The sequence below is a fragment of the Drosophila santomea genome, chromosome 2L, assembly GCF_016746245.2.
Source record: "Drosophila santomea strain STO CAGO 1482 chromosome 2L, Prin_Dsan_1.1, whole genome shotgun sequence".
In the NCBI taxonomy this organism is placed as follows: domain Eukaryota; kingdom Metazoa; phylum Arthropoda; class Insecta; order Diptera; family Drosophilidae; genus Drosophila; species Drosophila santomea.
The window spans coordinates 14878743-15000241 of record NC_053016.2 but is presented as its reverse complement, the minus strand read 5'-3'; the positions used below and the strand labels follow the sequence as shown (position 1 = coordinate 15000241).

General features: G+C 41.3%; 4 protein-coding genes, 1 long non-coding RNA gene and 3 other non-coding genes across 10 annotated transcripts; 3 read left to right on the top strand and 5 right to left on the bottom strand.

The window, feature by feature from the left end:
- Positions 1–14516: 14516 nt before the first annotated feature.
- On the top strand, positions 14517–97971 carry LOC120443998 (protein outspread). 2 transcript variants are annotated; one of them, XM_039623476.2, is made up of 11 exons: positions 14517–15394; positions 58536–58616; positions 86037–86102; positions 86672–87248; positions 92689–95351; positions 95428–95562; positions 95632–95771; positions 95879–96028; positions 96084–96195; positions 96409–96784; positions 97043–97971. In XM_039623476.2, exons 1-11 carry the CDS (start codon positions 15182–15184, stop codon positions 97234–97236), a joined length of 4707 nt encoding a protein of 1568 aa, XP_039479410.1. In that variant the 5' UTR covers positions 14517–15181; the 3' UTR covers positions 97237–97971. The 2 variants fall into 2 exon arrangements, with proteins under 2 accessions (XP_039479410.1, XP_039479411.1); XM_039623477.2 differs by lacking the exon at positions 96409–96784 and having other exon boundaries at positions 97043–97179.
- On the bottom strand, positions 77651–79525 carry LOC120444000 (alcohol dehydrogenase-related 31 kDa protein). Its single transcript, XM_039623478.2, has 3 exons — positions 79408–79525; positions 78160–78564; positions 77651–78101 (listed from the first exon to the last, which is right to left on the bottom strand). Exons 1-3 carry the CDS (start codon positions 79501–79503, stop codon positions 77784–77786), a joined length of 819 nt encoding a protein of 272 aa, XP_039479412.1. The 5' UTR covers positions 79504–79525; the 3' UTR covers positions 77651–77783.
- Positions 79633–81527, bottom strand: LOC120444001 (alcohol dehydrogenase). 2 transcript variants are annotated; one of them, XM_039623479.2, is made up of 4 exons: positions 81374–81527; positions 80616–80749; positions 80147–80551; positions 79633–80081 (listed from the first exon to the last, which is right to left on the bottom strand). In XM_039623479.2, exons 2-4 carry the CDS (start codon positions 80712–80714, stop codon positions 79815–79817), a joined length of 771 nt encoding a protein of 256 aa, XP_039479413.1. In that variant the 5' UTR covers positions 80715–80749; positions 81374–81527; the 3' UTR covers positions 79633–79814. The 2 variants fall into 2 exon arrangements, with proteins under 2 accessions (XP_039479413.1, XP_043861673.1); XM_044005738.1 differs by having other exon boundaries at positions 80616–80741; positions 81374–81392.
- On the bottom strand, positions 84848–86127 carry LOC120444002. The gene is made up of 3 exons (XR_005615611.2): positions 85991–86127; positions 85808–85922; positions 84848–85737 (listed from the first exon to the last, which is right to left on the bottom strand). It is a non-coding gene; the product is annotated as an uncharacterized LOC120444002 (long non-coding RNA).
- A 204-nt stretch (positions 97972–98175) lies between the features above and the next one.
- Trnap-agg lies at positions 98176–98247 on the bottom strand. Its single transcript has one exon. It is a non-coding gene; the product is annotated as a tRNA-Pro (tRNA).
- A 206-nt stretch (positions 98248–98453) lies between these two features.
- Trnap-agg lies at positions 98454–98525 on the top strand. The gene has a single exon. It is a non-coding gene; the product is annotated as a tRNA-Pro (tRNA).
- Positions 98526–99004: 479 nt separating this feature from the next.
- On the bottom strand, positions 99005–99076 carry Trnap-agg. The gene has a single exon. It is a non-coding gene; the product is annotated as a tRNA-Pro (tRNA).
- Positions 99077–110378: 11302 nt separating this feature from the next.
- Positions 110379–110637, top strand: LOC120444140. The gene is made up of 2 exons (XM_039623708.1): positions 110379–110390; positions 110452–110637. Exons 1-2 carry the CDS (start codon positions 110379–110381, stop codon positions 110617–110619), a joined length of 180 nt encoding a protein of 59 aa, XP_039479642.1. The 3' UTR covers positions 110620–110637.
- Positions 110638–121499: the final 10862 nt, after the last annotated feature.

The following is a 121499-nucleotide window of genomic DNA, read 5'->3' as shown; positions in this document are numbered from 1 at the left end:
CCCGTTTTAATCATCGGTTGCATGCAACACTGCCAACGAAGGAACAACCTGTTGCTGTGGCAGTTACTGTTGCAGTTGCAGTTGCACACACGACTGATCGAGATTCGCATATATTCCACCACCCCAAAAACCCCATCCATTGGGTGGTTTTCTGGGTTCTGGGTGTTGTCTAGTTGCTGTCTTGTCATTATCTTGTTCGACGGCATTAATCAGAGCGACCTCCTCGCTGCAGCCAGCCATCCGTCGATTCCATTCGAATAAACCTATTTAATTAGAATAGATTCCGATTCCGATTCCGATTCTGATTCTGATACCTTTTCCTTTTCCCACCGACTTTAACCTGAAACAAATTTGAACGTCGCAGCGAGTTAACGAGATTTTGATTTATTACATTTCTATAATTTGAAATAGCAAGCGAGAGCAGCGGCGGGGTGCAGGAACAAATTGTAATGAAATTCGTATTTTTATTTCGCACTGTCGCCGGCAGTCAACAGTGTTCTATGAAGATTTATGGCAGCCAATTGACCCAAGTTTCGCCAAGGTGCTGGCCCAAGAAGCTGTCAATTGGCCGCGGAGGGAGTTGGCAGCAAATTGAAATTGAGTTTCCAGTTTCCAACGGCGGAAGAAAGGCCTCGCCATTCATCGAATTGCGGCATTGAATGGGCGTTATTTGATGAATTGTTATTGCTAAAAATTTATGTGGCTATCAGTATTTGTGGGACTTATTTATATGCGAAGCTGTCTGAAGAGCAATTCATAGGAAACACTAATGTGTTTGACTCGGAAGATATACATACATAAATATTAATTATATTTCACAAAATTCTCAAGTTAGGTAAAAAATAGTCTTATCTATTTGCTTGGTTGTAGCGGTTATCTAAAACTAGTCTAATTATCCCTCAAATTTCACTGGTTCAGCAATCTTGGCTGCAATCTAATTACACCGAAGTCGAGCAACACAATCCTCTCGCCCGAACAAATCGCACCGCGTCTCAACCTAAATTCGAAACAAATTTGATTAATTTCACTTGCATTTCACTTGCTCGCCCAGCACGGCGGCATCTTTCAAAAATCTTACAGAAAGGGATCACAGATGATCAGAGGCATCGACTGCCAAGAGCTTTGGGGTAATTAGAGTAGAGCGGCAGGTAAGCGCCTTAGTGTTGCACTGTTGCAGTGTTTTGTGCCCCAACTGCTGCAGTTGCTGCACATTTTCACCGGGCAATTAAAGCGGCAATGAGTGCATGGAGGGGAGACAGATAGTCACACTGGGAAAAATATAGAGGCATGCACACAAATTCAGAAATACGTACATACTATATGTTCATCATTGCTAAAATCTATATATGAATAACATTTAAGCCCCTTTTTTCTTAAGCTTATAACCACATCAGAGAATCACATTGCAGTACTTAACCATTAAATTTGTTTTATACGTTTTTCCTCGAATTAAATTTGATTTGTCACTGACACTTTTCTCTCAGTGCATCCCAGAGTGAACAGTGGACTTTCGTGCAGCACTGTAGCCGAATTGCTGCGACTGAGACTCAGGCTGAGGCTGCACCCGCCCGCTTCTAACGAGCGAAAGTGTTGTAAAATATTTTGTTCGCTTTTTGCTCCATCTGGCTTGGTTCATGTTTATGCTTTAAGCACATATTTCTCTGGCGATTTTATTGTTTTCCCATTTCGATTTTTTAATTGCATTTTTAGTTGTTGTTTGTTGTGGGCTTGGTCGCGCTCCAATTTGTTGACAAACCATTTTTGTTCACGATGCGTCACAGTTGATTGAGTGACTCGCAGGTGATAGGAAAAAGAAGGGGGAAAAGCCGCTTTCGTGTTGCTTATGTATTTAATTAATTTCAATTTCTTTCGTTCACTTTGAAGTGTGGAAATGTGCAGGCCAATGCAATCTCTCAAAACTTGTTGAAAATCGTTTTGTCCACCGTCTGTGGCAACAAAAATGCAATCACAAGAAAAACTTACCTACAATTACTTTCATTTTCACATTGGGAAAAGAGCAAAACCGTTGCACGCGAAAATGCACATTGTCTCTGGCAGAGCGAGGAGTTTTCTTTTATAAAAATTACATTACTAGGGCTTTTTTCGAACAGAAATCATTGCCCTATAATTATAGGTGGTTTGGCAAAAAAGTTAATTGTATGAAGACTTTCAGCCAGAAGAATTTCATCCCAACAAAAATGAAACTCTATAATTAAAGTCATATGCATGTGCATATGAAACATTTGTTTTTGTCGTGAATCCTATTTGCATGATCTGGGAATTATTTTAATATCACCAAATTTTGCTTCCTAAAGCGGATATTATTTTTAATATTATATTATTATATTATATATTATATTATATTATATATTACCATTTTCTGGTTATAAGGAAAAGAAGATAAGAACACTATTAAAGATCATTATATCAGATATCAGATACACGTTTCTCAGCGTAAGAGATACAGTTGCATATTTTGTTCATAACTCTATAACTCTCCGTATTAGTATTAACCAAGTTCCTAAATGCTGGCCTTTAATGTTATAGATCTCGTCTTTCATACAAACTACAGTCGATCTATGAACCAATTACTATACATTGTAGAGTGTAAACGATCCATTCTTCCTGTTACATACTTTATATCGAATCTAATATATTTCTCTACTCTGAGAAAACTTTAATTATAACAAGAGAGAACGCTATAGTCGAGTTCCCCGACTATCTGATACCCGTTACTCAGCTAGTGGAAGGGAGAAGGAGAGTCTTAAACACAATTTTTGGCGGTTTGTAGGCGTTATAGTGGGCGTGGCAGAAATTTTTTTGGCAAATCGATAGAAATTTACAAGACCAATATAAAAATGAAAAAATATCAAAACATTTTTCAAAAGTGTGGGCGTAGCAGCTTTGGGCGGTTTGAGGGCGTTAGAGTGGGCGTGGCAAAAAGTTTTTTGGTAAATCGATAGAAAATGACAAGACTAATACAAAAATGAAAAAATTTCAAAACATTTTTCAAAAGTGTGGGCGTGGCAGTTTTGTGCGGTTTGTGGGCGTTAGAGTGGGCGTGGCAACATGAATCGACAAACTTGCGCTGCTTCTATGTCTCTGGAGTCTGTATGCTTAATCTCAACTTTCTAGCTTTTGTAGTTCCTGAGATCTCGACGTTCATACGGACGGACAGACGGACAGACGGACAGACGGACAGACGGACGGACAGACGGACATGGCCAGATCGACTCGGCTATTGATCCTGATCAAAAATATATATACTTTATATGGTCGGAAACGCTTCCTTCTGCCTGTTACATACTTTTCAACGAATCTAGTATACCCTTTTACTCTACGAGTAACGGGTATAATAAGCCGTAAAACTTAAAATAATATGTGTTTCAGAACTGTTTGTTGACTTCTTGCATATTTTAGCTAGTTTTAGATTTAACGTATAGAGACGCGCAAATCAGTTAATTCTTTAGCTAAAATATAAGAAAAACTAATTGAAAACACTCGTGGCATGTTCCATCCCAGTTGATCCATCACGTTTGCAGAGTTCTGTGACATTTGCCACTGTAGCTGGCTGAAAACACACCGAATTGGCAATTCACAACACGATCAGGCGCAAAGACCTCGGATAACAACGGCCCCAATGGCAATTTGTTGGCCCATTACAAGAGCATTAAGGCTGAAAAAAACAGTGGGGGGAGAATAATGGAATAAAATTGACAACCACCGAGCCCAGCTTGCAGATCTTTTAATAGACTGAAACTGAGGCGCGGCAGCCTCTTAACGCCCCCCTTTCCTTTCTTTTAACCAGAAAATCCGACTACGCACTGGCATGTGGCCAAAACCAAAACCAAAACTCAAACCCAAACCGAAACCAAGACCAAATGCAAAGCCCAAGTCTCGTTCGCTCTCACTCATATACGCATCGAAAATTGGGTGCGTTTATGCAAAAAAGTGACAAGTCGACGTGGTTGCGACCAGCCCCCCTTTTCCCCCAAAAAACCCCTTTGCCCCCCACTGCAGAGTACACATATGTATTTATATTTATATATCTGTAGGTGAAATCGCTTGGCGCACGCCTCCGGCATATTTTCATGCGTTTATTATGGCTGCGTTCGCTTTTTTGGACGCCGACACCGCCGAATCGTTTCCAGCCATCAGTCCGTCCATCCATCCATCTGTCCCACTGTCCATCTGTCCATCAGTACTCCTGTCCACTTTTCCACCGCCGACTGACTGCATTTGAAACATGTTTAAAATTTATGATTACCACACGTGCATTCAAATCATTCCCTCATCGGTTTTTAATTCTATGCAGCCACGCTAAAGATTTCTATTTGCCTATGTGAATACTTTTTATGCGCATATTGTGTTTATTTATAGTTCTTAGTGGAGTGGGAGAATATTGTGAGAAGGGGGAAAAATGTTTAAACATTTCAAATAAGGATATTTTATTCAGCCAAGCCATTTCTCAGTGCAAGAAGTAAAGTTTTTCATCAAATACTATAATTTATAAAGCTATTTCGTTAATAACACTAATAAATTTGTCAACATATTCCTTGTTGAATGCTTAAAATACAATGGAATATCTGATTTAACACAAACTGAAGAATATTTGATCAAATCTTGATTATGCGACACAAACATACCTGGAATATTTTAAAGAAAACCATTTTTATAATCGTTATCAACTATTGAAAATCTATAAACATCACATTAGAATAACGTTAGCCCGAAAATCCAAGTGCATAAAGAGCTTGATGTATGTAAAACATGAACCCAACTTTGGGTAGAGTTTAGAGCTTGGAACATGAATACTTATGAATACTTATGGGTGCCTAAGCTCGACTGGGTGTGGCCTTTTTATGACTCCCTGACAAGTGTCGACAGATTGGCTGAATGTGTTGAGCTGTGGCTAATCTACAAGCTGCGATCAGATTGTAAACCATATGCCATATGCCATATGCCATGCATTTCGAACACCGTTTTCCCATTCAAGTGTCGACAAGCCGAGCTCAAAAGTTTTCCTTTTTCGCCCAGGTGTTTTTGTGTGCAGCTAATTAAAGAGTAAAGAGCACACTCACTCCCATCAATGTCCAACTGTGGACGTCATCAACGTCGTCGCCACCATCAAAATTTCACCCAACCAATCCGACGAATGTCCATCAAACATAAATTGTAACTTGCTCGTTTTGCTATTTTTAATATTTTTATTTCACCCCATACCCCATCTGTTATGACAAGTTGCGGCCGTTACACTGTCAAAAGCGAATCGCCGAATGAAAACGAATGCAAATATTGCGGAGGGAGGAGGACAGGAGAAAAAAACACTCTCCCCATTGGAATATTCACGTGGGACAGGCCACATTTCCAATTTTGATTAAATTATAGCAAAATACGATTTCTGTTTTTTGCTGCTGTCGAGGGGACCGGCATTTTTTGGCGTATGTCAGCCAGCGAAAATCCAGTGGCAGCGACAGCTGCGCCACCAAGAAGCCAAAGGCAACCGAAAGACAGAGGCTACTGCTACTTACACTTCTTCAGTTTACGCTACTCCACTTCCACTTGACTCCTACTCGACGAGCTGGCGGAAATACTATGGGTGAAGACAACTCTTTTCTTGTCCAAAAATATCACCTTAAGTTGAACAGACAAATAAAAACAATGCAAATTATACTCTAGATATAAACTAAATGTATCAATCTGCGAGAAAGAAGTTCGATAAAGTAAAAAGTTATATGTCAAATATAAAAATGTGGCATGAATGTATTTTACTATTCATTTATTGTACTACTTACATATGTATGTATCAAGACAATAAAGTCTTGGAGCAAACTTTTTTTACCCACTGTCCAGGCACGACGTTTATTTTGCACCTCATTCAGTCCACCAGTCATTCATACATTCGGCACGTCTGTGTTCGCGACAAGGGGGTTTGACTGTAGGTGGGGGCGAAATACAGTGCATTCATCATTTAATCGAATATTCATATTCATGTGGTGTTCTAATTTGATTGCCGTTCGCCATTCGCTGTCGTGTGAAGTTTCCCCTGACACTTGTGTTTTCTTTTTGTTTTCGACAAGTGAAATGGTCTAGCAATCAAGCTTGAATTTTCTCTTTTCTTATTAAATTGTTGCTTGCGTTGACTTTTTGCGGTCTGTATTGGTTGACCATGATGCTTTTGGCACGCCAACGACAAAAACGTCAAGAACCAATTTCAAAGTCAAAGCTACGCTTCATCAATCAATGCCAAGAGCCTGAATGAGTAGGAAATGCATCCGAATGGCAATTAGAATTATTAAAATCAAATCAAGTAATCAAAGTCACCTTTCAGCTGCCAAATCCATTAAAATTTCAGAGACAAGGTCAAGCTTTTGGATCTTCGAAGCCAAAAGGAAGCACAGCTTTTGAGAAACACTTTAATTCGATAAAATGCACGTATTAAAGGGGTTTTTCATAATGAAGCTGACAGGCTATGACAATTTGAAAGCATAAAATTCCTCCCGTTGCTCTTTAAGTTTAAGATTTAGAACCCAAAGACCAGCGAATTCCAGTGACCCCATCCACAAACCAGGTCTAAACAGAGTTTTCCTTCAGTTTGTTGTTTGTGTTTGTTACTTTGAACTTCACGGTGTTTCTGCTGACGTCGTTCGTGTTGTTCTGCCTGAAGTTTTCTTGTAGTTCTTGGTTTTTTTGTGGTTGGCACGCGATTAAGTCGTAATTTGTAAATCTTTTTAAAGTGATACTTTCAGACTTGATGAGGTGTTTGGGTCAAGTTGACGACGGACTAATGGACAAAACAATTTTCAAACACTTAAGTGTTTTTCGTTTTCTTCTTGATGCGGGTTTGTTTGCTGGTCTTGTAAATGCAACATAATTAGTGTTTTCTAAAAAAAAAAAAGCAACGAAATAATATGAATAAATAATTTCAAGAGACAAGCGCCGTTTTGCCAACTTAAGCATGTCCGATCGAAGCTCTCAGAAAAGTTTCCACATGCTCATGCATCATTTTGATTTTACATTTTCCACTTTGAAACGTTGTTTCCCTGCCCTCCCAGTTGTAATTGGTTACACTCGGTGTTTTTTCCCCCAGCTTTTGTAACACTCCCAAAGCAATCAATTGTCCTATTAGTTGGGTTTTTGTCTACCTCTCTGGATGCCCAATGCCCAATGCCCGATGTCTGCCCTTTTGCCACTTGTTTCGCAATCGAAAATGAGTTGTTCGAGTCGAAATTACCATGGCCAAATGCAACACAACACACGTGTTTTCCGCCAATGGCCAATGCACTTTATCGATGGACTCTGATGGGAAGGAGTGGGGTTTTCATGTTGAAAATGATGTAAAAGTGAAAATCATAAACTGCTAATTGTATTCAAATGCAACTTGCATTCGGCTTATGTAAGATAGAAAAAGAGATATATCCAACAGGAGATTAGGGTTCGGTAAATGGCAAAAGCTGGACTTATAAGTTGGCTGGGGAAGGGAAAAAGGGGAAGGAACGACAACCCACAGGGCAAAATGCCTTGGGATTATAATTTACCAACAGCAAACGGCGAACGAAAAAAGTTTCAATTAAATACGCATATCAAATGAGTGTTTATGGCCTAGACTTTTACTTTTCCTTTCAGTTTCGGTTTTTAAATCCTCTAGAGCATAATTTGAATTGTTTTACAGCTTTAAGTTTATCGATTTCTTGTGCAATTTTATGGCGGCTTTCAATTTGTTTAAACTCCTTCCTCAGCATCCGTGACTCAGCAGCAAAGCAACCACATCGCGAATATCTTCGCTTGCAAGTGGGAAAAACTCGTCATCGAATCAAATCTTGTCTCAAGTCTCTTGCGGCCATCCTACCCAGAGCAGTGATATCCTGCTGTGTTCTGTTTATTATATGATTTATCTGCATACTACTCTGGGCCCGATGCAGCTTCGCCAAGATGCACTTCACTTTGAGTTAAAAAGAGAGTGGGTCAAGTGCAGTCAAAAGTGAAATTAATATTTGCTCGCCCTTGCTGAGGCGAGATACACTTGGGCACACATCGTTTAAGCCGGATTAGTAGGTGCAAAAGCCTCAAAAATACTCTAGCCTACTAATATTAACTAATTATTATGAAAAATATATATCACAGTTTTCAAATTGTTTATAACTGATTTCTTACTATATGTATTTTGTGCATTTCCATTCTTAAGTAAAGTTATTTAATGAGTAAGTGTAAAATTATAATTACGTTTAATATAGTAATTTTAAAGAACTGATCTGTATAGCTCTAAACCTAGTACATGCTTTCGATCACAGAGTGTACGATATAGCTCCAATGAAACACTTTAACTTTTGGTTTTGCCAACTCAACTGAGTCATAATTGATTTCTGTTTTGCTACTTATAAGTGCTTCCGTGCTTTTATATCCATTCCACGTAGCGTAAGTGACTGTACCAAGTTCATTGAAAAGTATGTAACAAGTAGAAGAAAGCGTTTCCGAATCATAAACATATATATATTAGTTTTTATTTGAGTAATTTCTTACCAATTTCTTTTACTAAGTCAACACTCCCACCAGCTGAGTAACAGGTATCTAATAGTCGAGGAAATCGACCACAACGTTCTCTGTTGTTTTTAATTGTGTTTTGGTTTTTGTTTTATTTATTGATGTGTGGTCAGCAGGTGCACAAAATTGGTGCTGGTAGGAAACCCACGTTTGCTCATTCATAGTGTAGAAAACTTGGCTCACACTCGGAACTCAACTGGGCGTCGAAATTGCGTGTTTGGTCTGCATCTGGACTTTTGCGATTGCACAGCAAACACAAAAAGAATGCTTTAAAAACAGATACAAAAAAAAGTAGAAAAAAATAATTGAAAATAAAATTCATTAAAAATGCTGTATTGACAAATAAATCATTGTTCGTTTGGCTGTCATGTCAAATAAATCATAAGACACGACAAAACTGAGCGACCAAGTGGGAAACTCGGAGAATGGAAAACTCCTCGCACCACAATTTTATTACTTTGCGTGCCGAGCTGCGTTGATGAAGAGTTAACGGTAAATTATGTTGTCGCGGTCACCCGTAAGAAAACCAACAAACATAATGAAAAGTATAAAAAATATATTTCCTTCTGCTTTTCCGAAAAACATACAAACGAAAGGTATTATATCAGGAGGAAAACGAGAGAAAAACGTACAGAAATAAGACAACTTGAATAGATAAGTTTGGCAGCCGCAACAAGTATACGCAGTGTTGGACGGCCGGCCTGCAACGCTTTTCCTTGCCACTCGTCTCCCGTCACGGCTGCGACGCTTTTCCCCTCCCCTTCCTTCCCCTTCCCCTTCCCAATTTTCAATTTTCCTTTTTCCATGTTAATAAAACGCGATTTCCTAGCAGCCTGCTGCCGCTGACGTCTGTGGTTGCAACTACTGCCGTTGCTGGTTGTTATTATTCACGCGCTTAAAGTCAATTATCCAAGCCGACAGAAAATTAAGGCCCAGATTGCGGGAAAAGCCGAAGGCTGGTTATCGAAACAGGGTTGCTCATGGAGGATATTTGCATACTTTAAATAATACCCAATGAGATTGTTTTTGGATTTTTGCCAGATGAAGCTAGCTGCGGATATTAGCTGGATTCCAAAAAGTGACCCAAAACCGAAGGAAGAACAAACTACGCCCAAAATGATGAGGCTCAGGAAAAACTTGAAGGAGATAAAGTCAGATCCGGGTTAGGATAAAAATCATTCGAACTGATTTTCCAGTAATTTCCGGCAATGACCAATTCAGAGATTCCACTTCCGTAAAGGCTGCCATGTAGTCAAAGTTAGCGACCTGTCCAAGGATGCAAAGACAATTGGATGGCGATGGGTTTTTACCATTATAAAAGAATGGGAAGCCAATCCATTGCGGTATCACCACCGTCTGGTAGTAAAGGAAGTGAACTTTAGTTCTAAAGCTGTATCTGTAGATGTACACACAGCCTACTAAGGTTTTCTAAGGCGCAACATGCCAATATATGGCCTAAACCAGAAAGGAACCAAAGTGGAACTCCACCTTGGATAAACAAATATTTTAGTATATTAAAATATATTAGTTGTCTCGAATAAAATTAATTTTCTCCCAAAGCTGCGTTTTTACTGCCTGAGAGGAGGGAGACCAGCAAATTAAAAGTGCAGGAAACCCAACTGCCAGTCGGCTGGCAGACATACCGACACTAGCCAAACTCTGGAGCGGATTTGGATTTTGCGAAAAATTTCACTTTCACAAAAAGGTCTATGGACGTTTGGAGCCCCCCGTGCTCCCCAATTTCCCCCAGCCATGTCTTTCAGCCCCTTTTCCCCCGGGTCCACACCCTGGAATTGGCGTGAGTCCGCGAATCGCTGCCAAATTGGTACCAGTACCAGCCAAAGACTGTCAGACGTCGATTTGCGGCATTTTTCGTTGGCTTTTCTTCGTTTTGTTGCTGCCGAATGAAAATTGTTCGCAGGTGGTTTCCGTTAGTTGGGGCCTTGGATCGGTTTCGTTATAGGTTTTAGTTGGCTTCGGTCAGTTTTGGAGTCTTTTTGACGCCCAAAAACATAGCTGCATGTAAATACATTTGCGTATTTTCAACCGCAAACTGGTTGTATATAGGAAATGGTTTTCATTTCTTTGTAAGGAAAATGAATATGTGGAGAAAAGCTTATGCCTTGTTCTGGAATGGCATATATAAACTAGAAAATGATTATTTTTTTGTGAAATAAAGAGTTGGATTCGGTAAGAATCATGTCATGATAATACCTCTGAAGAATAAATCATTTGGTTCTCCAAAAATAAAAACTATAAATACCAAAAATGTCATAAAATGTCTAACTCTAATGCCTTCATAAATATGCCATATATCTAGTTCTATTTCCGACTCATCCCACTTTATCTATTCATAACTTATCTGTGAGTTAAGTCTAGACTTACCGCTTGATTGGAATTTTGTTGGCAAGTTTACCATAAATCATTGTCTTTTCTAAAAATATTTACAGAATTCTTGGCCTGTTTTCGAAACTACATATAACCTTTTCTTTTGACCCGCATAAACAATTTAAACTATTTATAATTAGTTTATAATTAGTAAGAAGAATTTTCAATAATATGGTGACAGTTTGATGTATATAGGTTAAAATGGATATTTTAAATACAATGATCTCGTTTCTTATCTTTCCTGAACACATTGACTACGTAGCGACAATATATTATATTGTTCAGATGAAAATCCTTTTCAAAACGTTTTTTTTTCAACTTGCTCAGAAAATTAGCATAGGAAAAAGTGAAAGTGTTGCAGCTGCAATGAATTTAATATGTAGCAGCACCAACAACCAAGCCAGACATCATGTGCAGCATTTAGACCTCGCCCTCTTCTCTCCAGATCTCCAAATTACCCATGAATCGGGACTCGCTGGCTGTCAAAAGGGCGCAAAATTGTTCGAATTTTAAAGTCTGTTTTTGTTTGGGAAAATGCCTTAGACGCGATATGGAAAGTGCCGGCCCACGCGCAGTTTATGAAAAACTCTAAAATGACGGAACTAACGGGGGCGGTGGAGCTGACTGCTCAGATAGCCTCAAGTTCAGTGCTTTGATTTTCAATTCGGTTCACGATTTGCATGGCTAGACGAGATACTTATTAACCCAAGTGCTCCGACAAGAAGCGTGATCCAAGTTGTTGGTCACACACCCCGAAGGCGGGATCGGATGCACTTGTTGTTGCTCCTGCCCCATGTTGCATGTTTTCCTTTTTTTTTTTTTTGGTTGCCAGTCCCATGGGCAAGTCCGTCGCACTAATTGCCATTGGATCAGTTAATGATACATGAAATTTAATGTTTGGGAAACATTTGCTAAACACGTCTGAGCTAACTCACCATTAATGGGCTTGAAATACTTTCAAAAAGCTCAAAATGTTTCGTACTTTACATGCGATGAAAAGCCATGATACAAATGAATTTCAAACCAATGAGTTGCCAAATGACGTATAAGATAGTTTAACTGATTCCATCATAAGTCCGAAAACTGATGAAGTCATCTTGGGTTATTTTGAAAGGCACAGAATTTTAACCAAATGCGGTAAGGACTATGGAAACATTAGGGAAATAGGTTTTTCTTCTTCATTGTTTGTCTTCCACATTACTTTAAATTCATTTGTAGTGTCAGGAGTGGGACAGAGACGGGGTGGAGGGGGCGTTTAAAGGGGACAACTCAACTCGTGACTCGATTGACATTTGAATGAGAGTGGAAAATGTGCAAAACGAGTGGCGGTGGCTACCAAAAGTAAAACCAAAAGAAACACTCGCACACAAAGTGTGTCCCCCGTCCACGTCGAAATCAATATTCGGTAATGCATTTTTCGGCTATGCAGGTATTACCACAACAACAACGCCAACAACAGAGAGCACAACAATGGACCCGAAAAAGAAGCCATTATCATGCAACGTTTTGTTGCACGGCAGCTGCCAATGCAATCGAAGCATTTTCGGCAATTGCACAAGAGGCAGCCAAATCCGAATCAAATTCAAAATCAACTAATTACCGTAAATGCCAGACCCAGAAGCGAAATGGTCAATGAACTCACTGCTTGCCAAAAAAAATAGCATACAAATATTTAATCTGATATAACATCAGAAATCTGAATGTACATAAAGCAATTTTAGAATCATCAAACGAATTAACTTACGGTTCTATAAAAGATATAGATGTATACTTATGTATATGCAATCAACCCTTTCTTAATTTATATGTTTTTGTTTTTAATTTCATATGTATTTTTTTATATCATGGTATATGCACAAAATATCATGTATAGCACTTTATTCATCTAAACTCAATAAAACGCATGGAAGTCAATTATGTTGGGCCTCACGTCGCTTCTTCATTTTACCTTTATTCTCAACGGCTCCACCTCAATTCTTTGAGGACAGCGCCAGACATTAGTCTCCGTTCCAAGACCCCCAACCCCGAAACCCGAGCCCCGAACCCCACTTTTCCCCTCATTACACACACACATACGGTAGGTGGCAGTCAAAATATTTGATCGAGGGCCGACTCCTTTTTACCTCTTTCCCTGCGGCCTTTGCCCCTCCCCGCAAGCCCCTCAAATGCCAGAACCCTTGACAAGCGCAATTAATCAATTTTTGTTCTACACAGAGAAGAACGCGCTTATAAGACTTAAATAGAGTTCTTGTCAAACTATTGTTACATTTTACATTGCAATTAAAGAGAACCCAAAAATTAATTACGGTAATCAAAAATGCATTGCAAATAGATGACATATGTTAAAGTAAAAACAATATCCTGTTTATAAATTCACCGTAATGTACAAACAAAACTATTTGTTTTTTAATTTCTCACCCGCACTTCGAAAATTGCGCTATAAATGAATATACTTTTTTTCCGCAGTGTAGTGCCATGTATTTGTATTTGTTGGTGCCCGGAAAGGGTTTATCTCTATTGCCTTCTCCTTCTGTTCTGCATCACACTCGAAAATTTGTTGACCGAGGTTGTTAATGAAGTGTGCAGTAAATTGTTATTGTTATTGGTACCGCTTGCTCTTGTTGTTGCATTGCCCTTTTCTTAGGGAATCTGTAAACAAATTGTTTGTGGCATGAAATGATTGCCTTTGCCGGCTTTGATTTTTCCACCAGCATAATTCATTTTTCCAGTTCGAGAGTCAAAAAACTCATCAATTACAAGACGGAAGTGTGGCAACATTCGTGTGGCAGGCTTAGCAGCATGTTGCTAAGGAAAAAGTTGAAAACTGCTAAAGATTTCAAATATATTTATATAAAATATATGAATAGCATAAGCCCAAAAAACTTTATTTTTAAACCTTTTAATTCTCTGGGCGTAGATTCAGGAATCTTTTCACGAGTCATAATGGTAAATATTTATTATTTTTCAAATTCGCCAGCAACATTTATTGCTTGAGTTTGCAACATGAAGCAACAAGTGCATGAGTATCTAGCAACACTAGTATAGGAATTTAACTGTGAGCGCAAAACTAACATTGCGCGCAGAGATTCAACCGGTTAACATGAACCGATTCGGATTACATGTGAAGAGAGCATGTTATGCTCTTCAGAAAGGTTACTATAGTTTAACTAGATGTTTGCTAATGACAAACTTTTTTAAATAATTTCGACTCCGTTTCTAAAGAACGGGTGCGACAATGCAAATACTTATAATAACCTACCCATAACATGCAACAGCGACCTTTCATAAAAAATAAAAGAAATTAAAATATATTATTTATAATATTATATACCATCAATTATATAATTATATAATATAATAAATAAAAATATTTTGTTATATATATTATTAATTAATATTAATATTATATTTTATAATGAATTATTATTATTTATATTGTTATATTATCTATTAATCGAAAGGGTATATAGACGTCCACTTCACACAGAAGTCTATCTACCGTTTCTTGTTTGCGGTATTTTTCGTTGTTTCAGCCTGTTTTGGTATTTCTATTCGGTATTTTTCGTCTGAATCGGTGCGATTGCTCATTCCGTTTTGAGCAGCGTGCGCGAACGGTGCTTCAAAAAAGAGCGCGCATTCTGCGCGAGAATAATATAAATAATACCGGTCGACGAAAATACAACTAAAAAATAACAACAGCTAGATAGCGAAAAATCCGAGTAATACGAAAGAAAAAAAAACAAAACAAAAGGCGGCGAAGAAGGCCAAAGAAGGAAAAGCCCAAAACTTCTGCCCCGGTTCTCTGCGTGCGCGAGTGTATGTGTATTTGTTGGGCTTACGCGGGCGTCCGTGTGTGTTTTTGTGCGTAATTGTGTGCATGTGTGCCAAAGCTAAGAATCAAAGTGCAAAGCGAAATTGAATAATTTCCCCATCTCTCTTTTTCTCTCTCACTGAGCGTGTAACCAAATACCCGAAAATAAGAAGTTTATCAAAGCTGGTAAATTCTGGAGTGTGAGATAGTACGAAAGGCTGGCTTTTAGAGCCAAAACAAAAACAAGCCAATGTTTTAGTTAACGTAACAACGCGTCCTTGCAAAAAGAAAACGAAAAACAAAACAAATTGAGTTCAAAATAATAGCCATGCCACTTCTGCAAAAACTTTAAAAGTACCACCATTTCCGCACTCTCTCTCTCCTCTGCAAGTTTCCCCACTCTTTTTTTTGTTGTTGAACCGACGCAGCAGCACTAGCGAAATGTCAACTACGACAATAACAACAACGGTGCCTGCCGCCCCCTCCAAATCGGCACCACCCACTCCAACAACAACAGGCGCAGCAGGAGCAACAACAAACGCGCGCACCGCCGACTGCCGCAAGTTCACGCCAAACATTTTCAACAAGAGCAAGTGCAGCCACTGTTTTCGGCAGCGGGAGGAGCACTCGGCCGCCGCCTTGGAATGCAATAGGGTGAGTCTGCGACTTCCCACTTTTTGGGGAAGTTTTATATACGTTTTTAGAACGCTTCTAAAAACTCAGTTTGAGATACAAAATACATCATGTCTAAAACTATGTTAAATTCAAAGTGCTGTTATAATACAGCTATAATTCGACTTTCTGTTAAGACTGCAAGTTCAAGCAGTGCAGTGCATTACATTTGTTAACAAATTGAAAGTCCATTTCTCCAAAGTTAAGATAAAGTGCCTAATGAATATTCACTGTACTTGGAGTTGAGGGAAGTTCCCACCCAAAAAAAAACTATAGGATAAATTTAGTTTTGTGCGCTGAATAAATCTTTATTTAGTTTCCAATTCTGTGCGGTCTTTTCTTTGTTTTTCTTTTGTTCCGAAAATTATAGTTCCACTTGGTTTTTCATCTCATCTCAGGCTTCTTGTGCATCTTGCAGCAATTTTGGGAGACATTTGGGATTTTAAATAAAATGTATGGAGAATATCTATTGCTGGGATTAACTTGGTTGTGAACACGACAATTTATAGATATTTTAATGGTTTCAACATTTTGCAGTTACTGTAGGTAGTCAGAAAGTTAGAAATGCAGAACGTTCGCTCGTTTAATTAAAACATTTTTAAATAAGACAGCATAATCTGATCGATCGGCAAGCATGGCCGGAGCTGACACAGTTTAGTTTGATTACAACGACTTCTTCTAAAAAAAAACCTAAGCTTTTGACCAAGATTAATTCATTAATTTGACCTAAAGCATCGTTCCCCCGGGCAAAAACATCTTCTAATCTTGAAACTTTCGTCCAATCAAGTTACAAAAATCGCCAGAAGACAACCATCATTTAAACAACAAACAAAATTGCGGCGCGACAAAGGAAAACTCTCGCTTTCTCGTTTCACTGGAGTCTTGTAGTCTTAGAATTCGGGATAGAAAATAACGATACGAAATAAAATGCCACCGAAAACTAATTAAAATAACAAAACCTAATCAAAGCATAGAAAACATAAAAACCCACCTAGACCAAACTGCCACTCGCTCAGGCAGCCGAAGAAAAAAGTGAAAATCGTTTATTATGTTTACCTGTGCTGGGGCTGGGTTACCAAAAATTTACGACAATACAACGCCCCGAACTAAAACACCATGCCCACCGTGCTGAAGTCAGAGCTGAAAGGCCAACCTGCTTTCTTATAAGCCGCATGATAAGTTTTGGAATTTGTATTTAATAAACATAAAATCGCTGTCGTAAAACATCGAAGAAAACCGAGCCGCCTGTATGAAAACTAAAACCAGAAGAGTAGTTTACCATTGGGAAAGTTGGATCTTTCGTTGAACTATGCAAATGAAGAAGGTGGTAGAAGAACAGCGGGAAAGATATGTCAACTGCTTCTAAACACTTGTCGAAAGATTAAATCCAAGATTAAGCATCATTTTGGCCGACAATATCTAATCTTATTTCTTTTGGAGATTAAGATAGTGTTTAGAAAGAACGAGTTGAGATTGAGATTAAAAAGAAGCGCTGCTGCACTCTGTAACATACATATATGAATGTGCTTATACATGTATATGGTGGCTCGAAATAAACATATACATATTAGCAAACACGTTTTTTTTTATACCTAAGTTAATATTTTATAAACAAAAATATTAAGATTTAAATAAATAAATAGGCAACCCGTGCCTTTTTTCTCTTCACCGTTCTATTTTTAAAGCGCTCTCTTTCTGTTTCCTTTGCCCTGTAAAATCGTTTATTAATTTGTACAACTTTTGTTCTTGTTTCGTAATAATTTTGTGAAAATGTATTTTTACACAACTGACCCTAATAAATTCTGATCTGGTTTTTCTCTTAATGCCGTTCTCGTTCTCAATTCTGTTGACAGGGAATTTTGTGCAGTTTTATAGGTCGACAAATGTTTTTTTATTCTGTCTAGTTTTTTTTCTGATATATTACATCGACGGCCGCAAGCGCCCGGTTTTTCGAGAAGCCTGCAAAAATTAATTATGCGATTGTCAAAAGCAATTTCTGGCTCGCTGCTTGTCTGCTTGCCAAATTGGAATGGCTCTTTTTTTAATTGATCACCCAAAAATGACTCGCATACGCGAGAGATTTCTAGCGCAATTTGACCTCAGGCGAAAATTGCTGGTGCTTTTTGTGGACTAAGAGCGCGTAGAAATCAAACTTTTGTTTTCCAAATGCTTCAAATGTGTCCGTGAGCCGGGGTACTTCAACTGCGTGACTGATCTTAAAAAACAGTGCCAGAATGACCCCCATGAAATTAGCACAAAACGCTCACACACCGACCGACTGTGTTGTATTGTTAACCATTTATTGAGGAAGTCACAGACCCGAAAAACAACGAGAACTCATAGAGAAATGCCCTCTAAAAAGGCCGCAGGCATACAGCACTTGACAGCCGTGAAAAGTGTCGCCTTTGGGATAGAATTCATCTAGAAATGATAGTGTGGCGTGCAGGGGGTATGAATGTAAATGATCCATAAACTGGAGAACTAGTTGATCGATTTGTTGGCTTAGCTGTTCCTGGCAGCATTTCCTAATTTATAAATAGCTCGAGTTACAATATTGAATTACCCGAGCTGAGCGAAGCGTTGGAGTTGAGTGTTCACAAAGAAGAAAATAAATAAACTTTACTATTTGAGTGTGAAAGTCATTTGAGTCAATAGCCAGTGGGTAGAACAACTGTGTCAACAAGTCAATGGGTATGGCGGGGATCGGGAAGTGGAAGAGGAAGTGGAGCACATCAGGGGTAAGTTTTCCATAAGTAGGCAGATCTAAGGTTAAACACCCTACTAATAAACCATTCAACTGTTCAACTGTTTCCTATAACACGTTAAGGTGTGGGCTTATTGTGAATTCAGTTTAGGAAACTACGACATACTTAATGCAAACAGTGTTCGTAACTTCAATTTACTGAAAAGCTTTAGCAATAATTGAAAACGCCTGTACCTTGAATGCAACAATGCAAAGTCTTAGAAACTATGTGTGTATATTTAAATCATTGGGACATCGTTACGGCTGTCGTTCAGGAACCCCTCCGCCTGCAGGCATTTTAAAGTCAAATCTGGGAACCGTGTGCTCCACACTCCTTCGGTTCAGTGTGTTCCACATTTGGCTCCCCCTTCCTGTGGATGCAGTTGCTCCGCAGCTAATATGTATATGTATGTAAAAATAGAACTCAACTCTTGGCTTCCGCTCGTCGAGCGGCAATTAGAAGGCGTCGGCAGCAGTCAGTCCCCCCAAGACTCCCCTCTCAAAATGCCCCTCCAGCGGTCTCCTTTTGCGGTTACTCAACCGACAGACCTCACAGGCTTGGTCCCCCGACTAGGCCCACAGATTTTCTACTTGGCAGTCGTTCTAAATTTAGCAACACTTTTGCTTTTGTTTCTTGCTCTCGAGAAGAGTGTCCATGTTCGCCTGTCTTCTGCCTTGGTTTTGACTAGTGCATAAATGCTGGGCCATAATTGTTGCATTGTCTGTCGCCGATCTGAAGGCTAATGAAGCCGGCAAAAGCGTCCCTAACACGGCTCTCGGATTACCTGGCCATGGGATCGAATGGGTCAAGATGGCCTGGCATAGGACCACCTATCGTTAGGGGTTCCCTTTGTAGTTGGCGGTGCACAGACAGGAAAATGCGCACAACAAAAAACAAAGGCCAAGAAAAAGCGACGAGGTGCAAAACGGATGTCAGAATGCATTGTCAAGTCAATGGAGCGGAACATTGCAGTTATCACAGGGACCATCCACTTCAGAACCCATTATATTTGAAAAGATGAAGCTCGTGTTTTTGGGGGCTGTGCCATGTTGACAGGTCAGGTCAAAGGCTTGCAGCATTTCAGATTCTGGTGGCCCAAAACGCAAGAAAGCAGCCCGTAACCCCGAGAAAATCTCATCTTTCGGGTCTTTTTTTTTTCATTTTTGTACCGGCCGCGTGACTGGGCACCCCACTAAGACACTAAGACTTAGACTAAAACTTAAGCCGAGACTGAAGCTGAGGCCCCACCAAGAGGTCTAACCTATTGGCAGTAATTGTGGACTTTGCCGCTTTCGGCGGCCGTCTATTTGTCTGGCAAAACAATTGGCAAGGGACACCTTGGGCCAAGAAACCTGGAGAAACAAAACCAGTGTACAAGTACGGGTAACAAAAAAAAATATAAGAATATAATATATTTTATATATATCATTGCCAACAAAAATAGCTTACACATTTCTCTTCTTACAACCAAAGAATGACTAACAAGTTATTTAAAACTGGAAAACAACGCCTTCCTTTAATATAAACAAATATGTAAATATAACTTTGGCCCTATTTAGATTTAGAAAATAATATTTCACAGTTTGCAGGTCTAAAAATATATCCCACCTTTTTGTATCAACAATTTTATGACAAAAGTGCTTAAAATCAATTGAATCAAACAAAATTGTCTCACTGTTAGGCAGCGGGTGTCATTTTTGAGCTGTGTGCCCCCGTTGAGTATTTGTGTGTGATTCTCCCTTTTCGCCTGTATTACCCTCTCTGCTTCACTGTTTGCCTTAGACGTTTGGCCATCGGTGTCCTAGGTGCCTGCCTATCCCACCAAAAAGATCTCAATTGGTCCCCGGGGTGTTATTGAGCTATTGGCAGCATGCCATGGTAGAGGAGAAGAGGGCCGTTCTGGGAGTCCCAATACCATCCTGTACACCATTCCGTCTCCAGGTCTCCAGTGGAGTCGCTATAGACCTCATTCACTCGGCCTCTCGGTCTCGCGTGTTCCCCTTTGGCCCTTTGAGGATAGTTAGTTCTCAGTTTCTGCCAGTGTGCCTTGGCCTGGGCCTGGGCCTCGGCCAAGTTCTTGTGTTGTTTGTCAGAGAAGTATACACATAATAAATATTACTTTTGCACACCCATCCTGTACATGCATCCCCGCACCTAAAGCATATATACATACCTTCGTGTATCCTCGTTTCCAGTCTTAACGTGCTCAAGTGGCCAACAACCAACGTTGATTGATTGTTTGGCTTAGAAATTGTTCCCAGCTCTTGGAGCCCCCTTCTATGTACATAGGTATGTGAAGTGGGTGTGTTGCAGAAATTTGCATTTTCTAGGTTAATTAGTTGTGTATATGCCACCCAGCGGAGTCAAGTGCATTGAACCCGTCCACTCACCAGTCACCTGCATCATCCACGATCGCTTTTGGGGTCATCTCGTTGCTATCTAAATCTATAGTTGGTTAGTTGCATTGTTAAGCATCAAGGTAACACTTCGAAGCGATAAGGCCAAGGCACACTATTGTGCAAGTGTGAAAACAAAAGAACTGGCTAAAGACTTGATAAATAAAGGAAACAAACACGTATCTCGAAGATACACTCAGCTGCAGTAGACAGTCTGCAAGATACCGAGAAGTTGGCAGTTGCGCATTCTAAGCACCATCAACCAGATAAGAGAAGTCGAAAAGTCAACTCTTCTGTTGTGAAGTCAATATTCTTGACCAGGTTTGTTTACTGGAGTTTTTTATTTAAAAGCTATTTGTTCTAATCTATTGTAAAAGGTGCTCGGCCATGCTTCAGCTGTTAATATCATATTATTATATGATATTGCAAGAAACATTTATTTTAAAATGTATAAAAAAAGCTCCACAAGTTATTATCGCAATTTGTGTCTACAAGTATTTGAGGAAAACATGTTTTGACATAATTATTCAAGATATTCATAAAACAGAAGAGCATCTAGAGATCACCTCCCTATAAGTTAAGAATTCACGCGACTTGCGGTGGAGCTTATCTATCTAACTTTGTTGCTGCTATTTGTACTTTATTGTCTGTCTGGAGTTGCCCGTCTGTGGTTGCAATTAGCAGGGGGCATCGTCTGAATATTCTTCAGCCACTCTGCACTTTGGATCTCGATTCTGCGCTGTCTTTCTTTTTTGCATGGGGCCGTGTCACAATTATCAGCACGAACTTCTCTGTCGCTCAAAAACATGAGCAGAGGTAACCGAAGACAATGCCCAGAAAGTTGGCTGCGTCTTCTCCAATCTCTGGCGCTCTTTTTGCCTTTGTTCAGCTATGGGGGCAAACAACAAATGGGCCCACCAACCTTATCGCGATACACAGCCAACAAATCATCAATCATTCCATTCCACCAGCAACCATCTACAGCAGCGGCAAAACCAAATCGACTTCTTAACGCCAACAGCTTCATCTCTGAGGCTGCTTTAGATTCAGATTCAGCTTCATCTCTAGCCCTAGCTATTAGATTTCCTCATAAAAACAAGCTGAAGTCGGCCAAAGTCTAAGACTAAGATGTCGAAAATAAGAGCCCCATCCGCGGATTTAGTTGAGGGTCCCCCTTTAGATTGAGTTTGAGCTCAAGACTTTAGTTTTTAAACTCCCGGCGACATCTTCCGCTGCGGCGTCATTTTATTTATTTATTTCTTTTTTCGTCTACCTATTCTATCTCTTGGCTATGCCTTAATTAAGTCGGCTTTTCAGGTCTTCGAAAACAGTGGGATAAGATAAGGGGAAAACACTGTTATCGTTTTTCAGCGAATTCCAAAAGATTACACTTATTTAAAAATCGATTGGGAAATTATATGCAAATGTATATCATGTCTTATTATTAAATACTTATATTGAAAGTAATATATAATGTTAAGATTCAAATTAAATACATACATTAAATGTATGTTCAATGCATTAAATGTTAAACACCCTAAAATTTTGTTTTTATATGAATACATTGCATATTGCATATGCAATAGGAATTTTATAATTTCTGGGTAATACTAACGAAAAATGGTTTTCTTTTAATTAGACAGTGGATCTGCCAATTAATTCATTTTTGCAGATCTAATTTTAACCACTGTGGAAAGACGCAAACGCACAATCTATCACCGCAGCCCTGCTTCCTGCTGCTGCTCAAATTGAAAGCTAATTCTGTTCAGTAGCCGCGGCAGTTCCTCCAAGCCATGCCATCCAGTCATCCATCTACTGCTACTCCCGGCAGTCTCGGCATTTGGCTAAGAAAGAAGTCCAGGTAGATCCCCAGCCTGCACATTCACTTGTTGCCTCACTGCAACGATTTTGCCACTTCATACATCAGCCATCATCATCAGCCGGAGGGAGAGGCCGAGGAAAAGGGGCAGAGATGCACTGCCTCCGTCCATTGTTCCCTTCGCCAGCCGTCCCATGTGACATTTTGCTGCATAATTGAATTCTTATTCTCTTCGCCGGGCTCACTCAATCAAGACACAATACTAGACTACCCAACTCCGGGGCTGGAGCCCAAGTTCCAGTTCAAATGGCGCGCTGCGAAATCTTCTGAGTTATGGCATCTTTACACCTGCCCCTGGGCACGGCTCTTTGCTTTGAAAGAGATAGAGTTGGAATAATAAGACCAGATTCAGGAGAGGGTACAGGGTAACATGGGGCAAACACCATTAGATTGCCGGCGATAAAGTCGGTGGCCGTGGAAGATTCAGGGGATCGAGAAGATCTCGGGGATGGGGCATCGCGCCTTGGCATTTTCCTGAAATAATGACGTGTTGAGAAGGGCATCTTGATTTCAAATTAGTTTATAATTATGATTTTGCCACGACTGCAACCTGTATTTTGCCATTCCACTCTTCCACTATTCCACTCTTTCTCTTCCTCGACCATTGAAATTGCTGTTTAATTGGAAAGTAATTTGCACGATATCGGAAGCTTTGCAGAGCTCGGTAGAAATCGTTAGTTTAGACCCGTCGCGGTCCAAACTGCATGCCATAATTCCACTTTTCCACACCTCTCGTCGGCACAATTATTGCAAATTGCCTGGCCAAATATTCATTGGTGCGCATATTTTAGCATCGAAACGGGCTAACCAAAAAAAAGTACAGATTTTTACAAAAATATCAGCCCCTCCGGCGTTTGTAATTAACTATCAAATGCTAATTTCCTGTATAACTAACACAGAATTCGTATTAAAACGAAATAAATAAATATTTATGTATGCATTAGTCAAGTTTTTTGGGGGTTACTGAATGTGAAAAATGCCTGTGCTTCATGAATAAACATAAGACAGCTCTTATAAATCAAAAACTCACCTGTCAAAATGTGTACAAATAGCAATCAGCCATGAGCCAGAAGATTTTTATTGCGACTAAAGTTTTGATTAATGAGTTATTCTTGTGGAATGATATTAAGGAAACTCTGAAAACGAATCTTGTATCTTTTATTTTATCTTGTTAATGAAATCAAAAAAACTAGTTGCAGCGATTAAAAGTAATTTGAATAAGATTAGAATGTGAAAGCAAGTATACAGTGCAAGTTTCTTTTCATTGAAATAATTCTTGAATAGAAGGCTAATATAGATTGATTTTCATTTTAATTTTAAGATACTTATGGATATCAGTAAATCTATTGTTAGTATCTCCCATTTCACCTTAACAACTGTAATGATTATGATTATCTTCGATGCTTTCATGGGTTTTCTTTAGCTTTTCCAAGCGGAAATTCGCCTTGCCAATTTCTTTTTATTGCTTTGATCACCGTACTTCTTTGAGCTTAGCTCGTTTTTAAGATTCTTCGGGTTTCGGGGCCGTGGCAAAAGGCGATATGTAAATTTTTTCTCTCTCTCGGTCTCTCAGTATCTGTGTTTTTATTTTTTGTGTTTGGTGTGCGGTCAAGGTGATCAAGCCACGTCGAGTTGAAGTCGAGTCAAGTCGAAATTCAATAGGAATCCACGGGCAGGTGAGGAAGCGAACCGGGTGCGGCCTATAAAGCTGGGCTTTAACACTTTCAGGTAGAAGTTTCAATTTTATGCTCTCCCCTGCTTGTTGTGCGTTGTTGCCTTTCGTCTAGATAAATCATCTAAAATACATTCCATTTATTTGGCAGTTTAGAATTTGGCTGCTCTCTGGTGATTTTTTGTGCGTAAAATTTTGGGCATGGGTTTTTCGTGAGTTTCTTGGAAACGTCGTTTTCGAAACAATGGACGTTTGAAGATCTTTTGGTATGATTTCAGACCTGCCCAGACAGTCCCAAAATAAGAAAAATTGATACGAAGAGTTGCTTTATATAGGGGAGCATGGGCAAAAACAATAAACCCAAGAAATTGGCAATTACAGAGCCAAAAATAGGCAAAATGAACAAGGCCCAGACTCCGTTGCCGACGACAATGGCAAAAGCATTTATTTATAACCAATAATTTTAGCCATTGCAACAACGGCAACAACACATGCTAAATTACGTAGGTGGACATGATAATTTCGCTTCGCTGCAGACACCCTGAACACACAGCCCCCTATGAAGAAAAAATTCGAGCTTCAAGCCGCGCCCTGAAAAATAAAATACAAAATAGCAAACAACGCCGCCATTGCCCTGGGGGGAATTTCATTTAAATAAAATAAATTTGTTGTCTTGCTGCCCAAAAAAGAGCGATTTCAGTCTGCAATTACTGTAAATTTGTGGCGGCTACAATGCAAATGATGAGTGATCGAAACTCGGTGAAAAGAGGGCTTAAAGTCGGAAAAGAAGGCGTTTAAATAGAGCTGCCAATTGGGCGCAAAATTCCATGCTGTTGTTTAAGGGAGAAATTTAAACGATGGACTTACAATGAGAAGAGAAAGGGGAGGTGGGCTTGATTCATTGTGATTTTAATTAATTAAGATAAAAAGCCGACGTACACGAATTTAATGCAATATTGCAGAAATATTACCACGACATATTGGTTGGGTAATATATTATATAACAGAATATTGAAAGCGACTTTGCTCGAGTAACAGAAAACTACATTTAAATCAACCATCTCATGTTTATCAATAAGAACTCATATATCAACCAGTATGTTCACTTCCTTTTATGATTATAAAGATAATAAATATGCAAAACAGACTGTGAAATATAGATCTTTGTTTTGCGCTTCAAGAAATTGTCAAAACTCTAGTCCAATTTTCGCAGCTGAAGTATTTAACATAGCTGCAGGCAGGAAAATAAAAAGCACCCAAGACAACTGCATTTTAACAGAAAGATTTGGATTCCGCATGCTGTGACGATGTCAACGGGTGGGTGTACTTGTATTGGAACTACCAAACCACCAAATCCATTGAGCCACCCAATTCCCCGATAAGCCCGGCTCCACCAAGACAGTCACCCACCATGTGCAATGTTTATGTTTTGTCTTCGATTTGCTTCTAGCCTCCCACAGTACGTGGGTCGTAGTGGAATTGTCGATTTGGCTTAAGCTTTCGGTATCTCTATCTTTTGGGCTTTAAATGGGCGAGCTTCGCCTGCAGATATCATGTACATACTACATACAGAACAGACCGCAGATATGTATGTGCGGAAATGTTTTGTTTGCGGGTGTGTGAGGCTTGCGGCATTTTTTGGCTCGGCGATATGCGTGCAATTTATCAACTCATGAAATATTTAGGTGTTTGCCATATTTGAGCACGTCTTGCATAATTTGTACGTTTGTACTTTTAATTAAAGATATTTTAGATATATTTCTTGTTTGGCCATATTTGGCCAGCTAGATTCCGAGTGCGATTGCAATTGTTGTGATGTGGGGCATGCCGCAACCGAAAACTCGGAGAGGCAAGAAAAAAATTAACTGCCACTCGGCTGCCTAAATGTTGACTTGCAAATTGCGGCCCTAATTTGTCTTTTTACCCCTTATCCGAAACCATTTATCACGGTGGCCATTAATAGGCATTTTCGGGGCATAATTAGTTGTTGTTGAAGTTTTAAATAACAATATTTTTCGAAAGCAAATATTTGACCCCAAAAAAACGCAAAACAAAAGGAAACAACACGTTTTCTTTCTGCACAATTATGAATCATTTAAGATAAGAACCTTTGGCTTTTTCTCTACGGGTTTACCTGCAGATGATGCTACTGATGATGTGTTTGGCGTTATATGGTGATTAGCCAGTTCTTGCCCTCCCGCAGAAATATTTAACCGGGGGGCTTTCAAACACGTTTACACGTTTACTAAGTTTTCACATCTCCTTACTAAATTATTTTTACGTTTCTCTTCTTGTTCTCGTTTCAGGTATGTACGAAAACGAAAAGTCATAAAATATTATACGCTTATCCTAAAACCCTGTGTAAGACTATTTTTAGCTTTATGCTAATTGTTTGTGCATAATAAATGGAAGTATTGTTCTGACAAATATTTTAAAGTTATTTCCAAAAGTCATAAATCCTAGGTGGCCTCGTAAAGCTGTTAGATTTAACATATCGTACAGAGTAGAGTTGACATAAAAAGCCAAATTTTCTCAACAGGTTGATACTGAACTTTTAAAGCATTTAAATATAAGTTTCGATACAGATATTGTCTATTTAAGTAAGAAATGTACAACAATGTATGATTTCCTGTGCGATATGAGCTAGGTTTTTGGAATTAATTTTATTTAAGGCAATTTTTTAGTTTACAAAGCCGTATAATAAACACATAAATAATAGCTCCTTAAGAAGACTTATCCGCAAAATGAAATGAATATGTTTACTCTGTCGCCGGAAATTAATTGTCCAATAAAATCAAGTTCTTTACGCGATATTTTTTTTTATTTTACTATTTTACCATTTCGTCCGCAAAGTTGCACGTTCATTTTTAGTCATGTTTACATTTTCGCAGCGTTATCAGTTATTAACCCACTTCCGTCAAAAGAAAAGAAGAGAAATTAATTTTTTGCTGCTGCCAAAGCGGTCAAAATGAAGAAATAGAAGCAGAAAAATAATTTAAAGAACCTAGAAAAATCTAATAAATCATCAAAGCGAATTGGGCTAATGTCGTCGCTTCATCAGCTGAGCTAAATTTCGTGTGAAAGTCAGACGCTCTCCATATACATACAGTTCGTATGTTTCTTCACACAAATTAAGTAATTTTAATTTAATTAATCAAATTATTTTGCATTTAACATGATTATTCTTGGCTCGACAATGACAGACCTAATTGAGGTTGAGTCCGACACAGAAATTCCAATTCCAACTCACTTTTGAGGCGTTAGGTGGGCTTGGCCTTTGACTTGATGCGGTTGTACATACAACAAATATACTCACACACTCGATACATTTCATTGCGTTTCATTCATTTTCATTTAAGTTGACAAATGTGGCAGTGTGCCGTGTGTGTGTGTGGCCCACTTTATTTCCATTCAATTCGTTTAGATTATGGCCCGAGTGGCTTGTTCGAGCAATAGGAGAAGTAGCAAAAACAACAAAATAAAAATCCACTAACAAGATGAAAAAGTAGCACTTTTGTTAAATGGAAACTTGAAATACACTGAAAAGGTGTACAACTAAATTAAAAGACAAGAAATTTACGCTGACCATGTAAACGTGAAACTCACAGGATACTAAAGAAAATTAAAATTTGCAAAAAATTTAGCAAATCAAAATATTTTTAATATTGTAGAGTTAGTATTTTTAGCATAAAATTGAGTTTTTTAGGCTCTTTTCAAAAGGTATATATTTTTTTTAAGATCTAGTGCTGTTACTGTTAAAACATGAAACTTACCTTTATAAAATCTATCTTGAAGCTTGTTGAAAAAGTTTTGTTTCGCGCATTGGTAGCTTGAAATCAATTTCAAATCAATTCTCATTGTTTTTTACGTTCAATTTGAACCGCGCATGGAGAAGTTTGGCTTTTGAGTCTGCGATCGGTCTTTTTTACCGAACCCGTTGACAAGGTCTAGGTGCAGCCCGTTTGTGAGTTGAGATGGAGCAGTTGGACATTTGATTTGAATATGAATATATATTTTGTCAGTCATTTTCGATTTCTTGCACGCGCCAGTCGGCGGACAAAAAGTCATTGGAAATGTGACTGAAGTGAGTGCGAATGAGTGTGAATGAGTACTCATGAAACGGTTCATGGCGCAATCATCGTCAAATGCAAATGACTGACAACCTAGGGCAAGGCAATCCAAGAGTTAATATCTGTGTATCTGATAGTGAACACGGCTTCCGCACTTTACAAATAGAAAGTACGCACCCAGCAGACGACTGAAGGTAAATAAAGATAAAAACGATTTTACCCAACTGAATCGGTAAAAGAACAAACGCCATGCAGCTATCAACTTCCGTTTGAAAATCTTTTTTCTCATGTTTACTAGGTAATTGTAGCCCCATCCACCCCATTCATATATCAATATCCAGCTGGAAAGTGAGTAGGAAAAAAAACAATTATATTGATTTGATTTGTGAAATTTTCAAGATTCTCTGCGAGGTACCGTTTCGTTGTTGTTATTGTGGTTTCTGTTGGCGCCCTTCTGTGGGCAATTTTCGCCCAGTCTTCTCCTCATTTTTCTTTTTCTCCCTGCACTTCTTGAGTTTCTTGTGATTCTTTCCGATGATCATCATCGATGTGGATGTTGATGTGGATGTGGATGCCCCGAATGCGTGGTGTGAGTGTAGTAATCGCCCCATTGGGCTCTCCCCCACCCAATCGATCTTTCTCTCTCTCTCTCTCCTTCTACACCGAAAGACAATAGATGGGGCTAATCACAAATTTAAATTAATTCAAATGTGTTACTTATGTTCACAACAGTTTGAAGAACAAGAAGGAGCTGGTCGGTGCGAATGGGTTCTGTAAATGGGATTTTACACCAATCTCATAGATATCTTGTTGAAGAAATTACCGATGTGTCAGAAAAAATAAAAAAGTTTAGTATTTTATTAATATACAGTACTTTTAAACTAGTCACATAATTCTTAGAGCCCACAGTATTTATTGAAATAAAGTTTGTTAATTATCATTATTCACCTTGTTTTTTCTGTGTACTGTCTCTCTGTTGTTGATTTTCTTCACAGGCTCCTTCAGAGAAAGAGGTTGTTGAACTGGTCCGAGTGTGTCTCGTGTGTTTGTGTGTTCTGATGTTGTTATTATTATTGTTGTGTTCCCTCAATCAGTTGCTGCTGTGCTCGTTTGTTCTCTATCCATCTCTTTCACTCGCCACATTGAGTTCTATTATAGAAAATTATATTATTATTATGTATGTACTCTACTCGCTTTTTTTCATGTTTTCTTTGGGCCCTGTGTTGTTCTTATTTCAGGCATTTTTACTGTTATTACACACGGCTTTATTTTCCTTATGCAAATTTGTATGATTACTCCAGGTGATGATATTCGTTCATAAGGTTTCTCCCTACTTCGGTTCTCATGCCAAAATATGCGAAATTCTTGAAAAATTGCTCTGAAGAACACGAAAACAAGATTGTGTTCTGCACTTGGAAGGTGTTTTTATAAACGAGCATTTTCTGGTAATTCATCTTGATTGCTTTTCGTTGCGTGCAGGACAAAATATTGATTTTAGGGCTTGCTGTACGATCAGAAAATTAAGGGTTAAGAACTTTAATTTTAAGGGAATTCGATCACATGAAAATCTTTTACAAGTCATAACTTTTGAAATTCCCCCATTGATCGTGTTTATTAAAACCTTGAACTTCCGAACATACGAACTTGCATCAACCAAATATTTCAAATATAATCACTGATTGACAGGTTGTAATTGATCCTCCACGAAAGCCCCGTTATCTGCGTTGACACTTAAGAAAGTAATTACTTGTTTCCCTCTTCAAATTGTAGTCCCTTGTGTGCTCTATTTATTTTCCCAGCACATCTGGACGAGCTTATCGGATTTGGCTCTTCAATTAGCGCCCGAAAATGGCCCATCTAAATGAACCATAAAATCCAAATTAATTCAATTGAATTCAAATAGCCGGACAGACCTCTAAAGACTCACGACGACATCGTGCTCTTATCAGCTGATCCCTCGTCTATTAAATGACCTTTCCACAGACATCTGAGAATTATCAACGGAATCTCAAAGTTTGTTGCCGCTATAAAACTTGTATATATGTATATGTAGGTACATAGAAATGCTTGAGTTTTCTTGGCGTTGGCGTTCAAGTTGTTTTTGTTTTGGTTTTTCGTTTGCTGTCTTTTTTTGGGTCAATAAAAAGTGCTGACCTTTTTTGTTTGTTGCCGTTTCAGGGCTCAAAAAGCCGGCCAGAGCGGCGCTAACAGGTTTTTCCCGTACATGTGAAGCAATTAATTTTAATACGAGCTGCTCCAAGAATAGAACTGTGGGGAATTTCCTATTTTTCAGTAAGAAGAAAGTGTTGATTCGGGATGAAAATAAATAGAATGCATTAGTGGTTCTACAACAGTATCTTTTGCAGCTGAACAAAAGAACGAAAAATTTGCATTCATTTTGTGACATTTTATGCATAATAAAATCACTCGAGAATAAATGGTTTCTATTTCCGTTCACTGCATTAGGCCACTATTGAATTTATGTCTTTGCCAGAGTCTGGCCTCTCACCCCCTGGTCAATCGATGGAAGTGGGTTTTTGAACCTACTCTAATCAATACATCAAAATTTACAACAAGCTCTCCGGGTCCTGGACCTCATGACTAACAAAACCGCCCAGCTGGTCTCTTTTTTGGGGTTTTCAGTGTCCGAGCGATCTATCTGCAATAGACCGCCAATTGACACAACAAAACGACGAAATATTTCAACACAAGCCGCAGAAAGAGAGGGTCCCATGAAAAAAGAAAAAAAAAAAAGCCAAACCCAATTCATGCAGAAAATATCAACCGAAAGGTTCCCACAGTGGACAGACACTTATGACATTTTGCTTTTTAGCAATAAATAATTTATGCATTTTATATATTGACACACATAAAAGTGGGAAAAATGTATGTGCGAATATATTTTTGCAAGCGAAATGAAAAAGATAAAAGTAAATTCAAAACATTCATGCAACGCCAAGGAAATTAACAGCAATTGACGGTTGCAATTTGATTTATTGGCTTTGGCTGGCAGCAGGCGAAAACAGAGAGGGACGGCTAGCCGAAATGCGAAAGAGATGGAGACAAAAAGTGGTGATTTATTGGCACGATCAGTAAAACGTGTCGAAAGGAGGGGCATGTAGCAAGTGATTTTGGAGTCAGAGGCCTTCTCTTCTCCCCAGCCAATAGTACACGTGGTCAAAATGGAGCGGGAGTTCTGACACTGACCCATTCCCATTTCGTATTTTAAAGAAATTATAATGGAGAAAATAAACACATTTAACTGTAAAACTCATTGAGAAGCCGCGAAGCACTCTTCCAGTCTTCCCCCAATTTCTTTACCTATTTCCGTCCCGTCCCGTTTCGGTTTGTCTATGACAGTTAGACTCGCCGTGGCAAAGCGTTAAGCAATAAAAGCGTTTGAAGAAAGCTGAGAACTGAAGAGTCCACCTCATTTCTATATGCCCCATTCCATTGCGTGTTCTGAATGATCAGCAAAACGTCGCCCAACTAGAAGCATTGAAGCAGGAATGCTCCCAAAATTACTAAATCACGTTCTAACCTAAGTCTAATCAATTCTTTCTTTACCTTAACCAAACTAATACTTATACTGTAGTATTATGTTATATTAAAACTATTTAAAAGGTTTCTAAATGCTTTAAAACTGCCATCAAGTGCTGGTTTTATTTGCCTAAGAAAGAAATGCTCAACCCTTTCTTATTCAAAGCCCAATGTTAATTTCACACCATTTTTCAACCAAAAAAAGTCTTATTGTTTGGCTCAAAAAGTACACGAAATGTCTTTGTTACAGCGCCGGAGTTCACTTTCTTGCTCAGCAAATCGAAACGAGTTAACAAGTGTAACATTGGCAATTTGTTAGGTAATTTGCCAGAACAACCAGGCGAACCTTGCCCCCCATCTCCACCCACAGAAAACCCCATTAGGGGGCCAGTGACCAGGGCGAAAAACAATGGAATATGTGCAGGAAGCCCTAATGACAGAAGAAGTAAAGTTATGTAACGTTTGGAAAATTGTCATCGCCTTTTGTCTCTGTGTGTTTTCGAAGCTAATTTCATTTTCCGTCAGCCTTGTCGGCAAGCAGTGGAGAACTAGGCTGTCTCACTCGAGTTTTCCCCCCTTTCGTAGATTATACGATTTTGTTTATTTTCCACTTCATTAATTCGCGCGATGACTTTTGCCTTGCCCAACAATAGCGCGGCTGCTTCAAAATGCTCATGCCTAATGTTATGTAATTTCCTCAAAATTGTAACTACTCTATTTTGTATTCGAATGTTTTCTTTTGGTCTCTTTATTTTCCTTTATATCTGCATTTGTTTATCATTCGACTTTTGCCCGTTTGCCCGTTTGCCCGTTTGCCTTTTGCCATGCTTACGAGTGCGTTTTGCCTTGGATTCAGCTGAAATCGGGTTTTATTTGGTATGTGTCTCTTTGTCGATGTTGTTTGGCTTTGCCATTACTTGGGCTTCATTATTCAATCAAATGCATTGTGTTTGCGACTGCCGCCTGTCCCGGTGCGTCTCCATCGACATTTTCGAAAGCCCAGGTCTTGGGCATTGTAATAACTTGGTTCCTACTTTTTTTTTTCTGCTTATTCACTTTTGTGGCTTGTCATTATGCAGATACGTCCAGCGCGATAGAGACGTTCTCAGAGGGGTGGGGAAACGTAACATAATCTAGAAAAATCGAATATAGTCCAATTGAAATAGGAACTATTATATGATTGCAATCATGCAAGTATGCAAGTGGTCGATAGTTCTGGTTTGGGTCTCAAATGATGTTAAACCTAGATTACGTCCTCGGAAAGTGGAGTATTAATCTATCTAGCTTAAGCCTAAGCCGCACTCCCTTCACGGGATAGACAAAGAACCAATCAATTGCACTTTCTTTACACCAGTTCCATGCATTCACTGCAGCTTACTTTTCCAAAAAAAAAACAATTTATTTAGAACTTCACCTCAATGCCCTATTAGATCTCATTATTCCACTTCGTTCAGCCTCTTTTCCGCTATCACAGATCTCGCTACTCTCTTTTTCAATTATCATTGAATCAATCAATCATTTCATTTCGTTTTCAATTCGAGTTTTATCAAACAAAAGCTGTGCTCCCATTTCACGATCTCTTGGCACGATCGAAAGTATGTCATGGCGGGTGTAATGAGGAGCCCCCCAACTGTCCAATTATTGTTAAGAGATATGGATAAATAGGGGGGCTGAAGGGATATAGCCATGACCCATTTATGGAGGAACACCCACTGATCAGTGATCTCTTTTAAATGCGGCTTGAAACTTTGAGATTGTGTTGAGTTTTTTTCTGGGAATTTGAGCTTTTACTTTTGATTTCAATGCGGCTCAAACATGGTCGGGAAAATAGAAAATAATAAGATACAGTTACCATTTACAATTTTCCACTTCCCGATTCACCATGTTTGGGCTCACTAATGCATTACTAATTAGATTTTTGGGGCCGAGCCTTTCGCCAAAATGTTTTTGCCGCTGCACTTTCACGTGTGTGCAATATACAATGTGTGCAATTGAATTATTGACTTTATTGTCTCAAGTGGCAATAATAAATAATCGTAGGATGTTAAACAACATTCACCATTGTTGGCAGATACTCTTTTGGCCATATTTGGAGCGGCGAAACCGCCGTTAAACATGCAAATCGTGTAGGACTTTCCTCAGTCGAGGCAACCTTCGTACGCGTATCTGGCATTTCATACACATGCCATGTAGCATTATCATTAGCCGTAGTAAAAGCTGCATATACTGACAACTGAATACTACGTATCGGGCCACCTAACTCATGCAATCGGAACGAAAACCTCAAACCGCGCTGGGTAAACATTTTTGCTACAATTCTATTAAATTATATGTCTGTACCCGTACATCTGTACGTATCTGCCCATTATCCGACGATTGTAATCAAAATCAGGGGTTTTCTCTCTCCCGCTCGCCCAGTCTTAAACATCTGCCATGTGTTTGTAATTGCTGATCCACCGGAGAAATGATTTATAAACGGAGCCAGAGATTGGGGCTCAGGCGGAGAGGCAGAAGTACTAAACTGTGTTGCATTGCAAAAAAAAGGGGCGCTTATTATTATGGCAGGCCGGGCAGCAAAAAAGGTTGAAACGTTTTGCCGACGAAGGTTAAATACCCTAATTAGGTCAGTTTTTACAAAACAGTTTACAGGTTCATTGAGATGTCAGAGATTGAAGCCATAACCTGCATTAAAATCGAGTCTTATTAGGTAATTGGTTACTTAGCTTTTGTTGAAATAACTCACTTGTAGTATCAAAACTAACTTGTATATGAATTAAGAACAATGGTGCAATCTAAAATCCAAACGACATCGACTATCCAGATGCGCACATATCACATTTGATATTTTATTTTTCTTTATGATCTTTGCGTTCAAGTCCAGTCAAATTGATTACAGTACGTTGGGGTCTATAATTCGATACCATTTTTGAATGCTTCAATACACCTGACAGACTGACAAACTGACAAACTGACGGGCTGACTTGACTGGCTAACTGACTGAGCAACTGAGCGACTGACAAACGGACAAAGTCGATCACACAATGAAAAACACCACGAAAACCGGCTGACGAGTCAAGTTCGGATGAGTGACTGGCGCAAGATCATTATCAATGGGATCTGCTTAAAAAAAAATCGAAATTATAGCATTGAACAAATAAGAAAATGAAAATGAGAAATAAACGAAAAACAGGTGAAGTGGTGATGATCGGGCCGCAGCTCTTTGTTATTATTTTTCATTGTGGGGCCGGCATTTTTTACACAACTAAACTGTAACAAGTTTTTATATTAAAAATGTACAGAGAAACCCATAACTTTGTATTGTATTTTCGTATTATTATTTTCTTTCTATTTTTAACTGAAAAATTACTTCATTTTTTCACTTCCCGCGAAACAGTGTTTGATTCGATATTGAAACAACTTTCACTTCATTGCCGCAGCACGTTCCCACTTCAAATAATTGACAAAAAGAAAAGTCTTTTCCCCTCCGCCCCTTTAAATGCCACTCCTCTAATTTGAAATCGAAAAGCGAAAAATCAAGCTTAAAGCGTTTTAATTAATTACGAATGCATAGACTGACTTTAACCTTTTTTTTTTGGATAGTCTTTTGTCGGCTCGTTTTCTACTCCTGCAGGTGAATGGCTATAAAAATCAAATTTAAATTAATTTAAATTTATATCTAGACGCCTAATAGGGTTTTTCCGAAAAGGAAAGAAAACCTGAAACCGAATGGAACTTTGCCTGCCTTCTCTTAGTCTTTGCTGCTTTGCCTCTAGAGCTTTAAAAATATTTTAATTAGAAATTATGCAAATTACCTTTTATGGTGGCTTTTGGCGATGCTTAAGTTACTTGGCTGCAGGCTGAAAAAAATAGTTTCCAACAGCTTAGGTTACTCCCCCAAGCAGGTGGCGAGGGGCGTTTAAAAAGTTTGCCTACACACATAAGAAACATTCATTTAAAAGGTTAATGATTAAATAGTATATTAAATGTAAGCTTGTATAAAAACATTTATAAATTATAAGGAAAAAGAAACAGTAATGTAATGCTTCATGTACATTACCTATAGAGATTTAAATATTTACTTATATGCTTTTATTGATAGATATATTTTACTAAGGTACTGAGCCAGAACTTTTATTTAAATTTTTCTAAACCTCAGATTTGACATCATCAAGAGTTAAACTGGTGAGCAATATATAATAGCCAAATATTCAGGCCACCCTCGAATGTAGGGCCCCCAACTATTTAACTTTGCAGACAAGCTGTCTGAAAATTTTGTCATATTAGCCTGTTTAAAACGTTTCTGTATCTTTTCATTCCATTTTTCTTCTTTCCAACATGCCAAGACCGCCTTTTGGAGTTCACATGAGATATAAGTTGCACCGACGTCGTCGTAGGTTGGCTGGGTTCGGTTCGGTTCAGTTCGGTGGGGTTCAGGTAGGGATGGTGGGGGCTTCAGGGGGCGCCAAAATGCTTATGCAACAATAGGTAAAGCTCTCTTGACACACAAGTTTCTCACATTAGGAAACAATAACAACAACTGCAATTGCAAGAGTCTATGAGAAAAATCACACATTATCTGCTTGGAAAATCAATAAATCAGGGAACAGCAACAACAACAAAACAAAGGCCCTCGAGTCTGTCCTTGTTGTTGTTGTAATTTTTATTCGTTTAATCTATCGCAGAAATCAGAAATATTTTGCCATGAAAAATCTCGACAAAATATCATTGAAATTCACATAAAAAAGTAAATAAATAAAACTCAAGATACCCCTCAGTTGCAACTTGCGACTTTACCAGCTGCACAAGTGAAATGTCAAATATGCAGTAAGAAGTGCACCAAAAAAAAAGAAGAAAAAAAAACAAATTTTGCCACTGGTGGAGCTTGTAAAATTTTATTGTTGCTTAGCAGTTTACATTGTTATTGGCATTTTTTGCAACTTTTTGCAAATTGTATAATAACAACAATTACAAGCAGCCAAAACAAGCAGAAAACAATTTTAAAAGTTTTCAGGCAAGAAGAAAAAACGAGAAGTAAAAACCACAACATCTCACCCACCTCTTTGGGTCGCAGACTCTTTTCGAGGTTGTTGTTATTAGCCCCAACGACTAAATGTTCATACCCAGATTCGACCTCACTTGACTTCTTTTTCACATTGAAATTAACAAGAGTTGCGGCCAAAACACAAAATGCAGCAAGACAAGGCGGCCAGAGCAGACAAAAAGCCGAACTCAATAAATAAGAAAGCCTCACATGCAGCAGCAAATATTTACAAAATGTTAACCCTCGGAGTCTGGAGTTTTTCAGTTGCTGCTGCAATTGCAATTTCGGTTTTTTGTGCTGAGCAGCGAATTGTGTAATCGCGATGAGCTTTCAGCGATAACCGACAATAAAAAGTGGGGAGTAATACAAACTGGTGGTCTTTTTCGCACAGAAAATGCTATAATCATTTCGTAGGGAACAAATTATAGGCTGACAGCAAGAAAGAAAGGGAAATCGTTAACAGAATAATCTTCTTTGCTTTCGATTGCAGAAAGTGTAAGGTTTATCCCTTTCGTGTTACAACATTTTATACAAAGTTCAACTGTTTACTTTAATACTTTACCAAGTTTTTTCAAGAAACATTTAATTTTAGTCTAGCGGCCAGTTTACAGATCAGTGTTAATATCTGCCACACGACTAAATGGTCTTAAAGAAATGATCTTATGAAATTATCAAATATATATCAATGGGTGGAGTTGGTCCGCTGGCGAATTCGATCATCTTGTCATTTAGTTTTGGTGAGTGGATCTGTTTCGTGGAACACTTTTATGGTAGTCATAAAAAGCGAGAGAAAGAGGCCGTTGTGGCATAAATCGCAGTTGGAAAATCATTTGCACATTTATCTTCCGAACTGAACCACTTCACTTTTTCCCACTCCACTCCACTCGGCGTCACTCCACTCACTCACTGGCCTATAGATAACGAGTCCACAATTTATGAATGACAATAATTATGCCACCAAATAAGAAAATCCCAAGCGAAAATACCGAAAGGCATCCAAGGAGGCCGTCACGTCGCATGCGAAAATCAATTAGGCGCAGTCCGGACTCGAAAAGTATCTCGTGGACAATCCGGGGATCGAGGATGGTGGATCGTGGCTGGCTATCTGGTCTTTTATCTGCTCCAGGAAAGCAAAGAGCTCAGCTTCGGCTGCCCCAAGACAACAGGTTGAAAACTTATCGCGATCGCTGTCGCTTACGGTAAATGTCCAAAGTTATTACTAAAAGCTGACAAATTACGACTCGAGCCTGGGCATGGAACTGGCCAGAGTTTCGGTTACGCGACTCCGTACCCGTACACTCGATTACTTTGTGTTGCATCTGGTTGCGGAAATGCAAACTCAAACTACAGATCTGATCTGGCCCGGAGGAGTCATAGGCATCCGAGGTCTTGCTGCTCTAACGCGCTTCAGAGAAGCGTTAAATTAAAAGTCGCTAATCATATCAATGTCCAAGGCGTAGCGGTTACCTGTCAATTGATGAGCGGAGACTACAGTTCTTCTGGCTCTCTGTTTTCCTGGCAGTGAAGTAAGAAAAACAAAACAGCTAAAAACTGGAACTGCCACCGGGCCAAGTGGCCAAGTGGCCACAAAAGCGACACGATCAGGAGGTGGAGTAACTGGCTTTCATAGCCGCTTAACTTAGCGCCAAGTTACGACATTGTCGGATTGTCTTTTGACTAGCCAAAAGGAATGCCTTAACCCAGTACTGGGCGAGAACTTGTTGGCCGAAATGCATTTTCGGCCATTTTTAATTAAAATGCATAAGGGGCAAACGACTTCCTAAGATGCCAAAGAGTTCGAGTTTTTAGTTGAAGTTAATCAACGATCCGATTTATACAGCTTGTATTATTTTAAGCTTTTCAAATTGTTAAAAATGAAAAAACATTGCATAAAATATTATTTGTTGGGGAATAATTAGCTGTTGTTTTATTGCATTAATCATTGAACATTTTGTATGACATTGAATATGTAGTGTAAATACAATTTGCCGACTGCAGCGATTAATCTTAATGTTCCACTTCATTTGTCATGTTATGAGGGCTTCTCAAAATGGAATTCAATTTTAAAGGATGTTTCCCCAAGACATAAGGGTTAATTGGGCCGCTCGGAGGCCGCCGTCGGATCCAATAAAGACAGACGGACAGATGAATGTCGACAATGGGTCTACTTTGGCCAGGGCCCAACCCATTGGCCATTGCATTGAGTTGGCCAGCTTTTGGAAGCTTCGGCAGCCGAGGAGGAGGTTACCTCCAGACACAACTTGATATCTTGCATCAAAAACTGTTTCGGTTCTGCTTGGTATATATTTTTTCTGCTGAATCGACTGTTTTCTGAGCGAGCGCACTCAACGCAGCACTGAATTTGTTTAGTTATTTGTTCTCCGGTTTTTGTGTCGTTCAATTCTTTGGCTTTTGCCTTGTTTCTGCCGAATTTGGCAAATTTTGCGAAAAATAACGCTGGCAGTTGGTAATTTTGAAAAGTTGCGCATCTTATTTTTAATTTTATTTATTTTTATTCTTATTTCTTTAACCTGCAGCTTTCAGTTTGTCCTCTCCATCTTTGCCTGCTGGCTGACATTTTAATATGCACTTTGCGCCCATTTCACAATAAGAAGGAGAATTGTAAAAATAAACATTATGCCTTGTTGCTGCTGGCTGCTGCTGCATTCAACTGCCAAAATAATTAACATCAATGTGCATTTTTTCCCCGTCTTTCGCTTTTTGTTTGGTTTTGTGTGACGAGCTGTTTATTTTTATTGGGCAGACATTTTGCAGTTGGGTAAATTTCTTGCGCACGATTCTGGTGCCAAAAGTTTTTAGCCCCATCATTCCGGATGACACAGATTTCGGATTTCTGGTTGGTGAAATGCATTTATGCGTATATGCTAATTAACCCAAAATTAAAGAAGCAAAATGAGGCTGAAGAGGCGGATGACGAGTCATTTACTAAATCCCTTGGACATCGAGCCATTAATCATATTTAAGTTCGCTTGATCAGTGGCAGTAATTTATATTTGTTAATTTAAAATGTTTGGTTAATTTTCTTCCCACTTCACTCGTTTACTTGTTTGGTTTATACTCGTCAATTGAACTTTTTGACTTAAATATTTAATATTTACACTTTTCACAATAAGCTTTCTTTCCAAACATGTTTTTATAAACTTTCCACTGCAAACTTTTGAAGAGCATCATCTTTTTGCTGAAAAGTTTTTGTAATATTTTTCTTGCAGCATTGTTGTCTTACGAAATGTTGAGTACGTCTAAGTAACGTCTGGCACACCCACTTGGATGGCTGACTAGTTTATTTTTTCTTTTTCGGCTGGGAAAGAAGAGGGGTCGAGTCAGTTGCGTCTGTCAGTTTGGAACCCCTTTCTGCCTCCGACTTTTGACAACTAACTGAAAACAAAAGAGGCCAAAAACAAACCCCCTCATTCCCGATTTCCGATCCCCAAACTGCGATCCGCAGACGAGAAGACAGCTCGTCTGCTTTGTCTTCGGTCTGCCTTTAGACGAAAGTCAAATTGCAGAAAAAGTGCATTCATTGCAGACGCAGACGATGCGTCATCTGTTTTCATTTATACACTTATATAGAGATATATGTATACCCCGGTATAAATGGTGCAATTGCAATTGCAATTCCTGATGGGGCAGTTCACACCCCGTCGACGGTTCCCTTCGAAGAAGTCCATAACTTAAATGGCCACCATGCATCAAGTTGGCCATAAATTATTTGCTTGTTGCTGCCTTTTTTGTTGCCGTGGCTGCTGCTGCCGCTTGCGATTTTATAACGTTGACCCCGCGGATCAGCGGATCTTTGCCCATATGTCTCTTGGACAAACTTGAAATTTTTATTGTGCCTCGGTCGTGTGTTAAAGTTCAAATGTGCCAGTGCCCCATGCCACCATGCCACCAAGCCGCCATGCCACATGCGTCGTTGCAATCCGTGTGTTGTGTCCCTAAATATATACGAGTTTATATACGCGAAGGTATCTCAATCTCGTCGGGTTTTCCAGGCCCATACCACCATACCCATGCCATATAGTATGTGTATGCGGTATTTATAGGCTCTGCGGCGGGGACCTCTGTACTTTTACTTTTGTTTGCCTTTTGCCTTTGGCTCGGCGAATGTTATAAATTATATGGTTGGGGGATTAAATGCATTTTTATTGGTCTTTGACTCGACCTGCAATATTTAATCCGGCTTATTGCGGCGAATTTATCGTAAGTCGGAGGATGAGTTCCAAGAGAAAGGATTAAAAACTGAATGCAGTGAAGTTATATAAATCGAATAAATGAATTTAAATTTAGGTAAACTATTTACTTTTAGTCTTCAAAAGAATACAAGTATTTTTTGTGCATTTTCGGCACTGTTTTGCTTGTAAACTGATTTAGTTAATATGCAAAGTATACCTTAGAATATTTTACAAGTGCAATAGTTTGCAGCCAACTTCTTCAATCAGAAAGGCATTCGTTCTTTTTTTAAATTGATTGCCAAACTCATTTATTTTCGCTTTTTCTTTGAGTTTTGGTTGAGGGAACTCTTGCCGCAATAATCTCTTTATCGTGATCGTAAATCATTTCGCAGTGATTGGACGCATCTCCAGTACAATTTGGCCCTTCGGTCGGGGACCCCAAACCAAATCGCCAACTTTCCGCTACGAGGAGAAATACCAAAAATAGTTCACTTAGAACAAGACACGAATCCAAAGTCTTCTCTTTGGCATTGCCCCGCCATTGGGTTCTTGGCCCTCGTCGTCGTTCAGTCATTTAAAGTCCTTCGTACAATATGGTGTGCGGAATTTCCATTTAAACCAAATTAGGCAAAGGAATAATTTTTTCGCTTAAGGCCAAGCTAAAATGCCACAACTACGCTAGGCTCTTCAACTGTTAGTTGGGAGGACCTGGGCACTGGATACTCGATACTGGATACTGCGATCCATCGATGGTCTGTGGAGAGCTGAGCCTGAGCCGGAGCCTGAGCCCAGCTTAGATATCATCATCATCGTAGTAGTCGTCTTCGTGGGCCTCGCTACTCCATTGGCATCCAGATTGTCTGCGGATTTTGCGCAAAAGTCAATCGCTTGATTGACAAGTCGGTGCAGTCCATTGCCAGTCCCCCGTTCTTTTTGTTTTCTTTTTTGATAATGCCAGTCCAGAAAAGTGATCTTGTCTCCGTTTGATTCCTGCATCTTTACTTCCTGCTCTGACGGCTTAGAATTCCTCGGGAGTCCAGACATCTGAAGTCATTAGATTGGAGTGCGAGAAAGTTTTTCTTCAGTTTCTTTCTGGAATACTTTTCATTTATGTGAACCCCATTCTGCATTTTTTCGTTTTTTTTTTTTTGTTTTGTGATAGTGTGACTGACCCAGTTGGCCTTTTGGGATTCGACACAAAACACATTTGTCCACACGACAACGCCCCCGAATCTCAACCCATTTACGAGCTGTTTTTTTTTTTCCTCGTTGGACTCGGTAACAGTTCAAAGCATTGTTTCCATTGAACAAAGAGTTCTGGTGAAAACCGCAGTTAGCTGATGTCCGATGTTTGGCGGTGAGAGTGGGATGCATAAGGTGGTGGGGACAGCCCCACCGATGCATGTGTGCAGTGATCTATGCAATAAGCCACAACTGGCCAACTTCTAGGTCCAAAAGCCAGATTCCAAAACACTAGGTGTTACTTTCAAGGTTTACACGTGTTTCAAAAATTCTTAAGCGGAAAAAGCAATTGGAATTTCAAAAATTTAAATATTTTTAAGATATTAGTTAAGAAGTTTAGTTAGTTAGTTTTGTGTACTTACCATTTAGTTACATCTAATTACTTTTCATCTAGCCTTATCTCTAATTCATTTGGTTGTAAAATCCTATCCCCTTTTATTTATGTATTATTCGGTTTCAATGGCTTTTGTTTTATTTTCCACTTGGCCACAATGCCCATTGTATTACTAGCACTCACCCCATTTAAGGCCCAAAACAATTTACAATAAAAATATTTGTTATAGTTTTCAAATGCATTTAAAGCATTCCAACGAACCAAAAACAATACAAACTAAAGCAACACAAAAAAAATAAATAATAGTCGTATGTGCTTAATTTTTCTTTTGATTAATTTCCGAGTGTGAAAATGGAAAGTGTGAAAGTTGCCAGAAGCCGTGGTAAATGCAGCAGCATCAGCATCAACAGAAGCCAGATGTCGACTAATTAGCTTTGATATATTACATTCAAGTTTGGCCAAGACAAATAGAACTTGAAATTCGTCTAATTAGATGATTTTCACCTGAAAAGTCGGCGAATTATTAGTTTGCCTTAGATTTCCATGGTATTTTATGATGCCAGCATGTTGAATTCATTGGCCAGTCTAAGCTCATAAATATTTACAAACCACAAATTGCAATAGCAACAAGTAGTCAAGTGTAAACTTGTTTTAAGTAATTCCACCTGAGCTAACTTGTCGGTAGCAACGGGGTAAAAGCTCGACTCAGCTAAGATCGTAATTAGAATCGAAGTGGGGAGTGTGGAATAGATGGCATAGGGCATTCCCGCGCTTTACCGACTTTCCGGCACTACCCAATCCGATGCTCAGCTTAAACCAGCCATCTAGCTGCAAAACTGCCAGCAAAAACAATTCTAACTTGCAAGTTCCAAATGCCACGCAAAGAATATTTCAGACTTGATGAACGTGCAGTGGATACTGCAGCAGCTTTACTGGCTGCTGCTGCAACATCTACTGCGGCAGCAACTGCAACTGCAACTGCCTCAACAGCAGCCACTACTTTTGACCTAAATTTCAAGTTAAATGCATTTTAAATTCATTGGATCGATCAACGGCTGCAACTACAGCACTTTGCTCAGGCAGCCCCCAGCCCCCAGGGTTTTTTTACAATTTAAAATTAAAAATCAGTCGAACAAAAAAATAGCAGAATCGAGTAGGAATAGATAGGCGGCTGACTAATTACACAAGTTTCACGAAAATCAATTACACTCACATCAAATATATAGCAAATTTTGATACAAAATATCTCATCAATCCTACAATCTATGTAAATTATTAGAAGACAGAACGTGTTACATTTGTCATTCCTTTTGTATATTAAAAATATTAAATAAACTACACAATTAAAAATTGTTTCAAAACAACCATTAACAAAAAAGTGTATCTTAAAATGAGTCTTAATAAATTTTCAAAAGTGATTTTTGTCCCTATTTCTAATCGAAGCCAACTGCATTGTTAGACGGCAGAATCCGATTTTCAACAAGTGTATACAATAGAGGAGAAATAGAAAAAATAAATAAATTATACAACTTGCAATTGCCAAGTTGAGGCCGTGGTTGTTGTTGCTTACGCGCTACGTTGGTGTTGCCGTTTGTTTGGGACAACAATGTTGGCTGGAAATGCCGTCACCAACGAGCCAAGAGACTTCGATTGGTAAGACGCCGGTCTGTGAGGCGGACGAGCTCCGAATGTACGTCAGCATCATCTAAGTTGGCTTGTTTGGCTTTGTTTGTGCGACTGCTGCTGTTGCTGCTGCTGCCACTGCACACACAAATTGAGCAATTCCAGTCAACAACTCCTACTTCTAGTTGAAAAGTAGCCAAGTTGCTGCTGCTTCTCTCCTTAAACCGCTGCAGAAAGAGAAAAACATTTAATAGAAAAACCAACCGGCGAGGCAGCCTGCAGACCATTAGGTAATATCAAATACGGTCATAAGTCTTGGTAGCAGGTTCTTAGCTTGGTTTGGTAATTTATACTTGAATTTTCTTCCTCCACCTCTCGACTTCTTGGCTGGCCAAGTGACGGCGATAAGTAGCACGCAGTGCCAGCCAACAGCACCAGCAACCAATTCTCCCCGATTGGTAATGTTTTTCAGCCACTGTGCGGGTTGTGGGACACTTTGCACTAGGACGGGGCTAATGTGCATATTTTCACTGAACTTGCTGAGCTAGCAAACGAAACTTGATAGTAAACTCCCAATATATTTTAAGATATATTTACAATATTCTATAATTGGGGAATTCCTCAAAAAATATATAATCTCTTTCATACAAAAAAACAAATTCTAAAAAGGTACTAAAAATAATTAATAATGTATTCAAATGTTCATTTACTTTTGAAGTATCAAATACGTTATACTTAAATTAATACATTTCCCATTTTTGTATTATAATTCCATTGAAGTCAACGCCCAGTCAGTGCTAGAAATTCTCACCATTCCTTATTTTCTAAGTTCCCATCATATTTAAAGTTCATCCAGTATTTTTCTGCCATTTCGTCTGCGCTGTCACTGGCTTGATGATGAATTTGCGTTGCTTTGACATTTGGCCAATTGGCATTGGGACACGGCAAAAACAGCGTTCCTTGGAACCAGGCAATTCCGCACTGGCACTGGCATTGGCATGGCCAGGAGCAGGGCCATCGCAACCGGTTCTTCCAACGCCAAATGATCATCATCATCAGCATCAGCATAAAAATAAATTTCAATATTGTACCATTTAACGGTTCCCGAAGAAGAGTGCCCGAGACGAGACGCCGGGAGTAGTGGAGTCGGCGTCGGAGTCGCAGTCTCCAAGTCACAGTCTCTGGTGCCGCTGCTGGCTCAGCGAAATGTTCTTTTAACGTTGCACGTAGTCAGAAGATGACTCCGGGTCTTCTGACTTGCGGACTGGCTGGCACTCATCACACATTTTCCTCCAGAGATTCCTCGTTCTTCGTTGATTTTTTTGGTGTCTTTTGCCGGGACACACTCGCACACGAGACAGTGGTAAATTCACTGGGATATCAAATACAGAAATCAACTGTCATGTTGTATGTCAATGACGGAAGTCATGCGAATTTGTTGCCTGGCCCCAACGTCTTGGCTCCTTTTTGCGATTCTTCTTGTCGGTTTGGAATTGTTTTGGCGCGCGCAAACTTCATTCTAGCGGTACTTGACCAGCTCCCAAGCCTTCGGCGTCCGTCTCCCTCTAATCTTTATGGCATCGAAGATTCGAAAATTAGTAAGGGGTCGTAAATAACAGCGAAAGTATAAGTCCACGTCGCCCACATTCCAAAATTTTATTTCTCTTCGGCCTGATGCATTCGACACTCAAAAACCCATAGCAAAGTAAGCTTGGCCTTTATGTAACTGGACGTCGACGTGGGGTTTATTGCATCGACTCAAGCCAAAAACCAAAAGTCCATAAAAGTAACACAAACTGCAGCAGTTGCGTTTTATTACACTCTGTCCCCCTGACACACAAACTTTCCGAAAAAACAGCACTGCCTAGGCAACAATGAGACACACTCCTAAGCCATCTGTGTCACATAGCGAAGTGAATTGAGGCCTGAAGTCCCAATTGGCATTCTCGCGAAAAGGGGTAGTAAACTCCAACTTAGAATGAGGAATGCCCTAGCTAAGCTAAAGAAGTCATTATATTTATTGTTCTCGTTTCTTTATACAGTTAAACTTCACTTTAGAGAAACAGCTGTTGCTTAAATCATTTTAAGTTATACCTATGTATATAGCTACAGCCATTATCGAATTAAATCATGTTAATGTCTAACTAAAGATTCTTAATGTTATAATTACACAATAAGTTGGAGTAACTGAATAATTTTATGCACACTTAAACTAAATTTTGTCTTTGTATGTGGCAATTAAAATTAATTTTTTCTCACCACCCACCTTAATCACTGAATATTTGCAATATCTCAAATGCAAACCAGAAAATCGTTTACCAGTGAGCTAACAGCTCTGCAAGCTATACAGACCTTGCCGTAAAAGTAATAACGCTTGCAATGGCATGACCAAATTATGTTAAATAGCTTAGCAACTGACGACCTCTACTCCTAACTCGGCCGTACAACGTGGCGTATGCGCAATGGCATTTAAACGTTTTTACGTTGGCACTTAAGTGACTTCTTCTTTTGAATTTGGTTCGCTTGCTGGTTGTTTGTTTCGCTGGTTTGCTGGTTTCTCTGCCTTAACAATAATGTGACAATAAGGTGGAGGAGTGAAAAAAGGCAAAAAGGAAGTTGCAACGCCGACGCGGTTATGTCCCACTTTTCCGTTTCTCGCTAATTGAGCAACTGATTTTCCACTGAATGAAATGTGAAACCGGCCAAAGTCTATATAGGAATAGACGAGTAGAGCCGTGCATTGCCTATCCATATACAGGCAAACGCCGAACACCGTTTCTGGCCTCTGTTTTCATTCATAAAAATCATCAGAATGGCCGGCGGGTTGAGCGGGTTAAGCGGGGTAACCGGGAAACTCTCTCTACCGCTTGCCGAACCAATTTTGTAATTACAACAACCGCACGGAGTCCGGATCGGCCCCAAAACCATATAAGATAGCCCAACCTTTTTGGTTTGTGTGTGTTCATTGTTTTGCTGAATTACTGCCTCGAATAAAGACATTTGTGCTAGTTTTTCCCTCAATGCACTGCTCAATGAATGTTGGCTGTGGTTCCGCACAAAACGTTGTATTTATCGTACTTGAGCCAAACCGTACTAATTTTTCTACCTTGTTCTTTATCTCATTGCAGGTAAGCACACACAACCAAAACTCCCGAGCGATAAAGCCATTTCCAATGCTAATCTATGTCGGTCAAAAATGAAAAACATACGTAAGCTTGTTGATAATTAAAAATTTGAGATAAAATTCTTGTTTGGTAAGGGTTTAAAAAACGTTGTGGCAGTTTCTTAATATAAGTTAGAGGTCATTTACTGGGTGATTATAAAATATGTTATAATAACATCTTTTAGATTTTAACGTTTTGTCAAGGATTTTTTAAAGCTAAGTTAAATAAATATTTTCATACCTAGTTGGTTTTATAGTAAACTAGATTATTATAATCACTTTTTTGCACGAAATGCCAATAACGATTTTTCTCTTCCTATCACCCAAGCTAAGCTCGAAATATATTTCACTAATGGCTTATTTAGGCTGCATCATTTTCTCAAACATTTTCCCCCTAAGTCGTTTACGGAGATTTTTTATGGTTTACAATCCACAACCACATAGGAGAGAAAAAAGGAAAACCCGCAGCTTAAGTTTACGATCGCATAACTTAACATTTGCTTATCTAATCTCCCCAAGTGCAATCAAACCAAATTGTAAAATACAGCATCGATTTGGAGGAAAAAGGAGGGTTTGAATACAACCAGAAATTGAATTGCAGCTGCAGATAAGACATTACACTCCCCTCACCACCACCCCTTGTCATATTTCACTTTTCACCTTTTTTCTTGGCCAAAATCGAACGCAAATTGCTGGCAATAGACAGCGGACACACACATAAGCACACATGAGGAAAATACAGAGAAAATTCCATTCAAATTGCGAAAAGCATTGGATTTCATCTAAGCCGCCCAGTTGCAAGCTGTCCGCCGCATATTGCGTATCCCGGAACAATGTTAAATGTCAAACATTTCTAATTGGATGAATGGGGGGAAAAATGGGAAAATGCTGAGCTGCTGTGGCCAAAAAGGAAACCTAAGATCAAACGGAGTCGATCATGAATGACGGCGATCATGACGTGGCCCCATCAAGTTCACTTTCACTTAGTGTCAACAGCAGCAGCGGCAACAAGCGGCAAAGCAGCCGATGACGATGACAATCATCGATCTTCATCGGCAGTACCGTACCCTATACTGCCCCTTTTCCCTCAGTTTTCCTCCGTTTTTCTTCGTTTTCCTCACTTTTCCCCGCCAGTTGCGATGGCCACACGAAATTTATGTGCAAAGGCAAAACTTGGCTGCGGTCTGTCGAAGGTTCGTTGCCATTTGACGGCGATCGACGATCAACGATCTCTTGAATATATACACACAACCGCAAAGCGCTTTTCCTCCTTCAGTACCGAATTTTTTGTTGTTGTTTTTTTTTTTTTTTTTAAATTAAAAACGAAAGTAGCTGTGAGTCGGTCTGTCTGGCCGTCTTTTGGCCTGCGAAAATTTATGCAGTCGCGCAATTATTTCGTTTTTTTCCCCTGCTGCAAGTTTTCTCGCGTTGCAAGACGCCTTGTTATGGGCCTGTTTTATATATATGTATTTATAGGAGTATATCTTCAAGGAAACAGTATGTAAGGAAGCGGAATATTGTTGTCAAGGCTAGGAGACTGATAAGGGCTTAATGACTTGCAGGTGAACTTAATACATATAGACAGAGAAACTGGCAAAACTCAACATTTTATTTTGAAGGAGTTACTTATTATAAAATTATCCAGTACTAATTATTCTTCTAAGATGAAAGATGTAAATTAAAAAATATCCAAAAAGGATTTACTCATTTATGTTTTATTTGATATTCAATGATTTTCACGCCATTGACTTGCATATAATAGTATTCAGTGCAGAGTAACCGCAAATCGAACTCCCACTATTTATCCTAGCGCTGTCAAGTTTTCCGCCTTTGTTTTGCTCCGTTTAAGCGCCCTGTGGCTCTCCTTGTTAAGTTACTCAATTGGCATCGAGTTGTTAACCTTTTTGGCTGCACCTTCTCCGATTTACCCCCTCAGTTCGATCTTGGATTGGTTTGGTTTGGTTTGGCTTTTTGCTTTTCTGGCGAGAGTTTCGCATGAGGTCCCCCGAAGCGTTGACATTTAATGATGAATTTGACACACAAGGGCACGACGACGAATCATTTGCTGTTGGTCATCTGTCAACCCCCTCCTTCCCAAAATGCCCTTCATCGCGGACTTTCCTTGAAATCGGACAGATGATTAATTTGGGATACCCAAAGACAATCAATCCAGGTGGTCCTTCTGGTCCCCTTTATTTTGGGTCTTGCATTTTTTCCATGTTTTCTTACAGATCATCGTTGTGCAACTCTCATAAATAACGATGATTGCTGTTGATTGGGAATGTAACCAGCGGCAAGTGTTGGGGAAATCTTGATTGTCCTGTGCATAACTAAATAAGCTGGCCACACTGCAATTGCATGTAATTGCATATATTTTGAAAAGTTGGGAAATCTGTTAGCGGCGTTTTGGCGTGAGATTAAATTGCTGTGCTGGGTCTTTAGCTTCGATTTGATATAACTTGTTGAAATTTCAAAACATGTACTCATGGTGTTTTGTTTTAATTGTTTAAGAAATGCTGGACAGTTATTATTTAACAAAATTTAGCTTGATAAAATTAGAAAAGTAATAACATAAATATTATTTTGTTTTATTAACCAATTCAAGAACGTCCAAAGTACTATGCTTTTAATTTAATTATTGTTAGGTTAATGTTACATTTTGTTTTAAAAAATAATTCATAAAGGCTATTACGCGAAAGTCTCTCCAGTTTTTCTGCACATATGATGCATACAGTTCACAGCACAGATTACACTGCGAAAACTTGGCGAAAACTTTCCATTTCATTTCGGCATTCTTTTCGCTTTCATTTTCTTTTGCCCCCACTGACTCCGCACTCCCCGCCGAGGGTATTTTATGTATTTTTAAATGCATTTCTAAATGAATTGTAATACCGTCTGCCCCTTCGTCGAACTGCCAACGTGAAGTCAGATTGCCAGACACGACCTGTGCGAGCGAGTGTATGTGCGATGTCTATCGCCCAAAAGTCGAAAAGAGTGGAGTTGAGTTTGGGTTTGAGTCCCCGGCAACTTGCAAACTCATGTGCGGCAATAAAAATAAAAATACGAAATAAAAAGAAGAAATACATACTCGTACAGCTGAAAAAAAGAAACACAATCAAATGCAAACATATGCTGCTGCTGCGGCGCACAAGAAGCCGAAAACGTTGAAGGTGATTTTTACTTTTACTTACTGAAATTCATGTGCACGATTTTCCACCATCGGACGTCGATTTCAAATGCCGGGCTTTCAAATGAAGAGGCAACCACCAAGCAGCAGCATCCACATCCATCCACGCAGTAGTCTCTCCAAATCCAGATGCGAAAGATGATGAAGCTACCAATAAAAGCCTCCACCTAGCCCTTCTTCACCTCCTCAACCTCCTCAGCCATCTCAACGCGGTCCATTGAAAGTGAAATGTTGCCTTTAAACTATTGTTTTGTAATTTTTTGTTTTCTCGTGGCTGCCCCGTGCGTTGTTTTCCTATTTGGAAATCAATTTCTGACAGTTTTTCTATTGTAATTTCCTAGACAACGGTGCATCAGAAAAGTAAAAGGATTGCGTTTTCCGCCTTAGTGTGTGGCCACCGCATGAATGACTAGATTTTTATAGCATTTATTTTATTTACTTCATTATGACTTGTTTGACTTGGCTTTTACGGTTTACCCCTGGCGTTTTAATTAGTTTGGTCTGGTCGGGTCGAGGTTTCCTTTTGAGCAATTGTAATCTTGACTTTTATAGTTGCCTTATGGGTTTGTAATGTGAATTTGCGGTTATTCCTTAATTGTGGTTGCCATAATGCGTAAATCGACGGAAAGCGCAATTAGGTCCATTACAAAAAGACCTGAAGGGGGATTGATTGTCATTAATAGATGTTATGTTTGTTTTTCAAAAGGGAAAGAGCTGGTTCCTGGTAATCAGATAATATAGATAGCTAAGTGAGCTAATTATATGTGAAGAAGAATAAAAAGAAGAGAAAACTTATAAACAATCCTATTCCAATATTTCCCTGTCTTAAGTTTTATAGTCAATTTCTCCACTCATAATGGAGACTAATTATCGGTCCTAAACGATGTCACCCATGCAGGTGGTGATCTCATCCAATGCGATGCCATTCGCGCTCAGCATGATGCACACATGCACTTCCCACAGAGCGGGCAACGAAAGTGAAACTGGAAAAAGAAAGACGAAAGACGAAAGACGAAAGGTGTAGGAAATCGAAATCTCCAATATTTTTTGTCTTTCTTAAATATTACACAATGCACACGAACGCCCATCCAAGTCAATATTATGTTATGTTAATAACTCTGATGCAGCCGATGGGACTGCAACCATGTTGTTGCTGGGCCCCAAACTTTCCCACTCTAGCTGCGCGTTGCAGTTGATGCAGGCGGTGCAGTCGAAATTCTTGGCATGCAATGCAGAACTGGTCGGATGTTGGGGATACGTTGACTCGCCTCGGATCGCATCGGATTCGATCGCTGCCAGCGGTTCCGGATCGGATCGGATCGGTTCGCGGACAAACAGACATACTGTCTGCCTTCCCTCTCCTCAGTGTCCCCTATGCGACGGCTGTATCTCTTTGGCCCTCGCTTCGATCCGCTTTTTTTCGTAAATGGAGCTTGAAGCGCGACCGCGCACCGCAGGCGATGATCGAGCGATTGCACTGAGAAAAATTACAAAATTTAAAGTGAAACGCATATTTGTATACATAGTATACATTCCTGTTGTTATCGAATCAAATTGCATACACAGAACAGACAGCGTAAATTTATCTTCCTCACAGAGTAAATATGACTGAAATTGCTATGCTTTTTTACAAAAATTCGATTTATTTTCTGCGGTGCACTAAACCGTCGACACACAACCGCTAAATCGACGACATTCGCTTTCATTTCCAACTGCAGTTGCCTCTCAGCTGCTGGTCAGTCACACTTGCTACCCAGTGCCATAGCACACCATATTTTCATGCCATGCCGTGCCATGCACTTGCCACTCGGACCCCTCTGCACCCCTCTGCACTCCACGCCACTGGGACCCCCTTCCGCCGAGGATCTGCCCCCTTCTCAGCTCGACGGTTCATCGGTTTGTTGCACTTGATGTTCGGCCTCTCGGTTTCTGTGCAAGTTTCGTTTGTGTTGCGCAGTTTCGCTTTCGATTTCTTTCGTACTTTCGATTTTCCATACCCTTGAATAAGTTGTCAAAGTTGCTTTAGAAGTTCGGTATTCATAATAATAAAAATAAATAATATTTTTCATATTTATAACAAACATTCAAATATAATACAATATAATTTAAAATTAAATAATATTCCTATTTTGCTGATGGTTTATAATGGTTAATGGTTTTCTATTCAATTATGGTGTATATAAACTTTATATTATAAAGAGATTTTTACACAGTAAACTGTATAAATTGCATATTTTCCCATTCTGTTTATTTTTAAACTACGCCGATACTAGTAAAGCTTACCCACAGAAATGTGTATAAATATGCTGATGGCATTAACCCTTGTCCCAACCCTCTTGAAGTCAATCAACCTGTGTCTCGGCTGATCGCAAACCACTTTCTTCTCCCAGCTCGTTGCCTCTTGCTTTTTGATCAGGGTCTGGGGGACTTAATAATCGTGCGAAACTTATTAATCATATTTCATGTCGGAGACGCTTTCATGCATGGTGTGTAAAGGCATATATGTACATACATATATATATGTTATGAATGAGAAGAGATTAGCCGTCATTGACTTAATCAGGCCTAAGATCGGCGACGGCCCTTTGGCCAACAAATCGAGGACCACTTTCATTTTTATTTCAGACGCAGTCTGTGGCGGACTCCGAATCACTGAGGCGCTTCGATTCATGGTCAGCGAAGAAAGTTGTTCTCACACATTAATTATGCTCCTCCGGAACCTCCCCATCGATTGATTGATACGATTTATAACCGGAAAAAAGACTGTTTCTGGTAAAAATTGTTTTCATTCATTGATGGCCAGTCAAGTAATTCCAATTGTCTCACTCAATCTTGCTGCTCTCGATCGTTGGCCCACTTTACTGAAGGTATGAACTGTATGACAAAGCCCAGACTTCGCCGGACTTCATCCACTTTACAATTTGATGGTTCAATTATAAGAATTGATGGCCTGTAATTTTCATGTCCCATACATAAGTATTACGCCAAAGAAATTCAAAAAATGCCGCATTGGTTTCGCTTTCTGTGGAATCGTTTTATTGGGAAATTTTTATTTATTTAAGTTTAACTTCGGGGATTATCATGTGGTTTTTGCAATTTTATTTTCGTTAACGTATTATTTTTATGGAATTCGCTTAATTAGCATCGTGTTAGAGTTCTACAGAAATGATTGAAAATTCCAAAATGCTAATTAAAGATTTCGCAATTTTTAAAAGGCAGCATGAGATGATGTTCAACAGCTGCAAAACAAAAACAAATTATTTCTTTACGGCCTTTTTTTGAATTTTTTAATCAAAGAACATTAATCATGTGACTTCTAATAATGAATTATTTGTAGTGTGCGCGTGTTTTAATGTTTGTATTTAATGGCTTCATTGAATGGGAAATCAAATTGAAAATACTATTCGATAACTTCAGCTAAAACTGTTTGTAGCATGGAGGGGATGTTTGAAAAAACCTGTTGCCATCTCTTTGCCAACTGGATGGATGTGGCTAATGATGATTTAGTCGGTTGTTGTTGTGGTTGAGGATGTTGGTTGTTGGTTGTTGGTTGTTGTGGCTTGCCTATTAAGCCGCAACTTAGAAACTCGAAGCGAAACAACAACTGCAATGGCAAGATTGAAAATACACATGTATAAATAAACAAAAATAAATAAACAAACAAAGCTAGGCAGCTAAAGCAGCTAAAGCAGGCTGAAATTGAGTTAAAAGCCCAAGAGATTCGACGAGATTCAAGAGATTGAAGCTGCAAACAACTTTCCACTCCAACTCGCAGTCGAAGCGGGTTTGGGACTTGACTTGCTTTGACTTTGACTTGGACTTGGATATGATCCACGTGTGCGTGCGGCTCACTAACTAAACACGGTATATACTCGTATACATATGTATGGATGTGCAGATAGATGTATGTGATATGTGGAGGGGATGCCACAAATTGTTTATTTGTCAATCGGTTTTTGGCTTATTAGCCGCTGCGGCAGCAAAAGTGAAATTTTCCACAACTCTGCAAGTGGAGCTCAGCCGGCAGCCGATTTATGGCCAGCGGTACAATTCAGTTAATAGCCCCGACTGCTGCCAATAAATCAGCTAGCATGGCGGTGAGTGAAAAACGTGACTTTTGATTTGACATTTCACAGTCATAAGTATGCGACGACTACGGACTTCTTATCAAATTAAATCGAAAACAACTCGCTCTCATGCTATTTAAATTCATTTGGCTGCCGCTTCATCTGTGGGTAAGCTGGGGCTCGGCCTCATCTCGAGCGGCTTGAATGTCATCTCAAATGTGGCTAAATGTCAAAATGCATCAGCCTCTCATCTGCGGCATCTTCCCCGCTGCTAATTGAGTCATTTCGTTCTTCTTCACCCCTTCTCTTTTTCTATAACTATTTAATTCACCAACTAACCGAATGCATTCTCTATTCGTATCTTGCACGCTTGCGCAATAGCGAACCTCGTCGAATCTGGCAGAACCAGTAAGTATAAGACTGCATTTACTGCGGATAAGTATGATCTAAGATCCCCCGATCGCCTATAGTTTTCTTACCTGTGTCTCTCATACATAATTGTGTTTGCATGACTTCATATCGAGTGTTTTCTGTGTGTGATTCCTTTATAAATCAGTTTTTGAGTTTTACAGGAAATTATTGAGTTTCGCATTTCGTTTTGCATATCTCTTTAAGTTTCAAAACACATCACACATACTTACATGACCATAATATTGAATAAAATACAATTTATTACTGCTTTAATAATAATCTTAAGCTCAAAATATTATAACTATTACAGGTTATATGTAGAGAACCTTTTCGAAAATGTAGTTTGCTTAGAAGTGCTCCAACATAGGTTGATAAATCTATTAGATTTGTAATTGTATTCAATTAAAAGTTTTTTGGGAACAAGGTAAATTACCTTGAAGTCGAACACATACGCGATTCTCAACAGTCACAACCTTTTGATTTGTCATTAGCATTCGTATTTGTGGCTGAGTTACTCACTCGGAGCGATCAATCAGTTGGGCTGTGGTTTTATTTCTGTCTGAGTCGGTCCACATTTGCACGGCGCACTTTGCTTCATTAGCCAGTGCCTGGGGGCGTTGCCACGCCCACCATTCCAGCGGCTCACTCAAAATTCTGCACGCGCAGCCCCAAAAGCCCCCTTGCTCCCCGCAGTGTGCCCCATTTCATTTGAAAATCTCCCATTTGTGTGTCAGCAGCGACATGCGCGATGCATAAATATTCAGCATGGCTTGGTGGCTTGGTTTTCATTTGAAATACCCTTAAACCAGAAGTTGGGTTGGGTTAGGGCTTTAAAGTTGGCTTCTCAGTCTCAAAGCCAAGAAATTACTAAGGAACAGGTAGCCACAACTTAAAGATATAACACATTAATTCACAGAGCAATTCAATTAACATATTCCGTTCTTAATTTTGGCGAAACATATCACAGTTCATCTTCTTCTCATCCTGTAGTCTTATTGTTGTTTTAGCTTACATAACTTACTGCCAGTTTAGTTTCTAATGTTTTATTTCCTAATCGTAGTGCATGAGCAGCAACTGTTTTCCCACAACTATCAATTGCCAAAAAATTATTAAAACTGTTTGCTGAGAGTATACTGGCATCCATATAAACCAAACAGAACAATTTTCTTATGTTTGATCAATTTTTTTGGGGACACCGAAAATGGAAAACAGTTCGCACAATTTAGAAGACAATTGTGACTCATTTAGTCACGAATTTTGTCCATTTTTTTCGCCTGTAGTTTTCGTTAATTTTTTATTTATTTTTCAAACAAGCAAAACAGCAACCAGGCTGGCATTGATAATTTATGTTTGAATGGCTGAATATCCGAATGTCTGCCAGTGCCAGTGGAGTCGGATTTGTGGACTACGTGGTCTGGTATTACGAGTAGCCAACGGTATTTTTTTGAAACCCCCTTTTCCAGCGGATCCATCGGAGTCCCCACACGTCGCACAGTTTAGCGGTGGCCGTAATGTGACAAAAGTAGATCGCAATTTGGTGATCGTGTGAGCCCCCGATCGAAAAACGGGTCGTTGCTTAGAAGGTGCTACCTACCTACTAAACCTGAACCTATTTCTGTCACTTAACTTTTCGGACCCATTGAAATTTATGTGGAAAACGTGTCGACTGACTTAGCCTGATGAAAGCCTGACAGCAGCTGCAAACTGCAACTTCAACTGCAACTGCAACTGCAACTTGCGATTGCAATTGCAGCTACTGTTGCAGCAACGGTTGCAAGTCTCTCACTCATTCTCTCTCCCCCAGTTATTTGAATACAAACGTGCGACTTTTCACATAAATCAATGTTAATGGCGCATTTAAACGACCCACCACAGCACCACCGCCAACAACAGCACCAACCACAGAGAATATCATAAAATGCAAAGAAAAAATCCAAGCCAGATAAATAAAATTAGCCAGCGTAATTGCAAACCAGACAGCCGGAGACCCCAAAAAAATAAAAATGTATATAGAGTACCTCGATTAGAGCTCCGTGGCAGAGGAGTGGGAGGCATTTTTTCTCTTTTGACCAACTTTGTTAAGTTGTTGGATAGTTTTGGAGGCGAGTGAGTGGCCGGGAACTACCGTATTACACATTTCGTTTTTGGGCTTTGATTTTCGTATTCGTATTCGTATTCGTTTTTGTTATTTTATTGTTTTGTAAACATTTTATGGTGTCAGCTTACAAGACATGATCGGGGTCGGTCGGGATCGAGTCCTAGGCGATACTTAAAGTCGTTTGGCCAATGGCAAAAGGTGACTTAATTGGTGAGCGTATTCAAAAGTATGTTGTGTGGGAATAGAAACTTAAAAGCCTTTAAAAAGTTGGGATTTTAAAGTATTTTTTTTTTTAGGTTGCGTTTATTATGTACATTTTGCTTTAGGAAGCCTTGATTGACTACAAATTTTAAATAATATTGAACAACAAACAAACAATGTTTTCTTAGTTTTTAGAATTTTACAATTATATAATTTATTAGATAACTAGTTTGAGCTTATATGTTACACCACACATATTGAACAAATTTAGATTCAAAGATTGTCTCACTTTCTTTAATTAGAAGCTGATTGGCGACCTTAAGCCACCGTCACAGTTGCCTCAAATTAAACGCCAGTTCAGCTGGGTTCAATTGGTGGGAGCATTGTGCTATCCCCCATTTGGCACTCTCATTTGCAGCTTTGTCAAATGGAGAATATATATATGTACACAAGTATAAGTATACACCCACCCAAACCAGACCAAAACAATCCCAAACAAGAGGCCGACAGCAGCCTAATGGCGGGCGCGACTAACGACTGAAATCCACTTTAAATGCGGCCCAATTGTCGCTTATTGTTCGCCTGCTCTAGACCAGAGGTGTGCAAAGGCCAAGACCCCCTGGAACCCCACCAATGTGTGGCAGCCAAGTGGTCTGGTTTTCGTGGTAGTTTCTACTTGTAATTTATTTTATTTGCTTTAACCCCTCAAAAAGAAAAAACGAAAAAATCCAAAAATACCACGCGGACAGTTAAATTGGCGCACGTCATTAACATTAGTCATGGCTTAGACGAATAGTTGGTGTAAAAACGATATACATTTCTGCAGATACCTGGTTGCGGCAAGGTGGGCAACGTAACACGTGCGCGATAAGCAGACAACGTTAAAGCCAATCACAAAAGGAGGCTACGAAAATTTGGCGTTTTTTTAATTAAAAATACATATAAATTTTGTTTTCTTTACGGTTGGGAGATAAGCGGGATTTGATAACTCTGTTCCTTTTCTTTTTCGATTATTTTTCGCCAATGATATTTCCGAATAAATTTGTTTTGCTAATAAAGATTAAATAGTTATCGTAATTTATTGATAATTTATTAGCAAATAGCTAGAAAATATTTTCATAACTCACCAGACATTCAAGCCAAAATTATATAATTTGTATTCCAAAACCAATCAGCATTGAAATGTGTTTATTAGGCTTATATGACACTTTTGTTTACCAAAAATATTAACATAACCATTTTTTCCATTTCGACATCTGTAGGCATCGCGAAAGGTCTCCAAATGCGGATATCTGTTTGTGGCGCCAGATTGGGACTTTAGCAATCCATTGTACAGAACAAAGGTGAGTTCTAACGATTATAATAATTTTAAAATATATGTGCGCGTCTTTAAAAATGACAAAGAGATTTCTTCTTTATAATGCCACTAAATGCTGTTATAAATTGAATTAAATTGAACGTGGACCAAACAAAACAGATACCGTAAGTCTAAAAGACTAGTTATTTTAGAAATTTGTTTGAAAATACCTATTACTTCTTCTTATTTAAAGGCGGAAATAGATTCATAGCTAATACATGGTGAACCTAATGACCGCTGCAAGTGTAGCACCTCATTTCCATGGCTCTCCGACTAACTGACTTAGAGAGATCCCCATCCCAAGAGCTCCACACTTGGCGAACCAGTTTGTTTGGGGGCACACGAACAGAAAAATCACACCTTGAATGCATTAAGGCTAACCAAATTTCCGATGTCCACTTTCCCAAAAATGCCAAACCACCTATCCTCACTACAAGTAAATCCCATAAAGCAAATTGCCAGCCTTGTCCACCCAGCTTGGGTGGGGGCTGGAGGTAGGTAGGGGGAGTACGCTGGTCATGGGTGGCGACTTGGTGGCTTTGACGGGGTGGTGTGAAAAGCAGAAACACTTGAGCAAATATTTGACAGCATCTGGCGGGACAGAGGCGACGCACCACGGCCACCGATTTGTTTTTGGACGGTTGGCAAAGAAAGTGCCGCTGGTTGTTGGCCAAGAGAAAGGTAGGTGACACGGGGTGGGTGCGGTAAGGTAATGATGACAGTTTGGCACTTGATGCACTTGAAAAAATCAATTTAAGATAGCCTCATAGTCGGTGGTTTGTTTCACTTCTTACTTGCATTGCTAGTAATTGGATAATAATTGGATAAAAAGCATAAAACAATATGGCAACCTGAAGCAAATGTTTATACTTCATTTGGTAAATGTGTTAAAGACCTGGCATACAGTTTTCACTGGACTTTGGTTGCAGTGCATGTTCCGCTAGCAGCACCCGCAGTTGCATCAGCTGGTGACCAACACCGGCAACGCCTCTTCCACATCCTCATCCTCTTCCTGGGCTTAGACTTGGACTTGGACGTGGACGCGGACTTGGCTTTGCCTTGGACTGGCTTATGGACTGGGGGCTTCGACGTCGTCACTTCACTCTCTCGTGGCGATTCGTATCTCGACCAATTAGCGAATGACGTAGCGACGTGGCGACAGCAGCGCATCGTTAAAACCGCAACGCAAACGTTCGGCGACATATGCAAATGGCTGCAAACAGTTACAGGTGGTTTGGCGGGCATTTTGGCGGAGGGGGGAGTAATGGCCAAGTGGTGGCCACTGGCCACGCTGCCTCCTCTGATTTGTGCTGAGCGACGGCCAAACTCCGACTCCGACAAACTCTGGCAAAAGACAGCGATGCTGATGATAATAATAAAAGTGTGCGCATGCGCAGAGCGCACTTCCTTGTTAACAACATAAATTTACGTATGTTTTTTAATAGATGGACAGGTATTTAATTAACATTTGTGCAGAAGCAGTCGCAATCTCCAGCGCTCACAAACCGGATGTTGTTTTCTGCAATGAGCTGTGTCGTGCTAGCACTGGAAAAGCACTCAGATCCAACGATCCAACGATCGGGAAAGGCAAGCATCAAGTGTTTTGGAATCGAGGGCGGGGCTAATTGTGGTGCTGGAACGGGAAGGAAATAAATTTAAGCAAAATAGCCACTCTTTGGCGGAGACTTTCTTTTGGCGAATGTGTACACACCCGTACGGGTATATGAGATTAAATTAATGAACAAAATTCACAGAACTTTTGCTGGCCCACAAATTTTAAATTACTATTAAATTTGATAGGTTCTGCATATCATATAATAATGGCTTATAACTGGGATTTAATACTAGGGCTTTTATTTAAATGCAAGCAATAATCTTGCATCGTAAAACTTATCCCATTATGACAGTGGCAATTCGCCACTAAATTTCCATTTCACTTAAGTCCTGTGTATCATGCTGTCTAACTTTCCCGACTTCTTGGGAAATATCTCCAACGGCCATCAGTTCTTAATCTCCGTTGAGCAGTCATCAAGTGGTTTTCCTTTCCTGGCCTCCAGCAGATCCACAGCTCTGGGCTCTGGGTTACCCACAAAGAACCGCTGCTGCTGCCGCTATGGCAGTGCCTGCTCCCTTTCCTGCCGCCACAATGTATCCATAATGTTGCTCCAGTGTGGCAATTACGTCCTCGGCAGTCCCAGAAACCAACTCCCCAGATTTCCGACCCCACAAACAGTGCAGGTGCAGTCGATTTCTTATTGTCTCGACTTTTTGCATGGGCACTTTTTAGGATGACTTTTGCCTTGGGTCCGTTGGGCATGCACCTGAACTTGATTGTGAGGCCTGAAGGTGTTGTGCTAGACATGATTTTTTAAACTATTTTGATTAGATATCCAGGTTAATTAAAGCTTACACTTGTATCATTACCAACGGAAAATGAATCATTTCTCTTTACTTGAGAAGCAAATTGAGACCTAGTATACTCGCACAAAGTAGCTGATATAATTGACATGAAAGCATGGATACAGCACAAAGGCCGCATATTATAATCACTGGTAAACAAATCAATTTGCTTGCCATAACTGGTTCAACGTGGCTCTCAGATTGGCCGAATACCCCGAACGGTCTTATGAGCCTTAAGACAAATCGACAGTTAAGTTAAGCATCTGGAGTTCCGAAAGTAATTTCACCGCGTCTGCCGCGCTGAAACCCTTTTTAGCATAATTCCGATAATTTCCTTTGACAAGTTAAATGGTGCAATTTGGTATCCGATAATTTATCATATAACTTAATATTGATTACGATTATGAAAGGGCCAGAGCAGAGGGGGCTCCTTTTTCTTCAGCTATCTTTCTCTGCCGCCCGTCGAGCATCTTTTTCCCTTGCGCCCGAATGCTAGGAAACGGCAATAAACTTACGGCTTGGAATTATGCAGATTTTTATCGCCTCGCCAACTTTTCTGCATACAAAGTGCATAATTTCCAGAAAGGAAAACCTGCTCCAAAGACATTGGACAGACGGACACGTGGGCAACATAAGCGCTGGCTGAGCAGCAGCCGATAAGCTTTTTGCTGGAGATGCTGGGACCAGGGGAAATATTTTCATAATGACGACTTTTGCGTGAGGAGGCATTGAGTTGAGTTTGGGGAGAGGCGCGCCTTGGGGGGAGTTCAATGGACCTGCTAGTCGTATACATGGGGCCCCCCTTCTAAAACGGAAGTGTTTGCCTCGGGTTGATCTCGAGCCTGGGCCTGATAATGAAATTGATAATCACAATCATCACGGTCATGGCTCTGGCCACCGTTTTTAAAGGAAAATAAGAATGTTGTTGATTGACAAGTTGGCCAGGAGTCGGAGTCAGAGTTGGACTCGTACTCGTACTTGGACTTGGACGGTGTCTTCTCTCAGGGGCTTTATTAATTAAACCAGGAAGCATTTTCGGCCTGCCTCCGCAGGCAGTCTGGCAACGGCCTTACTTGCCAACCCAGCTGCTGCAGCTGGGGATCTTGAAAAATATTTATTAAAAATTATGCACGCATTAGCTGGCCTGGCGGTCGGTCGGTCTCCCTGGGCTTTATTAAGGAAGTGTTTTGGCTTGGTGGGCGAATTACACGAAATGCTGCATATTAATTTAGTTTCTCAAGCGGTAATAGCCGCGATTTGCGGTCAGGCTTAGAGACCCAGACTCGCTTTATGGCATTTTGATAGCCGAGAGAATCCGCTATAAAAGTAAGCATCCAACATTTTACGACCTGGCCCGTTCTCTTCTTACACATCTCTGTGGAGCTCCATAGTGATTCGAAACCATTTCGTTTAGTGGCTTCGATTTTTCCGCTCTACGCCCACAGTGTGCGTAGTCGTTTGTAATTTCCTTTCGAAACTAATTGCGGCGCGCGGGGGAGGCTGGGCTGAGGAAAGCAAATTAGAATATTAACTGAAAATCGTCTACACGTAAGCAAATTCATTAGTCGCAATTAACGGATGATAGGAATGGCGTCTATCGATTAAGTTCTCGGCGGATTGCAGTCGCTCGATTCGATTGTGGGCGTACCGATCGGATCGCAATGGGTTGGAAGTGGAAATGAATTGCCGGTGAGGCTGTGGGTGATGCGGATGAATAGGCGAGAGATCTGTAATCTAGAACTAATGAGTATGCAGTCTGGATCGGGCAGAAACAACGATCGATCACCCCCAAGCGAATCGATCACGATGCTATAGCACCGAAGAAGTTGTTACGAATTTATGTAGCTGTTAATTGTGTGTTAATGATGGAGATTTACAACATTACAAATTCGATTTCAGAGGTGTTAATTGCTTATAAATGATACCAAAGTCGGATAAACGAAAACTAAAAAAATAACACTTTCAAAACATATAATAAACTTTTTTTGTATTTGTAAATTTGTTGTATTTAGCTTACCAAGCCCTTTGCCAGCATTAAAATATTTATTTTTGACATTTTGCAAATATGCAGTAATTTTCTAATGGTGATCAGTTCTGAGCACACAGCGTACAAGTGGGTTAAGCACATGCATGAAAACCAAACCAAACAAACTAATTTGCACACTTGACGGCCTGCCAACTTGAGAATGGCTGCATGAACGATTGAATGGAATGACTAACTGAATGACTGACTGTCAGACAGCGCGGCAGCTGCTCTGCCGTCTCCCACCGCTAATAAATAGCAATTAGAATAACATGCCAATAAATCTTGGCCGGCTAAACTCTTTCCCATAAACTGCAATCTGCTGTTGTCGATGCTGCTGCTGCTGCAGTTGCTGCTGCAGTTGAACGGAACTGAAATCGACCTTGGCTTGCATATGAGTACGAGATGCATTTTTTTCCCGATGCACTGGAAACTCTCCCACTCCCTGCAGCCCCCTCCTCCACCTCCACGACCAAGCACGTCTCTTTGTCTCTGTCAGTTTCATTCATAAATAAATACAAAAGTGCAACACCTCTAAATTTATATGTTAATTAGTTGGGCTGCAAGCTGAAACCGCAAATTAGCCCACGACTCGCGACCGACTGATGCATTTGCAACTGTCAACGGTGGAGTGCAGCGGATGGAGCGAAGTGGTTGGAGTTCTCGACGTGGGTGCTCACTGCCTCCTCCCTCTCCTTCTTCTCCTGCTTCCCCACTTTCCCTTCCTCTGTTTGTGCCACCCAAAGGTGTGTTAATTGATTGCTCCGGTCTCGCAGGGCCCACAGTTGCCAACGGTAAATGCAGCAGATTGCGGCCAACAACGCCACATGAATGCAATGGCGAAAAGGCCAAAACGGAGAAAATGAGCTTAGAAGCAAAACTGATCTTTTGGGTCCATTTTATCCTGTCAGCCAGCCACAACGACTAAGAGAGTTACTTGTGCTAATTGTTAAAAGTCATATTTGAAAATGACAATCACATACACATATTACATAATTGAAAGTATTTGATATGATAAAATTAAATCACACTTAACTAGTTAAGTGTTATCTGCTATCACACACCGTTTTAAGATACTTTTGAAATTTCAATTGGATAGTTTTTACAGAAGCTGTAATCCCATAACTAACTGAAACAAAATTAGAAAGCTAATCTTGGCTAAGCTTCTAATTAATCTTTTTTATGTCGATACTAACCTCTTATTTAATAATCACTTCTTAAAAACACCATTCCCCCATTACTCCAATGGGCAGCTAAACAAGAGAGTGTAATACTTCGATGCAGTTTCAATCGGTCTTATTTGGAGTGCAGTACGCGGTACCATGTGGTCAATGGAATATGGCCAGCTTTGGTCTTCTTCGCCTTCGGAGTTTTTCTCGCTTTTTGCTTCTGCCATTACATAAAACACTGAGTGGAGACAAGGCGAGGCTTACGTAGACCGAGCGTCTAACGGCGATGACGTTGACTTGTCGAGATCGCGTATTGGATTTCCACGCCGTCATTGTCGTTGAATGGAGCCGCCAGGAACGATGGGCGGAGGGCGGAGGGCGGTGGTGCAGTGGTGCAGTGGTGCGCCCGGGGGGCGTGGTGGCAGCTCATGTGTGGCTGCATTGACGAACTGTCTGACGGCGGAAAGAGGGGCTATATTTCTAACTGTGGTGTGGTTTTATTGTGCTCACCAAGCCTAGCGGGCCAGCCCTAATAAAAAAAAGCGCATTTATCATATCTGAACAGAAAATACCCTGTAAAACTGAAGTGAATAAAAGTAGCACCATTAAAAATTTCCTTGTAGGACAAAGCTAACTCCTGAAAATGTGAATAATACGTAGAAAAATGTATTATATAAAACAGCATTTATGTTTGGTTAGATAGCTAGATAGTTAGTTTGGAACCGAAACATATATAACTTTCTTAATTGAAATTATAATCACAATCAGGCGATCGTCTAGTGTCAGTGGCTTGTAAAGAACTCGCAGTATGTGTGATTAAAAGATAGTTTCTTCAAAAAAGCTTTCTTCCGGCATATTCTAGACCTAGCGTACTCGCCGTTCGAATCTCAGCAATCCAAACGCGTATGAGATCTCTACTCATCTTTCTGAGCCCCCTTCACAGCCCCTGTGAGGTATTATTTAACTTTTTTCATTTGCTGCTGGCTGACTGATGCTTTATGCAAGTTCGTCTATCGTTTCTGCCGGCATTTGTGCTTTTTGTTTTTTATACGCTGCCGCAGTTTGTTTTTGTCATCTGTGCCAATGTGCAATATTGTGCAGCCAAACAAAAAGAGATGGGGATACGCTGGCTGATGAGTGGGGGGAAAACTGGGGGAGAATGGTGGAAAGCGGTGGAAATGGTCGCACTAAAGTTTTCATCATAACGGTAACGACTTTTGCAAAATCACCAGGGAGATGTTAGATGTTTGATTTCCGCGTAATTACTTTTTTTGTGTGTTACCCCTGGGTCTGGGTATTGTTTTTCCAGCTCTGTTTGGAAAGTGTCTTGTTCGCACTAATTACGAAAAAACGCCTCCTGCAGCTGCAGATTTGTGGGCGTGTCCAATGTGATGTTGAAATTGTTTTTTTATGTTCGTTTGTTTTTTGTTGTGTTGTTGTTGTTGTGCATTTGCTGCTCGCTCCCCGTTTAACACGTATCGCATTAAGGCGCATTTAATAAGCCAATTGCCGCTCTCCCAGTCGCCGGCACTTAGCCCATTCCCCCATAAAAGAAAATAACTACTAGTGAACGATTTCCGCTCGCGACCGTCATTTGACACGTTTAACGAAATGAAAATGATTGACGACTTGGTGACTTGACGACTTGCCAACTCTGGATTCACCCAGCCCCAGTTTACATACTTACAAATGTACATATGTATACGAAATACCTATGTATGTACATATGTCGCAATGCTCGCCACTTGCAAAACGGCCAACAAGTGAGCTGTGGGGCCCACTGCCCACTGACAAGTTAATAGTCAACTCTATTAACTTTTTATGACCACAGCCTGTGCTCTTTTGTCGCCCCAAAGGAAGTTGCAGTCACTCGAGAACAGCAACAATGCAATAATCAATTTACAAATATTGAAAATGAGAGCTTCGAGCTGTTTGGTAATGATTAAACCAATAATTGACTTCCTGCGGTGCTTTGGCAATCGGATTTGATCATTATGGCATTGATTAGTTTCCAGTTTGTTTAGTAATTTGCGGTGAGAATTGGGTCTGATTGGTTATTAGTTCAACTTTTAATTGCCAATGCAAGCTACAAGCGGTCAATAAATATTATGTGTTTTTGTTGTCTCACATGTTGCACAATGGGCAAACCGATTTAAAGACATAAATTAAGACTGTACTAAAATAAATTAAGTACTTCCGAGTCTCGCGGCAAAATAAAATTTAAACAGCCTAAAAAAATAACAAAACGATTGTCGTTATTGGGTAACCTGAAAGAAAATGTTAAATTAATGTTTGTAATTATCGTAACATTATTTTCAGTAATATTCAAAGTTACAGAAAAATATTTGATGTATATTTATTATACATAAAACTAATAAGTGTTACGTTTTTAGTACACAGCGATTATTTATATCGTCCACATTAGTTATCAATAAATGAATGAATGGTGTTCCAACGCAATTTCCTATCATTTTTCAAACATATCAAACTCTTTCGTAAGCTTTGGAATCGAACACAGATCACGAAGGCATTTCCCAATAGCCATTCAGACTGGGTGTGTTGACAAGGCTAACCAATAGACGCCCCCGCAGATCTTTCCATCTTCTGTTTCCCGACTTAAAAACAAGCTCAATTTATGAGCCCAGCTTGTGGCATCCATCATCGCGCAACTTGTCTTGTCTCCTAAAAGGGCCGAGTCTTTTGGAAGCTGTATACTGTATACTGTATGCTGTACTATACTATGCTGTATGGTATGTGTGTGCGATTACGTATTTCTTAATGCAAACGAGAACGCCACATAACAAATGCCAAAAAGCGAACCGAAAAAGGGTAAGGAACGCCGTTTCGAGCTGTCCGTGTTATAAATGATGGGTCCCAACTCCAACTCCAGCTCCAAGTCGAGACTCGAGCTCGAGTTCAAGCCTCTTTCTCTCCGAGGCCTTACACTCTAGCGCCACATGCCACGGCAAAAGATCTAAGACCATGTTGCACATCACAAGATCGCCTGTCTGTCCGTCAGTCCGCCAGTCTCAAAGTCTGTCTAAATGTTGGCGGCCCACGCATTCTCCGGCTTAAAGATATCCCAGCGAGAGCAGAGCAGGGAACCTGCTGCATCATTTTTCACTCGAAGATTGCATAATGATTGACAATTCATTATGCCAGCCAGCTCTTCTCTGGGATCTCTTAGGCATCAAGGAGTTAACGGCACGGAAAACAATATGCAGCTAGTATTTATACCCGTTACTCGTAGAGTAAAAGGGTATACTAGATTCGTTGAAAAGTATGAAACAGGCAGAAGGAAGCGTTTCCGAACATATAAAGTTTATATATTTATGATCAGGATCAATAGTCGAGTCGATTTGGCCATGTCCGTTTGTCCGTCCGTCTGTCCGTCTGTCTGTCCGTATGAACGTCGAGATCTCAGGAACTATAAAAGCTAGAAAGTTGAGCTTAAGCATGCACACTCCAGAAACATAGACGCAGCGCAAGTTTGTCGATTCATGTTGCCACGCCCACTCTAACTTGTAATTTATATCCTGGATCCTTGAAATTAGCCAATGGCTTATATTTTTCTCTTAGTGTATGTGAGAGACTCTTGGGCTTTCAATGGCTGGCCAGATTAGGCATCTCCCCGTAGGCAATAAGGAAGTGTGCTTGTTCTCCTTAAGTCCGTGTTCTTGCATTTAATAAACCACTAATGAATATTTTCAAATATTTTCTTTTCTTTCAGGTGAGTGATGATCGAATACAGAATAAATCGAGATACCGAGATGGAAGCGTGTAAGCATAAACTCAATTGCGAGGCAAGAAGTATCAAGGTCAGCTGATCGTTTAATTGAAAAATCCACAAAGGTGTGACCGCAAAAAGCAAAACAACAGAAATATCGTGAACTTTTGAAAACAATAGAGAGATCCGAGTACTTGGCCCCAACCGAGAGACCGACTGCAATTGAGCTCCATAGATATTGCACAACTTTGTCGGTCGTTTCGCACACCTGTTGCTGTATGCTGCCTTCAAAAGCCCCAGTCGATGTCTAATTGAAGCAATTAGTGAACCCATTATGGCATTTTTCTTCGATTTTTTCCCTCTGTTTCTGTTTCTGTTTTGGTTATATGTATATTTTTCGATACTCTGGCCGATTCAATTAGTTTGCTTTTGTACACTGGGGGGTTGCCGGGTCCGGAGGCTCGTAATTAGCCAATGCTTATCTGTGCTTCGTGGAACCTCAACCAATCCATCCATCCATCCATCTATCCATTTGTGTTGTGACTATGACAACACACCATAACAAACAATATAAAAACACTGACAAAAGACCTCAAGTGACCTTCGTTGGTCGAAAGTTCATTTGCATCAATTTATTATGGCATATTACTCTCTGAACTGTGGGAGTTAATTGCGCAAACTTTGGGCTGCCCTAGTTGATACAAGCGACTAAGACAAAGTCATCAGAAGTGAGCTTATTTAAACGGATGAATATTTCACCTTTAAGCTTTATTAAACCGAAGGAAACTAACATTTATGTGTTACGAAAAAATGTATAATATTTGTTTCAACATAGCTGATAAAAATAAGTTTAAAAGTTCTTGTACATTTTTTGTATAATTACAAATTTTGAAAATTATTCAAGTTGCTTTAAGAACGAGGCTCTGCCTCGTTGCCTGTATGTTAGGGTCCAAGGATAGTAGGGTCCAAGTGCGATTTCAGTTTCTGAGCCGGGAAAGTGAACAGTTGCAAGTAAAATAAGTAAAATAAAATATTTAAATAATAAACTGGGCTTGCGCTCCATTGCAAAATTATTCCTGTTTACTCGAGATTCGAAACGATACTGACTACGGCATATGGATTTTAATAGTGCACAAGGCTCTGGCAAAAAATATGGAAATAAATGTGAAATCAATCTATTCAGTAACCCTAGATAACCCCAGATCTTATGCGTACTTGGTCTTAATAGTAAATTCTGAGCTTTGTAACGAACGAAAGCAATTAAATATTACAGCAATATTAATATTATTAAATATTACTGCAATTAAATTACACTATCCAAAAATTGAGGGATAGGATCCTAATAATTTTTGCGGACTAGTACAGTGTTTCGGTTCAAACATAGCTCGAAAACAAAGTCAAACCGGCTAAAAAAGAAAACAAGAGAGAACGCTATAGTCGAGTTCCCCGACTATCTGATACCCGTTACTCAGCTAGTGGAAGGGAGAAGGAGAGTCTTAAACACAATTTTTGGCGGTTTGTAGGCGTTATAGTGGGCGTGGCAGAAAGTTTTTTGGCAAATCGATAGAAATTTACAAGACCAATATAAAAATGAAAAAATATCAAAACATTTTTCAAAAGTGTGGGCGTGGCAGCTTTGGGCGGTTTGTGGGCGTTAGAGTGGGCGTGGCAAAAAGTTTTTTTGCAAATCGATAAAAATTTACAAGACTAATACAAAAATGAAAAAATTTCAAAACATTTTTCAAAAGTGTGGGTGTGGCAGCTTTGGGCGGTTTGTGGGCGTTAGAGTGGGCGTGGCAAAATTTTTTTTGACAAATCGATAGAAATTTACAACACCAATACAAAAATGAAAAAATATCAAAACATTTTTCAAAAGTGTGGGCGTGGCAGTTTTGGGCGGTTTGTGGGCGTTAGAGTGGGCGTGGCAGCATGATTCGACAAACTTGCGCTGCGTCTATGTCCCTGGAGTCTGTATGCTTAATCTCAACTTTCTAGCTTTTGTAGTTCCTGAGATCTCGACGTTCATACGGACAGACAGACGGACAGACGGACAGACGGACAGACGGACGGACAGACGGACATGGCCAAATCGACTCGGCTATTGATCCTGATCAAGAATATATATACTTTATATGGTCGGAAACGCTTCCTTCTGCCTGTTACATACTTTTCAACGAATCTAGTATACCCTTTTACTCTACGAGTAACGGGTATAATTAACGCCTGGTTTTAGGTGGTAGAGAAACTTAACAAATAGGAAATTTTCCAGCTTAAAAAATGTTGATATGCTTGCTAAAGTGGAACTGCCTAAAATTCCAAAGTCCTAACTGCCCACTTGGTTTTCACAAAGGAAAACATTTGCAATTTTCATAAATCAAACGTGGAAATCTCGACAACAAATGAAGCTGAGCAAAGACCTTCAACCCTTGGCACTTTGCATAAGCTTCATTATCGTGCGAAATGCCTGGCCGAATGGCCACGTGCATGCATATCTCTATGACTCTATCTTAATTAAACCCATCTTCCTTCACAAGTGCTTCTGCCATGGTCACAATTCACACAGAGCTGTCAGATTGGCTGACAAAAAATTGGGGGTACTCGCGCTGACATTTAATGTCGTGTCAACTTAAACAAAAAAACAAAAACAAAAAGAAACCGAATCTGTAAATGAGTTCACTGAACGCGCGACAAACCAAACGGGCCAGCACAATCAACGTCAATCAATGGTCAGCTGACTTACGATGTCCATCGTTCCCCGCTCCCCCCTCGCCCGAATGCATTTCATTTATGCATTTTCCACTCTTGCAACCAAAGTCACTTTTGGAGTTTGTTCACCCATCCACGCGGACTGGGAACGGGGCGCCATTTCCAAATATCCATACAAATATTTTTGCCGCGCTGTTGCTGTTGCTGTTGCTGTTTCTGTTGTTGTTTTTGGTTTTGTTTTTTCGGCTGCAACCTGCTTGGGTAATATCATATTTTAGCAAAACTTGTTGAAAATTCCAAGACACCAATACAAAGGCCGCTCGCCACACAGCACACACGCTGCTGCTGACCAAGCTCTAATAACTAATGGCCAAGAGCGGAGCGGGCCAGTTTGCGGCTTTGCCGCAATTTGAGACTCGATTTCTTGCACCTAGATACAAGGCAGCCCGGGTTGGAAGGCAAACAGAAACCGCATTTTCCGAGCTCCGAAACCAGAAAGGATAGCTGGCAGCAAGGGAACGATGGATACCCTTTCTTCTATAGACGTCTCATATTATTAAACATCAGGATATGTGTCTTCATTTACTTGGCATTTTGAAGAAATTTTTAAATGGAACACATTTATTAATTTTATAGCTGGGTACGATAATAAATTAATAAATAATCCAAAAAGAATTTTTATACCCGTTACTCGTAGAGTAAAAGGGTATACTAGATTCGTTGAAAAGTATGTAACAGGCAGAAGGAAGCGTTTCCGACCATATAAAGTATATATATTCTTGATCAGGATCAATAGCCGAGTCGATTTGGCCATGTCCGTCTGTCCGTCCGTCTGTCCGTCTGTCCGTCTGTCCGTCCGTCTGTCCGTCTGTCTGTCCGTATGAACGTCGAGATCTCAGGAACTACAAAAGCTAGAAAGTTGAGATTAAGCATACAGACTCCAGGGAAATAGACGCAGCGCAAGTTTGTCGAATCATGCTGCCACGCCCACTCTAACGCCCACAAACCGCCCAAAACTGCCTCGCCCACACTTTTGAAAAATGTTTTGATATTTTTTCATTTTTGTATTGGTGTTGTAAATTTCTATCGATTTGTCAAAAAAAATTTTGCCACGCCCACTCTAACGCCCACAAACCGCCCAAAGCTGCCACGCCCACACTTTTGAAAAATGTTTTGATATTTTTTCATTTTTGTATTAGTCTTCTAAATTTCTATCGATTTGCCAAAAAACTTTCTGCCACGCCCACTATAACGCCCACAAACCGCCCAAAGCTGCTACGCCCACACTTTTGAAAAATGTTTTGATATTTTTTCATTTTTGTATTAGTCTTGTAAATTTCTACCGATTTGCCAAAAAACTTTCTGCCACGCCCACTATAACGCCTACAAACCGCCAAAAACTGTGTTTAAGACTCTCCTTCTCCCTTCCACTAGCTGAGTAACGGGTATCAGATAGTCGGGGAACTCGACTATAGCGTTCTCTCTTGTTTTTTAATTAAGGCGTATGATAGTTTACATATAGGGGATTTTTTAATTAGAAAGACCTTTAAGCGCCTATTATAGTCCATGTGAATCTGTTGATCCCTAATCAAATGAATGAAGTTTCATATCAAAAAAGGTCACCATAAATGCATGGTAAATGAAATATGTATACATATTATTTTATATAATAGTTTGTAACATATTCTTGTACGTTTAGAAGTAACTTGAAAATGACAAAATCCTACAAGTTATGTCATAGAAACCTTTTTGAGTGTACATTAGAAAATGCGTGGTGAAAGGCTTTCCACTGTTCTGTAAGCCAATCTGTTTTTTACTTCTTTTTTGCTGCGGCGACTTCCACAAACTTTTAGTTCTTAGTCAGCTGCACATACTCTCCATGATGCACTCGCCACTCCCCTTACTATTCATCTAACTAATCGCAGTGCTTACACTTGAAGAAAATTGTGCATCCCACTCGTTAATTCTTCTGTTCAAAATTAGCCTTTAGAAGTCACTTTACTTTATGCTGTGACTGAGGACATTATTGTTATTACATTAAAAAGTAATCTAATTCGAAATATAGTTATTATTATTATTTTAAAGGGACAATTTTTTTCTGGGTGCAGCTCTAAATGATGCAAGGCAGCAAAATGTTGCGAGAAATTGTTGCGGCAGCCTTTTCTCTCGGTCAGCTTTTCTCCGGGTAACAGCAGCACAAGTTGCAGCAGCAACAACAAAGACGTTCTGAATGTTACGTTATATTATTGCATGTAGCTATTGTTGCTGTTTTTGCTATTGTTGCTTTTCTTGTTGTTGCTGCAACTCTTCTACAGATGCGCCTCGAATTAGGTCTCTTGGCTCTGGGCGCTGCTGCAGTAGCATTTGTTGCTGCTGCTTTGTGGTTGTGCTTTTATTGTGTAATCAGCAGATAACGGCATTTAATGGCTGAATGAGTTTTCCGGAGAGGAAAACTCAAAGAATATGGCGTAGACCAAAACGCATTCCGCACGAGTCCGTTTACTACTGAGCATTTTCCTTATTGTCGATAACTTAATTTTTTCCAACTCTGCTGCAGCTTTGTTTTTAGTGCTATTTTAACTTTTCGCTGTTCAGCTGAAGCGTGGCGCTAATCGATTTCTATGGCCGCAATTTAGGCTTGCCATCAATTTTGAAATTGCCGAATTATTTCACAATTCGTTGTTTTTCCGTTAGTTAGTTAGTTTCCCATTTCGCAGGTCTTCGTGGGGCAGCTTAAATTGCAATCGAGATACTTGTTATTTAGATAGAGTTGTTGATTGCATTGTTCAGCCAGAGTGGTTTCGATTTCATTTTCTGCTCATTAAAGTGGCATAATTAGCTGCAGGGCAGTAAAAAAGAAACGGTTTAGAAAATCGGCTATAAATAATTTGATTTTTTCATGTTAATATTATCCGTATACCATCAATGTTTCAGATCACTCATACTAGTCAAAAACATTAAATATCTGATCACCTTTTCTTTCATATATTGTTACCCATAGCTTACCCATTTTATTGCCTCAGGCTTTTTTCTATTAAAAAAGAAAAAAAAAAAGGAAGAGCACACCATATTGGGAACGATCAAAATGCAATGTTCCAGCAACTAATAACAGTAAACGCTGAACTACTGGCCAAGATTGATTCAGCGATTGCCTCACATCATCGTCGTCATCATCATCTTGCCAATCAATGCCCCCAATGCACCCAGTTCCTCGACTTGGCCTCCCAAAGGGAGAGAAGGGAGCTCAAGTTCGAGCTCGGTCTCGGGCTCGGGCTCGAATGCAATTCCCCCGACAACTCGGCAGGGAGTTGAGAACCCAGCTCAACTTGCCATCTTCTCGGCTGCCTGAGCGACTGTCTCCGCTGACTGGCCGGATCACTCGCATCCACATCCACGTCCACGTCCACATCGGCTGTGGCAACACCAACAAACTGGGCAAAATCAACAGCGACAGCAGCAGCATCAGCATCAGCTTCAGCTTCAGCTTCAGCTACGTCGACGATGACGGCGACACATGCTATGGGTACATAGCATAAAAATTACTTCCTGATTGTGTTACATGCACCCAGGACCGGTCCCGAGCTCCCCCTTTCAGCCAGCACCCTTTCCGACTCCCCCCTGAGAATATTACTTATTTTCACACTGCAAAAACGAAATGGGAACTAAACCGTTCGTAAAGAACCGTTCATAGATGTATAACTTTTTGTTCGATTATAAATTTTTAGATTATCTCTTTTAATTTAGTAAATGTTTTGGATTTTTGACCGATTACACTATTCGACGCTCCTATTCTCGCAGTGCATCGACTTCATTTCACATTCGTCTCTTGTACATACAAAGTGGATGCTGCCCCAAGGCTGAAATGGGTACCACGAGAGTGCAGTTGGGGGAGGGGGAGGGGGCTGGGACTGGGAGGGGTAGGAACTTTGCGTGGGCCAATCTGCCGGCTAGGTGGCCCTCCCGGTTAAACAGGGTGACCCTCTGGATCAGAACCCAGATCGAGAGCTGTGAGATCTGTATCGGTCAGAGTGTCAATGGACGCAAATTTACAAAATGCTTGCTGTTTGTACTCCAGCGCCATTGTTATGGACATTTGGACCATTCCCATTGTCGCCCGGCACGTGTCGGAATCTCTGATCGTCGGCTCAAGTTCGCTCCACTCCCGAGTGGGGAATGGGAAATGGGGAATGGTGGTCCATGGGGGACTAATGGTGCTATATGCGGAGTGGGGCGGATGAGGTGGAAGCGACGACCCCCGGAGGGCAAGTAACGTTTCTGCCTGTCATTTTTCTTCATGTTTATTTTTCGCTTACTGCATTTTTTGGCATTTAAGCCACGCTCAGATCTATCTGTCTTTTTCTTTTTTGGGCCACCAGTTGGCCAAGTTGGAGCTTTGCCTTTTCAGCCGGCTGTTTGATTTTCTGTGTCAGCCTCAAACCCGGAGCACTTGTCGTGATTAGTTTAGAAAAATGTTGGCTATTAATTTGCTGCCTTGAGTAACACTTGTTATTTGGCTTCGCATTTCGCATATAATCTTGTCTGACCGCCTGGTGCCATGTGCGGCCATAGATAATCTTTATGCGCCGCTCCAAGCTCGCTCCGCATCGGTGTCTCAGTCAAAATCGGAATCGCGGGCCCAGAGTTATATAGTTTCAGGCCCGAGACAACGAGTCGGCCATACAAATGGGACTTGGCTTTCAGAGCTTCAAAGCCTGAGCTTGAGAGCGGACTTGGCGGGCCAGGGGTATTTGCTCCCATATCTAACATGTGTTCAAGTGTTTCTTTTTTGCCACGCTGCCGCATGTCTTATAAAACGAGTCGAGACTGGTGAACTCTGCCCAAGGGGAACTAGATCAGAACATCAGCACTCAAGCTATAGAGCAAATCACACAACATATTCTAGGACGCAGTGTAACACTCTTCTTGTAGTGCCTTAAGATAAAGGCATATCATGCAAATCTAAACTATTTTGTATACCTGTTACAACGTTTTATTTATCACTTACATAATGGATATGGAAATGAATATCCGATTCTTTTGATGCCACCAATTATTAGAGCAGAACATGTAAGGAACAAATAGACATCCTGCTCTTTTGTTTTAACACTCGAAATCGGTTGAATAATCTTTGCTTAATTACTACAATACCATTGATTTTCCAGGCAGTAATGAATGGCTATTAGGTTCCATAATGAGTGCATTATCAGTGTTGGCTACAAACTCCCATCGGATCAGGGCTTCATTATCTCACAACGCCCATGCACAGCCAACAGCAGCGATCCATGCAGTTGCATAATCACTATCTTCTTCGGCTGTGGCGTGCATCCGTCAGGTTAATTAGTAAAATACCTGGTGACCAGGCACGTATTGCCATTTAAAAAGCATCAGTAATTTTTTCCTCCATTTTTCCGCAAATTTTGTTGTTGATTAATCTCCACCTACTGCCGGCAACCGGTCGGTCGCATGTTTTTGTTCGATCTACTGTGTTGGGCTAAATACTAGAACTATTCGACGCTTAAATACTCTTTATCTATAATAGTTTTGCTTAAAAATAATTGTTAATAATTTACCACAACTTACCATTCCGGGGTTCACCTACAAACAAATTAATGTGTAGATGATAGTTCTTTAAAGTGAACAAACAAACATAGCAAGTCGAAGATAATTGTGTGATTGGTCAATTATCGGCACAGAATATTTATAATTTCAAGCAATGTATCTTGTATCGTAATTTTCAATATTTTCCGGCATTTCCTTAAGGCTAACCTACCCCAACATTTTTGCGATTGCACTGCCTCTCCCATTTTGGCCATTGTGCCCTAGCCAATCGATTGCTTCCTGCATTTTTAAATGTCCTCCCCCCTTTGCTACCCGGCAGCTGGCCAAATTAATCAAGCGTGTGCCAAAAAAAAAGAAGGTGGATAAGGGGAGGAGACCAGCAAAAATTAAACGAAAAAAAGGAGTTATAAATGAAAAATGCTGGACAATTGCATGGTTCGCTTACAGTGACTAATCGATTTTTGGAATTAAGTTGCGCCATGGAAAGGAAAGCAAACTTGCAACGCCAGCGGACGGCAGGGAGTGGGAACTCTGGAAAAATGGTTTGATATGGCCTGGCCAGATTCCACTCCATGCGATTCCGTTGGTTCCATTCCGCTGCGTTGGGTCCTCAATGTCCGATGGTATTGTGGCTCTCTTTGGTCTGGTGGCTATTGATTTTTTACGAACCGAGTGGCCCCGACTAGAAGGAAGACAACGCACTCGAATTGGAAGTATGCCAAGGCGGCGTGCCCACAACTCACCCCACTGTGTGGCTGGTATATAGCTACACCGTGAGAAACACACCCAGACAGAGGTTGATTCATAAATGCAGCAAAAACAATATTTTCATTAGATTCAACATTTAACAGCTGAACTAAAAGCTTTTCCAGTTACTCGTCCGTATGGAGGCTCTTGCGTTGCATTATTAGCCAAAATAGTTAAATTAAGTTGTACGTACTTACATTTATCAGAATTTTTTCTCTTGGTGTAGCTGTAGGCTCTCAGTGCCAATATTCCTGGGCAATGTGTCGGCAGATTTGTTTGTTTTCGCATTCGATTCTCGGTCGTCCGATTGGGTTTCCTATGCCTGACTGGCTGGCTGACTGGCTGCCTGTGCGTTTGGAAATGTGCCAAAGTTCAATGCACGGCATTGCTCTGGCGAAATTTCGACATGCATTCGCATAGTTGAGATGCACTAGAGACGCTCTAGAAATGTGCACGAAAGCGCTACGAATATTGATGGTGAAAAGCCTTGGGTAGTTGGACTTGACTTTGCACTTACAATTTAGATCAAAGGTTGAAAGGAGAACATATCAACGACTGATGCAAAATAATCAGCATAGTAAATATTCCCACAACGGAACGGAATCATATAGAAAGTAATCCAAACCTCATAATTTTTTTTTTTTTTTAATAGTAATAATAATTTTTATTTATTAAGGCATAGCGCCCATCAAAATTCGCTGCATACTTTCGGGCACGCCGAATTTTGTCATTACTTTTCACACCCCATAGATGACCCATATCTATTATCATAGGTAAATGAATTGCCTACTTTTTGCGTAAAGCATTATTTTAATTCGAAATTTACTCTTGATCCTCCTCATCATTGCTCTGCATATAGTGCAAGAACTGGTCGGCCATGTGCCAATACCAGTGCAATTTGACCAGCTCCAGTCCACCCTTATCCGCAATCCAAATCTGACCATTTTCAGATCTTTCGATGGCGTTGACAATGTTCTGACCACAAACAGAGGTCGATTGGCAGGGAGCGCGTCGCAGGCGGTCGGCAAAGGATTGTCCGTATTCCAAAAAGGCTTTTAGTTCCCGGTCCACAAAGACCCTTGTGGGACCACAACAAACCGCCATGACAGCGACCCCGTTTTGGGAATAGTAAAGGGGATCCTGAATTAAACAATTAAAAAATGTAGAGGTAGAGATATAGGGATTGCATGCAACTCACCGCTAGGCTTCTGGTAAATCCAATCCCACCGAACTTGGATGCACTGTAGGCGCAGAAAACCGGCGAAGGGTCCAACCCAATGACCGAGGTAACATTCACAATTAGCCCACCAGATCCTCCCATTTGCCTGTCCATATAGGGTAGCACCGTGGCCACAGTGTTCATCATTCCAGTTAGATTTGTGTTGATGGTGGCGTCGATGTTATTTTCATCGCACAACGTGGCCCCATTGATCAGGACATCGATGTAGTCCATTTGGACCATCACTTCATCGAAGTACTTCTTCATTTCCTCCCTTGCCATGGTCACGTCGTAGGTCCAGAAAAATATCTGGGTACTCGGCTTTATCGACTGCAGCTGAGCGATGGCTTGAGGATTTTCTGTACTCTGTAAAATGGCCAGTTTCTAAAGAGCAAAACTGTTAGGAAATTGTTTGGCTCATAGTAAATACTAAATAGTAATTCCCCTTTTCTTTGAATTTCCTGATAGAGAATACAAATATTTACACATATTGCTTATCTGGCTTTTAGAAATAGACTCCATTGGTGGCTTAATATCGAATCTTCTATGAAAGCAGAAGATAAGTGAAAATTTTAAACGACAAAATGCTTATCATATCATAAAAATGATAACCGCCTAAGTTGTAAGAATAATTTTTTGTTAGTTGTACACCTTTGAAAATTCGATATAGTGATGCATTTCTTTGAATAGCATTGCAAGCGAGCGAAAGTGCCGAGTCCTTCAACGAAATCTAACTGTTAGGAAATTGTTTGGCTCATAGTAAATACTAAATAGTAATTCCCCTTTTCTTTGAATTTCCTGATAGCGAATACAAATATTTACACATATTGCTTATCTGGCTTTTAGAAATAGACTCCATTGGTGGCTTAATATCGAATCTTCTATGAAAGCAGAAGATAAGTGAAAATTTTAAACGACAAAATGCTTATCATATCATAAAAATGATAACCGCCTAAGTTGTAAGAATAATTCTTTGTTAGTTGTACACCTTTGAAAATTCGATATAGTGATGCATTTATTTGAATATCAGTGCAAGCGAGCGAAAGTGCCAAGTCCTTCAACGAAATCTAAGCGAACCAGAAACGTAAACTTAATTGTTGCTCAGCGCGAAACAAACATGAAAAACTCATTAACTTAATTAGTTTGGACAGCGACTGGCTGGACTAGTTTTGAGTTCGATCTGAGTAGAAACTGAACCCCAAAGCCGCCAGCTTCCCGCTCACTCACCGCTATGTTCTTGGTCATGAGAACCTTGCTGGTCTCCAGTGCGATTCCTCCGCAATCCGCCACATAGCAGACATGCTTGCCCGTCAAATCGAACATTCTTTCTATCCGCTTTCCACGACTTCTGTTTTACGACTGATTGTCGGAGGAATTGGGCCTGCTCCGCCATTCCAGCCACTCCCACTTATCTATTTTAATTAATTTAGCCAGGCAGGCGGCTTATCACTATTTTGGATTTCTCAATTTTCATATATTTTTCCATATTTTTATGGAGAGTTTTATTATCGAATTAGGGGAAGAATGTGAGTGTGCTTCGAATCAGCCTTATTGCCTTGCGTGAATATCTGGTGGTTCGCAGAACCCTATGAACTAATGTGTTATGTGTGGTGTTTCTTGGGAGTATCACTTCTTTAGATGCCGGAGTCCCAGTGCTTGGACCACTGGATGGCCTCCAGGGTGCCCAAGTCCAGTTTCCAGATGGCACCGTTCTGGTTCAGCTCGATGGCCTTCACAAAGTTCTCGGCGCAGGCCAACGAGGGCTGGGTGGGGTGAGCCAAGAGCTTCTCGGCCACCTGGGGCTCAACATCCAGCCAGGAGTTGAACTTGTGCACCAGGGTGGTGCGGGTGATGCCGGGGTTCACGGTGTAAGCGGTCACGCCGGTGATGGGGGCCAGTTTCTATTGAGGTGTCATTGAGGAAATTAGTTTTTTGAAAACTCCAGCGTTCCGCTCATTGAACTTACCGCCAGGGAGCTGGTGAAGTTGACCACGGCAGCCTTGGTGCCGGAGTAAACGGGCACCTGGTAGATGGCGTTGAATCCAGTCACGGATCCGATGTTGCAGATGATACCACCGGGTCCACCCTTGCGCTTGTCCCAGAAGTCCAGGATGGCAGTCGTGGTGTTCACCAGGCCAGTGTAGTTGACGGCGATGGTGCGCTCGATCTGGTGATCGTCCAGGATGCCAGCTCCGTTGATCAGGACATCGATGGTCTTCAGCTGGGCGAAGATGGTCTTCAGCAGCTTGGTGGTCTCGGCAATGGGCACGGTCACATCATAGGGGTAGAAGGTGACGGTCACCTTTGGATTGATTGCCTTCAGCTCGGCGATGGCAGCCGGGTTCTCAATGCGGTCGAGGATCACCAGGTTCTAGGATTGAGTAATCAAATTAAACCTCCATCCAAAATGGAGCCTGTGGGCATCGCATAGTTACCTTCAGGTCCCGCTTGACCAGCTCCTTGCTGGTGTCCAGACCAATGCCTCCCAGACCGGCCACGAAAACCACGTTCTTGTTGGTCAAGGTAAACACCATGATGACTTCTTTTTGCTTGAGCAGGCTCTGTCGATCTGTTTCAATGGGAGGAGGGCTCCGTTAGTTGTTGCTTTCCAGTTCGTGTCGGCCCCGTATTTATAGGAAGATCTTTCCCGCAGAAGCTCCGGTTACGTAGAGCTTTTCTTTATCTACCGTTACGCGATCGCGGCCATGTACGCAAGCTGCTCAGCCGGCGACGGCAGCGCTGCCTCGTTTATGGTTTATTTTTATTTTTCGGCACTCTCGGTTTGTTTTTGTTTGGAATATTGTGCCGGCAAAGCTTTTTCTATATTAGTATTCGGCTTGTATGTTTATAATTTATGCCCAACTATGCCTGATGTTTGGAAAATTACTGCTCGTCTGCACGCGCTCGCTTTTGAGATAGCTAACGAAGGCGAATGCACGGCGCCGATTAACAGGGGCGGGTTATGTTAAAATTCCTATTTTTAGAAGTTAACCAACAGGTGATTTTCCAAGACGAATATTCGGCACAGGCACAGGCCTCCAAATTCTAATTTGATGCCAATTAATTGTGTTTGCTACTATTTGTGCAGGTTGTAATAAATTTAAATTGAATAAATTTAAGTTTAAAGTTTAAACTGGTTTATACTGGTATTTTGTTGTTCGCACTTGCATAATCAATTCCTTTTCCTACTTACTTGATCAAATAAGTAAATTTGAAGAGATGCAAGTACTCGCTAGCTGGTCTGCTGAACTGCAACTGACAACTGCACTGAGACAATAATCGGCGACTTGGACTTTTACAGCTCCTTAAATACTGTTTTCTCGTGGGGGCGAGTGCAGTCGACGTCGACAGCGGCGGCAGCAGCGCCGTCCATATAATTTGTAATATGTAAAATGCAATAAAAATAGGCAAACGAGCGATCTGCAAACAAATGCCGGGTAGGAGCCCAATGGAAAATGGAACACCAGAATAAACACTGAGAAAAAATGCCTGTAATTATTACATAAAATGCATGAAAATTTTACTAAAGTAATTTATTAAAATTTGTAAAAATACTTGTAATACTTACAAAATTTTGTGTAACCTCTTTTGACATAATAACGGTTTTCCAACAATCATTTAAAAAAAATTTTTTTTTTTAATTTATTTGCTAAAATCTTGGGTATATTTGAAAAATTCGTTATGTTCCGAGTGCTGTTATTTCTAGTGAAATTTGGTACAGTGCAAGACCCCGAGTCAGAATACTAAGAGCTTTGACCTTGTGAATGTCAAGCATAGCAAGGAGAAGTGTAGAAAGATCCGCGCTCGTGTTGTTGCTGCGGTCGCAATTGAACTTCTGCTTAATTTGCATACGTGTAATTCTGAGACTGCGGGCCAGCGGGACGGGAAGGGGATGGGGTGCCCGTTGGAGGCAGCGTAGAATCAATCTAGAAAAGTTGGAAAGGCAAGCACAACACGCCCCCTAAAAGCAGCTCATTAGCAATCTCACTTGTCCGCAACTGCGACCAAGCCCACTTTGTGGCCGAGCCGGAGTAGCGGTTTCAAATGCAGCTAAGCTTAACCCATGCTCGCACAACAGATCACTATTCCTCAATTAAATCTATCATACTAAAATGCATTAGTTTTAAAATTTATTTTTATTTCGTATTTCTTATTTATTCCAAATGGTTATATAATAGCAATTGCAGTAGTATTGTAATATAATTTAATAGCACAAATTTAAAATTAAAAAAAAAATCGAATAATAATAAATATAATATATTTAAAATATATAGTATATTATAAAGAATTATAAAAACAAAGTATAATATAATAATAATAAATCCAACAAGAAAGAACGCTATAGTCGAGTTCCCCGACTATCTGATACCCGTTACTCAGCTAGTGAAAGTGCGGTTTGTGGGCGTTAGAGTGGGCGTGGCAAAAAGTTTTCTTGCAAGTCGATAGAAATTTACAAAACTGATACAAAAATGAAAAAATATCAAAACATTTTTCAAAACTGTGGGCGTGGCAGCTTTGGGCGGTTTGTGGGCGTTAGATTGGGCGTGGCAAAAAGTGTTTTGGCAAATCAATAGAAATTTACAAGACTAATACAAATATGAAAAAATATCAAAACATTTTTCAAAAGTGTGGGCGTGGCAGTTTTGTGCGGTTTGTGGGCGTTAGAGTGGGCGTGGCAGCATGATTCGACAAACTTGCGCTGCGTCTATGTCCCTGGAGTCTGTATGCCTAATCTCAACTTTCTAGCTTTTGTAGTTCCTGAGATCTCGACGTTCATACGGACAGACAGACGGACAGACGGACAGACGGACAGACGGACGGACAGACGGACATGGCCAGATCGACTCGGCTATTGATCCTGATCAAGAATATATATACTTTATATGGTCGGAAACGCTTCCTTCTGCCTGTTACATACTTTTCAACGAATCTAGTATACCCTTTTACTCTACGAGTAACGGGTATAACAAAGATTTATTACCTATTATTATATCTAGTATCTTAAATTTCCTCCATTTAAATTTCATTTTACGATTGACCCAACCCTAAGAAACTAATTGATTGTTTCCAAATAATTTCTTGTAATATGGTGTATTTAGGGCGTTAAACATGATGTGGGAGGAGGCTACTGCAAAGGCAATAGCACATACATATATATGATGAGATGAAAAGAGATAAGCATGCGGAAGAAATAAGCTTTCAATTTGCATAAAACCTAAACCTGTTTGTAGCTATAAACAAACTATATATGTATTTATTTATGTGAGCGCACGAATTGTTGCACCTAATTGGAAAATATATGGGCTAAAATCTATACAGATATCAGGTCTTTGTGGCCAAGTGCTCTGGCAGCTTGGGGAAGCTTAAGAATTCATAAAAGTTAAATCTATTTTTTGAATTTTTTTTTAATAATTTTATTATATTTGTTGTATTATTTTATTTTTGATAATCTTTTGGGGTCGCACTGAGCGTTATCACTTAGCCGAATTTGGTCACTTGGGGAATGCATGATTGGAAATTTTCGGCTCTTATTAAGATTTCCAGCTCCACATTTTCCCACAATCAATAGCTCATTTTCCCAATTGACCCACTAATCGAACGGGTTGCTCTCCTGCCTTGGCAACTGACTGCAAAGTAATATAAACAACATCGTATGACTGTTCGCGCCTCCAGACGCTTCAAACGTTAATTTAATATGGTCTGGCCTAGTCTGGCCTACAGTTTTGCTTATCAGCAAACGTGCCTAACGTCTTCTTGCTGCTCGGGGGAACCGAAACTGTTTTTATTGGGTACACTGATCAAAAATGATGGCATTCACGCGTGCAAATATTATGAATTGGTAAATAAGAAAATAAAGTCAGATTTGTTTTTCTTATTTCGTATCTACGTCAAGGAATTTATTTTTGGATTTCTCTTAATTCTCTATAGTTGCGAAAGCTCTTCGTGATAAAATTTCTTAAATTAATGTTTTGTTTTGGTGATAATTTATAGAAGCTTAACTTGTTTAAAAGAGCCAAAGCACTTTGAAAATTTAAACTAGTTACTTTAAAAATTTAAACTAGCTACTTTAAAAAGTTAAACAAGCTACTTTAAAAATTGAAACTTGCTAGCCAGGGTATTTAACCTACGCTCCAATCTTTTGGAATATTTGTTACATGCCCTGTACAGCGGACAGTGTGCGCCTTATCGGCTTGGCCCCCAAGTCATGCCGCCGGTGACATTCAACCTCTGGGGGGTAATGACGCCAGCGGCGTACCTGCCACAACCGATTTACACCAGCTCCCACACCAACACACCAACACACCAGCACACACCCATGCCCATCAGTATCGGTATCGGTACACGCTCGCCAGCATTGAGATGTCGTTTCGCGGACTGATTAGGGCGGTGGCATTGTCTTCCCGCTGCGAGTGTCTGTCTAGTGAGACGAAACTGGGGCTTCTAAACGGCGGGTTCTAAGCGGCTTACCTCTAGTGTGCTAGAGAATAATGTGGGAAATGCGAAGTGTAGAGGAGCGGAAAAGCGGAAAACGGGTGGTGACAGGGTTTTAAGGGGCCAGGGGAACCCTAGCACACGTTCCGTTTATTTGGGGCGCGGCTTGCAGTGCATCTCGATGCAAACATAATCTAATTTACTATTCCACCGCCTGACCCATTTGACCATTTGACCCATTTGCCAATCTCTCGACAGCGAAAAGGAGGAAATCAACCTGGTTTGACGTAATTGAGTGCAGAGAATCTTTCCCGCGATCTGATCAGGTTTCCTGCACGCTTGACTTTGCTTTGGGGTTTGGGAAACCGCAGAGCGACTGTCTCATTTGATTTTCTGCTAAACGTAAATAATTATATATTTTATTCAAATGCAGTTTATTTTGTTTCGTATTTACCAAGTTATTGCAGATATGTATTTGTATATAGCTTATGATCGCCCAAAACCATGTTGTTACCTCTCACTTCGTTAGTTCCTACATTCACTGCATAGATTTGATTCCATATTTATGAATTCGATCGCAAAATAGCCAACGTGAAAAAAGAATTACACAACATATAAAGAACTAGACCATAAACTAAAAATTGGTGCTGAGGCTTGATTATTCGCGTGCGAGATGCCTTCTTCTCTGCCTTATAAATAATACGCCTGACACACCTCAGCACTCCACTCACACTCTCCACTGAGGAGAAATCAACTGCAGGAAGGTGCAACGTGCAACTTGCAACTTGCAACTTGCATCTAGCAACTTGCAACGCAATGGGGCAACAGAATTCAACGTCATCTTCGCTGAAGGTTGAGCTTAATTTGCTTTGACTTTTAACAATTTGCATAAATATCAGACACACGTTGAGTCCTACACCCTTGTGGCTGTTGCACGTTTGTTATGATTCTGGCAACCAACAATAACAATGAAAATCAGATCCAGATTCCGATTCAGATTCAGATTCTTATTCAGATACAGATCCAGATCCAGATCCAGATCCACACCGAATCAGTGCCAATGCAAAGGCGAAGGCGGAGGCGAAGGCGTTGGGGCTTGGTTGCCTTTCATGGGAATGACAACGTCTGAAAATTTATGAAAGAACGAATTATAAAGGAATTATGATTTCTGTCGGGGGCGTTGAACATTATTTACCTGCGATCTTGTCTTTCCTCACCATTTCTCGTCCCACCTTTCGTATTGCAAATTGCAAGCGACAATGCAAATTTGTTTTAGAGTTCATCACTCTCATCGACCGATCGCTATAGACCTAGACTTACAACCAAGTGAAGATCAAATAATGGAAACTTGCGAACAGTTGGATGTTTGAGTACTCACATATTAGTGCTATTTAGTAATATTTTTCTTCTTTTTTTAATTACAGCGCTGGCAAAGAAGATGGTTTGTTCTCTATGACGATGGCGAGCTGACGTACTCGGTTGATGATTATGTAAGTAATTGATTTGAAAATATTTTAAACAGTTTCAGTATCTATAGGTTATAATAATTTACCAACCATAAGCATAATTGCGATTTCGGTTTTAAATACCGCCTGGTTGGTTTTCAGTGAAAGCAAACAATAAAAAGATAAAACAACTTTCTGTTATGGGGTGGTCTGAAAATATAAGATAACAGAGCTCGTAAAATATTATACAATCCCAAAAGAGCTTCTAATTATGGTGCTATGGCATTACTGTACCTTATCGGTAGAACCAATAAGTGTGCTGGCGGCCAAAACAATAATAAATGTACTTTTCCTTAACCAGGCGATTATTTATGAAGTGGAAGAATTCAAGTGGCTTCTTAATTGCCAGATTGATTTATTTTTAGTGACTTACTGAACAAGTAATAAGCTTAAATATAAAAGCTTCTTAAATAAAAAAGAAAGGGTACATTTCTACGAGATATGCCGAGTTCAGTTTACTACCGATTAAGACTTAAGTTTGCTCCTAATTCGAAGTCACATTTAATCTTAAGAAACAACATTCTTACTCAATAATTAACATATCTTTCCTTTAGCCGGAAACCATACCGCAGGCGTGCGTGGACATGACCAAAGTGCTGGAGGTCACCGGCGCCGTGGAGGTGACAGGTCACCCCAACTCCATCGCCATAACCGCTCCCGAGCGCGTTACCTTTGTGAAGGGCACCAGTTCGGAGGAGTCCCAGTGGTGGCTCAACATCCTGGCTGCCTTTCCCAAGTCGAAGGGTCGCCATAAGAGAAGCGCCACCCTGCCCGGTGGCCAGGTGGTGGGCAGCCTACGCCAATCGAGCAACGGCGATCTAACCCTCTCCACCAAGCTGGGCAACCGGCACAGCTCCTATCACAAGGACACCCTCACGTCTTCCCAGTCGGCTGGCAATCTCTTGAGCAGCCTGGACCTGGGTCCCAGCTCCACGAAGACCGCCAGTTCGCCTCTGACCACCACGCAAACGGCTCTCGCCGATGATGAGGAGGACGATGGGGTGGAAACTGGCGAGGATGTGGACGAGGACGAGGAGGATGAGACGGCGGTGCCCAGGAAGTCCAAGACTGTCAGCATTGGGGGCCAGGACGAGAACAATCGCAATGCCGGCAACGAGATCACAAATCGGGGTAAGTTCTTTTATCTCATTTTTTAAAGAGGCGTAAAACATCTGTTGTGATGCTTAGGAAACTAACTTTGTGAAAAGCTGATAATTTATAACTTAGCAGAAACACAAACCTTAGAAAGCTTCTAGAAAGTGTTTTGTTAAAAACTTAGTAGTGAATTTTATTTGTTAAACTTGTATTTAAAAAATAAAAATGTATACACAGGACATGTTACATTGTGTGGTCTGTCAATAACAAATTTGGTTGAGTAGCAGTAATAACTCAAGTAATTTAGCAGCCAACTGTTTAATAAGTGGTTGTAGGGCCATTGCAGCATTTATCTTTATGCAATCCAGTTGATGAATATGACTTTTACTTTTTAATGAAAATGGCTGGCCAGCTTACTTATCTTTCGCTCTGTATTTTGAACCCTTTTCGCGAATTGTGTTCCGCTTGCCTTTCGTGGATGTGGAGGCACTGGGTTCGGTTGAGCTCGTATCGGCTGCTATAATTTTTATGATCATTTATGGCTTGCAGCAATCAAAATTATCAACCTGGGCCCAGACGGACAGCGAGTCCGAGGGACTGAGGCTGAGGGATTGCAGGAATATTCTATATTCGGTATATTCGGGGCAAGGAAGCAATGAAGGAGATGGTGATGGTGATGGTGATGGGGTGGGGGTCAGTGCGTGCAGCTAGTTAAAGCCGCAGCCACGAAATTAACCTTGAATTCACACACAAAGACAGGGACAATCGTGAAGCAGGGCTGACTGGCTGACTGGCTGGCTGACTGGAGAGGAATCCTCGCCACTACTTAAGATCGTATAATGGTAGGCTTCATAAATTTTCTTTAGATCCCAGCCAGACTCTCGAGTGGAGTTGGTCCGTTGTGAGGATCGCCTGGTTGGTGGGTCGGTAATTGCAGTTACTGTGAATGTTCTCACATACATTGCTGCAGGATACTTGTTCATGGAAAAATGATATTCACGCTTAAATTATAGTGTGTCTGCCCTCAGATCCGTTGTTGTGCCATCACGGATGGATCCAAAGAGGGTGGTGGTGGTTGTGGACTGGACCAACTCCTCTCCTTGGTTGCAAATTCAAGGCTCAGCATCCGCATCAAATGGCATTATTCCGTTGATAAATCGCCAGTTAAAGACGTGAACCAGTTCGAATTGCATAGCCCACGAAATGGAAAGCGAAAATGTACCAAGCATCTTGACAGATTCAAGGGTTTATTGCTTATAGTGAACACAGATCTGGGAATATTTGAATAAATATTATTATTTATTATTAAGAAACATAGATGGAGCTTAGTTAAAAGTGGAACGAATGCAACTCAAATGCTCTCCAAGCTTGCAAAATAGCTTTGTTCTGAATCGCTGCAACTATTCATTTTATTTACCCACACAACTCGTAATAATAATGGTTCTGAAGAATGCATTTCATTATTGCACTTACCTGCGGAAAGTACCGCTTCTGGGGCCACTGCAATGGTCAGTTTTCACACTCACATTTGCCACCTTTTTCGATTAGCGATGCACCGTTGGCTAGTAATGGGTCTGGAAGTCTGGCGAGGCCGAGATCAGTTACCAGATACCAGTTACCAGGTAGGACTCTAGGGCATTTCACTTGGGTGCTGACACAGACTAATTACATTCCATCAATAAGCAAAATTGTGCGGCAAATGAGGCAATTCATTGGACTTGGTTGGCTGGGCGAGCACTTTCTGAATGGGTGTTAGGATGCAGGATAGAGGGAAAAAGCTCTTAAAATGCACAACGACAAAGATTATAAACTGTCTACACCTAATAGCCGTCGGCAGGCCAATGTCAGGCCGGGGCCAGTTGAAATATTTTCCAAGTCAGCGCTACATGATAGCCCCTCTGGACATGAGTGCACCACCATGTGGCTTCTCTGGCCAAGTGGCTTTGTCTCTCTGTAGGGACTTGTAATGGGCAAAGTTCCACGGCAAAGTGAATAATTACAGTGCAAATAAATCTCGGGGTCTGGTGTGGAAAGGCTGCGCTCGGTGGATGGGTTTAGAAATTTCAGCAGACTCTTCGCAGAGGTGACGAAATTCAGCTTCACAGCTAACCGGCGATTAAACGCCCCAAAAAACTAAAACCCCAGACAAAACCCAGGCCAACAATCAAATCATCAACCTAGGGCCCTTTGCAACCAAACAAGTTTCCGCAGAAGTTTGCGTTTCACAAGAATTAAGTGCAAGATTGTATTACAATGACAAATTGTAAGAGACCAGGAGACGTGCAGAAGTAACTACTTATGATTGCAACAAAGTAGCTGCGCATTCCATTAATCTGATGCACTAAAAGAATGGGTTTTAAGGGCAACAAATCGAAATTAGTTTCATACATTCTTGAAGTTTGTTTTTCACAGTGTGCTGCTGACATAGAACTTGCATTTGAACTATCTGCCGGGCGGTGTTATCGGTGGCTAACCTTCATACTATATCAATCGCTAATTACAGCCCTTTGCAACTTTGTAAAAGAGTCAAAGAGAGTTCCATTAGTTCTACCGCGAATTCATTATCTTTCTATTGAGCAGCCCCATTATGAGCCACACAGAAAAAGCATGTTAACAAACGTGGTTAGCTGGACGGACCCAGCTCCAGCTCCAGCTCCAGCTCCAACTCCATTGAGGCCTGACAACTTCTGTGCAAATGCAAAATGACAGCAGTGGATGGGCCGGGAGGCGTCTCGGCAGCTAACGATGCAGGTTGTGCGATTTACGAGACTGCAGAGCTGCAGAACTGCAGAGCTCCAGAACTGGGAAGCTTTGAAACTCGAAAGGAGGAGAACCACCGGCTGTAGAAGCCACCATCACCTATAACCAATCAATATTCATAAGTGTAACGACTCGAAAGCAAAATTTATGCAACAAGCTGCGGTCCGGTCTGGCAGGGTTTTTCATATATATGTATATGGTACTCTGTTTTTTTTTCATGGGGAGCCAGTTAGAAATTTTTCAAAGTCATCGTGTGAGGGGACCCTCGGGCGGTGGGGCTGGGCTCCGACGGGCGGGAGCGATTCCAATCCAAAGGCAATTTTCGCTTTCGTTCGCCCAAAAGGCAGAGCCGGGCAGGTAAATCAACTTGCAATTTGATTATTTATTACGTCTGAGGCGGAGCTTCGTTGGCCAAGTATCGAGGAATATCGGGGATCGCGGTTTTGGGGGAGTTCAGGAGTTATTTGCAGGAAGCCCGGCCATGATTGAGTAGGTTGTTCTGAGTGCGCTTAATTGTGGCCATAATTAATCAAATGCTGTTAATTAAAGAAGTGAATAAAAAGTCGCCACCACAAACAATTCCGAAAATCTCAACTCCCCTCTCGATGCTCCCCGTTTAGATTGTCCCATCGTTTGAGTTCCTCAACTGAACCATAATCATAGGGCTTTGTGCATCAACAGCGGCATCAAGCCATGTATCCACTAGCCACGGTCACAGTCACAGCCCATGTATCTGCGAACACTGGTTTTATCAACTTAATTACACTTAGCACCTTACGCGCCTTCATTTCGTTCGCCCCACTGAAGTCTGTGTTCTCAGATTTGATCTTGAAACTTGAACTTGAAAGCGCGTAGTAAAAGCCACAATAAATATTAAATGGTGCAAAACACATCAAGGGCAGGCCTCGAAAGCGAAACAAAGAGCCACAGATAATAAAGCAGTGGGGATGGTTTTATGGTTCAGTTCGGCGGGGAATAAAGGATCGAATGAAGGATGACCTGTAAGCCTGCACAAAGGTCCTTGTTTTGAACACAATTTAAGAAAATTATTTTTATTTGGTTGCTACCCAGGGGTCGCTTTACAAACTTTATAGTTTTTAGTGTGCTCCTGAGATTGTAAATGTGATTTATTGCAAACATATTGTTATATGAGTAATCACTAGAAAACTCTTTGGTGGTCAAGTGATAAATGTTCCTTTGCATTGAAACTCGACCTTTTGGTATCTTGAACTTGATTCGTTCTTATATGCTCGAGTATCGCTGAGAGCAGCGTCGCAAGCATAATGAACCCCATTCAGGGAGTAAAGTACTATTGTCCTTCTGTCCTTTCCCGCGGATATGTGTAATATCATAAGCATTATAAATTCCATTGCTGACATAGTCCCGGCCCCAAACCCTAATCGACGTAGAGTGGCCAGGGCCACTTTGGTCAGCCTTTGCTTTTCTGCGATGGGCCGACAAGTCGACCAATTAAAGGCATACCCCGTGCCCATCGTCATCGTCATCACCATCACCATTGCTCCTTGGCGCTGTTAGCACAGTAACCTTGAACCTGCTCGGTGAGTCAGTCAGTCGGTGGCCAGCTCTGTTTCTGTCAGAGTTTTGAGCTGGATCCCCAGTACCCACACCCCGATGCCTTGGCATCCGTATCTGCAGCTGGAGTTCAGAGGCTGCTGGTCCACCTCCTTTCGCTTTTCGCAACAGCTCAATAATCAAGATAAACGCCGCTGGAGCAGCCGAAAAGCGACCAACCTGTTCGACTGACCGAATTGATGCGCTGAGTCTTCGAGGCTCGGGTTCAGTCCAGTGCTCAGACGCTCGACTTTATGGGCAGTCGGAAATTTGTATCATAATCATAATAAACCTAAATGCGGCGGCTGGCTGGAACAGGTCTAAATATATATTTTGTAATCACATATTTTATGGGACAACTCGGTGCTTGCCTCTCGTTCGTCTGCCTCGTACTTGATGGTTCGTCCTCCTCGACTTGTTTGGGTGTTAATAAAATTATGGCACTCTGCAGCGCTCTCGGGATCTCTTTCCTGGCCGGCCTGGCTTATCGCGATCCCTCGGATCCCCTTACAATACACCGTGTGCCCGTTTTAATAATTTTATTATATTTGCCCGCACATAACTTGGCTCTCTCGGCGCGTTTTACGGCCCTATGCTGAACATAAATATGGTTAGGGGTGGAGTGTAGCTCCGAATCCCCAGTCCTCAATCCTCAGTCCTTAGTCCTAAGTCCTCAATCCACCGTCCATCGTCCACGCGATCCCGTGTCTAAGTTAATTTCAGTCAATGGCATTGATATGGTTTGCTTAGCCAAGAGAGATACCCGACAGCCAGCCAAATGAAATTGCCAACATGCTCATATTTCAAAGTATTTAATGAAGACGCTGAGCCAATTATGAGAAAAGAATGCGTAGATTGCTGGTTGGGCTTTGTTTTTGGCTATGCTCCATGGACAATTTATGATCCTTGATCACCGCCAAGCTCACATGCCGATAATTGCCTGGTTATCAGCTTCAACGATCTTTCCTTTATTCTTAGATGGTGGTTAATGGTGATTTTGGTTCATTGAATTAATAATACTAAACAGTCTTTGCTTTGATCGTTCGATCGAAGAAGCTAAGCTAAAGATAATTAGACTTGTTTCCTAATTTCATTTAATTATTATATCAAGGAAAATAATATTTTTCCTTTTATATTTTTTCAGTTTCGCAGCCCACAACATGCTTGCTGATCGAGGATATTCGACGTGATGAAAAGACGATCAAGGACATTGCCAACACCATCACGAATCTGAGTCAGCAGCAGAACAAACGGTGGTCCACGGCGGTGAACAATGCCCTGAACAACCAGCATCACTTCGGCCACCACGGCCAGTACCAAGTGACCTCCAGGGATGAGACGGACTTCCAGGTGTCCTCCAACAGCAGCAGCAGCACCAAACCCCAAAATCCAGCCAGCGAGCGACCGAAATCCCTGCCCCTGGCATCCAACTCCACGCCTGCGATCGTTTCGGCCATAGTCAAGAAGATTCCCACGGTTATGGAGCAGGGTGACAAGACGAAACCCACTGCCAGGCTGCAACTGCACCTCAAGTCACCGAAACATTACCAGCACGAGAGGGGCGATCCCGATGGCGGATGCAATCTGGACGAGCTGTGCGTGAACTACATGGCCAAAACAGATGAGCTGCGCTCGGTGGGCAAGGCGACAAGGGACAGTAAGTCATCCTCTGGTCAAGGCAAGCCTCCGGCTAAGGAGGAATCGCTGAACGCCAAGAAGGGTTGGCTTATGAAGCAGGACAATCGCACCGGTGAGTGGTCCAAGCACTGGTTCACCCTGAGTGGTGCGGCGCTCTTCTACTACAGAGATCCCCTGTGCGAGGAACGAGGTGTCCTCGACGGCGTCCTGGATGTTAATAGTCTAACCAGCGTTGTAGCCGAACCTGCGGCAAGCAAGCAGCACGCTTTCCAACTGACTACTTGGGACAAACAGCGCTTGGTCTTGGCCAGCTTGTCGCCCAGCTCGCGAAATAGCTGGCTGGCTGTACTGAGAAGTGCCGCCGGATTGCCCCAACTAGACACACCCCCCAAGCAGACAGACATAGAGCAGGACTTTATCAAGGCTCAATTGCAACAGCCGTCGTCGAGTCCTGTCACTCCAGGCACCCCCGCAGGTCCACATTTCTCCTCCGATGAGGAGTACAGGACGGCTTCGGAAGGCGGCAGGCGGGATAGCCTGGACTGGGGCTCACCGTTGTCACCTTCGCCACCTGTTTTAAGAAGTTGCCTGCGCAACCGCAGCCTGGCCAGTTTGCACAAAAGGAGTCGCAGTTCGCCACCAAGCTCACGGCGCAGTACGGTGGACAGTGTGGCCAGTGATGAGCTGCCCCTCCTGGTAGTGCCCGAGGAAATGCAGCCAACCGATAGCAGGGAGCTGAAGCAACAATGCGACACCCTGCGGGCGGAGGCTTCACTGCGGGAGGCCCGCATGTCGGAGTTACTGGCGACCCTCCAAAGAACCGAACAGCAGTTGACCGCCCGGCTGCAGGAGCAGCAACAGCAGCTGAATAGCGAACTTACCCAGGCCAAGCAGAGTGCCTCCGATCTGATGCACAATCTGGGACTGCAGCTTACCGAGAGTCAGTGCCAGATCAAGCAGCTGGAGGACCGCCTGGCGCAGGGAATCGAGGAGAACGAAGGACTTTACAAGCGCTTGAGGGAGTTGCAGGCTCAGGATCACAGTGGTGGTGCCACTCTCAGCAATCTGCAGCGTCACAAAATTAAGCGCATGGACTCACTGAGCGATCTAACCACCATCAGCGATATTGATCCCTACTGCCTGCAACGCGACTCCCTGGCCGAGGAGTACAATGAGCTGAGATCCCGCTTCGAGAAGGCCGTCAACGAAATTCGAGCCATGAAGCGGGAGCTGAAGCAGTCGCAGAATCAGTACGATGCCTTGGAGCTGGCACAAGCTGCTCTGCAGCAGAAGCTGGAGAGGCGGCAGCACGAGGATGGAGCTCAACTGCAGCTGATGGCAGCCCGTATTCAGGATCTGACCCTCAAGTACAGCAGTTCGGAGCGCCAGGTGCGGGCTCTGAAGCAGAAGTTGGCCAAATCCGAGAGGAGGCGTTCGTTGTCCTTGAAGGGAAAAGAGCAACTGGAACTGAAACTAAGCGAGTTGCAACGCGAAACGGTGGAGAGGCAGGAGGGCACGCCACCCGAATCCTCCAGCAGTGAATCCAGCAGCCAGTCACCACTGAATGCCCACCTCTTGCAGCGATTGCACAGCCTGGAGCACGTGCTCCTCGGCAGCAAGGAGCGCCTGGAGCAGAGTCTCACCCAATTGCAACAAATTCGCGCCGGCCAAAGAACCCGTCGCTCCGTCTCGCCCATGAACGATCGCAAAGATGGCCTCCGCCAGCTGGAAAGAGCTCTGGCCGAAACCTGCGTGATGGTCAGCGAGCAAATGGAGCTGACTTGCTTGCAGGACTCCTGTCACAAGTGCTGCGATCTGCGCCAGCGTGTGGAAAAGCTATCCGCCCTGCAGCAGCAAACCGAAACGGATTTGCAAAGGAGTGAGCAGCTGCTGGAGCAGCGGGAAAGTGACCTGGCCCAAGCTCTGGAAAAGTGCGCCAGCCAGGAGCAGGAGCAGGAGCTGCTCCTGCAGCAGCGTCGCGAGCTGAGCGAGGAACTGGGAAGGCAGCAGGAGCGTTGTCGGCGACTGGAAAAGCGACTGGAGCTCCTCGAACGGGAACATGGCAAGCAACTGGAGTGCCTGCGGGAGGTCTACCACACCGAACACGCCAACGCAGCCGATGAGCAGAGCTTCCGAAAGCGGTACCAAACTGAGATCGAACAGCTGAGGGTGAGTTTAAGCATGAATATGGATAAATAAAATTTTAATTCGTTTCGAAAACTATCTTTAATACTGTGATTTTCAGACCCTCTGCGAGAAGGGATTGAGTGCCATGGAAACTTCGCATAAGCGGCTTACTTTGGATCTTGAGCAGAAGCACAAGATGGAGATTGAGCGCCTGCTGGCCGAGAAGGAAACTGCCCTGGCCGAGGAAACTCAGGTAAAACTCATAGCCCTATAGCATTTAGCGGCTTTTTCAAATCTTTCGATACTTTTACTGCATTTATAGGCCACTTTGGCTGCCCTGGATGCGATGAGAAAAGCACACCAGAGTGAGGTGCAGCGGGAGGTGGCTCGATTCAAGCAGGAGTTCCTGCGACAGGTCCAAAGAGGCGAACAAATGCGAGGGGATGGCGCCAAACTGAAAGAGTAAGAAAAGAATCTAATTTTTATCAGATAGTACCTAAAAGACGTGCCTTCAAATAACAAATCCTTATATACACTAATAACTAAAACTAAAATTATTTACTCTTTAGGGAGGATCTCGGGGATCTTCGAATGGAAATTCTCGCATTTTCCGAAAAGTATTCCATCAAGTGTGTGGAAAACGCGGCCCTGGAGGAAAAACTGCATATGGCCAACAGCAAGCTGAGGCATTTCCAACAGATGCAACAACTTGAGCTGAGGTACGCTAATTGATATGACATTATTGGACAGCTTTACATGACTAACATTTTGTAGAAACAAACAATTTCGAGCTCACTTGGCCTCCGAGGATCCATCAAATGATGTTCACTTCGTGCAGGGCCTGACCTCCGACGCTCGAGAAGATGCTGATTGCGAAGATAGCGAGGTAAGAAATTGCAGTGATACTCGTATCACCTAGAACCCCTTAATTAACCCTAGATCAATTAGTATTAATTGTGACTAACATTAACCACTACAACAGCAGACAACAACTAATCCACTTTGTTACCATCTTTCACTATCCCAAAAAAAAAAAAATACAAAAAATATAAAACACACAACACAAACAACACACCACAACTACAACCAACCACCCAAGCCTGCACCTCAAAAAGTTGGTGCCACAGCAACAAGAACCACTGCCACAACCAACACAACCACAACCACAACCACAACTACAACCACAGCCAGAACTACATCAGCGGCCCCGAGCGACACTAAGTCCAATCCCGATTCCGATAGAGATAGAGAAACCGCCGATTCATCGCGGGCGCCACCCGAGAAAATGGAGCAAAGTCTCTTCGTGATACCCTCCCATATGCTAAACAGTTCCCTCGTGCCTGCCGCAAACGCTTCTGATCAGAGTCAGAGATCCCAACTCTATCGAGATCTCGATGGGCCCGAGGATGGTTACGAGCCATGCTACAGGCCCTTCGATATATTTGCCATCTATCAGAATCGTTTGAGCTACCAAGGTAAACGCAAAAACGCCATTCTCGATCCACTCTATTCCCTCCTGGGACAGCGCACTCTTCTATCTACACTCTATATACACGTAATCGTAATCATCACGGCTGTCTCTGCTTTTGTCTTCTGTCTTTCCGTATTTCACTCCTGACCCTTTCCCAGTGCTCCTGTTAATATATAAACACACATTTGTATATCTGTCTTGCTCCAAAAATCGAAGGAGAACTAACTTTAGATACGTTTCCTTTTTTTGCGACTCCTTGCAGGTCTGAAGGGCAGTTCCACGTTTGGCAAGAGTTTGAGGAAATCCGCTGCACACACATCACCAGCATCATCAGAACTAACAACAACAACTGCACCCACAAGCGATCCAAAAAAGCCCAGTCACAAGCAAATGTTTAAAACGGCTGCCGTCATTAACATTCAGCAACAGGTAGCCCAGGATGAAAAAGCACAATGAACAAATGGAACAAATAAAATCGAAAATGAAATGCAATAACCAAGAGCAAGAAAACAACAAACAGAACCAGTGGAACAACCAAAGAATAATTAGTGCTAATAATAACTAAATAATTATAACTATTTAAAGTATATTAATTAAACCAGCAACCAAATGCAAGACAAAATCGAACGGCACAGCATCCATGATGTATGTACATAATACGAATAACATTTCTCTAACAGAGCGCAAAACTGGTTGAAGATCATAACTAAGATGATTTAAGATGATGATGATGTTGGTGATGTAGCAGTCAAGTGAAATATATACACACATATATGAGGAGCTTCAGATTTCGATTGGAGTTTAGCTAACAACGACTGTTCACCCCCCTCCAACGCGAAAAGTGGAAGGGACGTCGAGCAATGGAAACTAACCCCCACAAAAGTAACAACGGCAGCATACACTGCGTCATCAACAGCTACAAAAACCACAACAATTTTGGGCCAAATTTATGTATTTATCATCTATTCTATCAATGTAACTGTATGTTATTCTACTGTACGTTTATCCAATTCTCTATGTCCACAAAATGTGTCATTTATTTATGTTTATCTAGTTCATAGGTCAACTTTGAAGCGAGCAACAAGAATCAAGCTTAGTTGCTTCTTTTTTCGTTTGTATTAAATATATCGAAATTGTTTTTCAGCTTACATACATGTAAATGCATTATACATAAAGAAAATACAAACAATACATCGTCTAATTTTATTTTTGTTTTGTTAACAATTGGTATTAATCAATATATTTTACCTTAATTAAAGCAATTTTAATCTTACTAAATAAGCGGGGCAAAACAACAAATGTTAATATTATTTACCCATAAGTCGTTATTTGTGCAACAAAAATAAAAACTATAAGCAAAGTTTATAATTTGAAACAAAAAAGTTGTTTTCTCTTGGGCTCGTCCGGGATTTGAACCCGGGACCTCCCGCACCCTAAGCGGAAATCATACCCCTAGACCAACGAGCCAGTTGCCCGATGTCTGTCAAAATGCCTAGTAATCTTTCCGCACGAATTGTGCAGGTTTCTTTCATGGTCAACAAAAAGCTCCAGCCTTGAAAGTAGCTATGAAACCAGTTTATATTAATTTTGAAAATGTTTTAATGGAAAATGTAAGCACGACCAACTGTTACAGCACAAAATTGGTGTGATTTTGTGAATTGCGACGATCACTTGGCTCGTTGGTCTAGGGGTATGATTTCCGCTTAGGGTGCGGGAGGTCCCGGGTTCAAATCCCGGACGAGCCCAAGAATGTTATCTTTTTTGCCAATCTTTTGATCTTCTACTTACATATTATGTATGCACACACATATCGTGGATTTAGAAGATAGCAAATTGAAAAAGCACATTTACAAAGAACATTTACAAAATCCTTGTTAGATTTTAATTTTGAAAGTTTATTATTGTGCACTTGTAGCTGAAAATGTGTATATGTATGTACTTCAAACGATTCGGTTAAGTGCTCTGAAAATAAATGGTCCGTTATCGAACTTCTTTAAAAATGAATTCTATATGAATCCGTAGCAGTTTTTGGGATTATTTTCCAGTTTACCTTTTTAAGTTTAATTCAAATGAAGCCATTGAGATTGGCGAAGATGAATTTTTGTTAGCTTTTGGCTACTTAAATCCTGTGTATACTTGCATTTTCGGGCATCACCTTCTTGGGAAGTTGAAGTAATTAAAAAACAAAAAAAAAACTCAATAGAAAAAAAATCTACTTTATCTTGGGCTCGTCCGGGATTTGAACCCGGGACCTCCCGCACCCTAAGCGGAAATCATACCCCTAGACCAACGAGCCAGTTACTGAGCGAGCGCTAAAAATCCGCTTTGTTATGGCGGCCACTCCATACGCAAGTGCAAATAAAGCTTTAGCGCTGTCTAAATTTGGCGTAAGCTTTCCAGGAAAACTGAAGACGCTGGCAAAAAACGAAAGGGCAACGAGAACTCGACTCATTACATGCCATTTCAAGTAATTCCTGCTGCTGCAGCAAAAACAGAATCTACTGAATAAATAAGCGTGTTCAGACGTCGATGGTTCCAAGCAGTCTGCCGCATCCAAATGGATCTCAGAAAACTAAGAAAGAAAATCATCTTGGCAAGAGCGTAGCTAAAATTTTCATTCGGAGGGGGAGAGAAATCATTGATTATTATCTACATATGTATGTTGTTTACAAAGGGAACACTTAGAAACAATATTTTTCTATTCTTATAAAAGCCTCTTGAAATAGAGAATTTCATGACTACGCCCATGGTCAATCGATGGAAGAATACAGAAGTCCGATTCCATAAACGTCAGCTAACGTTCCCTTGGGACGTGCGACTTGTGATGGACTAAAAAACCCTTTGCTTCGGCCAGTTTAAAATGCAGATAGTGTTTGCTGTTATGGAGTTTTTCGCGAGAACTCTGGAAAATCTGCTTTGGACACTCGGCCTGTGTTTTCCTTGTGGATCGGATCGATTGCCTTTTGCGGCAGCAGAGCGATTGTGACGTCACTTTAAATGAGTCGCAATTGATTTGAACTTTTGGCAATTGGAATGACTATTGAAATTGCGCGATTCATTCCCCCGTCGTTCGCCATTAATTCGCATAATTGTTTTAGCTACTTGGGAAGCAATTCGACAAAATGTTGACGACGGAAAAACTAGAAAAGCCAGCCAATTCAAGAGGAAGGAAAACAAAACGTGTAGAAATTAGTGAAAATTACAGGCCGCTGTTTGACTTTGCAATCACGATTTTCACTTCATTGGCAAGCCATCGATACAATTCGTTTGCTTTTCCCCTGCTTTTCCGCTCTGGCCGACTTCTCATTGAGTCTGTCCCTGACCCTTGTGGGGACACTCAGGAAAGCAAATAATCCCCCGAGTGGCGCTTTTCTTTCAACTTGGAAACCCGGCTAACAATGCATTTTATTTGATTATCCGCTCAGCTGCCGTCGCGTGGATTGCCGACTGACGTGACGGAATCGAAATTACTTAATTCAAGCGATTGGCAAGCCGACTTCAGTGGCATCGATCGACAAGCGGGGTTAAGCGCAGGCAGGTGATTCCATCGCAGGTCATTGAACCGTCATTTTGGCTAAATGAGGTAAATTTGCTAATTTGATAATATTTTACGCTCTTTAGAAACACAAAACTTAGTAACAAAAACTAATACATGTATACAAATATGTTGCCCAGTATTTGGGTCACCTATGAGCAGCGATCTGATCATTGGCATCCACAACAAGTCCCAAGTAATGACCATGGTTGCGTGGAAGTCGTCCGCCTCTTCCCAACGCAATTCCCGATCGCACCCCGGCCCCGTCCCCTATTCCTGCCCATCCCATCCAATCATCCCCCAATTGGGGCCTCCATTTCCACCCAATACCAGGCCGCTGGCCAAAGTCGTCATTACCATGTTGCACACCTGCAATTACCATCTAGTTGTCCATGCAATTTTCCAGCTTGAAATTGAGAAAAGTCTTCGCATATACATATGTATGTATAATGCTGGTTCGAGCTCTGATTAGCCTGTGATACGCAACTGGAAGCAAGAACATGGCAATGAAACCAGTGATATATCCAGAAAGAATCCCGAATTGGTTTATTAAACACATAAACTTAAACTTATGCGAACTTAGTACTTATTTTGTTATGTTTATTATAAATGGAAAGAAGCAATGTGACTGAAAGGTTTTTCTCAGCTGGTTATCATTTTCATTAATCCAGTTAATAAACCACAATTTAATACGGTGAAAAATTCGACTAAGCACTCATGCCCCTCGACTAATTAAACGCGGGCAGTACACTTTTATGATACACCATAAAAGATACGACACTAAATCGTTGACCAACTTCAAAAGATTTCGCCTGGCTCTTTCACTTCGGCAGTTCTTAACAAGCGCCAAAAACAAAATCACCGCAAATTAGAACAGTCCCATCACGATCGATTACATTAAATAATGCTACGCCTGGGCCCGTGTGCAATTTTTTGTTTCTTATTGCGGCTCCTTTCTGCAACAGATTCTAACAAACTGCGACAACATCAAAGGCCCAGGCCCAGCCACGACCCAATTGGCCTTCTTCTCACAGGGCAGGGGGATTGCATCCCCGTTCCAGATATCTGCAACTTCAACTCTGACTTCATTGAGGCATAACGTCTGCCTCGGATTCTTTGGGTCTGTTTGGGCCTGTTATAACGGCCACGAAATCGCGCGCCCCAAAACAATGCCGCAACTACAAGATCAGCAGCAGCAGCAGCAGCAGCAGCAGTAACATCTGCAACTTGGCAACTTGCAACAGTGGCAGAAACGGTAGCTGGCGTTGATCTTGGTGAAAAGGGAAAATTGTTTCGTTTCGATTCGTTTTCGCTCTGCTTGCAGCTCTGACTCTCGGGGGATATTAAGTTTGCTTGCTGTTAACATAAATTTATACTGCCTTTAAACTAATTGACGATGACAACTTCTGTGCCGCCGCAGCAGCAGCAGCAGCAACAGCAGCAGAACGGCAACAATCCGAGTCCAAAAGGCTGCTGGCATACTTTTCTAGTCATCCCTGTTGCGGATTGTCTTTGGAATCGCATTGTGGGCTGGTCGGCGATTTACGAGTGCCGCGATCTTGAAATGCCTCCGCGAGCATTTACCAAATGTGTGTGGCAGTGCCACATTTTATTCAATAACTGAGCTAATTGGATGCCAACCAGGCACTTGAAGAGTTCAAGTTCAACATTTTGAAATGGTTTTTTTTTAGTCAGTTAATCGAACATGTGCCAAATAAGACTTATGGCTCCTAAATAGATTTTTAAAATTAAAATTTATTCAGATTGAACTGGAAAAACAGGATATACATAAATCAAAAGAAAATAAAGTAATGTACAAAAGTGGATTTATTACCTTGTAAAGAATGCATTCCAGCGACATAATTACATTGCACCTAAGATATAACCATATCCACACACCTTCCTTCGATTCCAATAAACATTAGTTTTATGTTTTAAAGCCATTGATTGATTTAATTCACTTCGGAGTGAGCGAGGTCTTTTTAAGTCAGCTCACATGGGGAAATTCGGTTTCATTAGGTTTTCCATTTTCATAGACGTTTACGATCATCAATTGTCATTAGTGAAATTAAAAGCCGACGAAGATAAAGTGCCGACTGTCAAAGTGGCCAAGGAAAGTTTAAACTTGGGACCGATTCGACACAGCCAACTTCTATGCGCCGACTCGAGATCAAGATACTGTGGCAATTGATGAATTCGTGGGGGCGAAGGGGAAGCCGAGAGATCGGTGGGGCCACCAGCACCACGAGGCCACTGGGGAAGTCGACAACAAGTTGTAAGAACAAATAAACAATTGGTAATTGTTTCGAATTGGGAATGGAAATGGAAATGGTAAAGGCTATGCCAGTGGATTGAGAATGGGAGTTGCATCTAAAGCTGGAGGATTGCCAGCCAGTCAGCCAGCAGGAGGAGGAGGATGAGACACAGAGACCCGGTGACACACATTTCCATCCATTTTCCAGGCACACACCATATACTACTACATGGATCGTACACGAGCTTGGAAACCGAAAGTCACACAAACCGAGATAATCATCAAACTCAAGACTTCCCCGGCTCAGACATTGCGACGTTTCTGTTTTGGTTCCTCCACTTGGTTGGTTGGGCCATCGTGTGAAACATAAATGCGCCCAAATTGATTTTTAAATGCTCCTGGGGACCTCTGGCGAGGATTGACCCAGCTCAACCCGCTGGGAATCGGCTGGGAAGAATCGAATCGAATCCAGGCTTGCCTGTCGCTGCCGTAATACGCAGAGCCCGCTTTTGGCCGTGGCTGGAATGAACGACAAAATCTGTTTGCTATTTAAGGCAGTAACAATTTGTTCGGCTCACGTTTTTGGCTCGCACATATTTGGCTAGGGTGCGCTTCTCCCAGAATGAGCAGCGAATAAAAAGTGGAGAAAGATCCAACGGAGATGGCACTGAAATGCCCAAAGTCTTGGGGGAAAAGGGAGCTCATCCCAGATCCCAGATCCCAGATCCCAACGCCCACAATGAAAGGCGATGGCGATGGCGATGTAGATGGCGATGGCAAAGGCGTTGCCGCTACAAATTCCCAGCTGGCCGATATGAAATCACAAAAACATTGCATAAACATCGGTGCATCGGTGGACAATGGGCCACCTAAATGAACCGATCGTAAATTGCGCGGTAGTTGGGCACACAGTCAAAGATCCCCCTTCTGGGATCTGCATCTCCGGCCGTGCTTAACTGTGAAGTCATAAATTTGTCGACCGTTTCTCGTTTCGGCCCGTTAACGGAGAGCGCACAGTGCGTGTCTTTTTTCGGCTTGTAGCTGAAGTTAACGTAACGTAACAGAGCACACACCCCGAGGGAATTAACATGGTCAAGATCATCGCGAGTCATAAGGCCTCAAGATCGAAGCGAAGTGAGGGGCTCTCGAGAGGTAGATGTCCCTGGAAAAGTAACAGGGTAAATCTTACGAAAATCTTAACGAAAATACAGAGCTTCAATAGGCGATAAGTTGGGGGGAAATGTCTCTAAGTGTTTCTAAATATTCAGCAGGCACAACAAAATGCTTACCTTTTCATGAGTACATTTTATCTTTTAAAGCCTTATAAGTACCAATGGAAATGTTTATGATTCAAGGTATAAATCTTTATCAGTACCAATTTTCTAAAGCAGTGTAGTTAGGATGCGCTTGATCTTATTTTAGCTTGAAATACGTATTCTAGGTTGGAGAAAATGACTCATTTTGTTTCTATATATTCAGATGGCACAACAAATTGATTACCAAAAAAATTAAATTTTAATTAACTCGATGTTGGGATATAAGACTTCATGAGTACCTTCTATCTTTTAAAGCCGTATAACCAATTGAAATGTTTATCACTCAAGGTATGAGTCTTTATAAATACCAATTCCTTAAGCAGTGTAGTTAGGATGCGCTTGATCTTATTTTAGTTTGAAATACATCTTGGGCATCGATTGTGAGAGTGATTGTTGACCATTAAGTCATAAAACTTAGCTGCTTTTCTTTACGAGCAGTGATAATTCAGGGTTCAGCTGGGATAAATACACTTTGCGAATGCTTTCGGTCGTTGATCGGTAGCCAAAGTAATCGAGCAAACTATTGGTTAAAGGGGCTTAAGGGGTCGATCGATCAGATATGTATCTCTGATCGAAAATGTTCTCAGACCCAGGGGCGAGGGCAGGGCGTAAGAACCCCAAATCAGCTTCCATAAAGAAGAATGTTCGGCCGAAAAGTCTAATAAGCAGTAGTAGCCCAGGCTCAGCCTTAACATTTTTAATTGAATTTTAGGCTTCGCCTGTCAGGCGTCAGGCGACTGACCAAACAACAGCCGAAATGCAGGAGGCAACAAATTGTGGTTGGGTGTGGTTTGGTGTGGTTTGGTGTGGTTTGGTGTGGTTTGGTGTGGTGCCGTTTGGAAATTCTCCGGGCCAAGGCAAATGTCGAAACATAAATTAATATGCAGGCTGGCTGGCAGACAACAAACGGCAATAGGCGGAACCGACCAAGGCAAGGCCAGTAGCCGGCCAGGTTTTATTGATCTTGCTGGAGAAACTACAAGTATGTGGCAGTGCGGCAGTAGCATGAGCTACATGTGCAACATGCTTGCCAAAAACATTTGCTCAGACAATTTTCTAATACCGATCATGCATGCATATAAATCTTGCGGCAAGTGTGCCCATGCGTTTCCTACAAACGCCGCTTGCTACCCTAAAAGAAGAAGGGTTTCCATGGATACTTATCCCATTTGACTATCTACTAGCTGATAAAAGTTGGTATCAAATAAATGAAAGATTAACTAAGCTTCTAGGTACTTAGTCTATGGAGTAACCCATGCTATATCCATCCCAAATACTTTCAAGGCGGTATTACTGAAACAACAAAAATAATTATATTTAAAGTAGATAATCACAGGTTGGGAGACTATAATCTTTATAGCCTTGCCATTTCCTTTAACTGTAATTTCAAGCAGTTTGGTTATATGCCGCTGCATCTGGAGTGTATAAATCTCTCACATATTTAGCCATCAATATATTTTAATGATAATCTTCACTCTCTGATTTTTTTTTGGCTGGGTGGTGCTGGAAAATTGAACATGAACACAGGAGCAACGCGGACATGCATCAGCAACAAATTCAATTCGAATTTCCCATTGATGCCGGCGAAGTATATTTAAATTGTTTCGCCAGTGCCAATCGAGGTGGATTCTCCGTAGCTCCGTTTAATGGGCAGTTGCTAGCTCACTGCTTGTTTGGATGTTTGGATGTTTGCTTGTTCTTGAGGCCGTTGTTGCAGATGTTGCAGATGTTAGATGTTGCTTGTTGCTGCTGCTGTTATTAGATGTTGCTGTGGTGCAGTGCAGTGCAGTACACCGCTGCCTGGGCGTTTAACCATTATTATATATTGGCCTCATGCTAGTCATTCGTTTGATTTTGTGTTTTCCCCGGGTTTTTTGTTTTCCTTGCTGCTCGAGTAGGCCGCAGCCACAGCCACAGCCTCTGCAATTTATTCAGCAGTCGAAGTCTTGGTCTTGTGGGTAGCTTTTGCTCTGGTTGCCGAGACATTGATCTAATAAATGTGGCCGGTGGAGGTCCATGCTTTTTGTTTTATGTCGTTTTGGTCTGCAACTCAAATTGCCTTTTGCGTAGTCGTAGTGGGTTTGATCCACTAAACCAATAATGCCACACAGCTGACCCAGTTTTCCCGGCTACTCCCCCCATTGCGAACTTTTCGTTTTTTATCGTTGTTGCAGCAGCTTGTTATGCGATTCCTGTGGTAATTATAGGAATAGAAAGATGCTAAAAGAAATAAAAAGTTGTCCAAAACCTACACACAAACAATTTGCAAACGAAATGCTGAACTTTCGGTGGATTTTCGCCTCCAAATTGCAAATTGAATTGCTTTTTATAGCGCAAGATAATTGGGCGAGATTTGGGTTAGTTTGGTGAAACTTCCCACATACATAAATGTCTATCATGGCTTAGATGTTGAGTGTATTAAAGTCAGGATATGGATGGGATTATCATGATATTGGGAATATTTCCGGTGATTTCCAGAATGTTGTATTAACTCAACTCATGTAATGGGAAACATTACTTTTATTGAGAGTTATTATTTAACAGTAAAATTTAATAGCATCAACTACTGCATTCAGACTGATAGATGGATAGACTTTTTCTTTTTCCTAGACTTTTCTCGCCACCCAAAACCGAAGTTTAAGAATCTTTAAATTATGAGTGCCCGCAGCGACTACGGTAGCTGCAGATCGTCCAGAGTTAACTGCCGATTTATGGCCCAACTTAGCACGGTCAACTGGCCAGAAAGAGTTAAGGAAAACACTAACCTGGAACGTAAGTTAAGTATGCCAAGTTGGCGATCTATTAGAAGATATGCTAAAAGCCCGCACCAAACCGAAGACCAAAGTGAGTGGCTGCCACTCGAGCGCCTGGCAAATACTTCTGTTAATGACACTCGTCTTGCGGCTCCTTGGCCAGTGTTAATTTGCGGTCATTAGCCAGAATCTCCCGCTTAGACTTCAACTCCAACTCCGACTCCAACTCCATCTCCAGCTGGAGCTGCGAGTGCATCTTGCAGTGCGACTCCTTCGCGGCGTTCATTCAATTTGCGTCTGCGCGGATTCTTTTCTCTCCGCCTGCTGGCGGGTAAAAGGCTTTCCACACACTCGCACACACACTCGCACACACACTCTCCTCACAATGGGTTGTTAGCCCACAATGGGCTTTTGTTAACGGTTAAATTACACTTGATGCCGCCTCTTAGGCTAATGATGCGTATGGGAATCGGGCGAATACAAATGCTAATTCATTTGCACTTTGGCCCGCCAGCTCGACTGACTCGACTGATTCGGCTGATTCCGCTGATTTGGCTGATTTATTTATGCAAAAATGACGCCGTTGAAGGCGCGGGCAAAACAATAAATTACGGCCACAAAAGTGAATGTTAACAATGGCGAAATGGGTCAGAGTCGATCGGTTACGCTCGCGCTTCCCGGGAATTTCGCAGGTGCCTGCTGCAGCTTAATCGAGTAAATCGGCCAATTAAAGCGCCCGATGATAAATTAAGTGGCTCTTTAGGACCTGCTAAAATGCCCGAGCACGCCCCCCAAAAAAGTTGGCATTGCTAACCCAATTTCCCCCGGCAAGGGAATCTGCGTGCGATTCAAATTTCCATTTCCCTCAATCGCCATTGGCCAGCTTACACACTCGCATACGCACACCTGCCGAGTGGGGCCAACAAATTTCACTTATTGCCAATTTGCTGGCAATGAAATAAAATACTTTTCTTCCGCGACGCGCCTGCTTGTTGCCGATAGCCAAAAACCTGACCACGGACGCTGGCCTCCAAGAAGTTGGAGTTGCACTGCAGCAGGGGGAAGTCCCCATCCCCATCCAAATCCTCATCCTCCATCACCATCCAAATTGAACGGCAGCCCGCGCGGCTCTGCAATAAATAAATTGCGAAATTTATTTGGCGGCACTTACGCGTCGCTTTTTTTCATCGACTGCATTTTCCATAGTGATTTATTTGCATCGATCGGCGCGGAGTGGGGATCCAGCATCGGGCATCGAGCATGGAGCATGGAGCATGGGGCAGATGATCCAGCCGCGGTAAATAGATGGCTAGAAAATATCAATAAAAACTAAAATATTCTGGGTTATGGCCAGTGCCAGAGATGCGAATCGAATGGAGTGACCACTTGATATAGTACTATAGTTTTAATACAGTATAGAGTATAGAAATGAGAGATCAGTTTAACTATAAATATAATTATTTGTATCTAATTACCTTTATTAACTAAATGGCTAATGACTAAAATATAATTATTTGTATCTAATTACCTTTATTAATGTATTTAATTATGTCTTCTATTGAATGTATTGGACAGCTATTAATTTTTGCCTTTACAGATTGTGGAGAAAATCGTATGTACATATACATATAGCAATGAGAGATCAGTGCATTGCTATGAGTAAAATATAGGTGTTTGTATCTAAATACGTTTATTAACTATGTGGCTTGTATTGAAAGTATTGGGCAGCTATTAATTTTTGCCTTTACAGAATGTGAAGATCTCTAAGATATTCAGAGCTTCCAAAAGTCTGTTTCAAACCAAATTACTTTAAAATATCCGACTTAATTTCTGTCCTACATTAGCAGTGCACTTGGCCAATAGCTGAATGGCGTTTCCAGTTCCCAGGGGGCAGCATCTCCGATTCCACTCGGAACAGCTTCCAGCTGCTTTTCCGCGAATCTCTCCCGGCTTTTGTGTGTGTGTGTGTCCGTCTGTCTGCCACCAAGATGCGTCGGCCTTTCAGGCATTTTCAATTGATTTTCAAATTTATCAAACAGGAAGCATCTCTGGCTACGCAGAGCGAGAACTCGCAGCAAGTCTGAGGCTCTTACTCTGACTCTGACTCTGACTCTGACTCTGACTCTGACTCTGACTCTGACTCTGACTCTGAATCTGAATCTGAATCTGACTCTGGATTTGGCATTAGCTCGTTGAGTCCAGATGTGGCTCGCGCTGCGTGTCCATTTAACGGCATCTTATGGCGCAGAATTGGCCAACTCATAGTATCGACCAGCTGGCTTAAGCCAACGCAACAAGCCAAACAAACCAAGTAACCAACAAACCAACAAACTAACAAACTAACAAACCAACAAACTTACAAACCGGCAGACGACAGGCAAAGTGTTTCTGTCGCCGCTGATAGATGCGGCGGGTTTCGGTTCGAATAGCATCAGTTTGGTTTGTGTGGAAATGGAGATGGGGATGGAGATGCAGATCTGGCTGACAATTTGTCAGTTACTCGCCCAGCTTTACTTTGCTAATTTAACTGCTGTTTTAATTAGTTACCGCGCCTCCAGATCATTAGCATTAAGTGACTGGCTTTGGGTTTCTTGTGGGCGGGGGGAGTGCGCGTTATTAATTGCCCGGCCTTTAGCTGACCATTTCGATGGCCGAGTGGCAGGTGACAGGTAGCAGCAGCTTTTAAGTCCCTTTACGTTTCTGGTGACTTTGTTTGTCACAAGTCAGCTGTCATTATTTATAATTTGAAAGCATTCCTCATATTGTACTTACATTCTTAATGTTTATACTACCTTCAAATCATTTTCATCATCATTTGTGTTTCTTGTTCACCTAAATCTTTGAAAATAGGAAATAACATTTTAGAACATGTCCATATTGTTAGCTTCCGGTTCCGGTGATCAAAGTCTTTCGACATTCATTCTTCCTCTCAGCTTTTGTTGAAAGTCAGTGGTCTCTCTAAGTAAGTGGTCTCTTTCTCCCTTTATTTATTCATCTTTATTTTATTCATCTTTAAGAGGCTCCACTTTAATTAAAGAGTTTCTTCCCAAAACAACACAGCAACGAACTTAATTTTTATTAGGAAAAGGTTTTTCTTTAAGGATGAAATGTTGCAAAGTTAACAGAAGTTTAACAGTTCTGTCAACGTTTCGGTAAGTTTTAGAGGTGTCGCTGATACTTCGTTAAGTTCATTTACCCAATATATGAACCAATAGTTCGAAACTTTGCTAAATGTAAATTAACAAAACCATTTGAAATCTACATGTAACATAAATCTCTATTAACTCCTTGCTGTCCATTGCCGCTAGATGGCGCCATATTTTGTAATGACATTTTTAAAAGTATAAGAAAATATTGGTAGGTTTTTCGAAACCTTAATCATATCGCATGATATTAGGAAAACCGCCCTTATTGTGCTAGTGCTTTATGATTTGATTTGGTAATTTATTAAAAAAAGTTCATATTTTTAGTTTAGATTTAGTTTAGTATCATGGAAACCACCAAAAGAATACAAGGCATAATCAGCCAGTGTGTAACTATGCAATAGTACAAGGAATACAATATTCTTGATTACACAATTTCTTGAGAAACATTGATGCTATTTTTCCACCGAGGAACCAAATGATTATCGCGGCCTTAGCGAGTAATGATCCTCTTCTGAGAGCGATAAGAAGCTGCTGTGGGTATAAAAAGCGATGCGTTCTGCAGAGAATTCGAACTTAAAATCAATACCTTGCAAGATGAAGTGTTTGGTGAGTTTAACATGCTGAAAAGTAATAATGCTCTTATTTAACACAAATTAAATTTCATCAGGCTGTTCTTTTCGCCGTTTTGGCCGTTGTCCTGATGACTGCCGTTCCAGTTTTCGGCAACTTGCCGCAGTGCCAACCCAGTACCACCGCCGACGCCGCTCAAGGCGGTAGCTACCCGATCACAGAGCTGGGGTACCAGGGAAGACAAAGTCCCAGACGTAGGGGTTAATCAAGTATCAAAAGAAAAAAAATCCACCTCATGTGAAAATAAACTGCGAGTTCTAAAATCGTAACACGAAGCCTTTGTATTATAAATAGTATTACACAGAGTCACTGGTCCGGGCGGTCTATACCCATAAACGTAAGTTGGTTCTAAAGTATGCTTTTCAATTCCATTCAAATATGAATAAGACTTGACTTACTAAAACAAAATAGTAAAACAAAATATTTTCTTGTCCAACCGGCAATTTACGAATTTGATAATTGATAAGTACATATATACTTGGATAACTGACTGTGTGGAGTCGTAAAAAATATATTTAAAATACTTGGTCGACATTCAACCAAATTATGTTTAATAGGCGTGCGTAGAATTTTATTTATTTCCTAATTTTTGGGGCTTAAAAGTCCTTTAAAATGTAAATATGAAATTTTGATATTTATAGCTGTTTACTCGGTTAACTATATGGTTTTCCTTTACCAGCCGTAATGTCCGGGGAAGTCAACAAAACGTTCAATTTTTTTCGCGTTTTTTTGCTCTAAATATTTATGGTTTTGCTGATGCTCGTTCGCTGTCTCTATTGGCGATCAACTGCATGTTATGTGCATGTCAGTTCAACAAAAATGCCCATCTGAACCTTTGCTTTTCAGTTTTCACGAATCCATTTAAGCCACAGTTTTCTCAAAAGCCCGCGTGGCAAGAGCACCATTTTGCGGATAGTAGACAGGCATGGTAGTGTAGAATAGACAGGCAGCCTAATCTAAGCCGCGCGTGTAGAACATCATCTGGCACCGCGAGCTGACATGCAAATTAAAAAGCATATGCTTTGACTCCTAATCACAAAGCACTTTCATTCAGTGACTGCGCTGCCCCGCCTCGTCCTTTTTGCCCAGCTCACTTGATGGGTGACTCTTTTCTTCCGCCTGTCAGACGTTGCTGCCGTCGCCTTGTCCGCGCTCACATCCGCGTTTTCATCCGCGAACACATCCGCGCTCACATCCGCGTCCTGCTCCGCCGCCTGACATTGACATTGATGTTGGCTGTTAGCTGTTGGCTGTTGCCTCTTTGAATGTGTTGCCTGAGTTGCCCGTGTTGCCTGTTTTGGGTGGTGGCTGATGCGAGTGGCTGCCATTTGGGTGCGTGATGGATTTCTGCAGCGCTACGAGTCGAAATCCAGCGACTCCGACAGCTCGGCGCACAACTACGCCCCAAATGGCGCAAAAAGCGAAATCCCCCAAAATGATTAATGACTTTTCAAGTGACTGGCAACAAAACCAAGTCACCAGTCACATAACGAGCCTCAGCCAGGATCAAAAAATTGTGGCTGCACTGTGCAAAATGCAGATGTTTTGTATAGCCGAAAGTAATCCGAAAAGTATACTACACTCTATGTATTAACATTTAAATCAGCTTGTAAGTAAGTAAGTAAGTACATTTTAATTACGCTAAATTTAAGCAAATCGAAAAATAATTATTTGTAGTACAAAACTACAAAAATAGTGGTTCAAAAAGTGAATAAGGAAGAATAAAATTTGGATCAAAATACTACGTTTCATACATCCAATTAGTTTCTCTCAGTGTAATGGCTCGCTTGTGGGCGTCTCAGAAGTAGAGAGCCACAAATTAGTCTCAGCAAACGAGGACGCGACTCCTAGACTCCAACTCTGACTGCGACTTCGACTCCGACTGCGACCCCAGATCCGTCTATGAGGATGAGCATCCCCTGCTCCGGACACATCCCACTTCCACTTCCAGAGACATCCCCCGCTGCTCCGGGCTGCTCGTCTATCTTTGACATCACTCTGGCTGAGTGATGGGGCTGCGTGTGTGGGGTCCTTGTCGTTGGGATTAATGATTTAAATGCGGGGAAGGGGTCTCTTCTGTCTTCTCTCCTCTTCACTGGCTGACTCGAACTGTTGTCGTGTCATTAACCAACACTCTGGCGTGCCATTTTCACCTGCAGCTGCAGTCATTTTTCAACACTGAGCCAGTGGGATGGCATCGTTAATTGCAGGCAAACGTCAAAAGTCGTCGTCTGTCAGTCCCGAAACCCCCTAGTCCTGCCACCTCCTGGAGGCTCCAAACATCAAGCTTCAAACATCAAACATCAAGCTGAAGCCTGGCTTCTCGTCCACGTCCACATCCACGTCAGAAGCTGTCAGGCTCACAAAAGTATACATCACGGCCAAAAGTCCCAGTGCCCAGTTCCCAGTTCCCCCGTTCCCAGTACCCCGTTCCCAGTTACCAATCTCAATCCCCCTGCTTTTAGACAGAGTCCAGGCCTGGTCATGGTCGATAGTTGGCTGTTGCTGTTTCTGTTGCTGTTGCTGTTGCAAAAGATTGATGTGTGCTGTACGACGTCGGCAGGCAAAACGGAAAATAAATGATGTTGGTGATTATTTTTCTTCATTGAGCGGCAGTCACTGCTGCCTGTTCGCTTTGCCGTTGTTTCAACAGCCATTTTGGCCATCAATCTCGCAGAAGCATCAGGCGGACCCAACGGGCGGATTCGAGGTGGCCATCAGCTGGCGAACAAGGGGGGGTTTGCCTGGCAGAAGGGGCTCCACTAGCACTCGCACTCGCACTCGCTTATTCATTCATTCATTCATTCATACGCAGCACATTTAGACAATCTATCAAGTTGGCCTGACTCGAACTGGTTCAAATGGGTGGCAAGTGGCAAGTGGGAGGCGGACGGAGATAGAGAACATGGCGTTGAGCACCGAAGATCGGTGTTTATTGCTATGCAGCAATAAAGTATTTGGCTTATTTTTACAATAAAAGAATACAAATTGAATTCTAAACTCCGTCAAACACCATTGCTAAGCCACTGCAGCCTGTTAGTATGCCTACTACTCCATGTATGCCAATAGCAGCAGCATTTCCTTTTTCAAATATCCATGAGCACATACATATCGGATCTCCCTCCATTACTCTGTCACTCTTCTCAGCCAGGACATTACCACAATAACGCCCACAACTCTCAGAACATCTGCAGCTCTCCTTCTTGAACGAGTTCGGATAAAAAGTGCAATATCATCAATTACTCGACAAATTTAGTGCCAGAAGTCCAAGCCTCTGGTCGCTTCGGTTGGCGAGGCTGCTGGGTGAAATGACCGAGCAGTCAGAGGGCAGAGGTCGGGAAAACGAAATGTCCGGATGCAAACAATAAAATACATTTTCCGGTTACTTGTCACCCACTTTTCTATCGGGGCCGCCTTCGTCTTGACCCGCCGGAGAGGAAAATCCCTTGCTCGGTCTGAAAAGAAGTTGACACATGCTGCCGCTCCTGCCATCGCTCCTTGTCCACTTTCCTCTCCAGCAGGAGGACAGATCCTGCACAGCTGCAAGTTCTCCGACTTGCTCCGGGAACCTCCTCGGCAATTGCCAACAAAGCAGTTCGCTTTTTCGGTGGGAAAGCACTCCTCTTGCTGTTGTTGTCGTCCAAAGTCATGTCGACAATAGCTTTAGCTTTGCTTTTGACACTTGGTAAATGGCGCCCGCCCGCTGAGCGACTGCAGCCAACATTTTGCCCACGACGCTCGGCTTCCACAGTTTCCACAGCTTCCCCCAGCATCCTTATTCCTTATTCCTTCACTGCCTCCGACTGCCAACATCCTGCGGCCTCCTTGTGGGTGCCCAGTGGGCGTGGTCGGGTCACTTGTTTACCGCTCCACTTACGCGTCGCTCTCGAGAAATGTTGGACGCTTTTCCGGACACTCCTGCAGAAGCTCCTTCCCCTTCCCGTGTCCTTGCAAGAGGTTGTCCATCCTAGATGCACTGAAAACAAATATCACAGCTGTGTTTAATATGTTTGTAAACAATCATGACTTCAGCGCAACTATACCATCAATCAATACTGTGAAAATCTGTCAGACAAGAAAATATATAACTAAGAGATTATTTTGAATTGTTGATGTATTTTTTCATTACTAAGAAACACAAAGAAATATGTTGCACTCAGATTTAGATTAATGATGTCTAAGCAATATCACCCTGCTTTGCGATTGCAATTCAAAGAATGCTTTATTCAATAGAAAACTACTGTATTTTATATTTTTCAACCGCAATAAAAAGAATTTTAAAGATCGATGTTTTTTAAAAGCAGATTTAAAAGTATTGACGAATCGGTTATCTCCAGTTTGAGAGATCATTAGATGGTCCATAAGACCATAAGATGGTCCACATCTTGGATTAAGCTGAATTGGCTGAATTAACTGGGTTCAGTTCCAATTTCCGGAACGATGATTTCCCTTTTTTCCACTGCACTGCAATCCTTTAGATCGCACTGCAAATACTCCCTGTCTTTTAAATATAAATTGCGCCCAAGTGCAAAGTGCAGGCCACTGAGGGCACCAATGTGAACTCCTTCCGTCCGTTCTCCGCCACCAACTTCATTGCCTTTCATCACCCAGACTGCAGATAATAATTTATCAAGTGCGTGTCGGGATGCTTGACACAAGATTTGTTGCTGCTGCTGTGGGATATGTCAAGTCGGGATGCCAATCGACGACAGTGCGAGTGACAGACGGGAGTGAAGTATTGGATCAGCTTGCCGGCAATCGATATGACAATCAGGGGAAGGACACTCGCAAGGATCCTGTGTGCAAGCGGAAATTGATATTACAGGCGTTGCAGCATGCACATTTTTATCCAAGAAAGGTTTATTCTAAAATATATCGTATGTTACTTAAGTGATGGAGTACAGTGATGTCATTGTTGGGTGACTTGCGAAAATAATTACAAATCATTGTTGTGTGTTCATTAATGTTCCTACTTTTGTGTGTGGTTAGTCCACATTATTCTGTTAAGATTATATACAATTTATGATATTATCATTTCTCCGCATCTATAGGTTCAAAAGTTTCCCTTTCCGTTGTGCTACCAATTCGAAGGGAAAAGCGAAAATATTGGCCAGCATAAATCCTGACGGCCAAGTAGTAAATTTTCATTTTCACACCTTTCAACACTTTCCACGCTAACACGACCAGAAGGAACATTTTGCTGTCAAAAATAAAAGGCAGACAAGCAAAGAGGCAAAGAGATTCGACCTCTGACCCCCCTCCTTTCTAGCAATCTGCTCCCCCCTGACAGTCTACACAAATACTGTCATATACAGCGGGAAAGGACCAGGAGAAAGTAGTGCACGAGGAGCAGAGAGCAGTCCGAACAAGGAGCATCAGAGGAGTTTGGCCAAGAAGAGCGGAGCAGACAAAGTGCCTCTGAGCGTAAATAAATTGGAAATGTCCTTTGCCCTGGCAGTGCCCCCATCAGCAGCGAAGAGGGAAATTCGAAAAGGCACTGCGAAAAAGAATTACATCTTTCTCGGAAAATATTATTTTGAAAATGGGGACCGGTCGTATAAAGTAATTGTGTTGTTTCGAAAAATACTTGGAGGATCTTTTTCTTGAAGAATGCAAAACTAGTTCAATGATTATGGTTAATATTATTCAAGCTCATTTCTTTGAAATTCTATCTAGCGATTTATCGGTCACAGGTCTAAAAATTCAGAAAGTCTCTTTTTCAGAGTGTGTGCCTCCAAACGGAGGTCCTGGCTGGCATTGCAATGCGTCGGACATTGGGCGAAGGCGATGCTTTCATTTTAATATTAATTTTACCCCAAAGCAGCAGACGGGGCCCCGGACACAGAAAAGTTATTGCCAGCGCCGAGACCGAGACAGAGACAGAGACAGAGGCAGTAATCATGGGGCAAGGTCCTGGGCACGGCAGTATCCATCCTGCAGGTCTCGCCCCCACGCTCCTCTTGTCCGCTGGCGTTGTCAGTTGAAGCAATTTATGTCAGTGCATATCCGACAGCCTGGCAGTTGCAAGCCATGTGCGGATCCCGGAGCCCCAGTCGCAATCCCGCCCCTCCCCCCGTCGCCTTGCTCCTTCTTGAGGCCAACACCGAAGTGTCCTTGTTGGCAGCAGCACAACAACAACAACAGCAAGAGAAATAACAACAACGGTGGCACCAACAATGCAGCCAGCACCTATCAAGTTATCAAGCAGCCAAAGGCTTCCCACTGCTGATCCCATTGGAGATGTCCGCGTGCCACGAAGCACACATTATACACAGAGAATAATAAGTGTATTGAGTTACTTTCTAATTAAGTCAATAGTAAATATTCCAACATTCTTAATACATTCTTGATTAAACTTCAGGGATTTTTGACTTAAATAATTAGGAGTAAATAAATACAATTTACAGCATTCACAGTTTTTAGAAAATCATTCAAATGTAACTCTATCGCATAGGATCTTAATGGGTTGTTGGTTCTATTTAATCCCAATACTTTCGGTGTTAATTGGTATGTTTTCAATACACAATTTAATATATTCTGTCTGACTGCTTAAGATCAAAGATCTATGCGTTGTTGAGTTTGAATCAAAGTTTTTCAAGACCACAGACATTCATAGTTTCACATTCACCTTATTTTACATCCTTTGCACGACTCACGCTGCCATCTCCAGATGCATTTCACCAGCAATACTCATCGTTCTTGTTGTTATCCTGGCAACGACATCGAGCAGGCTAAAGTTTAGTGCAACCTTTGATTTATATATTTCCGCCCAGCCCCTCCTTGCCCTTCCCCCAAGTGCTTTCCCCCCGCCCCTGGGGCCCCAGCACTTTGGAGATGCCAAAGAAATTGCTCCATTTTTCCAGGCACAGGAATCCATGTCCTTTGGAGCGAGCACATTGCTCAGAGCCTGCAGCGCCGGAAGGCGAAAGCAAAATATTTATTAGTTTGTTAAATTGTGAATTGGCCAAGGATCCAGCCCCAGACGTTTTCCCTCTTCGATTCGTGTTGGCTTGGCCAAAGCAGTTCGTTTTAATTTTTTAGCCAGTCGTTAGATTGGCTCCTATTCTGGCTTTCAGTCGGTCCTTTCATGCCATTCATTGTTTGTTCGGCAATGACTCCTGTCTGACTCTTGGCCTGCCCTTGCCTTTGAGTCCCCTTTCGTTCCATTATTATTTTCCATTGGAATGCCCTTTGACACCCAGTGTTGTAGATTAAAATGTCCTTCAAACAGACACACGCAGGATGTGGAATTAAATTCATAGTTTGAGCTATTTATTTAATTGACTGCTCTTGGCTGTTAATAAAACTTACAAATTACTCCGTAATGGGGAACCCCAATGGCAAAAGCCAGACACTTTGCGGCATTACCCATCGACACATGTTTTGGGTTAAGCGCCCCCACCCGGAATCCGATCATCGGGGACCCGTTTTGATATATAATATTTTAATTAAAATGTAAATCGAAATGATTAAGTGCTTCCAATTTATACACAATATTTCATAAGCCCAGCAGAGAGGAGAGCCATAAAGCACTGAAAATTGTCGGCGGAATACAAAAGACCATAATTAATTACACCGCTTCGAGCTGGGCACGAAAGGAGCGAGAGAGAGAGGGCTAATGAGGAGCGAGCGAGAGGGGGGATTGGCCGCTGATTAATGATGGCCTGCGAATGAGACAGAGACAGAGATGGAGTAGCCTGCGAGAGAGAGACAGAGACGTGAGACTGACGAAAATGAGCACAACATCATCATGATAAATATGAGGACGATAATGAGCATTATATGATAAATCAGTGGTGCCGAGGACGGCAACGAATGCTCTGTTGAAATTTCTGTGGCACAATAATAAATTAATATAAATGATACTTAATTTTATGATTAATGATATTGATGAGTTCCAGCCTGCCGGCGCGCAGCAAGTTCTGACCAGAAAAGGGTCGTGCTCGGTTGGTAAGGAAATCTTTTCATAAATTTATCAACAATAAATCAGCTGGCGATCGGCTTCGTAGCGATTCTCGCCGTGAGTAATGCACAATAAATAAAAAATAAATAATACATAATTACAGCTTTTGATTATTGCTTCTGCCGCCGTCGAATTGTTGGCTTTCGATTAACTCACTCCCATTTTTGTTCGACGCCATCGACGCCTTCTGACCAACTGGGCCAACTGACATGAACACGCAAATGTTTCGGGGATCCCGAATTATGGAAGGTGGGGGGGCGAATCGCCCTCTGACAAATGATGCGCCCAATTTGGGCCAGGAAAAAGATACATTTCAAAATGATTGAAGCGCGTAATTAATTTACTTCATGCGCCTGGGGCATTTTTCCAAACCATTTGGGGCAATTCGCTTTCTGCCGCTGATGAGCAACGATTTGTCAAATCTACCAAAATATGAAAAGCGTCTACTGGCGGCACGCTTTGATGCGGAAAATCGGGAAGCAAGCGATTGGAATTTCATTTGTTTTGTTCGTGATATATTTATGTATAATTAACGATCTAATGAAGTTACATAATTTACATACATATATGTTTTTCTGCAAAAACCGATCTCCTTAGAATTTATTGCTTCCTAAAGGAAGTTCACGCTTGTGTGGAAAAATGTCACTTACCGGGGAAGCAACTAAAAGAGTAATTTCCAGATTGCATAAGTCGCATAAGTCAAACTGTCAGCGGCAGGCAGACAATCAGACAACAGCAGCGGATCCTTTGGAATGAGTGGAAATACTGGTAAAGGGGTGAAGGGGTAAAGTTCCATGGCTTGAAATGAGTTGAAAAAGTGAAAAGTTAAGCGAAATGAAAAGGAGTCTTGGCCCCCACCCACATCCACACCCGCTGCCTATGTCAATCTTTCGTTTGCTCTGAATGGTGGCATTGTTTCCATCGCATTTGTTCCAACAAAAGTGCAATTTGCACCCAAAACAGCCGCAAACAAGAGGAGAGAGTGTTGACAATGGCAGAGAGCAGGGAGACAACAAAGGAAATGGCAAACAAACAAATACAACAAAAATCAGCAAAAATCAACAAACAAGCAAACCAACTAACACACACACTCACGTGACGGAGGCGAAATAAGAAAAATCCCCTTTGTCTCGTGTTGTGTTGTGTTGTGTTGTGCTTTGTAACAGGAGTGTGTGGAAAAATCAGAACAGAACAGAACATTTCGCCAGGGAAAAAGGGTAAGGAGCGGAAAATAAAAACCCCATTTTTCTGCAGAGCGCTGTGCAGTGTGGCATATGCTGCAGAAGAAGAAGATGAAACTGCCAGTAGTGAAGTTCACTTCAGTTTCTGTTCGCTATCCTGGCGATAAAATCCCAAACGAACTGGCTGAAAAGAAACGAGACGGCGAGCAGGCAAAAGAAAACTGCAAAATTGCAGCAAATAACAATGGCAAACTGACAGCGGCAGCAACAGCTACTGCCAACCACCCACTGAACCACCAGACCACCGAACCACCGAGCCACCAGACCACTGAACCACTCACCCACACCCACACACGAGCCGCCGAAGCGGTTGGCTTGGAACAAATGCGTACGTGACACTTTGGTGGCGCAGAGATATAAGAATGTCACATAACTCAACGTGATTAACGTCTTTTTGTCGCTCTCAGGCGGCGGCGGTGTTTTCCCACCCCTTTTCCCGCCGCTTTTCCCCCCCTCCTCAGCATGCAAAAATATTGCTGGCCATAAAACAAGTGGTTCTCGGGGGGATTGGGCTGGGTACGGATTTTTCCCCATTGCGTTTATTCGCCCCCCAAAACCCGCAATCGTTTAACGAAAACTTTGATATTATGCGGAGGCATTTTCCGCCATTTCTTACATGTTCGGTTATTTACGATCTGGAATGCCGTATTTATTCCCTTGTTTATTTCTCGATTCGGTATATTCTCATTTGGGTTTGCTTGTAAAGGGGGCTTTCGATTAATGACTTTGTACATATCCTTCCACTTTGGCCATTCCTTTGTAGAGTGAATTTTCACTGCATTTCGGTTAATTTAACTTACAATAGTCTCTGTTTAATCTGACAGACTGTGCTATAATCTATTGATCTATAAGTGAAACAGCATCTACGCTAAAAACCTTAGTACTATTTTTTTTTATATTACATATTATATTAGCTGTCAATAATAAAATCAAAAACTTTAAGTATTTACATTTCTTTACCTATGTAAGGCCAAGACTACATTGGTTAGCTAATGATCTTGAAAAATACGTTTTTCTCCTTAAACTAAATATACAATTACTTCCAATCAAGACAAGTTCGTCACACTTTGCGGCCATAACTCATCCGCACCGTGCCTCGTCATCGAGCGGCCGGCATGAGCACAAATCCCATTATAAAATCATCAGCCAGAGCTGCAAAACGAACCGATCACAATAAATTATGGCAAAAAAAAAGCGAGTCAACAAGAAATTATCAGTCCGAACAATGGGAAATGCGCTTGATATGCCATGGAGCATGATTGACATGTTGTGGCAACCGGAAAGCCAAGACATTATACGATCGTAGATGGATGGCCAACTCGAGGAAGAGGCACAACGACCGATCTGTGGGGAAAAAAAAATCAAGAAACCCGAGAAAAACAGTCAAACGCTCACGCGCGCAACAAATTGGATTTATTTACGCCCCGTCAGCGGAGATTCAGTAGAGATTCAGTGCTCATGATCCCCGGTAACCGAACCCGAACCCGAACCCGATCCGCATCCGCATCCGAAGCATTCCCATCTTCGATGACCATCATGCATGATGCATGATCGCTCAAATGAACTCACTTGGCCGGCAATTACGGCCAGCAAACTGGGCCTGTATTGAGTTACACCAAATCGCATTTTGCGCCAAAAGCGATTTGACATTTTCTCCGCGCCCGAGTTCTAGTTAGGAGTCCGGGTCCGGAATCGAGTCCGCAGGCGGTTCCAGCTGCGCTCCAGTCAACCTTAATGACACTCAGTCCGATCGACAGAGCAGCGTGGCTACTGGATTTCTGGATTTCTGGGGAGGATGGGGGATGCCGATGTGCGTTCATACATTAATCAACAGCCGAGACTGTGAGGTTGCCTGGTTGGCTTCCTCCATTGTTGTTCACA

Excerpts from the sequence above, each read along its gene's own strand:
- LOC120443998 (XM_039623476.2), top strand. The coding sequence starts at position 15,182 with ATGTCAACTACGACAATAACAACAACGGTGCCTGCCGCCCCCTCCAAA. Across the intron at positions 87,249-92,688 it reads CAACGAGATCACAAATCGGG|TTTCGCAGCCCACAACATGC; the intron begins GTAAGTTCTTTT and ends ATATTTTTTCAG. Across the intron at positions 96,196-96,408 it reads CTGATTGCGAAGATAGCGAG|CCTGCACCTCAAAAAGTTGG; the intron begins GTAAGAAATTGC and ends CAACCACCCAAG.
- LOC120444000 (XM_039623478.2), bottom strand. The coding sequence starts at position 79,503 with ATGTTCGATTTGACGGGCAAGCATGTCTGCTATGTGGCGGATTGCGGA. Across the intron at positions 78,565-79,407 it reads TCATGACCAAGAACATAGCG|AAACTGGCCATTTTACAGAG; the intron begins GTGAGTGAGCGG and ends TTTGCTCTTTAG. Across the intron at positions 78,102-78,159 it reads GATTTACCAGAAGCCTAGCG|GATCCCCTTTACTATTCCCA; the intron begins GTGAGTTGCATG and ends TGTTTAATTCAG.
- LOC120444001 (XM_039623479.2), bottom strand. The coding sequence starts at position 80,714 with ATGGTGTTTACCTTGACCAACAAGAACGTGGTTTTCGTGGCCGGTCTG. Across the intron at positions 80,552-80,615 it reads TGGTCAAGCGGGACCTGAAG|AACCTGGTGATCCTCGACCG; the intron begins GTAACTATGCGA and ends ACTCAATCCTAG. Across the intron at positions 80,082-80,146 it reads ACTTCACCAGCTCCCTGGCG|AAACTGGCCCCCATCACCGG; the intron begins GTAAGTTCAATG and ends ACACCTCAATAG.